This window comes from Dendrobates tinctorius, unplaced genomic scaffold (assembly GCF_039654945.1).
Source record: "Dendrobates tinctorius isolate UK_male_01 unplaced genomic scaffold, ASM3965494v1 ptg000143l, whole genome shotgun sequence".
Lineage (NCBI taxonomy): Eukaryota > Metazoa > Chordata > Amphibia > Anura > Dendrobatidae > Dendrobates > Dendrobates tinctorius.
In genome coordinates, this window is record NW_027361810.1 from 23,780,069 (window position 1) to 23,914,483 (window position 134,415).

A 134,415-nucleotide genomic window follows, 5' to 3' on the forward strand; every position below is an offset into this window, starting at 1 on the left:
ATTTTAAATTCTATTTTTTACAGGGATATGGTACCCAAAGTCCGGAGGACAGTCTCCTCTTCTCCGGACCGTGGGTACCATCCGCAAATGTTCTGCTTACTTTCCGCATAGTGTGCACAGCCACATACGGAAAGTAAGCAGAACAATGCATTCCTATGGGTGCGGGATCGCCGCGATTCCGCGAAATTAATGAGCATGCTGCGTTTTTTACAGCGAAGCGATTCCGCCGCGGTAAAAACCGCAGCATTAGCACAGCATTGCGGAATCCCATAGGAATGCATGGGATGCTTATTTTTCGCGGCAAAATCGTGCGGTTAAAACCGCTGCGGAAACGCGAAAAAAAGCCACGTGTGAACTCAGCCTAAAGTTTGGGTTTCCTATTTCCTGCATCTCAAAGAGCGGTTTTTGTACATGTGCATTTTCAATAGGGACTATAGTCCTTTTTTAATAAGTTTTGAAATAAAGTAGATTAGTTTTAAGCTTCTAGTTAATACATAACTGGCCGCTGCTATATTTGATGCACAGTAATAGAGAGGGGCTAAGTGGAAACTATTTACTGCAAGGTGGGGCTGTATAACGACATCTAAGCCTACCTGAAGTGAACAACTAGGCTAAGACGAAGAGATCCATAAATAAAATTAATAGTTGGAATATTACATAAATATAAAAAAGGCTAGATCCATATTACACACAATACCCAGTAGAGGGAACGCCAACATCTACCCCACCAATAAATAAATACACAAAGCAGGTATCAAATATAACAGAAATCTATACATAGCAAAACACAGTCAACGTTTATACCTGGACTCCGGAGAGACAGTGTGAAAAGAGCGATGGTGGATAGATGAGCCGTCCCCCTCACCCCGACGCGCGTTATTGCCCCCAAGAAGCTCAGGGCAAAATGCGCGTCAGGGTGAGGGGGGGACGGCTCATCTACCCACCATCGCTCTATGTTTTACTTTTTATATGCAGTACACTGCTTGAATGTATAGTGTGCCACTGACTTAGGGAGGCTGTTAGCACCCAATCACCTGACTTATCGTGGTCTTATGATGCCATTGGAATAGGCATTATCTACCTACCTTCGTGCTGCACTGTGCTCACCTTAGATTTCTGTTATATTTGATACCGGCTTTATTCACACAGTCATGGGCGGATTCAATGCGTTTTGTTGCTGCAAATTGAGCATCTCATTCAGATCTATGGGAAAAATCCGCAATGAAAAAAAGGCAAAGTTACCGCAAGAGGAACAGACGTGTGCCCCTCCACTACGGCTCAGACCAGAACGGGTTAAATAAATCAGATCTGACCCCTGATTGGCCGCTGAGACAGATCTGACGCCCCATTATATGGGGGGGTCATAAAAACTGCAAAAAACAAGTGCGGAAATGCTGCACATCTTCTGTTTATTTAGATTTTTTTTTTGTTGTGGGGGGGGGGTTATTTTTTTTAGAATTTCCTTGTCACATTTTACAACATTTTTTACATGCGGTTTTTTTTTCCCGCATTTTCCCTATAAACGGTAATGTGGGGGGGCTCCCGGACTCCCATCCACTACAGGCATGAAAAGCACAAAAATGTGGTGGGAAGAGGCTGATATATAACAGAAATGCAACACAAAAAACGCTGCAAACATGGAAATTACCTCAGGTGAGACGGCGGCCAGGACAATTCACCTGCTCGTCCTGATGGAAGCCGTCAGCCGGTGGTCTCTGCTCTGTCTGGGGGTCTCTCGCCGCCGGCGGTGACCGTCTGCAGCCCTCTGGTGTAGGACTCCGTGCACATGGAGCCCCTGCACCTGTCAGTCACCGCCCAGACTACACGTCCCGTCATGCAGTGCGGGGAGGCGGGGCGCTGGATGCGGTCGCCGGGCTGTGGAGGAGGCTGGTGCTGATGCGGGATGGCTGCTCGCAGGCTCTGACCGCTCACACCGGAGCCCGGGGCGGCTCTGACACCAGGTCACATTGATGCGGTGACTGACTCTCAGGGAAGAAGATGGCAGATCCCGCCGAGTGCAGCATCAAGGTGATGTGCCGCTTCCGGCCGCTGAACGGCGCCGAGATCCAGAGAGGAGACAAGTTCATCCCGGTGTTCAAGGGCGACGACACCATCGTGGTCGGGGTGAGTGCGGCGGTAATGGGCGGCCAGTGTGCACAGCTCCCTGCGGGCGGCCGTGTGTGTACAGCTGTAATCTGTGTGTGCAATGTGTGTACATCGTGTGTGTGTATATATATATATAATCTGAGAGTGGATGTGTGTATATATAATATTGCATAGCTTTCATCTATCTATTATGAGAGTGGATGTGTATATATATATAATATTGCATAGCTTTCATCTATCTATTATGAGAGTGGGTGTATATATATATATATATATATAATCTGAGAGTGGATGTGTGTGTATATATATATATATATATATATATATATATATATATATATAATCTGAGAGTGGATGTGTGTATATATATAATATTGCATAGCTTTCATCTATCTATTATGAGAGTGGGTGTATATATATCTATCTATAGCCACATCGGCTGTATGTACCTGCAGCCTGGATGGACACATCGTCTATATACTGCCACTACCTGTAGGTGTATACACATGATCTGTATATAAGGCTTTGTACATAATAGGGATGAGGCGAAATCCAGTGCTATATAGGGGAGGGCTCTGTCCATAAAGTGTGTGTATATATATCTCTATCTATATTATCATATATGTGTATATATATCATCTATGCAGAATCTAGATGGAGCTCGTGGCTGAGGGAGGGTGCAGATGTCTAGTGGGGGGTGCGCAGTATGTAGCCATCAGGGTACGCGGCTGGTTGCAGTCATCCCGCACCTATGTGCTGTACAGATGGAGGGGCTTCAGGGATCTGCGCTGTACAGGGGAGGGGGTGCAGACATAATGCAACTGTCTGTAAAGGGATGGACGCTGTGTATGTAATGGAGGACACTAGAGGAGGGTAGGACTTGTATCCGGATACCGGTGGGTGTATGTGACCCGGGACCCGGCCTCTATAATTACCATGTATAGTATAGCTGTAGTGTGCACAGGGCCTGTGAGGAGCTGCCGACACAAATCTGCGTCAAGTATTGTTAGTGTTATGTTATCATGGTCCATCATGGGTGTCGGGGGGGGGGGGGGGGGTGCAATGCTACTGCGCATGCATTTACAGAGATGAGTGCTGTGCATTCACCCCGGCCCTAGATGGGGCAGGTATAAATATAAGTGAGTTACTGTATGTATCTCGTACACCTAGTTGTACGTGTCTCCTATAAGGCCGAGGTGCGTACCCGGTATTCTTCTGTTTCACGCATATGAGATGTGTGCTGTATCAGTGAAGGACATGGTCGCCATGCTCCTGTATATACGTCCATATGGGGCGGTGTGGGGTATATACCTGTCCTACGTATGGGGCTGTTTCTTTCTGCTATGGTGCGGACATAAAGCGCACGGTGACTCCGATATATGTATATATTGTGTATATCTGTAGGTGACGCTGGCTACTTTATATAAGATGCGACCATGTAAGACCATTCTATAACCTCCGCTTCCATCCTGTTCTCTCATATAAGGGGAGGGGGCTTCTGGCTCCTGTATGTGCAGATGACTATACTGGGTGCATTGTTTTTCGCTGGGGTTGCAGGGTTAATTAGAGGAGGGGGATGTTTTTTCTTTTTTCTTGTATTGATTATACAGGGATGGGGGATTCTCAGGCTTCTATAACTGGGGGAGGGGGATGGGCAGAGTGCAGGGGATGCTGTTGTGCAGTAGGGGTTAACTGGACAACTAGGACAGGGAGGCGATCAGAGATTTGGGACCTGACCTGCTGACTAGTGTGAGGCTGTAGATGGATAATAGCCTGCAGCCGGGTTCTGGGGCCACAGGCAGTGCTGGGGGCCACAGGCATCCTCATTAGGACAGCATGAGCTTCTGTAGGAGTGATGTCCCTATCGTCGTGGGTGCATCAGTCAGAGCCACGCTGTCCTGCATTGTGTGCCGCGTCTTCCTCATCATCAGATTATTCCCTGGCAGCTGGGGACATTCTGGCTGATTCTGCTGCATCCTCAGGATGAAGTCATAGGGTTGTGGGCATGCTCAGTGCGGCTCCTGCAGAGGACCAGCTGATCCCCACGCCGCTGCCAGGATGTCCGCTCGGTCATCAGTGTTCAGTATTTTCAGACAATAACGAGCCACAAAAACGCCAAAAATGCGACGTAGCCTATGAGTGATATATAATAATGACATAACACGACGTTCATATTTCTTATATTTACCAATAGGGTAAATAAAGCTTTAGGCTGAGTGCACACGTACTTTTTGGACCTGCGGATTTTTCCGCGCAGAATGGAAGAAATCCGCAGGTTAAATGACCTGCATTTTTCCTGTGGATTTCTTCCATTTTTCATGCGGTTTTCATGCGGTTTTTGTGCGGTTTTCCATCGCAGTTTTCCCCCTGCGGATTTGGTGACAGGGGAGGTGGAAAACCGCACAAAAGAAGTAACATGCTGCGGATTTTGTACCGCAGGAAAACCGCAAGGAAAAATCCGCAGCGTCTGCACAGCGTTTTTTTTTTTACATTGATTTAAAGGCTGCTGTACATCACAATGCAGAAATGCAACGTTTCTGCGCGGTAAAATCCGCTGCAAATCTGCATCGTGTGCACACAGCCTTACTCTTTTAGAATTTTGCAACTTTCTTAAAAAAAATAAATAAATAACTTTGTTTCAGCTTCTGACAATATTTCGGCTCTGTATTTGCTCTGAGAACAGGCAGGACCATTAGTTACGTTTCTATCAAGGATGTTGATAGTGTCACCCGCACTGATATGTTGTAACTAATCCGCTGATTATGGGGCCATTGTCTACACTGGATACAATTGTCTGTACCGTTTTTAACCCCAGGAGATACATTTTAAGAGTTCGGTTCTCGCGTTGACTCCGTGCCGAAGCTTCTTTTCAGGTTCTGTTGTTTTTCCTGGAAAAAAGCGCTTATATGATTCCCTTCTGAACAATAACCAATTAAGTTCTGGGGTCATTTGGAGCCGTTTTTTGTTTTCTATTCCTTCTCTAAAAATGGTGCGTAGAACGCCTGCATGAACGCACCTTTGTTTTGTTTATTCACTGAAATATTCAATTCCACCTTTGCTGTGATTTAAAAGAAAAAAAAAAAGCAGTAAAATGGCCCAAATTTTACTGTGCTTTTGGACAATCTCAGCAAAGAACAAAAACGCATTGAGAACATAAGCACAGATCTTCAAAAGGGAAGGATATGAAGTCCTGAGAGGTGTCAGTCATGTTACAGAACTTTTCCTAATTCGTGGATTTTCTCATTAGGATTTGATAGAGCTTCCTGATGGGTGGGATACTCACTGCCAGGACCCTCTGCAGTTATTGCCTTATGTGAATGCTGTCTTAAAGAGCTCCTACTGTCCTAGTTCTCAGACATCAGTATTTTATTGTATACGCAATTGTAGCAATGTCAAATTTGTTTGTCCAACTTTTGTGAACTTACCCTAAAGTTTCTAAAGTTCCGTAGTTTTTTTTTTTTTTTTAAATTGGCCCTATGGTCCAGAAAAATGCAAAGCTTTTGAAATACTCTGCTGTTCCGTCCCAATCGCTCCGGTCCTGGCCATGACTTATCCATGTCTGTTCCGGGCCGAAGACTAACCACAGCCGTCTCCTCTCTCTACCAGCGGAATACAGATGCAGGTTTTGGTCCTGAGGAAAACAGATGTGAGGAATCTGATTTCCATCTTCCTGCTTTTCTTCATTAGCAGGCTGGTAATAGAAAGCAATTACCGTAATACATACAGTACAATTTCATTAAACCTGCATTAACTGGACTCTGTGGATCCTGTAACGTCAGATATCCGGGATTTTTAAAAAGGTGTACAAAACGTAGAGGATGTGTTCACACTGTGCAGTAAAGTTGCTCCTTTTGCTATCAATTTCCTGCAGCTAACGGGAGAAAACCTGCAAAAACATCTGAAAATCCCAGGTCGAATTTCCCCATTGTTGGTTAAGGTCCAAGCACTAATGACATTTTTGATGCAATGTTTGCAAATTTTCAACATGACTGATAGGTCAGGAAACACATGCATACGCGATCCGAAGGGGAATGTAAAAAAAAAAAAAAAAAGGCCATAAAAACTATTTATAGGGACTATTTCAGAGCAAATTAGTTGTGCAATTTGAACACAGGCGGCCAGTGCACCATTGTCGTGGTCAGCAGTTCAGCCACCTTCCCACGACCTATCTCCTCCCGTCTCTTGATTGACGCCTCCGGCTTTAAAGGAGCCAGAGAAGGGTCGAGATACAGGTAAGTGGAAGGTACAGTGGACAGCATGGTTACGGCAAGGGAGCATTTGTGCTTTCCACTTCTTTAAAATCCCTCTCTCTTCAGCTACAGTTTATTAAAAACAAAAAAGTGTTACTCCCCCTCCCCTGGTCCAGCGCCGAGTCTCCACTCCTGCTCCCATTGTCTGTTATTGTCTGCAGCGCTGATAACACGCCGACAGCTCAGCAGGTAGTCACTGTGGTCAGTGTTTCAACAGTACGAGCTGCGCAGAGCGCGATTGGCTGCAGCGCTGTTGTTGTGACATCAGTTCTTCTGACAATATCAGACTCAGGGAGCAGCGGCAGAGACTCGGCGTCAGACATGGGGAGGGGGAGTAAAGCACAGTTTGTTTTTTGTGCAGCCGGGGCACATGGGTTTTCAGAGCCTGGTTTATTGATATGGGTTTGCCTCCACTCTATCACCCCGGGGCAAAGATCTGCAGCTGGGAGGAAGAATGGGGGGGTTCTAAGTTTCAGGGTATAAGTGACAAGTGCCCACTGTAAAATGTGTGCTGCCCCTTCTGGAGCCGGTATCCTTTGCTGGCCTCAGCCATTCTCGCCTGCTTTTGTCACTGTGCGCGCTGGGACTGGGAAGATTAGTGCTGCACAATAGGAACGTGCTGGAGCCCGGACCGCTCCTTTTAGGTTTCATATTTGCTTAATGATTTTATTTTATCTGTTTTCCAGCAAGGAAAGCCATATGTCTTCGATAAAGTTCTGCCCCCCAACACAACCCAGGAGCAGGTCTATAACGCCTGCGCGAAACAGATCGTCAAAGGTAAGCGGCTCCTAACTAAACGTATGCGTCCCTCCGCTCCCTCTTGTCGGGCTCCTAAGGGTTTGGGAAGGTTTTTGCTGGGTCTTCACTCGACGTAGCTTTTCCTGTGTGTGGCAGGATGCCTGCTATGCAAGGGTTAAATAATGACAACAGCTGGAGCAGCGAGGATACCCTACAAACAGCTCCCTGTATCTCATCTTCCCAGATCTGCTGTGCAGGAGCGGGATATTGTGGATAATGCAGTCCCCTGATGTGCGAACCTGGCAATGCTTATTATAGGGTCCCCCGAGAAGGGAGAGACGCCCCAGCAGTGCGACTGCTGGAGCCGCTGTGCAATGCCCACCGAGCATAGGGAATGTGTCATCAGGAAACGGTCTATTGTTTAAATCGGGTTATTTTTTGTTAAATGTATCTTTTGATAAGTTTTGATTTTTTATAATTCACAGCACTAATAGATAGAGATATATATATATATATATATATATATATATATATATATATATATATCTCACTAAGTGATATTGGATTTGTACTTCTTGTTCTTCACATGGGACATTTTCAACTTTACACTGCCTCAGACCCCATTTGTGTGTATAGAAGCATTAACTGAGCATGCTCTAATCTGGGTAAATGTCATTGTTGACAGAGGAGGAGGTGAGCTGTGACATCACCTGTTGTGAATGGTGGATCCTTTATCTACTTTATATAGAGGTGTTAACTGTCTGAAATGATCATGTTTCTTCTTTTGTCATTCATTATTTATTTTTATTAGTAAGTGTCAGTCTTTCCCCGGAACTGGTTAATAGCAGGTAACAATGGCTGCAACTACCAGGGTAGTAAGGATCGCAGCTTGTATGTGGCCCATTTTCCCACATATAGTAGGTGCAATTAATGATGACAAATATGGCGTCATCTTATCTGCCCCACAATGAACCCGCTGAGTGCATCATCCTTTCTCTGCTACATTACATGATTTCTGTGCTGTGTCATCATAACGCCTGCCAGTGTCATCACTACGTTTTGTTTCCTTATGCTGTGATGTCAACAACCCCCTGTGTAGTGACATGGCTTTCTGTGTTGCCCCTGGAGTAGTGATGTGGCTGTGTGCACCAACCCTTGTGCCTTGGTCGGGCTGTATGAGATGTCCTGTTTCCTAGGGGAAGGAGGTTGTACATCAATCTCCACAGCCTGGAGAGAGGAGAAAGCTTGTATAGCCTTAGGGAGGGCAAAGAACACAGACTATCACGTGAAGAAGAGATTATTGTAGCATTCAAACTTTTATGAACTAATAAACATAGCAGTACTCTGAATATACACATACCGCACATCCAGCCTGTATTACTAGGAGACACACGGACCTCACATCCAGCCTGTATTACTGGGAGACATACAGACCTCACATCCAGCCTATATTACTGGGGGAGACACACATACCTCACATCCAGCCTATATTACTGGGAGAGACACACAGGCCTCACATCCAGCCTATATTACTAAGAGAGACACACGGACCTCACATCCAGCCTGTATTACTGGGGGAGACACACAGACCTCACATCCAGCCTATATTACTGGGGGAGACACACAGACCTCACATCCAGCCTATATTACTAAGAGAGACACACAGACCTCACATCCAGCCTATATTACTGGGAGAGACACACAGACCTCACATTCAGCCTATATTACTGGGGGAGACACACAGGCCTCACATCCAGCCTATATTACTGGGAGACACACAGGCCTCACATCCAGCCTATATTATTGGAAGAGACACACAGACCTCACATCCAGCCTATATTACTGGGAGAGACACACAGGCCTCACATCCAGCCTATATTACACGCACGTTTGAATGTAGTCCAATTAAGGTGTGTCACCCAGTAATATAGGCTGAATGTGAGGTTTTAGTTGTACAACTGTATGACTATGGATAAGGATGTGGGGGGAGGGGATGGTCGTTTTGTCTCCTTTGTCTCGGTGGTAGTATCCTAAATCTGCTGTATAATGGGTTTCTCCTCGCTTGCCACATGTTAATTATTTATGTGTACGGCGTGCGTTCTGTCCCCGCTTTCCTCGTTGCTGACGGTTATCCGTCTCTGCCGTCGTGTATGACCGCGCCGTGTTTCCGACCACTTTCTAGACTGATAATAGGCCCCTAATTACAGGTGGAAGCTGCTGCTTTGTGCATAAATTGGGGCAGGTGGGAAGATAATTTATGCGCATTTTATTTTGTCTGATGCGGCCATTATCGACCGCTATCCACGCTGACACAGGAAGGAGGCAAGACCTCCTTGATAAATGGAGGGGGGGCTTCCAGCCTCCTGGATCTCGTAGCAGGGTCTTCGGTGAATATTGCACTTGGCTGTAAATCAATGATGCAGAAATGTCGCTCTTTGTTCCCTTTCTGGAGTTGTTTCAGGAGACGTCAATCCCAAAGCCGGTGACAGGCGGCTTATAATATCTGGGGGGGCGTCGATTTCTGCACCTGTCAGAGCAGAGTCATTTGTCGTGGTGGCGGGGGTGACGATCTGACACCAGATGGAATTGTATGTCATTGTCAGAAATCTAAACTACGAGCTAGAAGAGCAAATTCGCCTTTCACTCACCCCCAAGTAATGGCCTAAGGGTTAAAACAGTGGCGCCCGCCAGGGGCTAAAAACGTTCTTTCTTCTCCTTTTATTATTAAAGGGATATTCAGGTCTCATCCCTTGATGCCTATTCGTGGCGTAATGACGACCTGTTCTGCAATTTTCTACTAGACTTTGTATTTCAAGATCTCTGCTTGTTGTCAGTGAGTGGGAACCATCATGGTTTTCCGATGGTCTGTCCAGTGAATGCGGTGGTAGCACGCGGTGCTGGGAGTCCTGGAAATGCTGCTGCCAAATATCGTACTTTTTGCCGTAAAGGTTCTCATTCAATGACTCCCAGCAGAGATGTTGAGATCCATAGGGGACTACTTATCCTAGGTATAGTTCCCTGACTGGGGCAAGGGGGGCGCCAGAGAGCTCCAAGTTCCAAAACAGGAACTGAAGGTGAGATCGTGACATTGGATCCCTGACGAGGGGGGTCTGACAGGGGGAAGGGTCTGACATATGGGGGGTCTAATCCGGGGAATGGACCCCCCCTAATCAGACCTCCGTCAAGGGGACCCCCCTATCAGATGGACCCCCCATAAGCGGGACCCCCCTATCAGACCACTATCAGACCCCCTCATCAATCAAACCCCTGTCACACCTATCAGCCCCCCTTTATCAGACCCCCCTATCAGATGGACCCCCCATCAGCGGGACCCCCCTATCAATCAGACCCCCCTGCTAGCGGGACCCCCCGTCAAGGGGACCCCTATCAGACCCCCCTATTAATCAGACCCCTACCCCCTTATCAGACTGCCCCATCAGCCCCCCCCATCACACCTATCAGACCCCCCGTCAAGGGCACCCCTATCAGACCCCCCCCTATCAATCAGATCCCCACCCCCTTATCAGACCCCCCCCCCTCCGGGACCCCCGTCAGACCTGCCCTTTATCAGACCCCTTTTTATCAGACCGCCCCCTATCAGAAAATGGCCTATTGTTTAAATCAGGTTATTTTTTTGTTAAATGTATCTTTTGATAAGTTTTGATTGTTTTTTTTATAATTCACAGCACTAATAAATATATTTCTCACTAAATTATATTGGACTTGTACTTGTTCTTCACATGGACATTTTCAGCTTTACACTGCCTCAGACCCTATTTCTGTGTTTAGAAGCATTAACTGAGCATGCTCTATTCTGGGTAAATGTCATTGTTGACAGAGGAGGAGGTGAGCTGTGACATCACCTGTTGTGAATGGTGGATCCTTTGTTATCTATTTTATATAGAGGCGTTAACTGTCTGAAATGATCATGTTTCTTCTTTTGTCATTCATTATTTATTTTTATTAGTGTCAGTCTTTCCCCAGAACTGGTTAATAGCAGGTAACAATGGCTGCAACTACCAGGGTAGTAAGGATCGCAGCTTGTATGTGGCCCATTTTCCCACATATAGTAGGTACAATTAATGATGACAAATATGGCGTCATCTTATCTGCCCCACAATGAACCCGCTGAGTGCATCATCCTTTCTCTGCAACATTACATCATTCCTGTGCTGTGTCGTCATAACGCCTGCCAGTGACATCACTAATAAACATAGCAGTACCCTGAATATACACAGATATCACATCCAGCCTGTATTGCTGGTAGAGACACACAGACCTCACATCCAGCCTATATTACTGGGATGATGATATCAGACCCCCCCATCAAGTGGACCCCTATCAGACTTTGCCCCTATCAGACCCCCCCCCGTCAGATCTATCAGACCCCTCCATCAGACCCCCCCATCAAGGGGACCCCCTATCAGGGGGACCCCCATGAGACCCCCCCTATCAGACACCTCCCCCATCAGACCCCCCTATCAGACCCTCCCATCAGACCTATCGGACCCCCCGTCAAGGGGACCCCTATCAGACTCCTCATGAGACTCCCCCCTTATCAGACCCCCCTATCAGACCCCCCTATCAGTCAGACCCCCACCCCCTTATCAGACCCCTTCCCCCTATCAGACCCCCCCATCAAGGGGACCGCTACCAGACCCCCCCTTATCAGAACCCCTGTCAGGGGGACCCCCCATCAAACCACCTTGCATCAGACCGCCCCTCCTATCAGACCCTCCCCCCTTATCAGACCCCCCCCCCGTCAGGGGGACCCCAGTCAGACCCCCCCTGTCAGACATATGAGACCCCCCCGTCAAGGGGACCCCCTCTCTATCAGACCCCCATCAGCGGGACCCCCCTTGTCAGGGGGACCCCTTTATCAGACCCCCCTGTCAGATCTATCAGCCCCCCCCGTCAAGGGGACCCCTATCAGGCCCCCCCATCAAGGAGAACCCCTTTCAGACCCCACCATCAGTCTACCCTATCTTATCCCCTTATCAGACCCCCCTGTCAGACCTATCAGACCCCCTCCACCAAACCGCCCATCAGACCCCCCCTTCAGGGGGACCCCCCATTAGACACCCCCCCTTCAGACACCTCCCCTATCAGACCGACCCCTTTATCAGAGGGACCACCCATCAGACCCACCCCTTTATCAGAGGGACCACCCATCAGACCCACCCCTTTATCAGGGGGACCCCCTATCAGACCCCCCCCTATCAGGGGGACCCCCCTATCAGACCCCTCCTTTATCAGGAGACCCCCTATCAGAACCCCCATCTCTCAGGGGACCCACCCTCTATCAGGGGGACCCCCCTCTCTATCAGGCCCCCCCTATCAGACCACCCCCCCATCAGACCTCCTCCTCCACATTCCCTGTATCAGATTGGGGGAATGGGGTGGGGTCTGATTGGGGCAGTGGGGTTCCTAGCCTTCCTAGTATGAAAGTAGTAGATAGTGATACGATCCAGAGGGCAGCCGTACACTGACACCTTCCACAACTAATGTGTAAGAGAAATATCTTTTCTTTTTCCTTTTCAGATGTTTTGGATGGTTATAATGGAACCATTTTCGCCTACGGCCAAACATCGTCCGGAAAAACCCACACAATGGAGGTAATGGCAGAGATCTGTGAGGTCGGTCACTCTTTATAATCTGCCTGCTGCGACCTCCATCGATTCTAACAGTGAAGGTGTTTTGAGTCCCCTCCATCCTTCCCTCCGGCACCGCTCTATGGGGGTGATTGTGAAGATTAATGGTAAAGGGGGGCACTGTGGATTGCCGAGCTCAGACCATCACTGATCACAAAGTGACGGCGCTTCCTAAAATGACCTCACCGATCACTTGATCGGGACCTTTGATGTAAAGGGGGTGATCCTCCGAGAAATGGAAAGTGCTGAGGTACAAATCTCATGGGCTTTTGGGTCCGGATTTCGAGGGCATTTTATGTTTGATCTCTGACCATATCCAGTAGATTGGTTTTCTTATATGTAACGGTATTTTATTCTTACGTGATATATGGGAATAATGGCGATGGATGAGGACCCGAGCGACCGCCATGTCGGCTTTCATCTGCTCACGTCCCATTTGCTCTCTTCTCAGGGGAAGCTGCACGATCCTCAGCTGATGGGAATCCTCCCAAGAATCTCCCGGGACATATTCGATCACATCTATTCAATGGACGAAAACCTAGAATTTCATATAAAGGTATATCTGCCGTCGCTTGTGCAGAGCCGGACCTCCGTCTGTGGATGACCGATTGCACGTAGACCCTGTGATCGGAGTTTGTGACCCCTCCGGCCCCCGAATCTGCACCTATTGCCTAAGTAGTAGCGGATGTCGCCTCATCCCCGCGCCCTTCATACAGCCTCACTTTTTCTCTTACAGGTCTCTTACTTTGAAATTTATTTAGACAAAATCCGGGATTTACTGGACGGTAAGAAGCTTATCTGCGCGGATCTGACGGGGCCCTGTCCACTCATCCGTGCTGGCCGTCCTGCTGGATGGATCCAGGCTGATGAGTTGTTTTTTGTTTTTTTTCTCTGACATTTTTCCTGAATTTTACAAAATACTGACGATGATTAAACTGTAGAATCTTCAAAATCTTTTCCCTGTTTGTTTATTTCCATTTTTTTATATCATTTCCCCGCAGTGTCTAAAACCAACCTGGCCGTGCACGAAGATAAGAACCGCGTCCCCTACGTGAAGGTGCGAGCTGCCGCAGTATAGGGACGTCTGTCCTGACCTCGTCGGGCTGTGTTCACACGCAACGTAAAACCTACGTGTACAGAAAAGCTGTAAAGCCAAGTGGATGTGATTCCATGAAAACTCCTGCCCCTTAAAGGCGCTGGTGAACTGTGAAATGAATGCATTTCTGTTTTTAAAGTGCGGATTCTGTCGTGTCTGCACTAAAAAGAAAAAAAAAAAAAAAAAAGCTCCAAAGCAAATAGAAAAAAAAAAGGGTAATTACTAGTATTGAGCGAGCGTGCTGGGATAAGGTGTTGTCTGAGCATTCTCGAGTCTTAATCGAGTGTCGTCGGCGTGCTAGAATAATATGCTCGAGTCCCCGCGGCTGCATGTCTCGCTGCTGTTCGACAGCCACAGCACATGCAGGGATTGGCTGTTTGTTATGCAATCCTTGCATGTGTTGCAGCAGTGAGACATGCGGCCGCAGCGAATCGAGCAGTTTTTACGAGCACGGCAAAATACTAGATTGGGACTCGAGCATGCTCAGATAACACCTTATCCCAGCCCGCTTGCAACGAAATGCAGCAGAGCGATCATTATTGCGTATTTTAGTGCAGACAAGATGCAGCGTTTTTGCACTTGTGATCGTGGACTTGGAGCTCGGCAGTCTCTTGGCTTCGCTTCTCATAAATGCTCCTATGTCGGCAGACTTTGCAGCTGCTATGGGGGGTCCATGAGTAGAGGGGGGTCCCATCAGCTCTATATGTACGGCAGAAGTCAGGAGGAGTTGTATGGAGAGGGTTCACGTGCTCAGTCCACCCCATAACTGGCGGGTACCGACTACTGCCAGGAACTGCTGCAGTGGGAGCCGGCTTCGATCGCGGCAGTTTAACCTTTAAAATGCCACAGTGATCACTGACTGTCATCTGAGTGATTAGACGGAGGAGGGCCCCCCATGGAGCCCCCCGTAAGGAAATCTCAATAATCCGATGAGACGTTGACAAGGGGGGACCCATAACAATAATCTATATTGTGGGGGGCTATTGCTACAGGCCCCCATATGCCGTGCGACAGTGTTTGTTTCCATTATTGAACGTCTTGTCCTATGACACGCTCTGTCTTCTATTTTCTTGCATTTTTTATCCCCCATGTTCAGGGCTGTACGGAGAGGTTTGTATCCAGTCCAGAGGAAGTGATGGATGTGATCGACGAGGGGAAGGCGAACAGACACGTCGCCGTCACGAGTGAGTTCCCGATGACCCAGAAACCCTACACTGAGATTAACAGATGAGGAGTTAAGTTCGCCCCTCCTGTTCTCAGACAGGGTCTGGTATTTTAGCCCCGCTCCATGCAAGTGCATGCAATACCAGGCAAAGCCTGAGAACAGGAGGGGCGATGTTCCTATGGAGAGCAAAAAACAGACCCTATTACAATCCCCTTTCATTGTAGCCTGCTTTGTTGGATCCCATCAGGTTTTTTTTTTTTAGTCGTTTTTTTCAAATTATGAAAGATGCAACAATGTCACTTGCGGGGTAAAATAGGAAGAGCTTATCAATACTGTGCAAACGTAGACTTAGACAGTCTTAAAGAGCGACTGATTTGTCACAGCGGTTCTTGCGGTGTTATACATTTTACAACTGTCTGGTGTAAGTTTTGAAGGTTTTTGGGTTTTTTGTTTTTTTTTGCACCTGGTGTCGCATGTTGCACCGTACCCCTTATTGGAGCAGACCGCACCCACTTGTCAGACAAGGTGCAGAAAGTCTCTAAAACAGACAAATGGGGCGAGCGGATGAGAATGCGCTGCATGTACTAGATGTTGTGTTAGAAGTAGTGATGAGCGAGCGTGCTGGGATAAGGTGTTATCTGAGCATGATCTGGTGCTATCCGACTGTGTTCAGTGTGTTCGAGTTCCCGCGGCTGCATGTCTGCTGTTAAACAGCTGCCACACATGCAGGGACTGCCTAACAAACAGACAATCCCTACGTGTTGCTGCTGTTGTACAGCGGTGAGACATGCAGCCGCAGGGATTCTAACATAGTATTAGAGCACGCCGAAGACACTCTATCAGCACACGAGCATGCTCATATAACGCCTTGTCCGAGCATGCTCGCTCATCACTAGTTATAAGTTCACAGCACAAATCCATGAATACCACTTTAAGAACTTCTACGATATAAATGGATCCTCGGACTAATGTCGGGTCGGCGTTTCCCTTGCAGATATGAACGAGCACAGCTCCAGGAGTCACAGCATTTTCCTAATTAACATAAAACAAGAAAACATTGAGACGGAGAAGAAGCTCTGCGGGAAACTCTACCTGGTGGATCTAGCGGGAAGTGAAAAGGTGAGAGCGCGGGGCTATAATCTACCCCCACGGCCAGCCTTGGGGCGAGAAACATCGTTCTTTCCTCCGGGCAGATTTACTTGATCCGTTACAGTTCCGTCATCCTTTTTAGGTCAGCAAAACTGGAGCTGAAGGAGCAGTTTTGGACGAAGCTAAAAACATCAATAAATCTTTATCTGCACTGGGCAACGTCATCTCCGCTCTGGCAGAGGGAACGGTGAGTGCCGGGATCTCGGGCGTGAGTAACAATGGCACGGCCAATGCCGAGTACTGCAGCTCAGCTTCTATGCAAAAGTGTAGGAACTGTTCTGCAGTACCCGGCAGCGGCTGCTACACTTTGATCGAAGCTCCATTCAAAGTGTTTTTACATCCAGCCGCTACTGGAGCAAATAACAGCTGATCCTTGGGGGTCACGGGTGATGGAGCACCACCGATCTGATGTTTGAACCTTTATACCGGACAGGTCATCAAATATCTATGCCCGGACAACCCTTTTAAAACCCTTCATTCTCAGGATCAGTGCTGGATGATAGACCCCCACAGATCACAACGTAATGGAATATTGTAGAGATCTATATTATTGCTAGGATCTGGGAATCCATCCTCACTGACCTACCAAGACCCTTAAAATGAAGTGAATGGTGCTGCAGTAACAGTAGAGGAGCTGCAGCGTGACCTCCATGCTGCATCCCCCTCTATCTTCACGGTGGCCGTTTATTACTCTCTTTCTCAGCCTTGTCCTCTGTTTCCTAGAAAAGCCACGTGCCGTACCGAGACAGTAAGATGACCCGGATACTGCAGGACTCCCTTGGTGGCAACTGTCGGACGACCATCATCATCTGCTGCTCCCCATCCATCTTCAACGAGGCCGAGACTAAATCCACGCTCATGTTCGGCCAGCGGTAAAAAGTCCATTTCTATACGGCCCGTAATACCGCAGCGCAGCTCTCGTCCTCACCGTTAATTAGAGCATCTCCTGTACCAGGGCCAAGACTATTAAGAACACGGTGTCTGTCAATCTGGAGCTGACTGCCGAGGAGTGGAAGAAGAAATACGAGAAAGAGAAAGACAAAAACAAGTCACTTAAGAACATCATTCAGCATCTTGAGATGGAATTGAACCGGTGGAGAGGCGGTAAGGAAATTGCTTTTGAAAATGGAAAAGCATGAAGAACACATTTTGAGTCCATACTAATTTTTTTTTTTTTAATTCCTAAATGAAACATAAACTGTATTACAATGTTTCGTTTCTATCAGACTTTACATAGTTCTCAATTCATGAGGGAAATGTGTCTTCAGTGAACACAGACTTTCCCATTACTAAGATAGGAGATGACAGTTGGTGCTTATAAAGTTCTATGGAGAAATGTAACTGTTACTTTAGAAGAACTTGCAGCAGAATGTCCGTGTCTCCCTTTAAAGAAGTTTTCCACTACTAGGACAAACTCCATTTTGATCTATATGTTTGCCCCCGATAAAATAAAAAACCCTATACTTTCCTCCCGTGCCGTTCCAGTGGTGTCGGCTCTCGCGGTACCAGGGCTCTCATGTGGCTCTGTGACATATGAACCTGGCGCCCAGTCAGCGCTGACGTCACTGGCCCCGCTTTCTGTCGAATTGAACAAGAAGAAGAAGTCCGGTCTGTGGGTGATCTCTGACTTCCTCTTCATGTTCAAGTTGTATGAAGGCGGAGACAGTGACGTCAGCGCTGATTGGGCCCCGGGCACCACGTGTCACAACAGTCGCATGTGGGCCGACACCGTTGGAACGGCGGCGGTACAGTAGGTGAGTATAGGCTTTTTTACTTTATCGGGAGCAAGCGTGGGGTATGAGAAGGGGTTGTCCTAGTAGTGGAAAACCTCTTTAACTCCTCTCCATAGAGTCTAATACGCACCAACTGTCAGTAAAGTCTGTCTTATTTGCGGAAGTGGATGTAGCCTTGAAGGAGACTTAAACATTAACCCCTTCATGACATGCGCCGTACTATCGTTAAGTCGCCACCTAGTGGTGGAAATGGAGAAGTGAAGTTTTACCTTTCATGAATGTCAGGGACGGAGCCGCTGTATACGGCAATATATGGCGATCCACTCTCATTACTTGGGATTATCGCCATGCAGCTAATGAACAGAATTATTGATTGGCGGTAATGTAATTTTGCAGTATAACAGTGTGACGTATTAACATATAGGGCGCCTTTAAAAACAAAACACAATTTTTTTTTTCTTAGCTTGCGTTACGTTCATGTTTTTTGAGGACGGCTCTGTCTGGGGCGGAGGAGGGGGGCTCTCACTGATTGTATAGCGGTGGATGTTTTTCTCTGATTAGTGCGATGATGTTGCCATGGCGATGCCGGCTGCAGAGAATATTCCGCACAGATGTGATTAGGGCTTCAGTGGGTTTTATCACATATGACAAAGCAGAGTAGACTTCCTTAGTTTCTCCGTCACCATAGGAAGTAAAAAGGAAATGGATATCAATAATAAAAAATAATGGAAAGATATTAAATATATTACATATTTTTTGGGTTCTATATATTGAAGAATCCCATAAGAGAGGATTTTTAACTGTATTTTCTGATTTTATTTACTTCTGTTTTCATCTCACACTTTGCTACAAAGCTCTGAATCCTCTGTTCTCCATTGCATAGTCAGATCTTGGCTTCCTGCTGCCACCACTAGAGGGAGCTCACAGAAAACTACTGTTGATGTGTGCAAATCCTAATGCAGAGAGCTCCCTCTAGTGGTTGTATCATGAGTTTGTATTATTTCGCTTTCTGCTAGGAAGTAGATAAGCTGTTGATTTGTAGTTCAGTGATGCTAAGAGAGAAAAAATCCTGTTTCCTTTATAAATTATTTTGTTCTGTTGCGCTTGCTCGATATCCACTATAACGTGCCTTTGATGATAGGGGAAGCTGTGCCGGTGGATGAACAAATGAGTTCGAAGGATCAGAAGAGCCTGGAGCCATGCGACAACACTCCCATCATCGACAACCTGTCCCCGGCCGCTGCCTGCATCTCATCCAAGGAAAAGAAGAAATACGACGACGACATTGCCTCGTTGTACCGCCAGCTGGATGACAAGGTTGTGACGCTGCTCGGTCTGGTCTTTAAGAAGTGTGTCCATAATAGGGACCCATGGCAACATTTAACAGGAGGCAAACATTATAACATGTGAATTTCCGCTCACATAGTCCTGATTTGAACCATTGGAGCCACTTATTAGGATGAGCATTATTAGCTTTCCCTCCACTTTCTGGAGGTCCTGGTGGTGCCGGTGTGTTTACACATGTCCGGCATCTGTACACAGGCTGGAGCTACACAAGAATCATAGAATCGTAGAGTTGGAAGGGACCTCCTGGGCCATCTGATCCAACCCCCTGCTCAAAGCAGGATTCGCTAAATCATCCCAGTCAGATGTCTGTCCAGCCTCTGTTTGAAGACTTCCATTGAAGGAGTACTCACCACTTCTCGTGGCAGCTTGTTCCACTCATTGATCACTCTAACTGTCAAAAAGTTTTTTCTAATATCTAATCTGTGTCTCCTCCCATTCAGTTTCATCCCATTGCTTCTAGTCTTTCCTTGTGCAAATGAGAATAAAGTTGATCCTTCTACAATGTGACAGCCCTTTATATATTTGTAGACAGCTATTAAGTCTCCTCTCAGTCTTCTCTTTTGCAAACTAAACATTCCCAAATCCTGCAACCTTTCCTCATAAGACAGGGTTTGCAGACCGGTCACCATTCTGGTCGCTCTTTTCTGAACTTGCTCCAGTTTGTTGATGTCTTTTTTAAAATGTGGTGCCCAAAACTGGACACAATATTCCAGATGAGGTCTGACCAAAGAGGAGTAGAGGGAAATAATGACTTCACGTGATCTAGACTGTATGCTTCTGTTAATACATCCTAGAATTGCATTTGCCTTTTTTGCTGCTGCATCACACTATTGACTCATATTCAGTCTGTGATCTATTAGTATGCCCAAGTCTTTTTCACATGTGCTGTTGCTTAGCCCTATTCCTCCCATTCTGTATATGCTTTTTTCATTTTTATTGCCCAGATGTAGTACTTTGCATTTTTCCCTGTTAAAAACCATTCTGTTTGTTGCTGCCCACTTCTCCAGTTTATTTATATCTTTTTGAATCCTCTCTCTCTCTTCTCTAGTATTAGCTATCCCTCCTAGCTTTGTGTCATCAGCAAATTTAATCAGTTTACCCTCAATTCCTTCATCTAAAGCGTTGATAAAGATGTTGAACAATACAGGGCCCAGGACAGAGCCCTGTGGTACCCCACTTGAGACATTCTTCCAACTGGATGTGCAGCCATTTACGACCACTCTTTGGGTCCGATCACTAAGCCAGTTATGAATCCACCTAACAGTTGCCTTGTCCATTCCATACTTAGAGCGCCATCTAGGAGCAGATATTCTATTAGGGAATTTTGAGTGGAGAAGGGCTACAAGGTGCTGCTCTGGGGGACCCCCGTCCATGCACTACATGGACAGTCCATTAATTTTGATGCAGCCAATCGGTGGTCTCAGCAGCTGTGCCCAAGTTACGGCGCTGAGATTACTCATTGGCAGAAGTGACAATAACCGGCATCTGGAGCAGCATAGATTTAGTGCTGAACTCAGGGAGGGTGAGAAAATCAAGAAAAAAAAAAAACGGCCATCGAACAGGCGTTTCCAGAAAACTGGTTTTCTATGTTGTGCTGCGGTGTGCCTGAGATGCAGCAGAAACTGCACCAGCATGCTGATCGGCACAGACCACGGCTGATTGTACCTAGAAGCAGATGGATGGTTAATAGTCGTACGGTGCACTACAATTATCACGCAGCTATTAACCATTACTCTGCCTTTAGCGGCATTTTGGACACTGCACCGATCAGCTGTTTCCAGTTCTGGATTTTGGGTATCTCCCGTATCCCTCTTATCCGACTTCTCGCCGCCTCTGGACCCAGCTCTGCGGCAGCAGACGATGCACGTTATCTCGGCTGCTTTTACTCTTCCACGTTGTGCTCCAATAATTAGCTATAATTAGTAGTAATGATGGCCGCTGCTTCATAATGATGTGTTTTTACTGCCTGATAATTGTAGCCATTTGCAGATGGGATGGTGAGAATGGAATATATCTTCTGCCTCCCATGTGTCACTTGTGCTACTATTTGGGAAATCCGTTAATTAAAAAGCAAGAATCTGTTTCCTTTCTTCTTGAGGCGGGCTATCTTCTTGGGGTCTTGAAGGTGCGGGAGAGAATACTTACCGTACTATTCCTAGAAGTCTTTGCAATCCCTCTGTACCTCCGATTCATCCTGCACCGTCAGACGGCACCACATGGCGGCACACTCAAATTTCAGTTGGAACGTGTAGGATATGAAAGGGTTATTGCCAAATTTCCAAGTTCGGATGAGGGATAACGTGCCCGTCCCTGGCGGTCAATGTGCTGGGACCCTCAGCAACTTTAACATAAGGGATCTAGAATCCAGACGGTGTGCATACTTACCCTCCCCTTCGTACTAGAATCCAGTTAATGGGGGTCTGTAGCCCTGTCCTGAGTGGAGCGATGGTGTGCATGCATACCCTCCCCTCCGCCCTAGAATCCAGACAACGGGGGGTCTGCAGCCCCGTCCTGAGTGGAGCGATGGTGTGGATGCATACCCTCCCCTCCGCCCTAGAATTCAGATAACGGGGGGTCTGCAGCCCGGTCCTGAGTGGAGCGATGGTGTGGATGCATACCCTCCCCTCCGCCCTAGAATCCAGACAACGGGGGTCTGCAGCCCTGTCCTGAGTGGAGCGAAGGTGTGGATGCATACACTCCCCTCCGCCCTAGAATTCAGACAACGGGGGGTCTGCAGCCCCGTCCTGAGTGGAGCGATGGTGTGGATGCATACCCTCCCCTCCGCCCTAGAATTCAGATAAAGGGGGGTCTGCATCCCCGTCCTGAGTGGAGCGATGGTGTGGATGCATACACTCCCCTCCGCCCTAGAATCCAGACAACGGGGGTCTGCAGCCCTGTCCTGAGTGGAGCGATGGTGTGGATGCTTACCCTCCCCTCCGCCCTAGAATTCAGATAACGGGGGGTCTGCAGCCCGGTCCTGAGTGGAGCGATGGTGTGGATGCATACACTCCCCTCCGCCCTAGAATCCAGACAACGGGGGTCTGCAGCCCTGTCCTGAGTGGAGCGATGGTGTGGATGCATACCCTCCCCTCCGTCCTAGAATTCAGATAACGGGGGGTCTGCAGCCCGGTCCTGAGTGGAGCGATGGTGTGGATGCATACCCTCCCCTCCGCCCTAGAATTCAGATAACGGGGGGTCTGCAGCCCGGTCCTGAGTGGAGCGATGGTGTGGATGCATACACTCCCCTCCGCCCTAGAATCCAGACAACGGGGGTCTGCAGCCCGGTCCTGAGTGGAGCGATGGTGTGGATGCATACATTCCCCTCCGCCCTAGAATCCAGACAACGGGGGTCTGCAGCCCGGTCCTGAGTGGAGCGATGGTGTGGATGCATACACTCCCCTCCGCCCTAGAATTCAGATAACGGGGGTCTGCAGCCCGGTCCTGAGTGGAGCGATGGTGTGGATGCATACCCTCCCCTCCGCCCTAGAATTCAGATAACGGGGGGTCTGCAGCCCGGTCCTGAGTGGAGCGATGGTGTGGATGCATACACTCCCCTCCGCCCTAGAATCCAGACAACGGGGGTCTGCAGCCCTGTCCTGAGTGGAGCGATGGTGTGGATGCATACACTCCCCTCCGCCCTAGAATCCAGACAACGGGGGTCTGCAGCCCGGTCCTGAGTGGAGCGATGGTGTGGATGCATACACTCCCCTCCGCCCTAGAATCCAGGCAACGGGGGTCTGCAGCCCGGTCCTGAGTGGAGCGATGGTGTGGATGCATACACTCCCCTCCGCCCTAGAATCCAGGCAACGGGGGTCTGCAGCCCCATCCTGAATGGAGCGACAGTGTGCATGCTTACCCTCCCCTCCTCTCTAGAATCCAGACAAAGGGGGGACTGCAATTTTGCATTTCTCATTTTCAAGTTATCGGGTCTGTGATGTCCACGACTATTAATATTTCCCTTTATTTATTCATAGGATGATGAAATCAATCAGCAGAGTCAGTTCACCGAGAAGCTGAAGCAGCAGATGCTGGACCAGGACGAGGTGAATGGCGCTTATGATGGATGTAGTGGTGCAGTCATCACTTCTATGGCAGGCGATATGCGGATGGTTGGATGAAGTACTATTAAATATCTGCTCTTCGTTTCTATGCTCTTTTGGAGGGCGTCAATATGTGCTGTAAACCCAGAGCCTGCGGGTCACCAAAAGTCTATTATTTACCTGTCTGTACAGGGGATTTGCAGTTTCCAAATAATGGTGCTCCAATAAAAATAAAAAAAACTGTCAGTATTTTGATTTTTAACCCCTTTCCAGGACATGAAACCACGTGCTAGGGAGGGTGCAGGCTCTGGAACTGTTATACAGCCAGCATCTGTCTCTAAAATGAGCCATCAGCTGAAGCCCCCCACCTCCGTCACCGCCATCTTGGTGCTTTTTCCTGTTTTACTGCATCATATAGTACAAGCTATGAAAGCATCGCCCTAAGGAGATGGAGGGGACTAAAACAAAAGTGAAAAGTAATAAAAAAAAAAAAAAAAGTTTTAAAAACTTTAGAAAAATATAAATGTTTACATCACAAACGTATTTTTATTCCCATCCAAAAAAGAACAAAAAATATATATTTTGTATCAGTGTCCAGTCTATCAAAATACAACATTATTTAACCCATAAAGTAAACACTTTAAAAAAAAGGCTATGAAATTCCTGTTATTTGTTTACTTCACTATCCAAATTAAAAGCAAAAATGAAAAAAAAAAATAGCAAAACATTGTAATTTATTCCAAAATGGCTACCTGAGAAACACAGCTCGTCGCGCGCACACAAGTCTTCATACAGATCCTTGGCCTGGAATTTCTTCTTTTTTTTTTTTTCTTTTACAAAGTTCAGAATTTTTTTTAGCTACCACAATAATTTAAACAATAAAACAAACTAGAAAACCTATACAAGTTTGGTATCGCCACGATCGTTCTGACCCTGAGAATCCTATTGCCAGGGCATTATTACCGCACTGTAATCTCCATAGAACCAAGAACCAAAACCTCAAAAAACAGTGATTGCATGGTGGTTTTTTTCAGTTTTTTTTTTCTTCACTATTTCACCCCACTTAGATTTTTTTCCCCTGTTCTCCCATACATTATAAGGTAAAATGAGTGGTGTCATTTAAAACTACAACTCATTCTGCAAAAAATCAAGCCCACGAACAGATCGTGGGCTTCTTGCTGTCCGGACCCCCTGCTTGTTCAGTGTCCTATGTGGATTTACATTAATTTGCAATTTTTTCCACCAGCACCATTGATAGATTTCTTTTGCGGTCACACTTATGTATCACATAAAGTCCAAAGTTTTGCTTGGATGAAAGGGAAAAAAGAGGGTCCTGTTTTTCTTTTTTTTCTTTTTTCTTCTTTTTTTGGTAGAGTCTCTTATACTATATTTTAGTATTTTTTATTTTTTGCTTTCACAGCTCCTGGCTTCAACACGCAGAGATTATGAAAAAATCCAGGAGGAGCTGACGCGGCTTCAGATTGAGAACGACGCCGCCAAGGATGAAGTCAAGGAAGTTCTCCAGGCCCTCGAAGAGCTGGCTGTAAACTACGACCATAAGTCTCAGGAGGTGGAGGACAAGACCAAAGCCAACGAGCAGCTGACCGATGAGCTGACGCAGAAAACGGTAGAAGCTCGATCCGTTATTATTATGGCGCCATTTGTTCCATGGCCCTTTACATGTATGGAGGGGTATCCATAAAAAAGTACAGTAATCTTAAACAGTACAAGTTACGACTGGTACAGGAGGAGAGAGGACCCTGCCCACGAGAGCTCACAATCTACAAGGGATAGGTGAGGCGAGGGCAGAGCTGGTCGTGCAGCGGTTTGGTGGATCGGTGGTTACTGCAGGTTGTAGGCTTGTTGGAAGAGGTAGGTCTTCAGGTTCTTTTGAAGGTTTCGATGGTAGGTGAGAGTCTGATATGTTGTGGTAGAGAGTTCCAGAGCAGGGGTGATGCGCGGGAGAAATCTTGTATGTGATTGTGGGAAGAAGAGATAAGAGGGGAGTAGAGAAGGAGATCTTGTGAGGATCGGAGGTTGCGTGCAGGTAAGTATCGGGAGACAAGGTCACAGATGTATGGAGGAGACAGATTATGGATGGCTTTGTCTGCCGTGGTTAAGGTTTTGAACTGGAGACTCTGGGTAATGGGGAGCCAGTGAAGGGATTGACAAAGGAGACAGGCTGGGGAATAGTGGGGGGACAGGTGGATTAGTCGGGCAGCAGAGTTTAGAATAGATTGCAGGGGTGCCAGAGTGCTAGAGGGGAGGCCACAGAGCAGGAGGTTGCGGGAGATGATGAGGTCGTGCACTAGTGTTCTTGCAGAGTCGTGGTTGAGGAATGTGCGGATTTGGTAGATATTTTTGAGATGGAGCCGGCGTGAAGTGGAAAGAGCTTTGGATATGTGGTTTGAAGGAGAGATCAGAATCCAGGGTTAGCCTGAGGCAGCGAGTCTGCGGGACTGGGTAGAGTGGGCAGCCACTGACTATGATGGCTAGGTCTGTTAGGGGGTTGAGTGAAATGGTGGAAAGATAATGAATTCTGTTTTATCCATGTTAAGTTTTAGAAATCTAGCGGAGAAGAAGGATGAAATAGCAGACAGACATTGTGGGATTCTGGTTAGTAGGGATGTGATATCGGACCCAGAGCGGTAGATCTGTGTGTCATCAGCATAGAGGTGATACTGAAAGCCGTGAGATTGTATGACTTGTCCCAGGCCAAAGGTGTAAATGGAGAAGCACCATTGCACTGAAGCTGCCTCTACTAACTACCAAATCCACGCAACACTACTCTGTCCTCCTCCTCCTGGACCTGTCCTCTGCCTTCGACACAGTGGACTATTCCCTATTACTACAGACCCTCTCATCTCTTGGCATCACAGACTTGGACCTATCTTGGATCTCGTCATACCTAACAGACCAGACATTCAGCGTCTCCCACTTGGCCACCACCTCCTCACCTCGCCCCCTATCAGTTGGAGTCCCGCAAGGGTCAGTCCTAGGGTCCGTGAAGGTCCCAGAGGTCACTAGAGAAACGTTCTCATTTTATAACTTGGGAATAATCCTTGGATGAGCCGTGCTCCAGTGTTGATGACCCCGACAATGGTTTCCTTTCAGTGACAGCAAACTGATCTTAAAAACAGTGTAAACTTTGAACAAAACTTTGAAAAGTTATAGAACTTTATTTTTAATATCGAGGGAACATTTTTTTTAAAAGCTGGGAATCGCACATATAACTTCAGTCCTTAACAATCCGGTGACTTTCCTTGTTCACAGACCAGTCTGATCGCAGCACAGCGTGAACTTCATCAGCTGCAAGAACTCAGCAACCACCAGAAGAAGAGGGCAACTGAGATCCTAAATCTGCTGCTGAAGGACTTGGGCGAGATCGGCAGCATTATCGGCACGAATGATGTGAAAACGGTAAAGACCTTTACTGCCGTGAGGCTCCTTTGGATGGACTGGGTGGTCTCAATAATTCATAGAAACGTTAAAGGGGTTTTCAGAACCTGGAAGCATCACTCCATTTCACAGGTTGTGTGAGTTTCGTTCCTCTGCCCCACTCACTTGCCGAAGTGCAATACGAGGCAGAGGCAGGGGGTATGGGACTGTTTCTCGAAGGTTTTTCAAACTTTGCACAACCCCTTTAACACTCATTTGGCAAATTTTATGAGGTTAGCTCTTTGCTCTGGGTGGTGTCCTACAAACCATGTACATCTCTTTTTGTTTGTAGCTGGCCGATGTGAATGGCGTCATTGAAGAGGAGTTCACCATGGCTCGTCTGTACATTAGCAAAATGAAGTCTGAGGTCAAGTCTCTGGTCAATCGCAGCAAACAACTGGAGACTGCACAGATTGAGGCAAACCGCAAAATAAATGCCACCGAAAAGGAGCTTGCGGCATGTCAGCTGCTCGGCTCCCAGGTAGGTAGCTTTCGTAGCCAAAACGGATGCAGGAGTATCTCTGCACCCAGACCCTGAAGCCTTGGGGGGCCCAAAAGTTCCCTATAGCCCATATAAGCCCTTTTTTTCCCCCTCAAGTTCCTTATTATAGATTTATTATATAGCATTCCCGCAGGTTAAAATTTACTGAACAAAAAGAGACGTTACCCCTTAGACCTCCCGACCCCGTCCGAGGCCTCTCATCTAGCCAAATCAGACCTTTTGCTTTGCACCGATGAGGCGGCAAACGCCCCGAAACAAGTGTCTACGAAAACAGTGTCTGGTTTGGCTTTTATCCTAAGTCATATGACAAGGCTTGTTAAAGGGATGATATTGAATTTTAGGATTCTTACCTTGCACAATTGGTGGCGCTGAAGTTCAGATCCTCTTCCTTTTTGAGAAGGCATTTGGCAGAAATATGGAGCCTGTAACTCTTTCTCTTCTTTAGTTCAAAGCTTTTACTCATTTTTGCCTCTTTTTTTTTTTTTTTTTTTTCATCCACCAGCATGAAGCAAAGATCAAATCTCTGACCGATTACATGCAAAACATGGAGCAGAGACGCAGACAGCTGGAGGAGGCGCAGGATTCTCTTAACGAAGAACTGGCAAAACTCCATGCACAAGGTAATCAGTCAGCTCCAATTATAGCTTATTAACTCTGAAAATTCCGTGTAATTTTTGAGCTCTTCTGCACAAGGTGCACATTTCCCCCAGTTTTGCTTCGTATCTCTAGATGATAGGAACGTCATTTATCCACATTTTTTTGCTTCCCGGTTTGATCTAAAGAGAAATCAATTTTATAGAACTGTTTGGGAATTCTGAAGATGGTTCACTTGTCTTCAAGGGAATGTGTGATCAGAAAATGAACTTTTTGATCACATGTTTTCAATATATTTTTAAAAACTTTTTGATTTTTCTTTATATTTGTATCATATCAATGATGTATGTTATATATATTGGGTGTTATGCTGCTGCCACTAAGAGGACACTAAGCAAATAGACAAAGAAAGTGACTCCTCCTCCGCAGTATACACCCTCTGCTGGCTCTATCGTGAACCAGTTCTTGCTTAGTGTCTGTAGGAGGCACTTGGGTCTTTATTATTTTAAATTTTTATTTTTTTTACTTTTTCCTATGGCGAGAAGGAGCGACGGGTCCTTTCAAGGTCCCGATCTCCCCGAATCTTCAACAGGTGGGAACGCGGAGTGTTGCCTCCCCATACCCCCTCCTGCATCATCCCTATGCCTGCGCTCGATCCAGGGGCGACGGGTTCCCCCTGGGCCCAGTTCTCCCCACACCTACGACAGATGGGAACATGGGGTGTCGCCCCCACGTAACCCTTCTGGAGCCAGGCCCAAAGCCGAACGTGACTCTGTTCCATCCCAAGGCATTAAACCCATGGGATATACTGAAGCCCCAGTGCAGTCCGCGGTTTCCCCAGAGCATCACCACTAATACAAAGCGGATGATGCTGGAAGGCAGATGGTCCCTCTCCGCCTCCCTATCAAAGGGAAGGTGGATCGAGGTTGGACATCATGGTTGGTACCTGACGTTACAGCTCCGGAGGATCCGTCTCTATAAGGTACCGGGATGGCAGCCATGAGTATAGCTGGGGTCTATGTGGACAGCATTCACAAAACGGCAGGAGGGCTCCCTCTGCAGCGCAGGTCCTGGGCTCCCTCGGTGGCACAGCGAGCACATCGGCCGTGTCTTGTCGTTGTTCCGCCCATGGGAGTGACTCCGCCCACTTCTGGCGCTTCTTGTCTGTCAACATGATTTTATATATGGCAGCACGGTGGCTCAGTTGTTAGCACTGCAGCGCTGGAGTCCTGGGTTCGAATCCCACCAAGGACAACATCTGCAAGGAGTTTGTATGTTCTCCCTGTGTTTGTGTGGGTTTCCTCCATGTTCTCCGGTTTCCTCCCACATTACATTATCAGTGTGATAGGGAATTTAGATTGTGAGCCCCATCGGGGACAGCGATGATAATGTGTGCAAACTGTAAAAGGGATATGTTAGCGCTATATAAAAATAAAAAACTGTTTTGTGTATATGTCTATGCAGTGTGTGTGTGTATATATACACATACACACACACTGCATATATATATATATATATATATATGTGTTAAAAAAAATCAAAGTTTTTAAAAATATCTTTAACCATAAAAACACCATTTAAACAATAAATATAATATATATCATTGATATCATATCATTTTTTATAGTAGAAAGTAAATAATAAAAAATAATATATAATGTATGAAAAAGAAAAAAGTAGAGTTCTTGTTTTCGTCACTCTCTGCCCACTAAATATATTTTAGATTACTACTTTCTGTTGTTTTAGTAAATCTACATGTACATTAGCCACAATGCAAGATTTTAATTTTTTTTTTTTTAATGGGCATCTGTCGCCCGGTTTTTACTACCCCATTGAGAGCAGCATGATGTTTGGGCAGTGATGTGTCACATATTGGGGCACTGATGTGTCACATTCTGGGCTGCTTGCTGCGGTTTTGATAAAATCCCTATTTTCTCTGCTGCAGATTTACCAGTTCTCGGAATACTGAGCTCTGTGTAGCCCTCCCACACCGCTGATAGGTTGCTTTCTGTGTATGCTGTACATAGGCAGAAAGTTGCCAATCAGTGGTGGGGGAGGGGTTATACAAAACTCATGCTACTAAAACTGTCATTTTTATCAAAACTAAAAAGTAGAACAAGCAGCCCAGTAAGTCACACATCACTGGAATCAGGGCCTTTGCCCCTACATTATTTGACTTTCAGATTAGGTGGCAAAAACAGGTGACAGATTCCCGTTAGATACAGACTTTTATAGAATACGCATCGGGGGCCTATCGTATGGAAATTCCAATTCTTTTATTAAAGGGGGTCTCTGCTTAATGCAGTCCCTGCAGAAATCAACTGTAATATCAAGGACAAGCCTGGCAGCGACTGTTCAGTTTCCATATAGTGCCTCTAGAGGTGACATGAAGCATTACACATTGTCCATTCACATCAATGGGCACAGGACAGAACAAGTCCTCCAGAGCGAGAGACGCTCTTCATAACTACTTTCTAGTTTGCCCAAGAGGTGACGATCCTGAGCAAAGGACCTCCTTTACTAAGAAACCCCTCTTTGGACTCGAAATTCCTTGTTAGGGCATCCAAAAATGCATGTAATTACTCTGCATTAAAGGGGTTGTCACTAGTGATGAGTGAACGTGCATAGATAAGGTGTTATCTGAGCATGCTCTGGTGCTAGGCAAGTGACTTTGGCGTACACAATCCGGGCATCTGTTGCGGCTGTCGGAACATTTTCGGCAGAGAGGGATAAGCGTATAATGTATTCACTGACGTTTATCCATTTCCAGAAAAAATGCACAAAGTCTCCTTCCAGGATAAAGAGAAGGAGCACCTGACCCGTCTCCAAGACGCCGAAGAGATGAAGGTCAGTCACATCTCGTGTTGTTAGAATATAGAATAGAAATTACATAACATGTCTGCAGCATCCTGTAGTTTTTTTGTGTTTTTTTTTTAACCCTAAAAAGCCGCATTTTTATGATGCCTTAGACGAGGAGCCGCGGAGTCCTCCAGCTGCTTTTCTTTCCAGTCCTCCATGAAATATTGTGCTCGTGAATGTAATATTTGGAATTAGAGGGGTTGTCCATCTTTGACGACTATTTCTTACCGCCCCTTAAATGCATGTATTTGGGGCTAAAAATTCTTTTTGCATTTGGGTTTCATTAAAAATGTTGCATCGTTTTGGCTTTTACAGATTCTTTTGTTTTTCTACGCGTTCAACTTTGATCATAAATCGGCTGAGAGGAGATGAGAAAAAGACATAAAACAGTTACAAGCTCCCTGTCGGACCACTAGAAGTGAGTTCACTGACTGATTCTCAGTTAACTCATTCTGCAGCCAGCAAATAGACAGTGCAGCACAGATGCTATAGGATACAAACGGGGCGACTTTTTTTTTTTTTTTTTTTTTTTAATGAAACCTAATTGCAAAATTGCCCCCAAACCCATGCACTGAAATAAAGAAACCATCAAGTCTACTCCTTTTTAATGGTGACGGCCATTTTAGTATAATGACGTAATAACGGCACAATAAATAAATGGCTATCATACACAGTGCCGGAGTCTTCTGCGGTGTCTGCTTTAATGTGAGGATGGATGTTATTGTTTTATTGTGTCTCCATTGACCAGAAAACTCTGGAGCAACAGATGGAAGGTCATCGAGAAGCCCACCAGAAGCAGCTGTCTCGCCTGCGCGATGAAATCGAAGAGAAGCAGAAGATGATCGATGACCTCAAAGAGTAAGTACGGAGACGGCGGCACTATTGGGGTATTAATGGCGGTATTCCATGCGATAAACGTTCCTTCTTTATCATGACATCCAAAAGGAAACTTAAACCTAGAAATAAGGGGTACAAGAAGACTGGATATGGTTGTGCCCCCATTATCTGCTAGTGTGTAGGGGGCAAATAACCTTGTAGCGACCCTGAAGAAAACATGAGGGTTAACACCTTACTTGCCAGTTCCATTTTTGGCCGGGAAGTGACTGAGGGGTGGGGCTTGGCCAACGGAACACTGCTCTACTGCAGACGGGCCAGAGGGGAGAGGCTCCTGCTGCAGCCGATTATCTCACATATAGTATTAGAATATTTTATAACTTATTTTTTGCATAGTCTGTCTTCTTGACCACAATTACAAGACTTTTTGTCATACATGGGGCATCTGAGTTTTATATGGTGTCATGAAGTGGATTTCACTCTTTTATTTTATTTCTTTTTTTTGCATCACTTTTTATAGTCTCAACCAGAAGCTGCAGCTCCAGAGGGACAAACTGACCTCTGACTATGAGAAGCTGAAGGCTGAAGATGAGCAGAGAGAGATGGAACTGCGGAAACTCATGTAAGTGCCGTCTGGAGCCTCAGATCAAGCTGTTAAGGCCGAGCTTGGCCCTATACTAGGGTAAACTAGGGGAATATCTGAGGAAATCGGCAGAGAAGTTCTGCAGTACAGCTCTCCATTATACATCACACTGCCTAGATATTGGATACCTGTGCTTCGGTGCTAGCTATTATGCTGCCCCTTCTGGTCTGGAGCGGTACTGCATATCACTAGGAATGATGCACAAGAGAAATAAATATTAAGTAAACTTTTGCCATCAGTAAAAGTTTACAGTCAGATGTATAAATTGTTACTCGGTTATAAAATGTGGAGCGGGTTACTCCCATTGATGAAGCAAATGTTGAATTATATGACCTAGACTGTTCAGACCATTAGTACATACGGGATGATTGCCTGTGTCTTATATCCATAGGGAGCTTAATGAGAAGAGGGAGCAATCACGGGAAGATCTCAAAGGCCTGGAGGAGACGGTGGTATGTAACATGCAATTACTTCTCCCTACACCCTCTCCTTCCCCAGTACAGGCCCTAGGTTCTACCCCCTTAGTCACATCAGAGCAGCTTCCATTTTCCAAATAAACGCCTTCCCCCAATACTCCAGTACAAACCCTACATCACTTTCCCTATTAGTCACCTTGTCTTCCCCCATTAGTTACATCAGGGAAACTTCCATTTTTCTAGTACAGGGCTTTTATGACTTCCCGAATTAAGCACAATTGGGCAATTTTTCATTTCTCCAGTACAGGCCGTGCCTCACTTTTTATTATTAGTCTCATCAGGTCCAGTCCACATTTCCTCAGTACTGGTCCTAGATCACTTCCCCCATTACACACATTAATGCTCCTCCATAATTCTCCAGTACAAGTCCTACATTACTTCCCCTATTAGTCACATCAGGGCAACTATCCATTTCTCCAACACATGCTTGTACTATCTTGATTTCCCCGTTAGTCATATCAAACCAACTCCCCATTTTCTGAGTACAAGATATATATATACACTACCGCTCAATAGTTTAGGGTCACTTAGAAATTTCCTTATTTTTTAAGGAAAAGCACAGTTTTTTCCAACGAGGCTAACCTTAAATGATTCAGAAATATACTCTGTTAATGTGGTAAATGACTATTCTAGCTGCAGACGTCTGGTTTGTAATGCAATATCTTCATAGTTTTATAGAGGCATATTTCCAACAACCATCACTCCAGTGTTCTTATGGTACTTTGTCATGGCTAACTGAGTAAGAAGTCTAATGGATGGTGAAAATACCCTTGGAAACCCTTGTGCAAGTATGTTAGCACAGCTGAAAACAGTTTGGCTGATTAGAGAAGCTATAAACCTGACCTTCCTTTGAGCTAGTTGAGAATCTGGAACATTACATTTGTTGGTTCCATTAAACTCTCAAAATGGCCAGAAAAAAATAACTTTCATGTGAAACTCGACAGTCTATTCTTGTTCTTAGAAATTAAGGCTATTCTATGCGAGAAATTGCCAGGAAACTGAAGATTTCCTACAACGACGTGTACTACTCCCTTCAGAGGAGAGCACAAACAGGCTCTAACCAGAGTTGAAAGAGAAGTGGGAGGCCCCGCTGCACAACTGAGTAACGAGACAAGTGTCTGTAGTTTGAGAAATCGATGCCTCACAGGTCCTCAACTGGCAGCTTCATTAAATAGTACACGCAAAACGTCAGTGTCAACGTCTACAGTGAAGAGGCGACTCCGGGATGCTGGCCTTCAGGTCAGAGTGGCAAAGAAAAAGCCATATCTGAGACTGGCTAATAAAAGGATAAGGTTAATATGGGCAAAATAACACAGACATTGGACAGAGGAAGATCAGAAAAAAGTGTTATGGACAGACAAATCCAAGTTTGAGGTGTTTGGATCACAGAGAACATTTGTGAGATGCAGAACAACTGAAAAGTTGCTGGAAGAGTGCCTGACTCCATCTGTCAAGCATGGTGGAGGTAATGTGATGGTCTGGGATTGCTTTGTGCTGGTAAAGTGGGAGATTTGTACAAGGTAAAAGGGATTTTGAATATGGAAGGCTATCACTCCATTTTACAACGCCATGCCATACCCTGTGCACGGCGCGTGATTGGAGCCAATTTCATCCTACAACAGGACAATGACCCAAAGCACACCTCCAAATTATGTAAGAACTATTTAGGGAAGAAGCGGGCAGCTGGTATTCTATCTGTAATGGAGTGGCCAGCGCAGTCACCAGATCTCAACCCCATTGAGCTGTTGTGGGAGCAGCTTGACCGTATGGTACGCAAAAAGTGCCCAGCAAGCCAAACCAACTTGTGGGAGGGGCTTCTGGAAGCATGGGGGGAAATTTCTCCAGATTACCGCAGCAAATTAACTGCTAGAATGCCAAAGGTCTGCAATGCTGGAATTGCTGGAAAAGGAGCATTCTGTGACGAAAGCAAAGTTTGAAGGAGAAAATTAAAAAAATTTATTTGAACCTTGTCAACGTCTGGACTAGATTTCAAATTCATCTGGCTACTCATAAAAGTATGAGTTTTCATGGAAAACACGTGACCCCCAAATTTGGAACGGTAGTATGTATGTATGTGTGTGTATGTATATATCGCTCCCCCCCTTCATTAGTTACCTCAAGGCAACTCCCTATTGCCCCAGTGTAAGCTCTACAGCTTTCCCCTATTAGTCACATCAGGGCAATTCATTTCTTAGTACCGGCCCTGTCATCAGGGTAACTCCCTATTACAGGCCCTACATCATTCCCCCTATTAGTCACATCAGGGTAACGCCCCATTTTCCCTCTCTTAATATGTAATAATCCCAGAGCGTCTGACTGTCTTTCCTCTTTAGGCTCGGGAACTCCAGACTTTACACAACCTGCGCAGACTCTTTGTTCAGGATCTCACCACCAGAGTGAAGAAGGTTTGTGTTTTCCACCATATTTTCCATTTGTCATGAATATCAAAGTCCCGAAACCCCTATAGGAAAATGCAGCGAGGTTACCGGCCACCCCACAGAGAATATACAATCCTAACATTGAGGTGAATTTAGCCCATTAACAAACTCCGCTCCACCCTAAACTCGGCTCTGCTACAACCATACATAAAATTCCATGCAAGTGAACGGTAGCGGCACTTCTGTAGCATTTGGCCTTGTTCACACTGTGGGGTTTCTTTATTCTAAAATTGGGACTTTCTTCATTTTTCTGGACATTGTCTGCACAGTGAAGCGGCCCCTTCCTCACATGGCCGCTGTCTCCGCTCTTCATCATGACAGCCATGAGTGTGTGTTTTCTTCTCCTTTCTTCTGCTGGATTAAGCTCTTGCTGTGTTTGCAGAGTGTGGAGTTGGACAGTGATGATGCCGGGGGGAGCGCTGCACAGAAACAGAAGATCTCCTTCTTGGAGAACAATCTGGAGCAGCTGACAAAAGTTCACAAACAGGTGAGAGCTGAGCTCCGCTGACTGACGAGCTGTTATACGCGATGATCCGCAGCAGAGCTCATCTAGGCGTGCGTTTATGGTACGTCCACTAGGTGTCGCCAGTCCAGAAAGCATTGCAGACCAGTATTGCAGCCGATCCCGGACCTTAAAGGGAATGTGTCATCAAAAAATGACCTATTGTTTAAATCAGATTTTTATGTTAAATATATTTTTATATCAATTTAGGTAATGTTTTTCTTTTCCTGTATTCCATAACAAAAAAAAATATTCAGAAATTTCCCACTAGCTACTAGACTTAACATTAGACTCCTACTGCACTCGCTATTCTTTTCAGCAGATACATTGACATATTTTCTGGGCATGCTCTGATATGGACAAATGTCACTGTACAGGGGGAGGAAGAGGTGAGCTGTGAAATCACCTATTGTGAATGGTGGATCCTGTGTTATCTACTTTATATAGATGTTATCAGTCATTACACAGGAGGAGGAGGTGAGCTGTGACATCACCTATTGTGAATGGTGGATCCTGTGTTATTTACTTATTATAGTGGTGTTATCAGTCATTGTACAGGAGGGGGAGGAGGTGATCTGTGACATCACCTATAGTGATTGGTGGATCCTGTGTTATCTACTGTTTATAGTGGTATTAGCAGTCATTGTACAGGAGGAGAAGGTGAGCTGTGACATCACCAATTGTGAATAATGGATCACTCTCTATTATCCTGTCTTTGATGATAGCGTGACTGTTGAAAAGTCATGTGTGCAGAACAGGAAGTATGAGTCTAGTATTGGACTTGAACAGTGAAACCAGCAAGATTTTATGATTTTTTTTATATACTGTATATTGTAAAAACATGGAAAATTAAAAAAAAGTGTTTTTTAAAAACTATATTTACCATAAAATAACTTAACAGAGGTTTTATTTTCTGGTGACATTTTCCATAAGTAATCTTTATAGAGACCCTTTTACATGGGCAGATGAACTCCCTGTAAACTGTCACCAATCATCAATGTGAACGGCTCACGTTTACTGCCTTATAACTGATGCAATGATTTTGGGGGTTCAGTGCGAAGCGAATCATTTGTAAAAGAAAACTCTGCACTTCGTAGTCTCGTCATATCCTCTGCCGACACGGGGAGGGGGGGAGGAAGTGCTGCCGACACGGGAGGTGCTGCAGACACGGGGGGGGGGGGGGGAGGAAGTGCTGCCGACACGGGGTGGGAGGGGAGGAGGTGCTGCCGACACGGGGGGGGAGGAGGTGCTGCTAACACTGGGGGGAGGAAGTGCTGCCAACACGGGGGGGAGGAAGTGCTGCCGACACTGGGGGGAGGAAGTGCTGCCAACACGGAGGGGAGGAAGTGCTGCCGACACTGGGGGGAGGAAGTGCTGCCAACACGGGGGGGAGGAAGAGCTGCCGACACGGGGGGGGGGGGGGGAGGGAAGTGCTGCCGACACGGGGTGGGAGGGGAGGAGGTGCTGCCGACACGGGGGGGGGGGGGGGGAGGTGCTGCCAACACTGGGGGGAGGAAGTGCTGCCGACTCTGGGGGGAGGAAGTGCTGCCGACACTGGGGGGAGGAAGTGCTGCCGACACTGGGGGGAGGAAGTGCTGCCAACACGGAGGGGAGGAAGTGCTGCCGACCCGGGGGAGGAAGTGCTGCCGACACGGGGGGGGGGGGGGGGAGGAAGAGCTGCCGACACGGGAGGTGCTGCCGACACGGGGGGGGGGGGAGGAAGTGCTGCCGACACGGGGTGGGAGGGGAGGAGGTGCTGCCGACACGGGGGGGGGGGGGAGGAGGTGCTGCCAACACTGGGGGGAGGAAGTGCTGCCAACACGGGGGGGAGGAAGTGCTGCCGACACTGGGGGGAGGAAGTGCTGCCAACACGGAGGGGAGGAAGTGCTGCCGACCCGGGGGAGGAAGTGCTGCCGACACGGGGGGGGGGGCGGGGGAGAGGAAGTGCTGCCGACACGGGGGGGAGAGGAAGCGCTGCCGACACGGGGGGGGGGGGAGGAAATGCTGCCGACACGGGGGGGGGGAGGAAATGCTGCCGACACGGGGGGGGGGGAGGAAATGCTGCCGACACGGGGGGGGGGGGAAGTGCTGCCGACACGGGGGGGGGGGGGAGGAAGTGCTGCCGACACGGGGGGGGGAGGAAGTGCTGCCGACACGGGGGGGGGGAGGAAGTGCTGCCGACACGGGGGGGGGGGAGGAAGTGCTGCCGACACGGGGGGGGGGGAGGAAGTGCTGCCGACACGGGGGGGGAGGAAGTGCTGCCGACACGGGGGGGGGAGGAAGTGCTGCCGACACGGGGGGGGAGGAAGTGCTGCCGACACGGGGTGCGAGGTGCTGCCGACACTGGGAGGGAGGAAGTGCTGCCGACACGGGGGGGAGGAAGTGCTGCCGACACGGGGTGCGAGGTGCCGCCGACACTGGGAGGGAGGAAGTGCTGCCGACACGGGGGGGGGAGGAGGTGCTGCCGACACGGGGGGGAGGAGGTGCTGCCGACACGGGGGGGGGAGGAGGTGCTGCCGACACGGGGGGGAGGAGGTGCTGCCGACACGGGGGGGGGAGGAAGTGCTGCCAACACGGGGGGGGGGGGAAGTGCCGCCGACACGGTGGGGGAGGAGGTGCTGCCGACACGGGGGGGAGGAGGTGCTGCCGACATGGGGGGGGAGGAGGTGCTGCCGACATGGGGGGGGAGGAGGTGCTGCCGACATGGGGGGGGAGGAGGTGCTGCCGACACGGAGGGGAGAGGAAGTGCTGCCGACACGGGGGGGGAGGTGCTGCCGACACGGTGGGGGGAGGTGCTGCCGACACGGGGGGGGAGGTGCTGCCGACACGGGGGGGGGGAGATGCTGCCGACACGGGGGGGAGTGCTACCGACACGGTGGGGGGGAGGAAGTGCTGCCGGCACGGGGGGGGGGGAGGAAGTGCTGCCGACCCGGGGGGGGAGGAGGTGCTGCCGACACAGGGGGGAGAGGAGGTGCTGCCGACACAGGGGGGAGAGGAGGTGCTGCCGACACGAGGGGGGAGGAGGTGCTGCCGACACGGGGGGGGAGGAAGTGCTGCCGACACTGGGGGGGGGGAGTGCTGCCGACACGGGGGGGGGAGGTGCTGCCGACACCGTTCAAAGTGTTTTCATCCGGCCAGAGGGAAACAGGTGATCGGCGGAGGTGCCGGGTGTCGGACCTTCACTGCTGTGCGATTGATGACCTATCGTCATGTGGATAAGTCATCAATACCATATGCCCAGAAAAACCCCTTTAACTCCTTCACGATGGGCCCATTTCCATTTTTTGTTTTTCCTCCTCCCCTTCACCAAGCCTTAGCTTTTTTATATATATTTTTCTGTCCGGGATGAGTTGTACTTTTGAATTACACCATTCGTTTTACCACATAATGTACTGGGAAATGGACAAAAAATTCTGAGCAGAGAGAATTTGTGAAAAAAAAAACCAATCTATTCTGACATTGTTTTTTGAGAATTGTTTTTACAGTGTAAATGTTGTGGTAACAATGACCTCCCTGTATGATTCTGCTCATCAGTGCGATTACGGCGAAAGCAAATTGTCCAGTTTTTAAAATTATTTTACTGGTGTAAAAAACATCTGGAGTTTGGAAACAATTTGTTTTTGGGGAGGTTGTGTCGCCAGTTTCCGAGACTCATATCGTTTTCATTTTTTGGTAGCTGGAGCTGTATGATGGCTCATTTTTTACGGGACGAGACAAGGTTTTAATGATACCCTTTTGGGATAGATGCGATGTTTAGATCGCTTGTTATAGCATTATTTTGTGGTATTGTAGTGACCGAAAAATTTAATTTTGACTTCCTTGATTTTTTTTTTTTCCGTTTATGGTGTTATTTACTGATCGGGTTAATTATTATATTTTGATAGATCGGACCTTAAACGCATCAATCCCAAATAATGTAAATGTAGTGATCTGTTTTTTTTTATTGTTAGTCCCCTTCTGGAACTTAAAGCTGCGATCGTCTGATCTCTTGTGTTCTATACAGTAATATCACAGCATCGCTGCATATGATAAAACTCCCGGTCTCTCTTGAAGCCCGGCCACACGAGCGGTATACCTACAGGAATAAGATTGATCTCTGGCCCCTCATTTACCATATTTTCCCCTGCGAGTTTTGGACGCGTCGATGCCACGAGCCTCCCGCGCGTCATGTCCTCTCCTGTGAATCCCTTGGCTTTTCTCTTGCAGCTTGTCCGGGATAACGCAGATCTGCGCTGTGAACTTCCCAAGCTGGAGAAACGTCTTCGGGCCACAGCTGAGCGGGTGAAGGCTTTGGAAGGCGCGCTAAAGGAAGCCAAAGAGAACGCCATGAGGGACCGCAAGCGATACCAGCAGGAGGTGGACCGCATCAAGGAAGCTGTGAGGGCGAAGAACATGGCGCGGAGAGTGCACACGGCGCAGATTGGTGAGCACTGATGGTGACACCCAGATCACTGAGCAGCTCTCACTCTGAACGTAGATGCCGGATTTATGTAGTCGTGATTGGAGGCGGAAATAAGTATCAGTAATTAGTATTGTTCCCGGCGCCTTCCTGGGCGGTAGCAGCTCGCCTTTGTGGTAATTAGATGCCTTTGTGTTTCATTCTAGCAAAACCAATTCGCCCCGGACATTACCCAGCATCCTCTCCTACCGCCGTACACGCCATCCGAGGAGGCGGATCCGTGCATTCATCGTACTACCATCACTCAAAATAAAAGACAAGTGAGTCTACGGGTCCCAGCCATTATTGCATTTGCGGCTTTTCTTGTCTTGTTTTTTGGCGGTTTTCGTCTTTCTTTTTCATTTGCGCCTAACTCTTCCTTTAATTTGTACCATTTTTAAAAACTGTTTCATTTGTTATTTGTTTTCATCTCTTTAGAATATATAAAAAATGAAATGTTATTTTATAGATTTATATTTAGAAAAAAATGGAACAGCACTTCTACTGAATGGTTGCAAAAGCCTCCCAGCAATAAATCCATATACTTGCCAGTTATCAAAGAAGAAAAAATGGGTGGCAGCACTCCAAAATTTTCAAAAGTAAATGTGGACTTTTTTTAGGTCTACATGGCGCGGCCACGTTTCGGCTTCCAAAAGCCTTTCTCAGGCTAGTAAAACTAGCAGGTTTACTAGTCCTCTAGTGATCATCTACAGCTGATTAAAACTGTGATTTTATCAAAACTACAGCAAGCAGCCCAGTAAGTTATACATGACTGGAATCAGGGTCTCTATCTCTACATCATGGTGCTCTCACATTAGGTGGAAAAACCTGCTCAAACTTTCCCTTTAATGGGTAATAATCTAAATTCTGTTACTTGATGCAAAACTAATACATAGTGGATTCTGTATTGGACAATTTCAAGGGTCTAATCTTTCCAGAGCTAATGTTGCCCATATTTCTGGCCTGTACATGACGTTGCAGCTCCGCCACATTCACCTGAATGGATCTGAGCTGTAATTTCAATAGTGTTCTCTGTTATCAGCCATATCTAATGATTTTCAGTGGGATAAATAAATGGACGGTTCCCTGTCCCCATGGGGGGCAGGTGTGACCTCACGTGAGGATTGCGGTCCCTGGGGCTCAGCCGTGCCTCGCGGTGACGTGAATTCCCCCTTGTTATGACCTCCTCGTCCATTGTGGATGCATTAGTCTGTGCGCCCTGGACCTTGCCTATCACATGCAGATCTCACGTCTCTGGTCGGAGGGCTCACTTATTAATTCTCCCTGGGGTAACGAGTTTGGATTAGTAATTGCTCGCTGCCTGGTTAATGTTTAGTTGTAATAACCAGACAGGCGGCTCAGTGGGAACAGGGGAAATGTGTTCCTGAAAAAACACCGGAGCTCGCACAGGAGCACAGTGGGGTGCGGAGACCCCATAAAGTCTATGCTCCACCACAGTGACACTCTATGGCGTCCAACAAATATGGCGCTATGATGGATCTCCTGCTCACAGATCCTGGTGACGGACAGTCATCAGTAAGGTCGCTATTAAAGGGATATTCCCCGCTTCATCATATAATTAGGACATGCAGTCACTTTGATTTGCTAAAAATGAGAAAAGTCACAAAATTGTTTCCACTTCAAGTGGCTTTTAAGACTTTGCGACATTATGAAGAGTTTTTAGTCCAGAAAACTGGGGAGAGGTCCTTGATGAATGGTTGGCTGTATATTTTCATCTGTATGCACGTAGCTCCCTCTAGTGGTGGTTGCGTGCATGTAGCTCCCCCTAGTGGTGGTTGCGTGCATGTAGCTCCCCCTAGTGGTGGTTGCGTGCTGCCAGAATGTTATGATTTCACTCTGTGTGAAGGGAAGCTGGGTAAAAAATTGCTATTAAAGGGGGGGTCTGTCACCCTCAAACTGTAAATTCTGCTGCCTAAATTTAGCTTGTGCACGAAAATTCACTTTTAATCCTTATGGAAATGAGGGCTCTCCAGTGCACCCTTAACGTGGCCAATGTTTCGGTGCACTCCCCGATTTGCGAATCTAGCACTGTCCCTAAGCCTGATGGATCGACAGTGCTCTCTCTCACTGCAACTGCTTGCTACACTCAAATCCCTGTTCCTGCGCACCGACGCTGCAGGAGCCCAGCGTGCGCTCAGTGTAGGCGCGGGTACGTTCCCACTATTCTCTGAAGCCACCCGGATATGTAGCGAATGACGGCCCCGGATCAGAGCGTGCTCCTCACCAACACGGAGTGCGTGCCGGCCCTGACACAGACTGCCCCGCCGGACTCGTCCCGTGTCGGTGTAAGGTGGCAAGCGCTGTCAATCAAGCTCAAGGGCAGTGCCAGATACAGAGGGCGTAACGGTGCACCGAGACATTGGTCACGCCAAGGGGGCACCGAGACATTGGTCACGCCAAGGGGGCACCGAGACATTGGTCATGCCAAGGGGGCACCGAGACATTGGTCACGCCAAGGGGGCACCGAGACATGGGTCACGCCAAGGGGGCACTGAGGCGCCCTCATTTACAGAAGGATTAAGTGCATTTTTGTGCAACTTCACCACTAAACTGTATATTACTGATACGATTATTATCAGTTCCCTTTATACAGTAGAAGTTTAAGTAGCAGAATTTGTCATTTCAGCTCCTTTAAAGCAAAAAAAAATTAACAAATACTAGGATCTGCCAAAAATGCCAAATCCAAACTCGGTCCTTTGTTGCCACCATGGATTTTCCTTCTTGCCCCGGGAGCCGCAGCGCCCCCCCCCCCCCCATCCCGCATGGTCTATAGTCTCGGAACGTTGGAGATCTCGGACAGCGGCGTTTACCTCCGTCCATAATGACACCTGCTTTTCTCTCTCCCAACAGATGAGAAGATCATCGCTAAGCATGTGGCGCCTCCAGCTTCACACTCGCCCATCGTCCACGTCATCGCACCTTTCTGAGCTCTTTACAATCATGAACACCAGCCCCGACTCTCACATTTCCTCCAGCTTCATCCCTGTACAGAGTCGCGCTCCTCTCCGCCTATGTAATGTATAGAACATGTTCATTTCCACAATTCTGCCGCTGTGACCTTAAGTAACCGGCTGTACCGCCAATTTAGGTGCTGTTGTTTTGTTCCATTTTTGCTTTCGGGGTGTGGAGTATTTCCCCTCTGATGGGGGCAGATTGCCTAATAATTGGGTCATAAAATATTATCATCCTCGTCTAGATTCAATAATAACCTTTGGGGACTGGTTGTCACTTAAATTTATGTGTTTTGGGCTAAAAATATTTTTGTGCAATCAAGTTTAGTTAAATAAAATGTTTGCCTCCCATTGCCTCTGTTACACTGCCTATTGAAGGCTGTAGAATGAGTTAACTGAGAATCTGTCAGTGAGATGAGATTGATCAGCTTGTAGTATTTTTATCTTTTTTTTTTTTTTAACTCCTTTCAGCTGGCCACAGACCACATCAAAGTTGAAGAGATCATAAAAGCCATTATTTTTATGAAACCTAATTGCAAAAATGCTTTTAGCTCCAAATACATGACCTCTGTCACCTGCAGCGATCAGGGAATTTTTATCCACGTTTACAAAAGAACTTCTAAGCTCAAAATGCCCAAAACAGTTTTACTCTAACGAGAAATCACACAAAACCGTTGTTTTTGTGCAAAAATATACAATCAATTTTATTCCTATAAAATTCATATCATCACAAATCCAATGAGTATATATAAGATGGAAACAGCAAACCACTCGACACAATGTGCACAAAATCTCAACCAGTAAATAACGTCTGGTACAGGGTGTGAGTGCAAAAAGGATGTTAATAAATTACTGCCTTATGATAAAGTGCCTGTGCATAAAACTGCTCCTATCTCATAGAGAGATTCGAGTAAACATCTGCATATGTGGAAGCAAATGGGACAATGATCCCTTAGTGTGCTACTGACACCTATCAATCACCAAGGCTAAAAACCCCTATACAACCTGTAATTTGCATCATGCCCAAAGAGAATTCACATTCTTAGTGAAAGTGCACAGGAACAATGTCTCTTACCCATGTGGACAGGTCGAGCAGTGCTGGCAAGGCCCCGACGCGTTTCGCCAAAAGGGCTTCCTCAGGGGGCTGTGTGGCCAATGCTGTGGGCCGAGACCCTCTTATACCGGCATATATTGGTGCTAATGCATGTCCGGTGTGCGCGGTCATCATGGTACCACATGTCACCGCGTCATTTCCGGGAATCAACGCGCGTCACAGCGCCCATGTTGCCATGGACACACCGACGCGCGCGGCCATCATGGCGGCGCATGCGCGGTCAGCACGAAACCCCCGCCGCGCCACTTCCGGCCATCCCGGAAGTCGACGCGCGTCATAGTGCCCATGTTGCCATGGACAAACAGACGCGCGCCAACACCGTAAGGATGCCTTTCATGGCGCGGCAGGTGCCCCTCCCAAGACGGCCTTACATAGATCTAATAGATGAACAATGTGTCCATATTCATCCATGTGTGCCACTTATACCAAAAACGCCCACAATAAGGGACATGATGCAAATCCAGGGGAAAAAATTATGTAAACACATCATAATGATGATACCATTACATAAAATCCCGGAACATACATGCAGGTCGCAACAAAAATACAAATAATAACAATAATAACCATATTAGCATCAACAATGTCCTTATTACTATATTACCCAAAATAAGGGGACATGCCAAATCATAAGAATTACAGACACAAAAACACAAGAAAAAAATATAAAATAAAAAACTTATAATATCCATAAATATACTGCGACTCCATATACGTGCATCTTCCATCAATGTAATCGCCGCTGATGTATAAATCCTTTAATTCTAGGACAATTAATACTTATATATACTCATTGGATTTGTGATGATATGAATTTTATAGGAATAAAATTGATTGTATATTTTTGCGCAAAAACAACGGTTTTGTGTGATTTCTCTTTAGAGTAAAACTGTTTTGGGCATTTTGAACTCAGACGTTCTTTTGTAGGTGTTATTATAATTGGGAGTTGCCTGTTTATGTTTCTTGTATCTATTGTAATGATCAGTTATAGGTATGAAACCTGGTGTTAAACTCATTTTTATCCACGTTGCAGGATGGCGTGACATTCGGACGACCGACCGCCTCTTGGCAGCCCCATAGGAAATGAATGGAGCACAGGTCAAGCATATGCACTTATGCTCCATTTGTAATGGGGATAAAAGTGCCCCGTTCTGCTTATTGGTGCGGGCTCCAGCTCTCGGACCCCCAACGATTTATAAAGTTATCATTTACCTTGCGGATAAGTGATATAATAGTTTTAACTGGCCCTCCCCTTTAAATCCCTTTTTTTGGCTTTTACATTCCCTTTTTTTTCTAGTTTGATGTGGTCTATGGTCATATATCAGCTAAGAGACTTCCAAAAAGATCTACAAACTCTCCTTTAGGACTGTCAGAATAAAGTCACTGATCGATTCTCAGTTGACTCTTTCTGCAGGGACTATAGAAGGCAAACCGTGCAAAATTCTTAATGAAACCCAATTGCAAAAATTATTTTTAGACTCAATTCATGCATTTAAGTAAATAATTGTCCCCTATAAGGTGACTAACAATTAACTCTGGCCGCTGAAATCTCAGAACCTGGCACCTTTACGGTTGTTTACAATGAACCAACGTAAGGGAAGACGGCGGACGAGTGTATGGGAAATCCTCGCCAGACATCTTCATAGCGACTCACGGCTATGGAACCTCCGGGAATAGATTCGCGGTCACAGCGCGATACTTTTATTTATTTTCCAAGCACATTGCAAAAGAGATATGAATGTATCCATCAAGCCCTTTACTACTGCGGCCAATATGGCTGCGCCGAGGGGACGCTTGACGCCATTTACATTTGCAAAGATGACTTTTATGCCTTCTTTCTAACCCTTATGTGCCAGTTTAAAAAAAAACAAAAAAAAACACAAAAAACATTTCCTAAAGAAAGTAACTGCCGAAGCTAGAGTCCCGTATCTTTACCTACAGAACTTAGGACCTATATTAGACCGTTTGCGGTGAAGGCAGTGGAAACTGGTGGAAGGGTTTGTCCTCTACTATATGCTCTTGGTCTACAATATTCTAATAATTTCTTGTAGCTTTTTTTTTTTTTTTTTTTTTTTATTGGTTTTGAATTTTTTTGTGAATATTTTCAGGTTTTTGTTTTTTTTTTTATATTATTTCTCATGTAAATTAAGCTTTTACTACATATAAAGCAGGTACATGTCTACCCCATAATGTTATAAGAGGGGAAATGTAATTATATCTTTTTTAGGGGAGGTGCAAAAAATAACTAGCACCCTCACCCTCAGTCATTAAAAATTTTAATTGGGTGCTCCAGGATTACAAACTTGATCCTTAGGATTAGGCTTGCACTTAAAAGTCAACCCACCAATTCCAATTTTGGAGGGATGGGATAAGGATGGGATAGCCATTTAACGTGTTATGGAGCCTCCAGACTTTTCCCCAACAAATAATGTTGGGGGAGAGCGATCCGACCTGTTGAATTTCAGCAGCCGATCCTTTTGTTCGACAGGAAGATAAGCCGCTGACAGATTATTTGGATAGCGGCTCTCATAAGGAGCGCCAAGCTTTCATGTGTATGGGAGAGTCGAGGAAGAGAACTAAAATGTGTTTGTGGGGGCTTTGTGGATCCGAATCTTGGCATCCCCAATATTCGGCTGATTGTGTCTGGATGCTGCCCCATCATGAAGATAGGCCATCAATTTTGTAATCCCTTTAAAGAGGACTTTTGCACCAGATTTTAAAACTTGAGCTGAGCACCTCCTCCAATTGGCGCTACTCCACTCATTCTGGAACAGTTTTTTTTTTTTCTTCTGTGCCCTTCCGTTCCAAAATTACACCCTCCCGTAAGAACGGTGTAAATTTTCTCTTCTACCGCAGAACGTCTCTGTGAGCGTTTTGCTTTTTCTTCTCTTGTCCCTGGCCAATTAACACAGGGCCACACCCACAGAGAAATCCTGAGGTACACGCCCACCCAAATGAAAGAAGAATTCACACTTTTTATTACCGGGGGTCATAACTTTGGAACGAAGCGGCACAGAAAAAAAAGAAAATCTGTTCTAGAATCGGTGGAGTAGTGGCAATCGGAGCAGTTACTCAGTATAAATTTAAAAAAAATCTAGTAAAGTTCCCCTTTAAGGAACAAATATCTGATATACAAACCTTAATCATTTTTTTCAGTTGGGTATTTGTATTGCTACATTCTAAAGAATATTTTTCATTCTTAAATAATTTTTATTATTTAACTATTTCTGCTGCCCAAGAAAAATCGATATCTGTCTGGTTTCAGACATCCAATAGTACGGCTGCATTTAAATTTGGGTATGACAGTCATCCAAGACCCTTGCGGTTTTACTGATCAGATTTGACCTTTGACCTCCTCCTTTTTAGGATTTTTTTGGTGACCCAAAGATGGCCATTCACATGAGAGGGCTGTCGGCCAGAAATTCAATCATTAGACAGTATGTTTTCCGAATCCCGCATTCACACGGGCGCTCTCGTGCTCTGTTCAAGAGATCCGCTGCCGGACCGCTCTGGATGCGGCTCATCTCTCCTGAAAACGAAAAGTATCTGCCATATGAAATCGTATCTGCACGATCCTTTTCTTCCATGACATTTCTATCGGTGGGTAGTCGGGAGACCCCTTCCCCTATAGATACACTAGATATTTGACAAGTCTGGCCAAAGTCGGCGGGTTCAGTCCACTTTTATCTGATGTGTATGTGGGGCCTTAAATATTTGCTTCCTTAGAACCACATGGGAACTCGGGGCATTTGCCACCATACTACGGCCTAAGAAATCGGTTTGTGGCCTATTGAAAAGGCAACTCTGATTTTTCACCAGCGATGCTAGTATCTGATCAGCCAGTCAGATTTTCTGGTTCGTCGTGAAATATTTTTCAGAGTTGGAAATTAATCGAGTTGAACAGAAATATAAAAATGTAAAGTTGGGTTTTCCTAAAGACAGCACCTACAGGTTGTGTCTGGTATTGCATATCTGGTATTCGGGTGTCGCTCACGTCTACGGGTAGCGGTAGACATGACATCACGAACCGCAGACGTGAACGGAGTCCGAATATCCCTTTCAATAGAGCCAAACTGCAGTACTACACACAACCCATGGAGTGGCGCTCTTTTTGTAGTGCACAGCGGCCTAATCTTGGACTTTATAAACCTCTTTTAAGCCAAAAATGTACTCCTCATAAACTGTTATTGTAACCAACGTAAAGCGACTCTTTACAATGCTGCCACTCTTGAAATATTGCAAGAAGTTATGGGAATTTCTCCAACACTTCCAAGCCAGAATTTCTTTAAGAAAACAATAAAATGTTTTTTACTTTTTTTTTTTTTTAATTTATTTGTTTAAATTATTTATTATAAATTTATTCTATTTCAGATGACTTTATCCACTCACACTGTAATTACAAAATCTGTTAATTTTCTGTTTTTTTTCTGTATTTAATTTTGTAAATGTATATATGTTTTGTTTTCCTATAAACAAACTTTTTTTTTCTCCCCCCCCTAATATTCATCGTTTGGAATAGATGAAGAAGCTATTTGTAGCGCTTTACATGTCCGATTGTGATTGTGTCACGTGTATGTGTTTCGTAGCGTTCATCATTTTAGGGAATGTCATTTTCAGATTTGAAGCTCTAACGGAAGGAGACATCAGAAAATCGCTCTATAAAGAATTTTTTTTTTTTTTTTTATTTTTTTTGCATTTTGCCGACAGATTTATCTGTAACTAATTTCGTACTCTTCCGGCTGCAGAGGGTCTTGCAGGAATCCCCCCCCCCAGGATATGACTCCAGCTCTTACTATGACAGATGTATGATACACCGGCAGATTGCATGGTATTTTATCTGAAAATGTCAAACTAAAAAAAATAAATAAAATTGAATTACAGTTTACATCCTGCGTCAGGCCCTTCTTCGAATAAATTATGGGGTGAAAGCACGAAATAGAAAATTTATTGCAGATGTGACTGATCCTGGTGTCGCGTTCCTACATAACAAGACTGTAATGGTTTTTTTCAGTAGTTTGACTTAAAAAAAAAAAAAAAAAAAAAAATCAGAAATATCCCTTTCCCCATAATCTCATCTAGGTCACTTTTCTCCAGAGACCTCTCCATACACAGTGAAATCCATAAAGACATACAGAATAGATTCTTTTAAAATTAGCAAAAAGTTTTTAAACTCTTTCTGCACTGATCATTGGCAGAGTAATGCTACCTCCTTTTTTTATATGGTCGCTATTAAATATGATGCCAGTAGTTTTGGATGATGGGGACAAAGCAAGGGTTATGGTGTGGGTAGTGATTTTGAGAAAAGGATTATTAAAGTTTATTTTTCTTAATTTCATGCCCTGTCCATTTATGTAGGACATGCCCCAATCTATGCTCTTTCAGATACTAGACCGGACCCCTAAACTAATACATTACCCAAAACAGACCCCTAAACTAAAACTGATCCAAGAGTAGAGTTCCTAAACTAATACCAACCCCAGGCCAAACTCTCTAAACTAATACTGACGCCAGTCTAGACTTCCTAAACTAATACCAACCCCAGTCCAGACTCTCTAAACTAATACTGACACCAGTCTAGACTTCCTAAACTAATATCGACCCCACACCAGACTCCCTAAACTAATACTGACCCCAGACGAGACTTCCTAAACTAATATCGACCCGACACCAGACTCTATAAACTAATACTAACCCCAGACGAGACTTCCTAAACTAATATCGACCCCACAGCTGACTCCCTAAACTAATACTAACCCCAGACGAGACTTACTAAACTAATATCGACCCCACAACTGACTCCCTAAACTAATACTAACCCCAGACGAGACTTACTAAACTAATATCGACCCGACACCAGACTCTATAAACTAATACTAACCCCAGACGAGACTTCCTAAACTAATATCGACCCCACAGCTGACTCCCTAAACTAATACTAACCCCAGACGAGACTTACTAAACTAATATCGACCCCACAACTGACTCCCTAAACTAATACTAACCCCAGACGAGACTTGCTAAACTAATATCGACCCGACACCAGACTCCCTAAACTAATACTAACCCCAGACGAGACTTACTAAACTAATATCGACCCGACACCAGACTCTATAAACTAATACTAACCCCAGACGAGACTTCCTAAACTAATATCGACCCCCTAAACTAATACTAACCCCAGACGAGACTTACTAAACTAATATCGACCCCACAACTGACTCCCTAAACTAATACTAACCCCAGACGAGACTTGCTAAACTAATATCGACCCGACACCAGACTCCCTAAACTAATACTAACCCCAGACGAGACTTCCTAAACTAATATCGACCCGACACCAGACTCTATAAACTAATACTAACCCCAGACGAGACTTCCTAAACTAATATCGACCCCACAACTGACTCCCTAAACTAATACTAACCCCACACGAGACTTCCTAAACTAATATCGACCCTACACCAGACTCCCTAAACTAATACCCCAGACGAGACTTCCTAAACTAATATCGACCCCACAACTGACTCCCTAAACTAATACTAACCCCAGACGAGACTTCCTAAACTAATATCGACCCCACAACTGAATCTCTAAACTAATAAACTAATACTAACCCCAAACGAGACTTCCTAAACTAATATCGACCCCACAACTGACTCCCTAAACTAATACCCCAGATGAGACTTCCTAAACTAATATCGACCCTACACCAGACACCCTAAACTAATACTAACCCCAGACGAGACTTCCTAAACTACTATCGACCCCACAACCCAAACCAGTTCTCATAAACTAATAAAGCAAAAAATCAGACTCTCTAAACTAGTACAGCCCCCAGACTCTGCAGATGCTCATTTCTCAGATGGGAGGTAGTAAGGTTATCTGGGAATCCATTATCATTAAATGTTGTATCAGCCCAATGACTTAGTGACACCAACTGTGGGGGCCGAGCTTCATGCGCTACAGTATATCAAGCATGTGACGGTAAACCACCTGGCACCAAACATGAAAAAGCGTTTAGGAACCACAGTGGAAACCATGTAACGTTACAGAGCGGGGGGCCGAGTGCGGAGGAGCAGAGGGCAGAAAAGTCACCAACGCTCTGCTGACCCCACAACTGAAGAGTCCAGACCTCCTCTTGTATTAACATCAGCACAAACACAGTGCCCCGCCAGGAACTTCATGGCCGAACAGTTTGTTGCAGCCGCACATCACCAAGCACAATGCCGAGCGTCGGATGAAGTGGTGTAAAGCAAGACATTTGTAGCCTCCAGCTTCCTGGGAACAGTTTGGGGAAGACCCTGTTTTGTTCCCCATGACTGTGCCCAGTGCACAAGCTCCATACAGACATGGAGGGGGAAGTTTGATGAAAAGAACGTGACCGCCCACACAGAGCCCAGACCCCCAACCCTATCTAACATCTTTATGATGCGCTGTGAGTCCGGCCTCTCCCCAATACCAGTGGCTAACCTCACTGATGCTGTACTGGATGAAGGGGCAAAAATTCCCACAGACGCCTCCAAAATCTCATAGGAATCCTCCCCAGAAGAGCGGGAGCCATTATAATCTGCAGAGAGGCCGACTCCATATTACTGTCTATGGATGTAGGATGGGAGGTCAGGAAAACGTGTGTCGGTGGAATGTGGAGGGGGCACATACTTTTGTCCATATCTGTAATATACATTAAGTTTTGTTTTTTTTATATCGTCAGCAGAGTCTTATGGGTTTTTATTCCTTTTCCTGCTCATTTTCCAGCAGATTTTGCACTGACAGTGTCACTCATGGTGAATGCTGGCTCCTTGCCCGCTCACATTAGCGTTATCATCCACAATCAGCCACTTGTCTTATCTCTCACGTCTCACTCTGATGGATGGGGCGAGTGCAACGGTAATTTCACTTTTTTTTTTCCAGCTTTGCATGACACCGGTAAGACCTCCCAATATTTTCCTGATTTCGCAGATCTCCGCACTCGAACAATCAACCTCTTTCCCGTAAGTGCCGTCTTTGGCGTGCAGTCACCTCCTGGCTGACGCCTCCGGGCACCGTGGCTTTGTATAGGACTTTGTGGATATGGGATAATTCTGTAAACCAGTCCTCACGTCATCGCTTTGCTTACAGTCCGGCTCTGGTTACCTCTTATCCAGCTCTCGGGTTTCCTGCACAATGTTTCATCTATGTGACTCTTCCACGGCTCCTGAGACTGAAACACTTTATATTTTATGGGAAAGTCAGGTGAGAATAGTTAAAGGGATTACCCAGGTACAATATACTTTGTATCTGTACATTTAAGTGAAAAATGCTGTCTTTTCCCATCCAACATTCTGTTCTGATTCATTTTATACATTATTTTAGGGTAAGCGTTTGATTTCCCTGTTCCCTGCTAAATCTCTTCTCTTGCCGCATAGATGAAAATGCTATAATTCTGGCTGCCTGTAGTCACCACTAGAGGGAGCTTACTGCATACAGTGTGCGGCATTGAGTTCAATATACATTCAGGATGCATAGAGCTCCCTCTAGTGGAGGCTGCAGGCAGACAGAGTATATAGAAAAATAAAAAAGAAGCTGCCCCTGCTATATAATGTTAGCAGATCTAAAACAGTTTTTTTTATGTACCTTCCTGGAATAGGACAAGTATGTTGTTTCTAGTTTGGAAGATTACTACCTTCCAAGTGATTGATGATATGCCATACATTGGAGTGTTACATTGCAGGGAGAACGCCACAGTACAAGTATTTGTGACGTCACCTGAGCATCAAGAAAACAATATAGTTTGTTGTCATTCACTGAAAAAAAAACCCCAAAAGGAATGGTGAGAATGGCTGCTTATTTTTCCGTGATGTTTTTTGATGGTTCGGTACCGACTCATATTTCTTTCTTGTATATTGCAGCACATGGCTCAGTGGTTAGCACTGTTACTTTGCAGCGCTGGGGTCCTGGGTCCCACCAAGGACAACATCTGCAAGGAGTTTGTATGTTCTCCCTGTGTTTGCGATCCGCATCCGATGATGTTATGACCCCCGCACCTGGCGGGATGTGTGCAGGAATCGTGCATGTGTCACTGAACAGGTCGCATGCACGATTCTTCCCGATTGTATACACCTCGGTCTACCTGTGTGGGGTCGTAACGTCAATAGGACCCCTAACTTCTCGTGCTCTGAATAGCGCAGGGTAACCCCTATAAAGGCTTATTCAGATTTCTGAGATCTTTTCTGGTACACTAACGCTGATGAATGTTTTGGGTCAGCGTTTGGTCGGTTTTTATCATCAGAGATCGATCAGTTTCATTAGTTGTTTTCATATACAAAAGAGAAAAAAATGCTGGAAGTTTCTCAAACTTCATAGTGAAAAGCGGATGTCTCATGGATGGCATTTCAATGCAGTCTGGTTTTTTTTCATGGACCCGTAAACTTGCTTTGGCGAGTATGATCTGTGACTCCGATCTGTATTTTTGTGCGGACAACTGCAAAACTACACTTACATTTGAACAGTACGGCATCCGATTTTTTTACATGCCCATAGACTTGAATGTGTGCGTTTTATTCGATTTATACTAGCGCCTGCTGCGATTTGTTTTTTTTTTGTTTTTTTTTTTCACGTCGATTTGGTCAGTGAAAACTCTTGCTCATCTGCACTGCCCCATTGAATAACATGGGTCCATTTTTTTAACAAACAGTCACCAGTGCAAATGGCCAATTTGACCATCTGTCCGCTTGGAAAAAAAATCACAGCATGCACTACTTTGGCCCATTTTATGGAGCAGAATGATGCGTGGAATGTAAAGGCAGTTCCTGCGTGCCCATCCGCAGTGTGAACAAGTGCCTATAGCTGCAGCACGGTGGTTAGCCCTGGGTTTGAATCCCACCAAGGACAACATCTGCAAGGAGTTTGTATGTTCTCCCTGTGTTTGCGTGGGTTTCCTCCGGGTTCTCCGGTTTCCTCCCACATTCCAAAGACATGCTGATAGGGAATTTAGATTGTGAGCCCCATCGGGGACAGTGATGATAATGTGTGCAAACTGTAAAGCGCTGCGGAATATGTTAGCGCTATATAAAAATAAAGATTATTATTATTATAGCTGCACGCAAAACCAGTCACGTCCGCAATTTTTAGTTGTGACTGTTCCAGTTTTGCAATACGGTTGCCTGAGCCCGGCCTTAGGACCGATCCGAGGGGTCTGAACTCCCCCTGGGTATCCTGACCCCCAAACTCAACAGCCTCATTGGAATAAATTCATCTCTTGAGATCAGGTCAAAAAACCCACAGTCGGTCCACATATTATGGTCTGAACTGGGACCACGAAGCAAGGCAGTATGAAACCAGCAATAAGTTCATATAGTTTTTTCAGTACTGGTGTAGAAAAATGACAATGATTGTGTCCCATAATCCTCACGTATGTTGGTAATCTGTGTTGGCCGTCTCCATGCTGGGAGTTGTAGCTTTTCAACAGTTCCCTTGGGCTTTAGCCAAAAACTTTTTGGTAGGTAAGATGTAATAAAATTTCAGTGCCTGAGCTATCACCAGCGCAGATACAGTATGTGTTGTAGATATACTTGGTGTATGGTGGGTCACGTCCAAACAAACCAGGAAAATTGGTCTTAAATTACTTGCGCCCTCGGGGGGGAAACTACTGAAACAATGGCGGTAGTTTATCCTAATCAATGGGAAGGTAATTGTCCGCATGCCTTGTTGGTAACTAGCACTACTGCTCCCGTCGTGCAAAGCCTGGTGCAGCTTCATGTTGATGTAGCGCCGGTGGACATGGCACCAGACATTCATAGGGTCTGATCTAATAGGACATTTACTTCTCAATAGTGAGATCAGGTCAACAACGTAAGGAGCATTTAAGAGGTCTGACCACAATGAATTGACGTTCCTAGAAACACTCATAGTCTAAACAGATTCGTTCGGGTGATATAATTTTTAAGCTTGCTTAAAAATTATCATTCTTGACAGCACATCATCCTCCAGTGCAAATAGGACATGTGCTGCCGAGAATAATGACGGCCTCGGCGCACTGAGTGATCTATTAGTGATAGGTCTGTGCGTAGGAGAAGTACGGTCGTCCTGTATATGCGGGCTACGAGACCCCTCTCTGATCGGCATGTAGCTGTTTAATGCCGCATGTCACCCCAGCGTAAATGCCCCCTAATGCCACAGTCACGTTTGATGCTTTTCCCAATACGGTTCTATTAGGATGTGGAAATCTGCCAAACTCTAACGAGCGCTGCCCCTGTGTGAGCGGACAGTACTGGGCCCGGGCACACAGACCTCGTCTTATTTGTGTTGTATTGCAGTCGGGGCCCACACAGTGTTTATGTACCGGTACAGCTCCAGTAGATATCAGGATTCATATTTTAGTTGCCTCTGTGGATATATTGAGGGTTGTAGTCCTAAATTTGAACTCTTAATTTTTAGTGATGAGAGAACGAGTTCGGATAAGGTCTTGACACATGCAGGGATTGTCTGTCTGTTAGGCCATTCCCTGCATGTGCTGGGACTGTCGAACAGCAGCGAGACATGCAGCCGCGGGGACTCGAACATAATATCCGGGCACGCCGCAGACACTCAGCACCCGAGCATGCTCAGATAACACCTTACCCAGCACATTCACTCATCACTATTAATTCTGAGAGTCTAATGTATGAAATCCAGAGTACAGGAGAAATGCCTATTGGTCTGGGGTCAGCAGGCTGGGAGCTGAAGCCACTGCTATGTATGCTGCCTGCATGCTGGGATTTCTGGTTCCTCCCCATTTCTATGATCAGCAGTGTAGTACCTTTTTTGTTGCTACTTTTCTATATCGCTAAATCTACGACAATAGCTGTCCTCTATGCAATGAATCTTGAGGAACTACAACACCCAGCATACTTAACGTATCAAAACTAACGAAGCTGTTCTTTGCATCAGATTGAATCAACTGTATCTAAGTGTACAAAACTTTATTTTCTATCTGACAATGTATCTAAAATTCCAAAGCTTTTCCCACAAGTATTACAATGTATCTGAGCTCACAAGCCTATTTTCTGCATTACTACTGTATCTAAGCTGTCCAGTCCTGAAACTCTGGCAGTGTATCTAATAAATCTGAGCCTTGTAGTCCTGTGTGACAGTGTACAGCAATGTATCGGAGCTCTGTAGTCCTGTGTGAGTGTATCTAATATATCTCAGCACTGTAGTCCTGTGTATCTCGGCTCTGTAGACCAGTGTATCTCAGCTCTGTAGTCCTGTTTATCTTCTGTATCTCAGCTCTGTAGTCCTGTGTATCTCCTGTATCTCAGTTCTGTAGTCCTGTGTATCTCAGCTCTGTAGTCCTGTGTATCTTCTGTATCTTAGCTCTGTAGTCCTGTGTATCTTCTGTATCTCAGCTCTGTAGTCCTGTGTATCTCCTGTATCTCAGCTCTGTAGTCCTGTGTATCTCCTGTATCTTAGCTCTGTAGTCCTGTGTATCTCAGCTTTGTAGTCCTGTGTATCTTCTGTATCTCAGCTCTGTAGTCCTGTGTATCTTCTGTATCTCAGCTCTGTAGTCCTGTGTATCTTCTGTATCTCAGCTCTGTAGTCCTGTGTATCTCCTGTATCTCAGCTCTGTAGTCCTGTGTATCTCAGCACTGTAGTCCTGTGTATCTCGGCTCTGTAGACCAGTGTATCTCAGCTCTGTAGTCCTGTTTATCTTCTGTATCTCAGCTCTGTAGTCCTGTGTATCTCCTGTATCTCAGTTCTGTAGTCCTGTGTATCTCAGCTCTGTAGTCCTGTGTATCTTCTGTATCTTAGCTCTGTAGTCCTGTGTATCTTCTGTATCTCAGCTCTGTAGTCCTGTGTATCTCCTGTATCTCAGCTCTGTAGTCCTGTGTATCTCCTGTATCTTAGCTCTGTAGTCCTGTGTATCTCAGCTTTGTAGTCCTGTGTATCTTCTGTATCTCAGCTCTGTAGTCCTGTGTATCTTCTGTATCTCAGCTCTGTAGTCCTGTGTATCTTCTGTATCTCAGCTCTGTAGTCCTGTGTATCTCCTGTATCTCAGCTCTGTAGTCCTGTGTATCTCAGCTATGTAGTCCTGTGTATCTCAGCTATGTAGTCCTGTGTATCTTCTGTATCTCAGCTCTGTAGTCCTGTGTATCTCCTGTATCTCAGCTCTGTAGTCCTGTGTATCTCCTGTGTCTCAGCTCTGTAGTCCTGTGTATCTCCTGTGTCTCGGCTCTGTAGTCCTGTATATCTCCTGTATCTCAGCTCTGTGTATCTCCTGTATCTCAGCTCTGTAGTCCTGTGTAGCTCAGCTCTGTGTATCTCCTGTATCTCGGCTCTATAGTCCTGTGTATCTCAGCTCTGTAGTCCTGTGTATCTCCTGTATCTCAGCTCTGTGTATCTCCTGTAGCTCAGCTCTGTAGTCCTGTGTATCTCCTGTAGCTCAGCTCTGTAGTCCTGTGTATCTCAGCTCTGTGTATCTCCTGTATCTCGGCTCTGTGTATCTCCTGTATCTCAGATCTGTGTATCTCCTGTAGCTCAGCTCTGTGTATCTCCTGTATCTCGGCTCCGTAGTCCTGTGTATCTCAGCTCTGTAGTCCTGTGTAGCTCAGCTCTGTGTATCTCCTGTATCTCGGCTCTGTAGTCCTGTGTATCTCAGCTCTGTAGTCCTGTGTATCTCATCTCTGTAGTCCTGTGTATCTCGGTTCTGTAGTCCTGTGTATCTCCTGTATCTCAGCTCCGTGTATCTCCTGTATCTCAGCTCTGTAGTCCTGTGTATCTCCTGTAGCTCAGCTCTGTAGTCCTGTGTATCTCAGCTCTGTGTATCTCAGCTCTGTGTATCTCCTGTATCTCAGCTCTGTGTATCTCCTGTAGCTCAGCTCTGTGTATCTCAGCTCTGTGTATCTCCTGTATCTCAGCTCTGTGTTTCTCAGCTCTGTGTATCTCCTGTATCTCAGCTCTGTGTATCTCCTGTATCTCGGCTCTGTAGTCCTGTGTATCTCAGCTCTGTAGTCCTGTGTATCTCCGGTATCTCAGCTCTGTGTATCTCCTGTAGCTCAGGTCTGTAGTCCTGTGTATCTCAGCTCTGTAGTCCTGTGTAGCTCAGCTCTGTGTATCTCCTGTAGCTCAGCTCTGTGTATCTCCTGTATCTCAGCTCTGTGTATCTCCTGTATCTCAGCTCTGTGTATCTCAGCTCTGTGTATCTCCTGTATCTCAGCTCTGTGTATCTCCTGTAGCTCAGCCCTGTATCCTCTGTATCTCAGCTCTGTAGTCCTGTGTATCTCCTGTATCTCAGCTCTGTAGTCCTGTGTATCTCCTGTATCTCAGCTCTGTAGTCCTGTGTATCTCCTGTATCTCGGCTCTGTAGTCCTGTGTATCTCAGCTCTGTAGTCCTGTGTATCTCAGCTCTGTAGTCCTGTGTATCTCCTGTATCTCAGCTCTGTGTATCTCCGGTATCTCAGCTCTGTGTATCTCCTGTAGCTCAGCTCTGTGTATCTCCTGTAGCTCAGCTCTGTAGTCCTGTGTATCTCAGCTCTGTGTATCTCTTGTATCTCAGCTCTGTGTATCTCCTGTATCTCAGCTCTGTAGTCCTGTGTATCTCCTGTATCTCAGCTCTGTAGTCTTGTGTATCTCCTGTGTCTCGGCTCTGTAGTCCTGTATATCTCCTGTATCTCAGCTCTGTGTATCTCCTGTATCTCGGCTCTGTAGTCCTGTGTATCTCAGCTCTGTGTATCTCCTGTAGCTCAGCTCTTTGTATCTCCTGTAGCTCAGCTCTGTGTATCTCCTGTAGCTCAGCTCTGTAGTCCTGTGTATCTCCTGTATCTCGGCTCTGTAGTCCTGTGTATCTCGGCTCTGTAGTCCTGTGTATCTCAGCTCTGTAGTCCTGTGTATCTCAGCTCTGTAGTCCTGTGTATCTCCGGTATCTCAGCTCTGTGTATCTCCGGTATCTCAGCTCTGTGTATCTCCTGTAGCTCAGCTCTGTGTATCTCCTGTAGCTCAGCTCTGTAGTCCTGTGTATCTCAGCTCTGTGTATCTCTTGTATCTCGGCTCTGTGTATCTCCTGTATCTCAGCTCTGTAGTCCTGTGTATCTCCTGTATCTCAGCTCTGTAGTCTTGTGTATCTCCTGTGTCTCGGCTCTGTAGTCCTGTATATCTCCTGTATCTCAGCTCTGTGTATCTCGGCTCTGTAGTCCTGTGTATCTCAGCTCTGTGTATCTCCTGTAGCTCAGCTCTTTGTATCTCCTGTAGCTCAGCTCTGTGTATCTCCTGTAGCTCAGCTCTGTAGTCCTGTGTATCTCCTGTATCTCGGCTCTGTAGTCCTGTGTATCTCAGCTCTGTAGTCCTGTGTATCTCCGGTATCTCAGCTCTGTGTATCTCCTGTAGCTCAGCTCTGTAGTCCTGTGTATCTCAGCTCTGTAGTCCTGTGTATCTCAGCTCTGTAGTCCTGTGTATCTCAGCTCTGTGTATCTCCTGTATCTCAGCTCTGTCTATCTCCTGTATCTCAGCTCTGTGTATCTCAGCTCTGTGTATCTCCTGTAGCTCAGCTCTGTATCTTCTGTATCTCAGCTCTGTAGTCCTGTGTATCTCCTGTATCTCAGCTCTGTAGTCCTGTGTATCTCAGCTCTGTAGTCCTGTGTATCTCCTGTATTTCAGCTCTGTAGTCCTGTGTATCTCCTGTGTCTCGGCTCTGTAGTCCTGTATATCTCCTGTATCTCAGCTCTGTGTATCTCCTGTATCTCAGCTCTGTAGTCCTGTGTAGCTCAGCTCTGTGTATCTCCTGTATCTCGGCTCTATAGTCCTGTGTATCTCAGCTCTGTAGTCCTGTGTATCTCCTGTATCTCAGCTCTGTGTATCTCCTGTAGCTCAGCTCTGTAGTCCTGTGTATCTCCTGTATCTCGGCTCTGTAGTCCTGTGTATCTCAGCTCTGTAGTCCTGTGTATCTCAGCTCTGTAGTCCTGTGTATCTCCTGTATCTCAGCTCTGTGTATCTCCGGTATCTCAGCTCTGTGTATCTCCTGTAGCTCAGCTCTGTGTATCTCCTGTAGCTCAGCTCTGTAGTCCTGTGTATCTCAGCTCTGTGTATCTCTTGTATCTCGGCTCTGTGTATCTCCTGTATCTCAGCTCTGTAGTCCTGTGTATCTCCTGTATCTCAGCTCTGTAGTCTTGTGTATCTCCTGTGTCTCGGCTCTGTAGTCCTGTATATCTCCTGTATCTCAGCTCTGTGTATCTCCTGTATCTCGGCTCTGTAGTCCTGTGTATCTCAGCTCTGTGTATCTCCTGTAGCTCAGCTCTTTGTATCTCCTGTAGCTCAGCTCTGTGTATCTCCTGTAGCTCAGCTCTGTAGTCCTGTGTATCTCCTGTATCTCGGCTCCGTAGTCCTGTGTATCTCAGCTCTGTAGTCCTGTGTATCTCCGGTATCTCAGCTCTGTGTATCTCCTGTAGCTCAGCTCTGTAGTCCTGTGTATCTCAGCTCTGTAGTCCTGTGTATCTCAGCTCTGTGTATCTCCTGTATCTCAGCTCTGTGTATCTCAGCTCTGTGTATCTCCTGTATCTCAGCTCTGTGTATCTCCCTGTAGCTCAGCTCTGTATCTTCTGTATCTCAGCTCTGTAGTCCTGTGTATCTCCTGTATCTCAGCTCTGTAGTCCTGTGTATCTCAGCTCTGTAGTCCTGTGTATCTCCTGTATTTCAGCTCTGTAGTCCTGTGTATCTCCTGTGTCTCGGCTCTGTAGTCCTGTATATCTCCTGTATCTCAGCTCTGTGTATCTCCTGTATCTCAGCTCTGTAGTCCTGTGTAGCTCAGCTCTGTGTATCTCCTGTATATCGGCTCTATAGTCCTGTGTATCTCAGCTCTGTAGTCCTGTGTATCTCCTGTATCTCAGCTCTGTGTATCTCCTGTAGCTCAGCTCTGTAGTCCTGTGTATCTCCTGTAGCTCAGCTCTGTAGTCCTGTGTATCTCAGCTCTGTGTATCTCCTGTATCTCGGCTCTGTGTATCTCCTGTATCTCAGCTCTGTGTATCTCCTGTAGCTCAGCTCTGTGTATCTCCTGTATCTCGGCTCTGTAGTCCTGTGTATCTCAGCTCTGTAGTCCTGTGTAGCTCAGCTCTGTGTATCTCCTGTATCTCGGCTCTGTAGTCCTGTGTATCTCAGCTCTGTAGTCCTGTGTATCTCATCTCTGTAGTCCTGTGTATCTCGGCTCTGTAGTCCTGTGTATCTCCTGTATCTCAGCTCCGTGTATCTCCTGTATCTCAGCTCTGTAGTCCTGTGTATCTCCTGTAGCTCAGCTCTGTAGTCCTGTGTATCTCAGCTCTGTGTATCTCCTGTATCTCAGCTCTGTGTATCTCCTGTAGCTCAGCTCTGTGTATCTCAGCTCTGTGTTTCTCAGCTCTGTGTATCTCCTGTATCTCGGCTCTGTAGTCCTGTGTATCTCAGCTCTGTAGTCCTGTGTATCTCCGGTATCTCAGCTCTGTGTATCTCCTGTAGCTCAGGTCTGTAGTCCTGTGTATCTCAGCTCTGTAGTCCTGTGTAGCTCAGCTCTGTGTATCTCCTGTATCTCAGCTCTGTCTATCTCCTGTATCTCAGCTCTGTGTATCTCAGCTCTGTGTATCTCCTGTATCTCAGCTCTGTGTATCTCCTGTAGCTCAGCCCTGTATCCTCTGTATCTCAGCTCTGTAGTCCTGTGTATCTCCTGTATCTCAGCTCTGTAGTCCTGTGTATCTCCTGTATCTCAGCTCTGTAGTCCTGTGTATCTCCTGTATCTCGGCTCTGTAGTCCTGTGTATCTCGGCTCTGTAGTCCTGTGTATCTCAGCTCTGTAGTCCTGTGTATCTCAGCTCTGTAGTCCTGTGTATCTCCTGTATCTCAGCTCTGTGTATCTCCGGTATCTCAGCTCTGTGTATCTCCTGTAGCTCAGCTCTGTGTATCTCCTGTAGCTCAGCTCTGTAGTCCTGTGTATCTCAGCTCTGTGTATCTCCTGTATCTCGGCTCTGTGTATCTCCTGTATCTCAGCTCTGTAGTCCTGTGTATCTCCTGTATCTCAGCTCTGTAGTCTTGTGTATCTCCTGTGTCTCGGCTCTGTAGTCCTGTATATCTCCTGTATCTCAGCTCTGTGTATCTCCTGTATCTCGGCTCTGTAGTCCTGTGTATCTCCTGTAGCTCAGCTCTTTGTATCTCCTGTAGCTCAGCTCTGTGTATCTCCTGTAGCTCAGCTCTGTAGTCCTGTGTATCTCCTGTATCTCGGCTCTGTAGTCCTGTGTATCTCAGCTCTGTAGTCCTGTGTATCTCCGGTATCTCAGCTCTGTGTATCTCCTGTAGCTCAGCTCTGTAGTCCTGTGTATCTCAGCTCTGTAGTCCTGTGTATCTCAGCTCTGTGTATCTCCTGTATCTCAGCTCTGTCTATCTCCTGTATCTCAGCTCTGTGTATCTCAGCTCTGTGTATCTCCTGTATCTCAGCTCTGTGTATCTCCTGTAGCTCAGCTCTGTGTATCTCCTGTAGCTCAGCTCTGTATCTTCTGTATCTCAGCTCTGTAGTCCTGTGTATCTCCTGTATCTCAGCTCTGTAGTCCTGTGTATCTCAGCTCTGTAGTCCTGTGTATCTCCTGTATCTCAGCTCTGTAGTCCTGTGTATCTCCTGTATCTCAGCTCTGTAGTCTTGTGTATCTCCTGTGTCTCGGCTCTGTAGTCCTGTATATCTCCTGTATCTCAGCTCTGTGTATCTCCTGTATCTCGGCTCTGTAGTCCTGTGTATCTCCTGTAGCTCAGCTCTTTGTATCTCCTGTAGCTCAGCTCTGTGTATCTCCTGTAGCTCAGCTCTGTAGTCCTGTGTATCTCCTGTATCTCGGCTCTGTAGTCCTGTGTATCTCAGCTCTGTAGTCCTGTGTATCTCCGGTATCTCAGCTCTGTGTATCTCCTGTAGCTCAGCTCTGTAGTCCTGTGTATCTCAGCTCTGTAGTCCTGTGTATCTCAGCTCTGTGTATCTCCTGTATCTCAGCTCTGTCTATCTCCTGTATCTCAGCTCTGTGTATCTCAGCTCTGTGTATCTCCTGTATCTCAGCTCTGTGTATCTCCTGTAGCTCAGCTCTGTGTATCTCCTGTAGCTCAGCTCTGTATCTTCTGTATCTCAGCTCTGTAGTCCTGTGTATCTCCTGTATCTCAGCTCTGTAGTCCTGTATATCTCAGCTCTGTAGTCCTGTGTATCTCCTGTATCTCAGCTCTGTAGTCCTGTGTATCTCAGCTCTGTAGTCCTGTGTATCTCCTGTATCTCAGCTCTGTAGTCCTGTGTATCTCCTGTATCTCGGCTCTGTAGTCCTGTGTATCTCAGCTCTGTAGTCCTGTGTATCTCCGGTATCTCAGCTCTGTGTATCTCCTGTAGCTCAGCTCTGTGTATCTCCTGTAGCTCAGCTCTGTGTATCTCCTGTAGCTCAGCTCTGTAGTCCTGTGTATCTCCGGTATCTCAGCTCTGTAGTCCTGTGTATCTCCTGTATCTTAGCTCTGTAGTCCTGTGTATCTCCTGTAGCTCAGCTCTGTAGTCCTGTGTATCTCCGGTATCTCAGCTCTGTTTATCTCCTGTAACTCAGCTCTGTGTATCTCCTGTAGCTCAGCTCTGTGTATCTCCTGTAGCTCAGCTCTGTGTATCTCCTGTAGCTCAGCTCTGTGTATCTCCTGTAGCTCAGCTCTGTAGTCCTGTGTATCTCCTGTATCTCGGCTCTGTAGTCCTGTGTATCTCAGCTCTGTAGTCCTGTGTATCTCCTGTATCTCAGCTCTGTAGTCCTGTGTATCTCCGGTATCTCAGCTCTGTGTATCTCCGGTATCTCAGCTCTGTGTATCTCCTGTAGCTCAGCTCTGTGTATCTCCTGTAGCTCAGCTCTGTGTATCTCCTGTAGCTCAGCTCTGTAGTCCTGTGTATCTCAGCTCTGTGTATCTCAGCTCTGTGTATCTCCTGTGTCTCAGCTCTGTGTATCTCCTGTATCTCAGATCTGTGTATCTCCTGTATCTCAGCTCTGTGTATCTCCGGTAGCTCAGCTCTGACCTCTATCACTGGCTGTGACTCCGCTCTGTGGCCACGCCCATGTGTGGGTGTGTCCCCTGACTCCTCCCCCTGCTGGCAGAGGCGACTCTCCCGGGGATCGCTCGTTACTCGGAGCCGGAGGTGGTCGGTGCCGGAGCCTCATTCCCGGGGTGAGTGCCCCCCGAGCCCCTTCCTCTGGGGTCTGCAGAGCCCCCGGTCCTGGCGCAGGCGGCTGAGCCTCTGTCATTGCTCTGGGCTATTTTTGGTCCCTGGGTGTCAGGTGCAGTCTACTGTCCTGCAAGGCCAGAGATCCGGGGACCCTGCACCTAATACGGGGGTGGGTGTCAGGACTGTCCTGTAGCATTGGGGGCCCCTTACATCTATATCCAGGGGCCACACTTCATGAAGTAGGGATGACCCCTTTAATGGGTCACTGTGAGGCTGTAGAGTAGTGCAGGTCACCCAAAGGGGGACCCCAAAAATCCATGTTTATTTTGGGGAGGAGGCTGCCATGTTGTCTTTAGGGTGTGTGCACACGTTGCGGAATCTGCTGCGGATTTACCTGTGGATTATTTATATAGCGCCATTAATTCCACGGTGCTGCACATGAGGAGAGGGGGGTTACATACAAAGTTATAGAGATCGTAATGAGTTGCTGTTTTTGTTTTGAATCTGCCGTCTATAGCGTCATAAGTGAGAGTTTAAAGGGAAGTAAGAATATTTGTATTATTTTGATATGATGTGATTTATTTTTCTTTTAAGTCGTGCTACTACTTCTGCGTTCCCTCAGTTCGTGTTAGGAATAAATGAACTCTGCAGTTTTCTCCAGCGGAACTACAACTCCCATCATGCCCTGACAGCGTGCTGCTGGGAGTCGTCGTTTTGCTGGTTGGAGATCGTTGAATCCCACTCAGCGCAAATCTTTTATCCCACCTCGGAGCAGTAACTGACCATATCCCCCCTTTAACTTGAAATCACTGGTGCAGTCTATTTTGGTGCCGAAGTCAGAGGTAGATCCATTGTTTGAACACATTGGACTGGCTAATAAAAAAAAAAATCTATGAAAAATTAATGAATTTAAAACAAACAAAAAGACTGTGAAATCGCCCTTAGGTTTAGGTTAGGCTTCTTTCACACTTCAGTTTTTTACAATCAGTCACAATCCGCCAGGTTTTGAAAAAAACGGATCCGCAACTTTCTTTTGAGGATCCGTTTTTTCCCCATTGACTTCCATTATTGGCGGATTGTGACGGATTGCCGTCCGTTGCATAACACCATAGTTTATAATGGTTACGTGGTATCTGTGGGAAAAAAAAGATGGCTACCACACATACCTGAAACACAGACGTGTGAAAGAAGCCTTAGGCTATGTGCACACGCTGCAGATTCACCAGCGGATCCGCAGGTAAATTGACCTGTGGTTTTACCTGCGGATTGGCCAGTGGTTTTCCCCTGTAGTTTGACACCTGGACAATGGAATAGGTGGCAAACTGCATCGGAATCCGCAGAAAGAATTGACATGTCAATTCTTTCTGCGGATTTAAAACTGCAGCTTTTCCGCAGTGAAAAAACCGCAGCATGTGCACTGCGGATTGTAAATCCCATAGACTATAATGGTACTGTACACTGTCTGCAGAACTGCTGCGGATCCGCAGAGGCCAAATCCGCAGCGTGTGCACGTACCCTTAGGGTACGTGCACACGCTGCGGATTGGGGTGCGGATTTGGCCGCGCGGATTTTGTAAAATCCGCAGGTAAATCTGCAGGTCAAAAGACCTGCGGTTTTACCTGCGGATTGCTCTGCGGTTTTGCCCTGCGGTTTTTTATCTCTACAATGGAGGAGATGGCAAACCGCAGCGGAATCCGCAGAAAGAATTGACATGTCAATTCTTTCTGCGGTTTCAAAACCGCAGGAAAAACCGCACCATGGTTTTTTATTCCCATAGGGAATCATGGTACTGTACACCGCAGCAAAAACTGCTGTGGACCCACAGCGGCCATATCCGCTGCAGAACCGCAGCAGAATCCGCAGCGTGTGCACACACCCTTAGTGGTTGCTTTTAGGCTACGTTCCTATGATTTGCTTTTGGTGAGTTTTGATGTTGCAGATTTTCTACACACATTAAGTAAATTAGGTTATTTGCATTTTTTCGAAAAATACGCAATGTAAAAAAAATCACCAAAAACTCAGAGGGAACTTCGGCTTATGCTGGAGCTTCACATGCCACTGCAGTTATGTGTTGTATCACTCCATGACAATGCATTGCTTCAAGTACCGATGAAGCATATGATTTTTATGTGGGACTTTTGCAAAATTGTTGCCGCTCCCAGGTGAGAGCCATACAACATACAAATTCCACATACAAAGTTCTTCTAGGCTATGTGCCCACGTAGCGTTTTATTCCGGACACTAAAAACCGGACTCCTTCCCAGAAATCGGGCGTTTTTTTCCGCGCGATTTTACCGCGATTATGTTTGCGATTTTGCCACGATTTTTGTGTGCGATATTCAAGCACTTTCCAAGTGATTTGAAGCATCGCTTGGAAAGTGATTGACAGGTTGGTCACACTCGTCAAACATAGTGTTTGACAAGTGTGAGCAGCTTTTTACTATTGAGGCCGCCTATGCGGCATCAATAGTAAAAGATAAAATGTTAAAAATGCTAAAAAAAAAATAAAAAATCGGGGTATATTTACCTTCCGGCGTCCCGTGCTGCCATCCCGGGCCTCAGCGTTCCCACCGATGCCTTGCGAGACCTGTGATGACGTTGGTCTCGCGTTGCTATAGCGATCTCGCGAGACCACGTCATCACAGGACCTTGCCGCAAGGCATTACTGGGAACGCTGAGGCCGGTAATGCAGCGCGGGACGTCGGAAGGAAAATATACCCCGATTTTTTTCTTTTTTTTTTTACAGGGGTATGGTACCCAGGGCCTGGAGGACAGTCTCCTCTCCTCCACACCGTGGGTGCCAACCGCACATGAGACGCTTAACTTCCTGCATGGTGGGCATAGCCACATGCGGGAAGTCAGCGATTCTCATGCATTCCTATGGGTGCGGAATCGCGGCAATTCTTTGCGATTCCGCACAAAAGAATGAGCATGCTGCGATTTTTTTTCCGCGATGTGATTCCGCCGCAGAAAAAAGCGCAGCATTAGCACAGCATGTGCGGAATGCCATAGGAATGCATGGGGGGCGTTCTGTACTCGATTTTTAAACGTTTTCGCGCCAAAAATCGCCGCAAAAATGCTGAAAAATCGCATCGTGGGCACACAGCCTGAATCCAAGTCTAGGAGTGGAGACAAAATATTAGAATTCTTCCTGCATACTTCTACTTCCTTTACGATCCACACTTTTTACTGATTTCAATCTAATGAGTAGACTGGGAATAGAGACGCACTTGTTTCCATCATCTTCTGTTTGCATAGGGATTGTGTGGGTCCATTTTTCGCCTCTAGGTGGCAGTGACATGTTTCCTAGAAATCCTCCCTGCATGGGTTAAATGTGGCTTTCCTGGGAATCCTGCAGTAGGCTCTCCTGGAGCAAGTGGCATAAACTAATGTGAACTGTGTTTTGGTTTTATGGGATTTATTGGCTGCATCTGGCAATGGGGGATGGGATGGATTTACAGTAAATTGCCACTTGCTTTTGTTAGTCTAAAAAAAATCCTCTTTGCACCTTCATCATTTCAGGATCAAACGCTATTTCAGTAACGTGTTGGTAAATTTGGTATATAGCGTGCAGAGGCAGTCAAGGAATCTGAGACCTTTTAATTTCTGTGCTGCAAGTTTTATCAGAAATCCTTTGGATGTGCCGTCCCTTTTGTCTTCTCTTGGTTTGAAATCCTTGTAAGGTGTTATATGAGCATGCTTGTGTCTTAATTGAGTATTTTCGGTGTTCTCAAAAAAAAAAATGCTTGTTTCCTCTTGGCTGCATTTCTCGCTACTGTTCGACAGCCGCAACGCATGCCGGGATTTCCTGTTTATTAAGCAATCCTTGCATGTGTTGTGGCTGTCGGACAGCAGTGAGACATGCAGCCGCGGGGACTTGAGCATTTTTTTTTGAGAACACCGAAAATACTCAATTAAGACACAAGCATGCTCATATAACACCTTATCCAAGCACGCTCACTCATCGCTAAACGTGATGTGAACAGAACCCTACCGTGCATTTAAAGCGGGCAGGTGCTGGCAAGAACAATTCTATTTTATGCGCACAGAACAATTGCATTAATAATCGTTCTGTGCACATGAAAATGCGGTTAACCTGTGCCTTTCGGCTTACAGGTAGGTGATGTACCTTTTGTTTTGGCCATTGTTAATGCCCCCTCAGGGGGTGTGCGCACAATGGCTTTTTCAAGTGGATTCTGCCCCAATACCTGCCTGAAAAAGTGCTGAAAAGCTTGAGCACATGAATCTCTATGTAAAAATGACTTGTTGTGCATATGATCAGGCTTTCCAGCACCAAGCAAGATTTATGTATCACCCCCCCACCACCACCACCTAAAAAAAAAACACCAAAAAAAACAATAACTTGTGTAAGATAGCCTTTTAGGTAGAAATTTGCCAAGACCGCACAAGGGTTAATCGTCATTTTTCTGAGTGCACACAACTTTCTAGTATGCGGAAACCTCTTTGTGCCTGACCCTCCCTATTACTAAACAGTCTCGGGCGGCCCTGTGACCTTACATTGTGCTGTGGGGAGGATCGTGTTTGTTTTTTCTCTATTTATTACTGTGGTTTTATTTTTATGCTGTTTAGTACATATTTATTAACTTCTCTTTTCACCCTGGCGCCACAGACTTGTACAACAACGGTTCTCACATTCATCATTAGGCCAAACTCAATAAAAATGACCATTTCTCCGGCCATCAGACTAGGCCTCATGTGCGAGTAGTCATGGCTTTCATAGCAACCAATCAGATCTCTTCTTTCATCTCATAACCTGCTGTACAAAAATAAAAGCTGACCTACGATTGGTTGCTATGGGCAACGCCTCGACGTTCTATGGCTGCTTTTGTTTTGTTTTTTATACACCGTATACGTAAAGGGTTTTGGGGCGAATTTCTTAAGCTTTTATGACGAGGGGGAGTTTTCTGAAAACCGTTTTAATGGAGGGTAACATAGTAAAGGTGCCCTTAAAGGTTGAGGAACTCTTTACTGTATGTCATTTTCTGGTCTGATTTCACAGAAAGAAAACAAAATCGGACAGTGTGAACAGGGATCTAAAAAAAGGGAAACAAAAAATTACACGTCGGGTTAAATAGTGGGAAAAAAACAAATGTGAGTGTTTTATTGTTTTTAACATTTATTCTACAGTGAAAAAGACTTAGTGACTTTCCAGATCGGTACAGCTATGGCGATACCAATCCTATAGAGGTTTATTTTTCTTTTTAAAATACAGTGGGGAAAAAAAGTATTTAGTCAGTCAGCAATAGTGCAAGTTCCACCACTTAAAAAGATGAGAGGCGTCTGTAATTTACATCATAGGTAGACCTCAACTATGGGAGACAAACTGAGAAAAAAAAAATCCAGAAAATCACATTGTCTGTTTTTTTTTCATTTTATTTGCATATTATGGTGGAAAATAAGTATTTGGTCACAAACAAAATTTCATCTCAATACTTTGTGATATATCCTTTGTTGGCAATGACAGAGGTCAAACGTTTTCTGTAAGTCTTCACAAGGTTGCCACACACTGTTGTTGGTATGTTGGCCCATTCCTCCATGCAGATCTCCTCTAGAGCAGTGATGTTTTTGGCTTTTCGCTTGGCAACACGGACTTTCAACTCCCTCCAAAGGTTTTCTATAGGGTTGAGATCTGGAGACTGGCTAGGCCACTCCAGGACCTTGAAATGCTTCTTACGAAGCCACTCCTTCGTTGCCCTGGCGGTGTGCTTTGGATCATTGTCATGTTGAAAGACCCAGCCACGTTTCATCTTCAATGCCCTTGCTGATGGAAGGAGGTTTGCACTCAAAATCTCACGATACATGGCCCCATTCATTCTTTCATGTACCCAGATCAGTCGTCCTGGCCCCTTTGCAGAGAAACAGCCCCAAAGCATGATGTTTCCACCACCATGCTTTACAGTAGGTATGGTGTTTGATGGATGCAACTCAGTATTCTTTTTCCTCCAAACACGACAAGTTATGTTTCTACCAAACAGTTCCAGTTTGGTTTCATCAGACCATAGGACATTCTCCCAAAACTCCTCTGGATCATCCAAATGCTCTCTAGCAAACTTCAGACGGGCCCGGACATGTACAGGCTTAAGCAGTGGGACACGTCTGGCACTGCAGGATCTGAGTCCATGGTGGCTTAGTGTGTTACTTATGGTAGGCCTTGTTACATTGGTCCCAGCTCTCTGCAGTTCATTCACTAGGTCCCCCCCGCGTGGTTCTGGGATTTTTGCTCACCGTTCTTGTGATCATTCTGACCCCACGGGGTGGGATTTTGCGTGGAGCACCAGATCGAGGGAGATTATCAGTGGTCTTGTATGTCTTCCATTTTCTAATTATTGCTCCCACAGTTGATTTCTTCACTCCAAGCTGGTTGGCTATTGCAGATTCAGTCTTCCCAGCCTGGTGAAGGGCTACAATTTTGTTTCTGGTGTCCTTTGACAGCTCTTTGGTCTTCACCATAGTGGAGTTTGGAGTCAGACTGTTTGAGGGTGTGCACAGGTGTCTTTTTATACTGATAACAAGTTTAAACAGGTGCCATTACTACAGGTAATGAGTGGAGGAAAGAGGAGACTCTTAAAGAAGAAGTTACAGGTCTGTGAGAGCCAGAAATCTTGATTGCTTGTTTCTGACCAAATACTTATTTTCCACCATAATATGCTAATAAAATGAAAAAAAAACAGACAATGTGATTTTCTGGATTTTTTTTTCTCAGTTTGTCTCCCATAGTTGAGGTCTACCTATGATGTAAATTACAGACGCCTCTCATCTTTTTAAGTGGTGGAACTTACACTATTGCTGACTGACTAAATACTTTTTTTCCCCACTGTATCTATATCCTATTGGTTTAAAACTCAGAACTTTTTTTCTCCCGTTTGTGTGTATTACCACCATTTATTTTCATTGGTCGAGCGGTGTAAGTTTTGTTTTTTTTGCCCGTGACCTGTAATTTTATCGATATAAGTTTGACATACGTATGAAGTTTTGATCTCCATTTATTGCATTTTTTTTACAGTACTGATACTAAAAAAAACTACAATTCTCACATTTTTTTTATTTTACATTTAGTGCTTAACGTACGATTGAAATAATTTTATATTGTGACAGATCAGACTTTTATGGACCCGATGATGCCAATTATTTTTTTTTACTTTTTTTTTTTTTTTTTAACTGTGGAAAGGAAGATAATTCAAACTATTATTTTTTACTTTATTTTTTAGAATCCCCCCTTCCTCGGGGACCTCGAACCTGTGATTGTTTGATTGCTTGTACCGTATACTGCAATAGTACGGTATTACTGTATATAGCAAAATTAAGGTTCTCCTATGAATTTTGTAGGAAAGACCAACCAGTAAAGCGACATGCACCTTCAGACGGCCGCTCGCCTTCCATGGCAGCCCATTGACTCTCTGCAATTGCCGATGTGCTTTGGTAGTCAGTCCTTTTGTAGTCAGTCCTTTTAAATGCTCGTCAGTGATTGATGGCCCATTTATATGGTTAAACAGCGGTGATTGGTGATTGGCGGTTGCTCCCGTTGCTGCTGGTAGTCACAGGTGGCATCTGTATTACACAGCCTGCACCTGATTACTCTCCTTACTCCCACCGCTGGCCTCTTTCACACATCAGTATTTTTGATCAGTATTTCATCAGTATTTGTATGCCAAAACCAGGAGTGTCTCCAAAACAAAGAACAGACATCAGTCTTTCAATTATATTTTTTTCTTGGTAAGTTCCATTCCTGGCTTTGGCATACAAACACTGATGCAAAATACTGACCAAACACTGACGTGTGAATGAGCCTTAAGGCTGTGTGCACATGATGCCGATATCCAGCGGATCCGCAGCAGATTTTACTGCGCAGAAAAGTTGCATATCCGCATTGTGATGTACAGTACCATTAAAAGCAATGAAAAAAAAAAAAACACTGTGCAGACGCTGCAGATTTTTCCGCGCGGTTTTCCTGCAGTACAAAATCCGCAGCATGTTACTTCTTTTTGTGCGGTTTTCCACCTCCCCTGTCTCCAAATCCGCAGGGGGGAATCCGCAGTGTAAAACCGCAAGAAAACCGCAGGAAAAATGCAGGTCATTTGACCTGCGGATTTCTTCCATTCTGCGCGGAAAAATCCACAGGGCTAAAAAGTCCGTCTGCACTCAGCCTAAGGGTGTGTGCACACGCTGCGGATTCTGCTGCGGTTCCGTCCGCTGCGGGTCCGCAGCAGTTTTTGCTGTGGTGTACAGTACCATAATATCCTATGGATATTAAAAACCGCAGTGCAGACGGTGCGGATTTTTCCGCGCGGTTTTCCTGCGGTTTCTAAACCGCAATAAGAATTGACATGTCAATTCTTTTTGCGGATTCCGCTGCAGTTTGCCATCTCCTCCATTGTGGAGATGAAAAACCGCAGGCCTTTTGACCTGCAGATTTACCTGAGGATTTTACAAAATCCGTGCGGCCAAATCCGCACTCACAATCCGCAGCGTGTGCACGCACCCTAAGGACTTCATTACGAATTTTGAGCGTTTTTTTTTTTTTTTTTTTCAAAATTCATTTCTGATTACGATCAGCGGCTAGTATTGCAAAATCAATCATCAATGGGAGTAGAAATAAACCAGTATGTTCTAAACCGATCATCAAACACAGACCTGTCACGAATGTATTCGGCGACCGAATCCGAACATATTCACTCAACTCTAGTTATGTCCTACACAGGGAAGGGGTCAAATGGATAATTGGATTACCCATATTATAACAATGGTGAAGCATCTTTTTTTTTAAAGAATTTAGCATTGTGCTGCTACTCTGTTACTCCTCTTGGAAATAAATGACAACTGTGTGTGTCCCGTTTGTTAGCCATTTTGAAATACCCAGCACCTTATGGTTGTCTTAAGTGTGGGCAGCAACCACGAGCACCCAACCAAAATGATTTGTGTCGCTTCTAACCTCAGCCATGATAATGATGACAGACACACTTTTGTGACCCATACCGACCTTCCTGTTACTGCGGCCTCCGTCAACAAACTTATAATGACAAGTGACTAATAAATAACGCGTTGTATAAATATGCCGACAGGCTTCGCACACATCAGGGGTTAATATGCCGATACGCGCTGCGCCGTTATCCTACGCACACAAAAAAAAAGTGTTGATAAAATTCTGTTTGAAATTTTACAAAAATAATGCATTGGATGTGGCAGATTTATTAGGCTTCAGACACTTTTTAATCCAGATTTAAGAAAAAAAAAAAAGTGGGTTTAAAGACCTGGAAGAAACTTTCGTCAAAGTTAGATAAAATCCAATATGTCCAGCAAGTAGACATAGTTACTAATCAGGCTCTGGGAGAAGGTACGCTGTCTTTTGCTCCCACTCGCATATTGCGCGGTTTTGGGAAGTGACAACTAAGCAGTGACTCTGGAACAACATGAATTTCTCATTGGCCTCTTCTCTACTCTAGGCCAGGGTTCCCCAACTCCAGTCCTCAAGGCCCACCTACAGATCATGTTTTCAGGATTTCCAGATAATTGCATCACCTGTACAATACAAGGGAAATCCTGAAAACATGATCTGTTGGTGGGCCTTGAGGACTGGAGTTGGGGAACCCTGCTCTAGGCCACCAGGGAGTTTTACAGTAGGTTTACCCCACAGGAAAAAAAAAAAAGTGACGTTGCTTCCTTGCGGCGGGTTCCTCAGGGAATCTGCTCCAAATTTGACAGTCAAAAGACTGCAAACACCATGAGGGGAAAAAAATGCTTCAAAAACCTCTTTGAGAGTATGTTCAGGTGGAGATTCTGTTGGTTTTGAAGTAGATGCAATAAAAAAAATCAGCAGCAGAGAGTATTCAAAAAGGAAAAATACTGCAACGTCCCTTTCAAAACCACTTTAGGGCCTGTGCACATGTTGCAGATTTGTCAGGTTTTTTTTTCCTGCGCGTTTGAAGGGTTTCCGGATTCCAGCAAAGTGAATTGAGAATCCTGAAGTTTCATGCACGCGTTGCTTATTTTTGACTTTCAGATTTAAGTCTTCAGCATGTCAATTCTTTCAGCGTTTTTGCTGCACGTTTCCCTCATACTAATAAGTGGCGCAAAAAAAAAAATGGCAAAACGCATTTATTATACACAGCGTTTTCCTGCCAAGAGATACAGAAATGGTGCACCAAAATGTGTGCACATGCCCTACGGTGTATACATACTAAGGAGCTGAGCGATTGCTTCTTTTACGCCTTTTTTATTTTTTTGTATAGTTTTGTGTATTTTTCCGTTTGCCTCATTTATAAAGTCACTTTTATGTTTCCACTGTTTTTTGTTTTTTTTTCTTTAGTTCACCACTATAAGTCGGGTTTAGATATTTTTGCCTAAGTCATCATTTGCAAAATTCTGAAAGTTTTCTATCTAAATGCACTAGATCCCACCCCCTCTTTTATACGCTAGATTTTTTTTTTTTTTCACAATTTTACACAACGTGTGCAACTTTTGCACTAAAAAGTCGTCAAAGACAAAAATAAAAATGATTTTTTTATTTTTTTTTGTGTTGTACAAAATTCATCAACCGATTGAGTCATTTTGAAGAAGTAGGCGCAAAATAAAAACACAGCAACGGATGCTCAAGATGACAATGAAAGGTGACTTAATAAAACCCCAAACATCTAAATAATAAATTGAAGTAAGTCTTTTTGATCATTTTTTCTTTTGTGGCAGAAACGTGGAGTTGTTGAGGAAGATTTTTAGAGTCTTGGTGATGGTTGTTTTTTTTTTTTGTTTGTTTTTTTTTTTTTACTTTGGTGTTTATAAGCCAAAATCAGGAGCAGGTGAAAAATTCACAAGTGGTGATGTGTTTCTATTGTCGTCTTCCTCTGATTGTTCCTCTCTTGCTTTTGGCTTACAAATACCGATGTAAAAAAAAAAGTGAGCAAATACTCAGTGTGCGCATGGCCTATGTTCATACTCGTACTGTGAGCTATGTCGATTTGATGGGGGGGGCTTTTTCAGGTACTTCTTTTCCAAGCAGAATCCTCGATAAAAGACGTGCACATAGCCCAAGAAGAAGAAAAAAAACTCAATCAAAAAAGACTTTGGATTCTACTGCCTTAGGCTAGTTTCACATTAGCATAAAAAACGCAAAGAAAAACGCAAAACAAACGCGTGTTTTTTTAGCGTCATGCGTACGCTGATGCGTCAAAAAAACGCAGCGTTGCTTGCGTTTTACATGCGTTTGCTTTTTTATGCGCATGCGTTTTTAGGTGTGACATTTTTTCCATTGTCTAGACCACATTCCAGACTTGTTTACCTCAAAAACGCATGCGCAAAAAAACGCAAGTGTGCGCAAGACCATGCGCATGTCATGTTAAACATAGGTGCGCATGCGCACGATGCGCTGCGCACAAAAGCGCTAATGTGAAACCAGCCTAAAAAATACTTTGTGTCAACCTAGTCTTACATTATGATAAAAACTGATAAGCGCTAATGTTATACCTTAGATAACACCGCTACTAGTTGACAGGCTTACTTCCACCACTCTGCCATGTTAGACGGCCGGATTAGGCTCTGATTGGTGGCTTGTGTCAGACTTGGCCAATTATCGTATTTGCGGCGGAGCATTTTCCCGCTTACTGTACTCATGAAGGCCATTTAGTGACGGGAGGATTTGCCGTTGCAGACGCGAACAATCTAGACACGCCTGATGTCAAAAGCCAGTGTGAGATTAGGCAGCCATTACCATCCGCGCACATTCACTGTCTCACTTGTGATTACCTTCATTGTGGATGCATTATGTATGCTCATTTCTGTCCTGATGCCGGGAGTGACTGGAATAAGAAGAAGCCCCTTTTCATACATTTTTCTAGGAGCTTGGCGCGGCCTGTAATTAGCCTTTCTGTAGAAGAAAAAAAAACAAACAAACTGTAACTATTAAACCGAGCCTCCTATATCCACCATTCCCAGGCATTTATTGAGGTCTCCCAGGTACATAGGGTTAATGTTGACATTACCATAGCTGAGAAATTACCCCAGCAGCGCTACGTGATCTAACTTAATGCATGAGCATGATAGTTTAATTTGTTTTTTTGCTTGGTCAGGGCCGGCATTAGTGTGTTGGGTGATATATATGATTTAATCCAGTGTAGCGAAAATTAAAAAATTTAAAATCGGTACAACCCCTTACCCCCGATACATTTTCAGCATATGGAGCCGCCACCTGAGATTCTTATTATTCCGAAACTCTTGGAAATAATCCGTAGATGGTGTATTCTTGCCACTTCTGCTCCAATGATTATGCCTTCCCCGATGTGCGTCTCCTGCGACGGTCCGATTATGCTGATCCGAGTTTTTTCGGAGTTGGAGAAAAAAAAGTTTTTTCTGCCTTTTCTATTATGTTCGTCTCTTAAAATCAGGCCGCACTTATGCGGTTCGATTTTTTTTTTTTTTTTTTTTTTTTTTTTTTTTTTTTTTTTTTTGGACTGACCCATAGACTTGAATGTGTGAGTGCCATCCAAAATCGGATTATGTGCACATAACAGAATAACCACGGATTGTACTCGTCTGATTTAATGGGTTCATGTGCATCTCGCCCCATGACATCATTGGGCTGGCTGTAAAAATTTAATTTTTTTTTTAATTCTTATTTTTGGAATTAAAGGGGTTGTCCGACAAAGGTGCCTTAAAGGGAATCTGTCACCTCATTTTTGGCCTATTAGATGCGGCCACCGCCATCAGGGGCTTATCTACAGCCTTCTGTAATGCTGTAGATAAGCCCCCGATGTAACATGAAAGAGAAGAAAAATGAGTTATATTATTCTCACACAGGGGCGGTCCGGGTCCAGTTTTGGTCCCATGGGTATCGCGGTCCGGCACCTCCCATCTTCTAACAGTGACGTCCTCTTCTTTGCTTCCCGTCGTGGCTGCGGCGCAGGCGCACTGCTCTGCCCTGTTGAGGGCAGAGCAGAGTTCTGCAGTGCGCAGGCGCCGGGAAAGGTCAGAGAGGTCCGGCGCCTGCGACACCCATCAGACCAAAACTGGACCCGGACCGCCCCTGGGTGAGTATAATCCAACTCATTTTTCTTCTCTTTCAGGTTACATCAGGGGCTTATCTACAGCATTATTGAATGCTGTAGATAAGCCCCTGATGGCGGTGCCGGCAGCTGATAGTCGAAAAATGGGGTGACAGATTCCCTTTAATCCAAATAAATTTGGGGCCTGAATTCAGCAACTTCAGCCCCATTTGCATTTGACATAGGAGCAAATTTCCTGCATTGGCTTTTAATCAGTGCAGTGCATGAAGGGGGCTGACTGTTCAATTTAATTGCTAAGCCAGCCCCCTTCGCTATCTTTGCTTTAAGGACATGGCTGGCTTATCTACTGATACCACCAGTCAGCCAACCCCCTTCACACACAGCACTGGTGGTCACGTGTTGATACAGGAAGCATTCTCCAAGACTACCACTGGATATCTTCAGATTCGGACACTTTTCTGGAAGTATGAGTGTAGGGTCCCATGATGCAACCTCCAAGTGCAGCTAAAGACCTCGCCCACAGGCAACAGGGGTGATTAATTGCGTGACTTTGCTGATGGCAACCGATTGTAAATTCCTAATTTCAAGCTAGACAACTCCTTTAAGAAATTTTCAAAAATTAAAATCAGTCGTTATGTATAACAAGTGTTAGAATGCAAAAAGAGTAGCAGAAAGTAAACTATACTCAGTGGGGGCAGCGACATTCACAGTGATCAGTTCTCCTTTGCAGTCTTTGTGTTTGCTCTCTTTCTTGAAGATGTTTTTCTCTGCCTTCTTAAGGGCAATCAGAAAGTCATCCATAGGAAAGCTGCTACCTGCACCATCCAGTTCTATCCATACAAGTGCAGGATTATCAGACTTTCTGGTTTCTCACTTTTCTCACTCTCAGATTTCACTTAATAGTTTATGAACTTGGATTAATTTTTACAATTGGATGGTACTGTACATCTTGTCAAAATATATATTTTTTTCTGTAGGTGGGGGGAGGCAACATTAGGAGAAAAATAAATGATCCTGGAGTAAATCCAGTTGTGGCGGACTCAGCCCAGCTATGTATTACATTGAGTTGAATGAACGCATATAATACCAGATTTTATTCGGACTCCCATGACAGCACCATGAGAGAGCGGATCCGCCCTTCAGAAACAGGAAACCTACAGATACAAAAGGGCGGCACCTCTCCCACGCATCAGTTGGTTTCCTGTTCCTGAGGGGACGGGATCCTACAGACAGATCCCAGGCCGGCCAGCCGGTGCAGGTAGCGAGGGGGTCTCCTACCTCGGCCTGGTGCGGAGCTCCTGGAGGACGCCACGGTGGCCCGGGATGGGTGGCGTGTGCAGCAGGGAGCGGCGTCCGGAGGATGTCCGTCTCCATAGAAGAGGCCACCGCCAGTAAGTATGCCCCCCAGGCAAAAGTTTCTAGGCTTACTGTTAAATTCAGAAACTCAGCAGTGTCTGTTGCCATTAGATAAATTACAACATATACAGCAGCAGGTTCTTCGGGCAATTAATAAACCCTCCATGACCCTCAGGCAGGCCATGTCTCTCTTAGGCTCTCTAACCTCATGTATCCCAGCAGTCAGGTGGGCACAATTCCACACTATAGCCCTTCAGAAAGACGTCCTAGTTAATAGCAGGGCCTTAGAGGGCTCCCTATACAGGGTCAAGTATCGCTAAGTCCTTTGACTCTTACATCTCTTAGGTGGTGGCTCGAGGACAGAAACTTATCCTCAGGGGTGCCCTGGGTGACGCAGATAACCTGCATAATAACCACAGACGCTAGCCCTTTGGGTTGGGGGGCCCATATGGGGGACATAGTGGTACAGGGACATTGGGACTCCGATGCTGAGACCTCATCTAACCAGAGGGAGCTGTTGGCGATTGAGTTGGCAGTTAAAGAACTCATTATATACCTACAGGGCCATCATGTGAGGATACTCTCGGATAACCAGGTAGCAGTAGCCTATGTCAACCACCAAGGTGGAACTCGCTCCGAGGCCCTGATGCGGATAACGGAACGTCTCTTTCAGATAGCCGAGGAAAATTTTCGATCTTTAACTGCGCTCCACATCAGGGGAAATGACAACATGAAGGCTGATTTTCTAAGCCGCAAGGCCCTAAGGCAAGGAGAATGGGCTTTAAACACGGACATTTACAACCAGATTGTCCGCAAGTGGGGTCAGTCGGAGGTAGACCTCTTTGCCACCAAAGAAAACAGGAAGGAAAAAACATTCTGCTCTCTGAATCCCAGGGAAGATCCACTGGCAGTGGACGCCCTCCTGATAAGATGGGACTTCTCTCTGGCATATGCCTTTCCCGCCGTTAAACCTCCTACCTCTGGTAGTAAGGAAGATCGGGCAAGGGTCATATTAATTGCCCCCTTCTGGCCCAGAAGGACCTGGTTCGCATGGTTAAGGACCATGTCGGTATGCGATCCCTGGGTTCTGCCGAACCGTCCGGATCTCCTCAACCAGGGACCAGTCAGCCACCCACAGGTAGCGGGACTTAATTTGACGGTGTGGTGTTTGAGAGGACACTATTAAAGGATAGAGGGTTCTCCAAAAATTTAATTGATACCCTCCTGAAAAGCAGAAAACATACTACCACAAATATCTACGCTAGAACCTGGAGGCGATTCCTGTCCACCTTTCAGTTTGATGTCAGGGACGGAATTCCCACAAAACAGATTCTGGAATTCCTCCAGAGGGGTCTCGAATTGGGTCTCTCCACAAGTACATTAAAAGTACAGGTTTCAGCCTTAGGGGCCCTATTTGCATGTGATATTGCCAGCAACTATTGGGTGGCGAGGTTCATCAAAGCAGCTGCTAGATCAAGACCCATACACAAGGACAGATGTGTACCTTGGGACTTAAATTTAGTCCTTACAGCTATGACAGACAGACCATTTGAACCTCTAGATTCGGACTCACTAAAGGTTATATCAGTTAAGGCAGCTTTTCTGGTAGCGATAACATCCACACGTAGAATAAGCGACATACAGGCACTCTCCAGATTGCCCCCTTACACAGAATTCTTACAGGATAGAGTAATCCTAAGGCCGGACCCGGCATACCTTCCCAAAGTAGCATCATACTTTCACAGGACACAGTTCTGCCTTCTTTTCTCCCTAATCCGACCAATTCTATGGAACAAAAACTTCAGGCGTTAGATGTTGAGATGCCTACTTAAATATTTATCAGCCACGGATCCTTGGAAGAAGGAGAATGCATTATTTCTATCCTTCCAAGGTCCCAGGAAAGGATGTAGAGTATCAAAACGCACGTTATCAAGGTGGACTAGGGAGGCTGTCTCTCTTGCCTACACAGCAGGTGGCGGTCCAGCTCCACAGAATTTGAGGGCGCATTCCACTCGTGCCATGGCATCGTCTTGGGCAGAGAGATCTGGAGTGTCAGTTGACCAGATATGTAAGGCGGCCACCTGGTCATCTCCTTCCACCTTTTTTTAACCACTATCGGTTAGATATGGGTGCTTCCTCAGATCTCACCTTTGGGCTAAGGGTGCTGCAGGCTGTAGTCCCTCCCTAAATTAGTTTTACATCTCTGTAATTCTCTCATGGTGCTGTCATGGGAGTCCGAATAAAGTATTAAGTTACGTACCGGTAACGGTATTTTTCGGAAGCTCATGACAGCACCCTTAGTTCCCTCCCTTGTTCACATATAGGGGTGCACTCCTTTAGAAGATTGTTTCACGAATTTACCTTATGTGGGAGATGGTATAAAAAATTCTAATTAGGATAGATAGGTTGTAGATACGGTGTATATGCTGTGTACTAACCATGGTAGCCTCTCAAGCTCTGTAATTCAACTGATGCGTGGGAGAGGTGCTGCCCTTTTGTATCTGTAGGTTTCCTGTTCCTGAAGGGCGGATCCCAGCTCTCGTGGTGCTGTCATTGGCTTCCGAAAAATACCGTTACCAATACGTAACTCAATACTTTTCCTGTAGTGGCCGATGTTGGCAAAATCTGTTTTTGAATCAGATCTTTTTTATTAAACATTCAGGAATCAATACAGAAAGAATATGACATCTTATATAGCTAGTAAAAATTACATTGAGAGCCGATATTATTTAAAGGGTAAAACTCTTCCTGTGTAAGAATAAATAAAAAGAAGAAATCTCAAAACACAGATATTTGCATAAAATTGAGCCTATAAACAACATGGCTCCACAAATAAACAAAAATCAAAATTATACATCAGTGCCTCATTTCAGCGGGAAAACCATCCCCGCCAGCCGCGCCACTCCGCATCATATTTCGCCCCCCCCGCATATCAGGTCCAATCCACCCCAGCCCCCTCCCACCGCGCCACTCAAAATCTACTTCGCCACAAAGGGCACTAGACTTTATTTTCACCCCCCAAGCATCCCCTCATCGCAAGCACAACAGCAACTGGTCCAACATCGCATCCCGTACCGGTGCGCCCGAGGGGAGACCCGGTGACTCCATCCATGGCTGCCAAATTTTGTAAAACTTTCTTAATGCATTTCTTTTTAAATAAGCCCCCCTTTCCAATCTGATGACATTATTTAGTTTATTTTTAAGCTCTGACAATGTTGGTGGCATAGGATCCAACCAATGATATGCAAGTATCTTTCTTGCCTGATACAGGATGCGTGCTATTCCCAGGGCCACTGCAGAGTCCGGGTCAACCCCCTCCTCCCACAAATGGCAAAATCTGTTTACTTGGCTATTAGTGGTCAAACTCGATCATCTGATTGCTTCCTCCTTTAAAAAGGAGTAGTCGTATCCTTATCGCTGATGCGTTCACTTTACTCACATTTGATGCAAGCTGTTTTGCAGGTATAATAAAGAAAGTCATGTCCTTAGTGCTGACGCCGGTCTGTGACCATTCAATTAGACTGTACATCACAATGCGGATATGCAACGTTTCTGCGCGGTAAAATCCGCTGCGGAACCGCTGCAAATCTGCATCGTCTGCACTCAGCCTTACATTTTTTGTTGTGAGCTGAGTATAAATCCAAACAATTAAGTTAAAATATCATGGTATCAAAAATTGATATCCACTCGTTTCAGGTGGTGATGCCTTAATCATCATGTCATTAGTGATGAGTGAATGTGCTGGGATAAGACACTCGGTTAGCACCCGAGCATGCTCAGACAACACCTTATCTGGATATGTTCGCCCTTCACTAGATATCACAATTATGAAAAGGACAGAATCTATATATCTGGGATATCCGTTTTTCACATTTGCTGCTTAATTAGTAAATTAACCATGACAATTGGGTATTTGTGATTCCCGTGAGCTTCACCCCCCATTTTAAAACCTCCCCCATACCAATTCAACCCCACCGACTGCCTATTGAATAACCCATAAAATAATGACTCGACACACTTCTTCTTTGGATAAATTGGCCACAGCAGCCTTTTATTAACATTTAACATAACATTTAACAATTTTTCCACAAAGGGGAGACGGTCCTCGAAGTCTCAAATTTTGTCAGCCTCAGGTCAATGCTCAAGCTTGGCCCGAGTCCTGCCTCCAGCCGTTATACACCAGCTCAGAGACACCAAATAGACTCGACTGGCCATTATCCGCCACTAATAACCACTGATCCCATTTATCCTTTCCTTGTGGCCATCACTTTCCCATCCGCATAGTCCACCACAAGGGGGAGTCCAGGACCTCTTAAGATTCCCCCCCCCCCCTTCCAAGCCGCCATTTACTGACACCATCAACTTCGAGGACCCCCCCCACGCCATGCTGCTGCGACAAAAGTATGCCAATACTTCCACAAAACTGTCCCCAACCTTACGACTATTTCTCGATCAGACTCCCTACTCGGATTCCTAGTGCATACATGACCTCAATAAAATTAGCAATAGGGAAGGGTGGGTGGGAGCTTGTTTCACTGTACTAGGGCCACCTAAAATTGTTGCCCCACTAACATTGCCTCCCCTTTTTATATTAGCCCCCTTAACTCCCCCTTTCAACCCCTCCTACTCCTCAGAGCCCTATCCCAGCCCTTATTATACAAACTCCCTTAACCCTTAATATACTATCCCTATCACCATGCTCCGCTCCCTATGGGTCCCCTCAACCAAGTCATGTCATCCTCCCTTCAAAGGCCTGCTGCCCCAGTACGGCCTCACTATTTCACCTTCATGATGTAACCCTTTCTTATACACTTTGAGATAAAACCTCATTTGGTTCTAAGGTTGGCAAGTGAGACCAGATGGGGAACATGTACGGTAATTCGTGGATAAAAGTGTATTAAAAAGTACATGGTTAATTGTATCAACAAAGGATTATTACAAATAACGCTAAATGTAGATCCAAATCATAAAATAACATGAACAGGAACGACCCATAACATGTGAACAAGACGTGTATATATAAATATGTATATTTGATTGTTAGAATGATTTTAAATATTACAATATCAGTAGTGGAGCATAAGGTCTTTTCTCAAATTAAGCCCCATCGGTACTCTGATAATATGGTTGAAAATCCACCACGCCTCTCATTTTTAACGGTGGTGTCTCTATTGCCTCCACTCTCACTGACTGGCATAGATTAGATTTTTGTTCCTGAGATATTACTCTGATGTTCGCCAATAAAGTGCTCGGACACTTGACAGATTCTTTTGTTTAGAATTTTCCTTAACTCATGCAACATGTGTCCATACCACATTTGAAAAAAAAAAAAAAATAAAGTAACAAATAGTCACTGATCAATATATTCCTCCAACATGTCACCTGTCCATTCCGTAGATAGAGGCGCATCCATTTTAAGTTTATTCTTAGAACATACAACACTGCCCTTCACCTCTCCAAACAAGCCTATTTCAACACCCTCATCACCTCACTGTCCAATAACCCGAAACGTCTCTTTGACACTTTTCATTCTCTACTCAACCCAAGAGTACAGGCCCCAACCACGGAGCTCCGAGCTGACGATTTGGCCAATTACTTCAAAGAAAAAATTGACCAGATTCGACAGGAAATTATCTCCCACTCACCTCATACCATGCACTGTCCTCCCTCCCCCACTGCATCTAGCTCACTCTCTGATTTTGAACCAGTCACAGAAGAAGAAGTAAGCAGGCTCCTTGCATCTTCTCGCCCAACCACTTGCACCAGTGACCCATTTCCGTCACATCTCCTCCAGTCCCTTTCCCCTGCTGTCACCCCTCACCTAACTAAAATATTTAACCTCTCTCTCTCTTCTGGTATTTTTCCCTCCTCATTTAAGCATGCCATCATACATTCACTACTTAAAAATCCATCCCTCGACCAAAACTGTGCCGCTAACTATAGACCTGTCTCTAATCTTCCCTTCATCTCTAAACTCCTGGAACGCCTGGTCCACTCCTGTCTTATCCGCTATCTCTCAGAAAACTCTGTTCTCGACCCTCTCCAATCCGGTTTCCGCTCTTTACACTCCACTGAAACTGCCCTCACTAAAGTATCTAATGATCTTCTAACAGCTAAATCAAATGGTCATTACTCCATGCTAATTCTCTTGGATCTCTCTGCAGCATTCGACACTGTGGATCATCAGCTCCTCCTCACTATGCTCCGTTCCATTGGCCTCAAGGACACCGTTCTCTCATGGTTCTCCTCCTATCTCTCTGACCGCTCCTTTACTGTATCTTTTGCCGGTTCCTCCTCCTCTCACCTTCCCCTTACTGTTGGGGTCCCTCAAGGATCTGTTCTAGGCCCCATCCTCTTCTCCTTGTACACTGCCCCTATTGGTCAAACAATCAGTAGATTTGGTTTCCAGTACCATCTCTATGTTGATGACACCCAATTATACGCTGCTTCTCCTGACATCACGCCAGCCTTTCTAGAAAACACCGGCGATTGTCTAAACGCTGTGTCTGATAGCATGTCCTCACTATATCTGAAACTGAACCTGTCAAAGACTCAACTCCTGGTGTTTCCTCCCTCTACTAATGTACCTATACCCGACATTGCCATTTCTGTGTGTGGTTCCACTATTACTCCCCAGCAACAGGCCCGCTGTCTTGGGGTCATACTTGATTCCAAGCTTTCCTTTGCCCCCCACATTCGATCACTGGCTCGCTCTTGTCATCTGCACCTCAAAAACATTTCTAGAATTCGACCTTTTCTTACTTTTGACTCTGTAAAAACTCTTACTGTTTCTCTTATTCATTCTCGTCTGGACTATTGTAACTCTCTTCTAATCGGTCTCCCTCTTACCAAACTCTCCCCTTTCCAATCTGTCTTGAATGCTGCAGCCAGGATCATATTCCTCCCCAATCGTTACACCGATGCCTCTACCTTGTGCCAGTCATTACACTGGCTACCCATCCACTCCAGAATTCAGTATAAACTTATTACCCTCACCCACAAAGCCCTCCATAGCTCAGCACCACCTTACATCTCCTCCCTTGTTTGAGTATACCACCCTACCCGCGCCCTCCGTTCTGCTGATGACCTGAGGTTAGTATCCTCAATAGTCAGAACCTCCCACTCCCGTCTCCAAGACTTTACACGTGCTGCGCCAATTCTTTGTAATGCACTTCCCAGGTCAATACGATTAGTCCCCAATCCCCACAATTTTAAGCGTGCCCTGAAACGCATTTATTCAGACTGGCCTATCGCCTCAACACATTAACCTAATCTATCCCTGTGTGGCACAGCCAAAAATTTTTACCATACCCAGGTTCCCCGCATCATGTTCCCACATGCTTTATGCCTCCATTAGCCCTCTGTGTCTGTACTGTTACACACTTAACATTATGGCTGGTCCATACAATCAGGGCAACTGTTACCACCCACCTTTCGTGTCTACCTCTTTCCTCATAGACTGTAAGCTTGCGAGCAGGGCCCTCTTTCCTCTTGGTATCTGTTATGATCTATGTGATTATTGTTCTGCTGTAATGTCTATTGTCTGTACAAATCCCCTCTGAAATGTAAAGTGCTGCGGAATATGTCGGCGCTATAGAAATAAGATTTATTATTTATTATTATATTATTAAAAGTTCTCAGGATTCCCATCTGTGACGCGTCATGTCCTTTCCCTTTTACTTCTATATCTGTGGAACCTGAAATTATATTCTGCTGCCTGATCCACGGGCAGCACAAATCCGGCACTTTCCGCACAATTGCATCCAGGTTTGTTTTATGTGGAAATGCTGCGGCGTATCAGAAACGAACTGTCCCAAAGTATTTTAGAGTAAAATCTACCTGGCTGCAATCGTGCGGCAAGTGCCTGACTCGTGCTGCTCGTAGTTCGGCCAGGATGAATCTGATGCCATTTTCTAATTATTTCAGTGGGGCCCCTAAATTTGCAAGTTAAACCCCTGGCCTGGCATTGTTTTGTTGCATTTCTTTTTTCGGTGTGTTACCGCAGCAAAAAAAATGCCTGAATAAATGCAGATTTTGCATACAGAAACGCTGCAATTTCAGTATTGAACTCCACATGTAAGATCTGCACCAAATATCCAACCTAGCCAAAGGGTGTTTGTTTTTGTTTTTTTATTCTAAGGTTTATACTTAAATATTTTGTTTATTTTGTAATGCAAAACCAGTATAATTATTTAAACAGGTTGTAAAATTTCTGATTGTGTTTTTTTTTTTTTTTAAATTAATATAATTACTTTTATCCAATAAAATATTTCATTCCCTTACAATCTTTTGCTCTCCTGCCCATTACATATGTGGGTTGCCCAACATGCAACTGATGCTGTAACACTAGGGGTCCTTGATGAAGTAGGTTGGAGGCAGGAACAGGTTAAAACAAAAACAAATGTAATGGTTTGAAGAAAAAAAAAAAGTTTTTAGCAATTTTATATGAGCGCAGGATTTCTTGGTTGTTTCGGGAGGACTCTTGTAATCGCGCTCGTCCAACTTCTTGTTTTGAAAATCTGATCCATAACTTCAGTGATGAGTCCTGCACAAATGTTCTAGTGGTTATGTAGCCGTCGTGTCCCACCCTGCCCCCGTCATGATCTCCCCCAGCTGCCGAATGTACAGTGACTGATGATTAATGTATCTTGGCTGTGACAAGTGCGGCGCGCTAATTGTACGACGCTGATTTAATGAGGCGCACTACTTGTCACAAAGCATCTGGAATCCAAGCGCTACAATGATGCCTGATTACTGGTGATCTACACCTTGTGTAGAAGCTGCTCTTTTCTGCTATCAACCATGGGTTTAATGATAACTAATTAGTTAAAAAAAAAATTTGGGGGGGAGGATAGATTGATTTTGCATTAATTCTAGTTTTCCTTTTTTTTTCTATTATGGGAAAGAAAGAGATAATAGTGCAGATATTTACAATGAATGATTTATTATGTTCTCTTATATAGCGTCATCATATTCCGCAGCTCACAGACCTCATCATCGCTGTCCCCATTGGGGCTCACAAGCTACATTCCCTATCCGTATGTCATTGGAGTGTGGGAAGAAACCCACACAAGCACAGAGAACATGCAAACTCCTTGCAGATGTCGTCCTTGGTGGGATTTGAACCTAGGATCCCAGAGCTGCAAAGCAACACTGCTACCCACTGAGCCACCATGCTGATTGGGGTACTTTCAGAAGGAGGGCTTATGTTGTGCGTTTTGTTTTTTTTAAATGTGGATTTTGGATTGGATTCTGCACATGGAGTTTTCACAATTGCGGTCTTGACGAGTCTGATAAATTGAGCAGGGCGTATGATCTTAGCCAAAATCCATAAGTGTTGTACTGTACCCAGTTCACGATTGGTGGAAGAAAGTCTCAAAAATCACTTCTCGTATAGAAACTGTAGACAATGCTCTCACCATATGTGCAGCCATTGCATTTCTGTTGGGGCCTACAGCTCCTTAAAAAAAAAAATATATATATATAACACATACACACACGAGCACCTCCTTTTTAAGTCCTCATTCTAACTTTAGTTTCTACCCATTGTAGTTTAGGTGGCTGTTCACGTCTGTAATTTTTTAATTTTTTTGCAGACCGGGTGTCCTAAAGAAAAAATGACAACATGTCTTTTCTTGATCCAAGTCAAGCTAGGAAAACTTGGGAAATGTGTTTTTATATTTTTCAACAAGAGAAAATAAATTTGGCACAGCTGCACCACCTTACCTTAGCGTTATTCCATAAGGTACAATTCACACACCTGTATTTGACGCCACAAACCCAAAGGAAAGGGTGCTCAATCCTTAAGAAATAGACAAAAATGCAATGCACCAAAGAAAGAAAAAAAAAAAGGATGGCACTCACTATTCCAGTGTAGAAACTTTTATTAAAGGATAAAATGCATAGGCTCGGGAGTAATGTACAAGATACGGACAACGGCCGTTTCGCGCTCCTGCACTTCAACGGGTCCTAATCGATTAGGACCCGTTGAAGCGCAGGAGCGTGAAACAGCCGTTGTCCGTATCTTGTACATTACTCCCGAGCCTATGCATTTTATCCTTTAATAAAAGTTTCTACACTGGAGCGGTGAGTGCCATCCTTTTTTTCTTTATTTGGGACATTTTTATATTTTTGCATACGGGAAAAAGAGATGCCTCACTGATGGGGGCGGGGGGGAAAGGACACATGGATTAAAAATGGATGACGATCAAATCCATTTTTTTCTGTATGCAAAAAAGACTGACCTGTAAGGCAGGCCCAAGATGGTGGACATAAAGGAGAGGTGGGATGCCCTATACTGAATTATTCGAGAGCCAAGTGTCTGCCTTCTCTGACACCGCAAGGTTTATACATTGCTCTGGTATGTCAATTGGATAATAACAAAAATGGGGGTAATTGTGTGCAGCCACTGCTAAGTACCCAATCTTGGACCATTTAAGATTTTCCTTCTGGGACGGCCCATAAATGACCCCAGAACGCTCCAAATTATCTACTAATGAAGTGGATTAGCAGAAGCACCACCTCGTTTCTGGATTGGATGGCGGGATTGTCCTTGCAAAATTGTGGCAGAATACAAGTATAGACGCTCTCCTGTGCACCTTTTTAGATAGCCTGCGGATGGCACCCTGATCCAAAACTAATGACACACGTACCAGATTTAGATGGAATGTGAAGAGGGCCTTGAAGACTACTCATTGATCGTGTTGAGTGTCGCAATTTTCAATAATGGGGGTTGCTCTCTTTTGGTGACCAGTGAATGAATTTCTCATCAGTTATCCATGGTTTAGGCTAGTTTCACACTTGCTTTTTTTTGCAGCGCGTTTTTCCCGCAAAAAAACGCATTGAAAAAACGCATACAAAAGCATACAACTGCTGCGTTTTTTTCAAGCATTTTTATGAGCATGCATGAAAAAAACTCAGCGTTTTTATGCGTTTGTATGCGTTTTTAGTGCGTTTTTACCGCGTTTGCGTTTTTTCCAAACATTAGGTGGCCCTCACACTAACCCAAACCATGACTTTACTAACCCTAACCCTTAACCAAACCATACCCTGATCCTGACCCTAACCCTGACCCTAACCCTTAACCAAACCATACCCTGATCCTAACCCTAACCTTGACCCTGACCCTAACCCTTAACCAAACCATACCCTAACCCTGACCCTAACCCTTAACCAAACCATACCCTGATCCTAACCCTAATCCTGACCCTAACCCTTAACCAAACCATACCCTGATCCTAACCCTAACCCTTAACCAAACCATACCCTGATCCTAACCCTGACCCTAACCCTAACCCTAAACCCCCTTAACTAACCCTAACTCTAACCCAAACCCCTAAATTCCATTGTCTAAACTAATGGTAAAAAAAAACCGCATGTGCAAAAAAACGCATACATAAGCATGCCAATGCGCACATATGCTCACCATAGACTTATAATGGGTGTCTTGCTGTAAAAAAACGCATTGCGTGCGCATGCGTTTTTTTGAGGCAAGTCGGACGCACAAAAAATGCAACAGGTTGCATTTTGTGCGCCCGAGCGCATACCGCAAAAAAACGCATGCTCGGAAAAACGCGTACAAACGCATGTGTATGCGCACATAAGCGCATCCCATGCAAAGTATAGGGAAAAAAAACGCATGCGCTATTTAGCGCTAAAATACCGCGGGGAAAAAAAACGCAAATGTGAAACCAGCCTTACCTTGGCTTTGTCCCTTTCATGCCAGGCTTGTTGGGGCAGGAGTAAGGCTATGTTCACACAGTTTTTTTTAGATGTTGAAATATGAGTTATTCAGACAGAAACCTTTTATTGCACAATTTTTTTTTTTCCCCAAATGTTCATATTTTGTAGCCTTTTGATTTGACAGTGCGTAGTTTGGAGCAGTTTCTACAAAGAGCCACTTTAAAGGGAACCTGACATCAGGTTTGGCCTATACGAGCTACGGCCACCGCCTTTCAGCATTCTATAATAATGTAGATAAACCCCCGATCCGACCTGTAAGAGAAGAAAAATAAGTTTTATTATACTCACGTATAGGTCGGTCCGGTCCAGTAGGTGTGCTCCTCTTGGTCCGGCACCTCCCATCTTCCTGTGATGCTGACCTCCTGCTTGCTTCATGAGGATGACGCATCCCTGCATCATCCACACAGACTCCCTGGCATCATCAGGCGTACTCATCTGCCCTGTTGAGGGCAGAGCAGATTCCTGCAGTGCGCAGGCGCTGGGCCTCTCTGACCTTTCCCGCTGCCTGCGCACTACAGTACTTGGCTCTGCCCTCAACAGAGCAGATCAGTACGCCTGCGCAGGAGCGCAACACGAAGCAAGCAGGATGACGACATTGCATGAAGATGGGAGGCGCCGGACCTGCGACACCCATCGGACCGGCCCACACCACAGGTCAGTATAATAAAAGTTATTTTTCTTCTCTTGCAGGTGGGATCGGGGGCTTATCTACAGCATTGAAGAATGCTGTCGATAAGCCCTGAAAGGCAGTGGCTGTAACTCGTATCCGACAAACCTGGGGACAGGTTCACTTTAAAAACAAAAGAAATGAAACGGAACAAATTTAAGTCTTAATTCTTTGAACATTTTCAAGGAGAAAATGAAAAAAAAAAAAAAAATATATATATATATATATATATATATATATATATATATATATATAACGAATCTCATATGAGCAGCAAAATGGATTTGCCATAGAAATGATTGGGGATAACTTTGCCAACTCTTTTGAAACCAATTCTGAGAAGGATTATGTGGCGGATACTCTGAGAGAAAAAGAAAAAAAAATCTTTTTTTTTTTCTTTTTGTAAAAAAAAAAGTTGAGAACAGTGTTCCGTTTGTTCACAGTGAGTTTTTGGTGCGGAAACTTTCCAAAAATTCAGCAAGAAACCTTGTGTGAACAGACCCGTCGGCAGTCTTTAGTCGGTCTTTCCTTGTCTTACTTTTGTAGGGGTATGTGCACATGACGTCTTTTTCAGGCAAAGCCACCGACGAAGCTGCTTTATAGAAATGATCACCAATGTTTTCTTGAAGCATCTTCGTCTGGGAAAATGTAGTGGCTGCGCTGGCGTTCAGACACCGTCTTGTGCACATAATCGGTGAATTTCTTCCATTGTAGGATGATGGATCAGAGGTGATCGATCGCTATGGAGGTTCCTCATCTCGAGGGTCTGACCCATTTCATCCTGAAGGAAGCGATTTAATTGGGATGTGTACAGACTTGCCGGTCGGTGAGACTGTGTGTGGATGAGGTCTCGGGCTTTCAGCTTTTGCCCGCTTTTCTGAAAGAAATAAAAATCGCCCATTAAAATGGGAAAGTGCTCCGCAGTTATGTGTCTCCTTCAATACCTTTTTGTCGGTGTCCTTTTGTGGTCTGATTTCTGGTAATAGAATCCCCTTTCTTTTGTGCTGCCAGAGATGATGGACGCGCCTTGTTATTCTAGACGTTTTGACCTTTCTTTAGAGGATAAAAGTCAGTTACTGGGGGTCTAGAAATTCCTACATTGTACCCCGGGAATGTACAAATTCATAGACTTCCCTCCCATGTCTTATAAATAAGTCGGAAAAGCTTCTGTCCTTGGAGGCAGGTACATGAAAATCCCTGTAGCTGCTTATTGTAGGACTAGGGGGCATTTACCTTGGGGCAAGCATTCAGATGGCAGCCTTACACAGGGTACACATATAGCTGTCTGCCAAGCATACTCTTCCCCCCCCCCCCCAAAAAAAAAAACAAAAAAAAACAAACACATGCACACTCATTTTGGCTGAGTGTGCATGTGTTGTGTTTTGAGAAGTGGTGAGTAGAGATGAGCGAACCCGATCTTAAAAGTTTGGTGTTCGTTCCAGACAGTTAGTGTCTGGTGCTAAACGCCGAGCATGGGCTTCTCCCGGAAGTCCAGTACAATGTTCGAAGTTCCAGGAGAAGTCCATTGGGAGAGAGAGAGAATTTTCCTGCTCAAAAATTCAGATTATCATTGTTTTCAGAGGGGGGTTCAGGTCCCGATTCAAGTTCTGGTACTCCAACCGAATTTTGGAATAAAGTTTGCGTCTGGTACCGGAACCGGAGCTTCCACGGGTCCGCTCATCCCTAGTTTTGAGTAAAGACCCATACACATTAGATAAGTCTGCTAATCCTGCTAGTTTTCAATGGGATCATCTGACCATCTAATGGGTATGGGGATCTCATGACTCTCCCCATACAGTGGAGAGCGAGAGAAGGATCTGTCACGTTGACGGGATGATGGCGAAAACACAAGATCACTTTGCCCAGCAGACTGTATCTGTATATAGGGGATCTGGTAGAGATACACATGCACGCTCCTCTCATCTGAGCATGCATCCAAATGGGGAGTGACGAGTTAAGCTGTTCATTCACTTTGGCTAACTATCAGCTGAAAACAACGGTCTCTCTCGACTTTCCCATCTATGGGAACTCTCAACTCCATCGAGAGCTCCAGTTCGCTCTAAGCAAACCACAGTCAGAATTATCTTCCCCGAAAGCAAAATCATCAGGTGTCGTCTGATCCTTCTCTTCCCCGACATAATCTTTTGGAAGAGAGTCAGCGCTCCCATACGCATTATATGGTCATTTGGGAATTTTGGATGACTTTCACTATTTTTAAACGTGTATGTATAGGGTCCTAAAGCTGCTACTCTACTCCTCTGGTGACAGCTTATCTTCCCTGTGAACAGAAGGATCAGGCATATTAACATAAAACAGCAAGAATCCTTATTGGTAGGTACAGTGTGACGATATAAATCTGCTGTGTGTTGCCTCTTTTTTTGCCTTTTGTTCCCGACTCAGCCATATGTGAGGAGGCTGGAAATCCTCTATGTGTTTCTATACCGGCTCCGTCAGGTGCCATATATACAGACCTATAAAGTTTTTTTTTTTATTTATTTTTTATGTCGTAGTGGCTTTATCCTCCTACAGGAACTTTATTACTTGGATAAGGATCTTCATGTCCTTCCCTGCTCATGGGCCCTCAAGAACTCAACCTTTTTCCTTTTTGGAATTTTCCAAAGCGTAACAATAGAGCGCAATTAAGGTATGCGATACTCGGATTTTATTTCTGATTATTCCAACATGTTATTAAGGTATAAAATATCTGTAAGAAAAAAAAAAAGTCTTATTAGGTGTTCTGTTCTCCTTGTAATGAGGGCGGGGAGGGGGTTAAAACAAAGATCTGCAGTGTTTCTCCAGGACAATATATTCCCCGTCACCAACTCTCGCTAGAACAAAGTCCGTCAGGCGTAATTATGGTGTAATGTTCTGCAGGTATACGGAGGGAGCTGTGAAAAATGTGCTCACTTAATAATTTTATATATATATGACTGTATTGTATATCATGATTGCTTTATAGGAAATGGCACCCTTTTTGAAAACTATATTTGAATTGGTATTAATTTGCCTATAGGGGTTATCAAGAGTTTCAAAGTTAGATGTCTTGTCCATAAGGCCCCGAAACGACTGATTTTGGTGGGTCTGGTCAGTCATCCGATGTGTATGGGGTAGAATAAGACAACGAACCAACTGACATGTCGGTACCCCGTGTCTGCCGGACCAGAGCCCTGAGAACATCCTACTGCTTTTGTGCACCTCTCCTAATTATTAGGCCCTTGCTCACGTCAAGATGTGCTTCCCACCATGACACTGTGGGAGCTTACTAATCGTAAGCGGTACTCAGGATGACAGCAGGTAATAGGAAGTTCGACTTGGCCGGCCTGGTTGTCCTGGGTCTTGCAAATCATTTTTCTCAACTCTAGCTCCCCGCACCCCCCCAACATTATATGTTGAACAGTGATGTTTTCTGGGGTTTTCACCATATGATCGTTCAGTCAAGTTGTCGGAAGAGATGTTTGTGCGTTGAACTAGCGGACAATAATCATCTTGTGTATGGCCAAGAATATTAGCTTGGTGGGCATCATCCTATCAGCACCTGTGCTGTTCTATCCGTTGTTTCATGTGGCCACAATTTTTGGTGGTCTAGGTTGGCAGCGATCAGGGTTTCCCAGGCACAGCATACTTGTGGTATCGCTGCAATGAAAAAGGTTCAGAGAGCTCTGCTTTCCAAGAAGTTTCCAATGACTACTGCAGCCATACTCTTATAATTGGCCAAAACCAACAATATTTGGTAAAACTGCCAAATTTTCTCCAATATAAAGGGGTGTCCTGATGTTTTTGTCCAGATATCTGTGGAAGGAAGGATCAGCGACTTACTCAAAGCCGAGCTAAGTATGTGGTGGGTCAGGAGAAATACGGTCAGCCAACAGATATGTAAAGTGTAAGGCCAATGTCTAGTATCGGGAGTAGAGACCTCTCTTTGACATTCTTCTCTATGTAAATGCTCCAGGCCGATTTGCCAACATTGTCTACGGGGACAGGTAGACTTCTTTCTTAGAGCTAGTAATAGATTAAGGGGTTCTCCTGGACTTTAAAGTTTACTTATAAGTCCTCTGTACACATTAGACTAAAGTCATCTGAACCCACCGATATATCATAAAGATCGGATGACAGTCTGTGTATGGGGGACTACCAACTCTCCCCTGTTAGGCTATGCCATACCTGTCAAATGCTGAAACGTACATCTATCTCAAGAGCTGGACTCCATGCCAAGAATGGAAAAAGGGTCTTGCGTGCACAGCTCTTCTCATTAATTTTTTATAGAGCTTCCTAAAATTGTGGAGTGAGTTGGCCCAGCAGTTTGTTACTTACATATAAGCAAATGGAGAGAGCTGCGCGTGCACTGACATATCTCTATTCCTAAGCGACGCGCGTCAGGGCCCCATTAACAAAACAGAGGTGCATCCCTGCAATAGGACCATCACCTGTTTGTCCAGTTTGGACATAAATGTCCCAAATGGAAACTGCACTTGCAGGAGCGCCACAGTCCCTCTAATGTGATTTCCAGGAGGGCTCCTACAGGTCTAGATCCCGATGAAGCATTGATGACTTATTTTAAGGGTAGGTTCACCCAACAGATTTCTCCACATACGAGAAAAACGGACCGATTATTCTCATCAGACTTTGATCGGAGTGGTATCAGTTTATCTTGGAAGTGGAGAGAGAAAAAATGTATCTCCACCTTCTCCATTCTGTCAGTCTGTGAAAAGTGGACCTCACTTGGATTTATTCTTTTATATGGATCTATTGACTCACATTGTTGATTTTGAGCCGACCCTCAAATCAAAATCGGACATGTCTCGATTTTTTTTTTTTTTTCCCGCAGACCTCTCGATCTGAAGAAACAATCGGGCATGTGTGCAGCCCCATAGAATATCATAAATGCGAAGACTATCCGTTAAAACCGTGGATAGCACTTGTACGAGAGAATCGGTTGTGTGCACGAGCCCCGAGGGTGAGAATATTGGGAAGGGAATCTGCTGGCTTTATGTGAGTGTTACGTGTTCATAGCCACTACGCACGGCCTCCGGATTAGTTTTCTTACAAAAGCTGGAATTCTTTCACAGGTATTAATCAGTGTAGAAATATAATACGAGAGGGCTTGGTTAAGTGTGACTGCTTCATTCAGCATGAAATTCTGGCACAGAACCGTACACCACAAATAATACAAGGGGTCAAAAATTCACTCGGGCTGCATCTGTAAATATAGGCGATTTGTGCCGAACAGCAAGTGCGCTCCTAAGCCCGTAATCCGTCTCCTATTGTGCGAGGGATCGGTCACCTCTCGGGGAACATTCCTTATAGAATGAATTATTCATCGTGTATGTAAATGCACCATTTAATCCCTCTCAGGTGCGCTCTCCGTGAACGAGGGCCTGTTCCTGTGCTGTGCCGTTCTCTTCATAAAGTCTAATGTTTGCATCTAACGGCTGTTGGGTCTGAGTTTCTAGAAGGTATTGCAGGTTTTTTTTTTGTTTTTTTTTTTAATTTTTTTTGGAAACTTGGTGAATTCCTGTACTTCAAGGCCAGGATTAAAGAAAAAAAAATGGCTGATGTCTTCGACACACAACATCACACTTGTCATTAGGTTGTGTCCATATTGCATCTTGGCAATAAGCCACATTTACTGTTTTTGGAGCCATGTGTTATACAGTACCTCAAAGAGGTTTTGTCATTCTCAAGGAGAAATGTATTAAATAAATGTCAGATTGTGGACTCCATGTTGGCTTGCATTTCTCTGATCATTATTACTGGAGTGCCTTGTCCAAGGAAGCCCTTCTCGTCACTTTTGACCCATCCCCCTCACTAGTGAACAAATGGACTCTTTTTATAGCCAGTTTGTAGCCACAGGTTGCAGAAAAATCATCGACCAAATGTAGAAGAGACGTTTCTTTCCAGGCATGATCCTGTCCAACTAAAAAGTTAATTTTCATAAAACTATAGTAACAGGCCTTGATCGATGGAGGGTCAAGGCGCTGAGACCCTCACCGATTTCTAAAAGGAAGAGGCAGAAGCGCTTGGTGGAGAAAGTTTGAAAAAAGACCAAGGTCCATCAAGTTCAATCTATGAAAGTGCTGCTCGACTCAAACTTTCTTTTGAGCCCGTCCAAAGTTTTGGAAAAGAAAATAATTGTGTTGAGTCCTTCTGCCTCTTCATTTTAGAGATGGATGAGGCTCTTACCACCTAGACACCCACCAAGGAAAGGCTCAAGTTATTTTTTTTCTCTAAAAAAAAAAAACACTTCCCTTTAAATGACTTGATTATCTCTCAGGGACCAACCTTTAAACTGGTTTCAGTGGGACAGTATTTATGTGCCCATATTACAGATGCAAGTTCTAGCCCGATCATGGGTCTCCGTAGCCGGACTGACCGTTTCATAGGAAGCTATGCGTTTGGGTCCTTAAACTATGGCACAAAACTAAACCTGCAATAACCCCATCTGAAACCGGCTTAAAACTGGTTTTGGATGGGCCTAATGAAGCTGCGTTTTGGCACAAATCCCAGTCCGAATGGTTCCATTCTTGCTGATGTATTGACTTCTTTTAGAATGACTAGAATTTTGGAACAACATCTGGAACTATCCTAATGAAACCAAGATCCTTGAGTATGACACTTTATGTGGCACATTTTTGATGGCCATAACCTGGGCACAACTTTGGGCATATATTCAGTGGCGTAATTAGAGTCCGATGGGCCCCGGTGCAAAACTTCAGAGTACGCCCATCCAGGTGAAGTTTGTGCTGACGTCGGTGGGCACCCACCCACACGGGCTCGGTCAAGACCTCTGCAACCACGTTCGTTACGCCCTTGCATGTATTATTACAATTTGGCTGGGGTCACACTTGCGAGAAACTCACACGAGTCTCTTGCCTCAATACCCGGCACTGCCGGAGGCACTCGGGACCAGAGTGTGCGGCTGCGTGTCTTTCTATGCAGCTGAACGCTCCGGTCTGAACCGCCGGCGGCAATGCCGGGTATTGATGCAAGAGACTCGCATTGCACTCGCAAGTGTGACCCCGGCCTTAGTTAACGTTTGACTTTTCACTCCTCGGTGGCTCCATGGAATCGCATCCACTTTTTGGCAACCGTATCAGATGGCATCCAGTCTCAATGACTTATTAGGAAAACTCCTCTCGTGGTAGTTAGACATGAGATAATTTATGGGATGAAATTGTTCAGGATGGTTGGGAAACCAAGAAAAACAGATATAGTTTTTGCTACCCAAAACCTTCCCGTTGAAATGCACTGGTGTTTTGTGTTTTTCCTCTAAGACTCTTCAACTGTAAATGGATAGAAAGTGGCTGTATCTGAGCTGTCGATTGTGCTTAGTTAGCATGGATGTCAATAGAAACAAGCTCTGCTGCTTTGGACGAGTGCCACCGCCGTCAGCTAACCTCACTGTTGCACAAGAATGCTGCCGGGGTCGACACCCGACACTTTTTCTTCCAGGCATATTATCCAGAGACTGAAAGCGTCTCGCTTACCGTCAGGTGCGCACAATGACGGTCTTGTTGGAAGAAAGGTAAGAAATGGTCACTTTCTGGTTGGTGGCTTAGCTAATTTTCCAGTGGAGGGCATGAGATGTAATCAGGCTTCACATTAAGGTGACCCCATTTCTATCTCCTCTTGTAATGATGTTACAGGAGCCCCGGAGAGATGTATGTGCTCTGTCAGAGACCGAGCAGGTTAAGTGGGGACAGATCTCCCGTAGGACGTTTGTAGTTGGAGAATACTTGTCAGGGCAGATCTGGGGTGGGGTATGGATGGTGTTTGCTAAAAACTCCTTTAGTATCGCCATTGGTGCTGGAGACTTGATAACTTACAATTTAATGTAAGAATATATATTTTTTTTTCCTAGATAAAAATACAATAACTGTTATTAAAGGTAACTTGTATGAACAATTTTACTAATGAAATTAGCGCTGCGGTTGTAAAGATGGTAAAACAACGATCAAAATGATACCTGTGTTGTTGCAATCCGGTGCGCCAGCGCTGAGAAATCAGCCTCTGACGCCACATGCAAATTAGCCTGGAAGTGCTTTGGTTGGAGGCGTGTTGGAGCACTTCCAGTACATTGACACGCCCCTAATGCACTGGTAGACTTATTTGCATGCGGTTTCAAAGCTTGGTTTCTCAGCTATGGCATGTCGGATTGCTACAAGTCCGGTATCCTTTTTATTGTTGTGCTAGGATCTATCCAACCGTGGCACTAGTTTCATTAGTAAAATCGTCCTGACGGGTCCCTTTAAAAGGTGTTTCCTTAAGCTTTAATAGGTCGTAAAATCTTAAAAATGAAACTTTCATGGTGAAATGTGCAGGTGAAATGTTCTGTTATATTCAAGTTAATAACCATCCGGATAATACATGGACACGATGGTTCTGCCAAAACTAGAACACTAATTCTTTTAGTTTTATTGATGCGGCACTTTGTATTGTAATAATTTGGGTGGAATTTACTATTGTATTTTTTGTTAAGCTTTTTGCTTCCGTTTTGGAGCATTTTCCACCACTTTTTGTCGTTTTTTTTTTTTGTTTTGTTGCCATGTTGTGACATTATGTGTTTTAAGCAGATTTATGACTCTTTAAAAAGTTCCGGATTTTGCCACAATTTCTTTCCAGGCAAAAGGTGTCGTAAAATGATTTACTTCACTTCAGTTACAGATAAATATCCAGATCTGATTCATGGTGCGCCTTTTTGATAAATTTGATGCACGTTTGCGTTGGTGATGTAAAAAGTGTAGGCTGACTTTTGGGGTATCCTATGGACTACACATCTTCTGCAGTGGGGGTGCACGATGTATTACCAAATCCACCAGAAAATATCTGCAGAAATTTGCCATGTAGGCCCTATAAATGCCTTGGATGAAAAATCTCCCTATCTTTGCTGTGGAATATCTTGCGCTAGTGTTTCTTAAAGGGGTTGTCCAACATAGAAGCAGTTTGTTTTTTTTTCCTAAGCTCTGTGGAGGACCCGCTCTTGTGTAGCGATCCCTTGACTTCCGATTGGCGCAGACATCGCATCCGGAGCAGGTGCAGATTTCTAGAGTGACCTTCACTAGATCTGAGGGGGGGGCATCGGAATGTATTAATGTCACCATTTATTACTTTAAACTTATCCATGCGTTAAAAAATGTATATTTCTAGATCGGTCACCCCCTTTACCAGTGGGTTCGCATGTATTCGCTGAAATTTTGCAACTGTCCCGATGTCCAGTTGAAGAAATTTCTGCAGCAAAATTTCCATCCTGGGAATTCATCCTAAAGGATTTTATGATAACTCGGGCGTTATGAAACCTGGACCTGCTCTCCAGGTTTCATAACGCCCGAAAGCAGTTAGGACCAAAACCTCATAACACTTAACCTCTTTTGAATTTCTCCAGATATTCTTTGAGCCCCCTGGCAAGCAGAAGCCGCCGCCGGGATTATTGAACCCAAACGGCTGCCTCTTGCTCTCCTATCTATTGTTCTGGCCGGAGTGTGGTCTTCCACATGGGACCATTTGTCACGCTTTTGTGAGACATTTTTAGATTTATCACCTCCGACTGCACGTCCGCTTGTGGCCAGAATGAGGAATCCGGACATTCGAGAAGGAATCCGGACACTGGACTTGTGCAGCTTCAGGCCACATTCTCTGCAGTCAGAAGCAATCATTCCTGAGAGATGGACGCAGCGACCGTGCGGGGCCTACACACTTCATAAATATTTTGCACAGCTTCTCGTGAAATAAAGAGGTCAGGGTACACTTCGCCCCTTAAATTGTTTAATACCTATATGTAACCCTTTTTTTTCTTCTAGCAGTATGTGGCAGTATTTATGACACATTGCACAAAATGTATCTTCCAAGATGCATACTATATACCTCTATTTTACTTTTAATGTATTGGGGCAAAATCTGCAAGGGATCTGCAACAAAATCCACCTGCGGCACATAAAGATTTTGCTGCTGAACCGCTATAAATTTGCCGGAAGATCAGTTCGAGGTGGGAAAAAAAAAAATCTGTCGTATGTGGACATTTAGAGATGTCCTGCGCCTTCCGACCTTCGGCTCTGACCCCATTTTGACTCCGCTCTGCCTTGACCAGTTTTGACAACTTTGAACCTGTTCTGCTTTTTTTTTTGACTACTGTCGTGATTGAAGCTCGCTGCCGGCTATACATGGCCTTTCTGAAAGCAGCCGTTCAGATGTGCGAGAGGTCAACTGCAAAGAGCGATGTGTAGATGAGCGCCATGTTCCGCAGAGTATGTGTGTCTAATGTATACAATATATTTATAATATATTTAGTAATATCATTTTATAAATTATTATTATTATTATTATTATTATTATTATTATTATTATTATTATTATTATAAAATATTTAGGGTTTTTTATAGAATTTTTAAGGGATTCTTTGTTCAGGTTCTTCATCCCGCTTGGTCTAAATAGCGAGCCGCTCTGGAGGACCTGACCTATCCTGCATTACGTTGGCAACCTATTAGCTTGAATGGACACTTTATGTAATGCGTAATTCCCCCTCTGGAGGCGCTGCAGGGAAATTGAATGATTACTTTCAGGTTCCAAACAGATAATGGTCATCAGTCCTATCAAGAGAGTCAATTCATTGTAGAACGTGGAGCACTACTTTTGCGGCGTTTGTCACGCAAAACCATACTAAACTGCGCAAATAGGAAACATATCCCCTAAAAAAAATAATAAAAATAAATGCATTTTTATTTTTTTAAATTCGGCTTCTCATTTATCCAGAAATTGCATATTACATGTTAATCAAGAGCGAGGTAGGCCGCTTCATGCAGTGGGAGGATGGGGGCACTGTGCCGCCCTGCCATACCATGGGTGTACTGAACACCAGCATTAACAAATGGTATAAAGGGCATTTTCTGGACTCCCTTTATGAAGTTCTGTCCATTTTTTGGGGGGACACTTTGGAACATATCCCCTGCTGGCTACCCCCCAATAATCTATGGAGAAACTGTACAGCAAGTGTTGAGTTTCCCTGCAGCGCCACCACTGGTGAACTGAAGCATTGCACAGTACGCCGTGTTGCTATATACTGAAGTTCATGACTATGGCCATAATTCTGGGAACCAGACCCTAGGAATGGACGCCCAATACTAGAGGTGGTCTGTGCTGATCAGGAGTTTCTCTGTTTGCTGCCCTCGTATTTCAGGGCGGGGGGCATTGGGGATTTTGAGTGAATATTAGGGAGTTTCTTCTGCTTTCTTTCTCACTGTATTTACATAGTTTACCTAGTGATCTCAATCAATAGAGGAAATGGCTGAGCTTTTATTCCGAGGCTTTTGTATCTTCCTGTTCCTGTTATAAAGGTTTATTGCTTCCTATAGGACTGAATGGGGTGACACACACTCGCTAATTGTGTCCCCTGGAGCTATTCAGCTCTGCAGATGTAGCAGAGCTCACCCTGGCATGTGCCACTAGCGTCATTTCAGGATGTAGCTTAACATAGGATTACATGGAAACCTACCGCATGACTTCAACGGGAAGAACAAACCATCTAGTGTTCATGCAAGCCATGTTGGGGAAGGACTGGGCATGTTGACGATCAACATGTCCAATTCTTTGTATTCAAGGTTGATGTTACCGCTAGACGAGGTGTGTGGCAGCGGCTAAAGCTGGTCATGCCCAAGAGATAACAGGTTCCTCCCAAAGCTCAAAGACATACTTGATGTAGATTGTGAACCCCTATGGGGACAGTGATGATGATGTCGGTAAAGCGCCACGGAATAAGAGAGCACTATATAAGGAAAGCATAATAAATAATTCAACAAAACTGTGATCCTGCCCTTTCTGAGCACAAGGTACCACTTTACCGTGCAGTTGCTTTATAGGATCACACCTCCCTCACAGTTGGTATCTCCCAAAGAATCTCGGCAGGTCCTGCGCTCACGCATTTAAAATGAAAGTAAAACCTTCACATCTGTCTTACTGAGGGAAGTATTTGTATTTGCCAATGACTTATATTTGAAAAAAGTCTCATAATTTCATCTACCACCATTTTTTAAATTTTCTTATATCCGGTAGTATCCACTTTAAGTCTCGGTAACAACTGAATCGGTCATTAATGGACTTTTGTCTTATTTTTTTCTTATTTTTTTTTTTTGCACAGTATACCTAAATTAGAGTTGTTTAAAGGAATGGTACACAATAATAAAAAAATAAATTATATATAAAATATCAGACATAGCAGCCGCCTGTAAATGAGAAATGTGTTGCCAAATTGGTCCCTAATCCTTATAAATCCATTATAGGTGGAGTAACACTTAAAAAGCAATCGCAACGAGATAACCAACAAATGACTTCGCTTGATTAGTAATAGCCAACGAAGCAATGGCAGAAGTGTTTTTTTTTCTATTTTTTTCTAATCTCCAGTATTTTTTCAGGGTTAATCCAATAATCCTTTGTAGTTTTTAGGACGCCAGCGCTGCGTCTCACGCCCAGTGTTCAGCCTTCTGTATGACTCAGGTAGGATTTAGAAACATTATAATTAATTCTTCAAAAGCTCGAGTTATTATCTTATGATGATCCCGGGTTCACCTGTTACTGCAGACTACTTGCCCTTACCTTTTCCTCTCTTATAAAGGGGTTTTCTTAAGATCAATCCTCAGGTGCGCACCACTCCCTTCCCGCTAGGGGCGGTGCACTACTGAAGATTGGCAGTTCAGGCCCGGTGTAACAGGCCAGATTAACCCCCGCCCAGAATATACTCAGGGTTAAAGTGGCCTAGACCAGAATATACCCCAGCTGCTGTAGTTCAGATTTTTCACGCTTTTGAGAACCATCAAAAACAGCAAGCAACCCCAAGCAGCACACAGGGCAGAGACAGCGAACGGGGTCCCAGGTAGCATACAGGGGCCCCTGGCAGCACACGGGGCCCCAGACAGAATATAGGGGCCCCAGGCAGCGCACAAGGGGGCAGAGACAGTGCACGGGTCTCCAGACAGCGCACAAGGAGGAAGAGAAAGTGCGCAGGGCCCCTGTGCGCTGTCTCTGCCCCCCCCCCCTCTGCGCTGTTTGGGACCCCCTGTGCGCTGTCTGGGGCCCTTTCTTGAGTATATCACTCAATCCTGTGCGCTGCCTGGTGCCCCCGTGCGCTGCCTGGGGCTCCTGTGCGCTGCCTGGAGTCCTGTGTGATGCCAGGGGCCCCCGTGTGCTGCCTGGGGCCCCCATGTGCTGCCTGGGACCTTATTTGCTGTCTCTGCCCTCTGTGTGCTGCCTGGGGCTCAGTGCGCTGCCTGGGGCTCCTGTGCGCTGCCTGGAGCCCCTTGCGCTGCTTGGGGATCCTGTGCGCTGCCTGGAGCCCTGTGTGATGCCAGGGGCCCCCGTGTGCTGCCTGGGGCCCCCGTGTGCTGCCTGGGGCCCCCGTGTGCTGCCTGGGACCTTATTCGCTGTCTCTGCCCTCTGTGTGCTGCCTGGGGCTCAGTGCGCTCCCTGGGGCCCCAGTGTGCTGCCCGGGACCCCGTTCGCTGTCTCTGCCCCCCATGTGCTGCCTGGGGCCCCCGTGTGCCACATGGGGTGCCTATGCTCTGCCTGGGGCCCCTGTGCGCGTCGTGGAGCCCCCATGTGCTGCCTGGGGCCCCGTTCGCTGTCTCTACCTCCTGTGTGCTGCCTGGGGGCCCCGTGTGCTGCTTGGGGCCCCATGTGCTGCCTGGGGCCCTGTTTTTGATGGTTCTCAAAAGCATGAAAAATCTGATCTACAGCAGCTAGGGTATATTCTGACCCTGGGGGGTATAACCTGGCCTAGGCCACTTTATCCCCAGGTATATTCTGGGCGGGGGGTTAATCTGGCCTGTTACATCAGGGCTTCCGCAGAGGCAAGTTTACCTCTTCAGCATCGGAGGAGTGCAGGGATACTAAAGTTGGACGGATCTGTAGATGTTTCCAAGCTCTATTGTAAGCGCTGTGCTTCTTACCTTGGAGACCAGCCACCTCTGATCTGCAGCGGTGGCCGTTGTCCTGGGCAATGAGCAGTCTTCTATAAAATGTAAAAATATCTCCGCTCTTCAAAATTGAGGATTTTTCAATCAGAGGTAAATTTGCAAAGTTGCTTGTTGTTACAGGAACTTTTGGAATTTTAAATATTTCTTGCGGTAAGAAATGTACGGTATAGACTGAAGGGGTCATAACCGGATATGGTCGCACGTAATGGATCAGCAAATAGGGGGATATTGGCAGGAAAATCTGTGCAGCAAATCCTCAGCTAACTCAGCGGATCTTTCTGCAGAAAACGGATCAACGTCTAAAACAAAAAAAAGCCAATGTGGCAACACCTCCCTGATGGTGTCCAGAGGCAGGCGCGAAGGAGGGTTTGCCACGGAGGCGCCATCGGTAGCAAGTATTGGGACTGCTCCATTGTAAACCTGTAATCTGCTGTAAAATCTGCAGGAATCGGATTTGTTTGCGTTTTTTTTTAATTTCCTCATTGAAAATCTGCAACAAATCCACAGCAGAAATATCATTCAGATTCTGTGCGGATGTGGTTGGGATCAGGTCATACTTCATCCACTTTTCTACTACGGTTTTATGCTGATTTCCTGTCCTAAAAACCTGAATGGAAAATTTGCACCATTTCCATCCTGTGTGGTCGATTCCCCCCTATAGTTTTGGGGGTTTTTCCCTCTGAGGATCCGTTTGGTCTCATGACACGGCTTGTACTCCCCATCCTGTGACACTGCTGTAGCATCTCTGCTCTCTACTGTTCCTCTGTTATTCCTCCTAGAAATATGTGAATAAATTGACAACTGGGCGTTACCATTTCCCTTTTTGATGGGGCGTGAATTATTTATTGTCCGACCCTGTCCTGTCCACCAGGACTAATAATACTCTGCAAATCCGCGTAAAGAGCGTGTAATCTAATAATGTGATACCAGCTCCATTACCGTGCACCGCGGAGGGAAACATTGCTTTGTTTATTTAACAAGCCCGCTAATAATCGGTAGTGACATACACTGATGGTTTGGCTTTATCTGTTTGACTTGGCAGCGCCCTGCCCAGTTGCTGCTGGCACTCCTCACCGTGCACGTCTGGCACTTTAATTGCTGGGGGTGCATGGAAGTTTAGTCACTTATATGCTATGTAGAGAGTTGAGCAAAACAATTTGCAGAACCCTGGTCCAGAGACCACGTCTGTACCCCCGTAACAGCCGGACCTTCTAAAAATCATTGGTTACAGACCCTGTCGATTATTGATTGTGCATGTGCGTTGCTGCCCATTGTTTGTCTATGGAGCCTCCAGAGCTCCTTCCCATGGAGCAGTGGCTTACGCACAAGCACCACTCCACTTTAACGGAACTTTTCCGAGCCCAGTACAGGGATCAGTTGGGGGACAATCAGTTGGACCTATCCAGCGCTCAACAAGTTAACTCTTTAACGTCGTTGGGGAAGGTCTGTAATGGATGGGCAGCAAACGAGAAACGAGCAAGAAAATTTTTTCAAGTTTTGCCATCCTGTGTAACGGATTCCTATCGGTTGCACATAACGTAACCTGACTTTATTGGACTTAAATCGTAAGTGATTTTTCTAAGAAGGAAACTTTTTGTAGCAGATTTATAAGTTTACACATACGCCTTAGATAAATTTAAGCTAATACAAGGGGTGGAGGATTATTGGATGGGTTTGGAGTTCTGCACGCCCTAAGAAGTTAGTCCAGAAGTATCCGGCAGCCGCTTGTGACACTTTGGCATCCTCAGGATTCAGATACTGATGATGTCCGTATTACGTATGTATATATATATTTCTGCACTCCTGCTGACACTTATCGGAGAAACTCACTCGAAAAAAAGTGAATGAATGGACTGCTGAGTCTGTGTGAAAAAATGCTCGCGAACCTGCACTTCCACTTCCATTGGTCCTTGTGCTGCTCGTTTGGCACACGGACGATGGGAGCGAGGACAGAAATGTCCGTGATTTGACGCCTCCTTTAAGCGCGCCGCTTGCACTTTTTGCCCATAGGGTAAGCGCCCTTTAAGGTTTGAGTTATGAGATAATGTGTATCTACTATCAGCATTTTAAGTGCATGCTCTATGACAACCATTTGACTTGCACTTAAGTGGAATTAACACATGCATTATGCGGTCCTCCGATCTGTGAGCAGTAGAATGGAGTGCAGGGAACTGATTGATTGCGGAGTGATAATATGTTTCCTGTTCTAAGGTGTATTTGCACAGCTGAGATCTCTGGCTGATACATTTCAGTGTGGATGGCGGAGAGCAGGGTGCGGTGCTGGAGGGCCAGCGGTGGATGAGGACACTGTGGGGTAGATGTGAGACAACCATTTTTGTAACCCCTCTTAGGGATTTGTAATGTGGGGCCCCATGTTCAGGGTCCTCATCTCTTGGCCCGGGTGGTCACAAGGATTGTCTCCATCGTTAAAACACCTGCCCTGTCCTGCGTTATGTATTTGGGCGCAGTGCAATACTTTATTTCTGCTCTGGGGGCAGTGTGGGGAAATTGAACACTTACAGTTTTCCCAACAAATTATAGCTGATCGCTGACGTTACTCTGGGATCAACTAATCCCTTTTAACAAACCAGCAGTGTAAAAGCTGAGAGCTCTGTAAACGGGTTGTCCAGGACTTTTACAGTGATGGTCTATCCTTAGGCTAGGGTATCAATATCTGATCGGTGGGGGTTAGAACAGCTGTTCTTGGTGGAGTATGCGCCTGGAAGTACTCTGTTGTGGGCCAGCACAGCTCAATCAACGGCATAGTGGCCACGGTCAGGTATTGCATATCTGCGTCCGCAAGTAATTGTGGTGCCGCACAGCTTCATCAACTGCATAGTGGCCACAGTCATGTACTGCATATCTGCTTCCGCAAGTAATTGTGGCGCTGCACAGCACCATCAACATCATAGTGGCTGCAGTCAGGTACTGCATATCTGCCCTCTATTCGAATCTATAGGAGGCATATATACAGTACTTGCCTCCTATTTAACATACTGCATATACTATGGTGAGTTTAGAAAAAAAAAATTACATTGTGCAAAATGGCGCTGGCAATTGCATCTGCGCTGTATCCTCTATAGCATTATGACTATAATATTGGCACCGCCCAGTATAGTGTATGGCATCATCCCTGTAAGATCGTTGGGTAAAAAGAATTACCTTCATCAAAGGGGCGAGGGCACATGCGTTTCGATAGATGCTATTGCGCCGGTGCCATTTTTACTGCAGCCAAATTTTCTTGTCTCTACCAAACTGGCGCCGGCAGCGTTTGCGCAGTAGCATCCGTAGGAACGCGATAGATGCTACTGCTTGTCCTACGCCTGACATGAGATGCCCGATCAGACAACTGATGATAATCTTTGCAGGGTGGTTGACAATTTTTGTACAATTTGTGTATTTACAATTTCCTCTAAGAAAATGAACAAAGGAACAAAACTACAAGATCTATGCGAGCGTGGACGATCACTAATGTTTGGGCATCTGCCCATCTATCGTTGGGTTTTCGACTGCCAACTCCTGGTCAGTGAGTTTTGCTGTATACCATTGTTTTGCCCGTCCAGCAGCAGTCATTTTGATGACGTGTGCCTGCGCTGGTGCCAGGACTCTGCGAGGTGCGTCCGGAGGAGGTGCACAAATGCTTCACCATCTCCCCACATAGACAATTAAGGCTTCGCACGGATGACTTTTCTTGGCCTCAGATCTCCCGTAAGGTGGAACCTCCTGTAGAGATTGTGCTCTGGATTGGAACTTCCTAGATCATTTGAAATAAACGACGGAAACTCAAATGCAGAGGGGAAATGACAGCTTGTCCATCTTTGGGGACGATGTATTCCTTTTTTTTTTTTTTTTTTTTAAATGCATGTATTTGGGGCTGAAAATCATTTTTGCAATTGGGTTTCACTAAAAATTTTGCACCGTTTAACTTTTACAGGTTCTTTGTTTCCCTTTACATTCAACTTTGATGTGGTCTTTGGTCATAAATCAGCTGAGCAGAGCTCCGAAAAAGACAGAAAAAGGGTTACATACTCCTTATGAGACCATTATAGTGGGCTGACTGACTGATTCTCAGTTAACTCGTTCTGCAGTCAGCAACACAAAGGCTATAAGGAGGCAAGCAATGGCAAATTGTTAATAAAAACCATTTAAAAAATAAAGATTTTTAGCCTAATACATAAGTAAGAGATAAAAGGTCCCTAAAGGTGCACCGGACACCCCTTTTATGAATATCATTTAAAGGGGTTGTCACGGATTTAAAACATGGTGCGTTGGTGGTGCTGTGGCCGCACACCCGAAACTCCTCCCAACCAAAGCGGGTCAATGGCTGCAACATAATTGCACCAATTGGCCATCACCGAGGCTGTGTCACATGTTGCAGTGTTCAACTCTTCATAAATGTATGGTGTGGGGCAGCAAGAGGTTTAATGCCAATATACAATTTCCGCCAGATTTTTATTTTTTTTTCATTGTTCATTTATTTCCTAAAATACAAAGTTCTCATAATTAGAGAGGGCTGTACAACAGAGAGATCAGCAATGGAGAGGGGAGAAAGCATCTCGGGGAGGGCAGAGAAAGCAGACTATTAGAAAGGAGGAAAGCAAGTGAAGAGGAAATAAGTGCAGATAGAAACTGCTGTCCATCAAGTTCGACCTGTAATACTAACGTCTTGATACTGAGAAAGGTAATCAAACACTCCCTTTACAAGGTGACTGAAATTGTATGGGGGCTGCATTAATGGGGTTTTCCCGTTTTGTTTCCGGCTGCAGTTTGTTAAAACATTAGCTGCATTTTTCACCCTCCCTGCGCCCTGCACTAAGTCTCTGCCACTGCTCGGTGTTGTCTTCACTGCTGACATCTCGTCGACAGCACTGCAGCCAATAGATGACAGAACTCGCCGCTGGGCTCACTGATAGGCTGCAGCGTTGACGGAATGATATTAGTGCTGCACTTGATAACAAACACTGGAAGCAGCGGTAGACTGACCTCACTTAATCCAGGTTTCTTTAACCGGGAGACAAGGGTTTTCCAAAACCAGAAAACTCATTTAAGTAGCTAAATTCTGATAACCGGTTTCCATGCATCCTATGATTTTATTTGCCTTTTGCAGCAGCTGCCTGACACTGGTCACTAAAGTGGATTTCGTGACTGCCCACTATTATCGCTGTAGTTTTTTTTTTTTTTCGGTGGCCGATTTACCCAATGTTTTACTTTTTATTACTCAATTCTCACAGTTACAGTAACTAAGCAGAATATCTTCAGACACAGTTGATTGTCCTCAGGATGGATAATTAGGAAGGCGGCTGTATTTAGGGCTCCCGCATCAATAGGGGCGCTGATTTCCGTTTACAAAGTGCTGGGGGTTATTAATAGGTTAGTATAAGTTTTGTTTTGCTTTTCTATAGCTATTCTCATACAGGACACAGTTGAGTTCAGGCTTCTTGGCGAAAAACGGCGAAACGCGCGTTGAGGCGGCAGGCAGGTCAAACTTCATCACATGTAAGTTAGTATATTTAAGTTCATGCACTTTATTATCCAGGCTTATTTTCTTGTCCTGTGGATATTAGGCGCTGCACATCTGTGGCTATAGTCAGATAAAATGGTAATCTACCGACATTCAACCTGTATGGACTAGGGTATTTTTTGAGTGCTTTTATTTAATCAGTTATATGCACTAAAAGGCACTTTTTTTTGCCATGGCTATGGTTTCTGTGCATTGTCACTTTATTACATATCTATAATTTAATTTCTAATATACCAGGCAGTTGGCACTTTAATTAATTTATATAGCATTTGCACTTTATATGTATGCCTTCTCTTGTGCCCACAGATTTTTCTGATTTTTTTGTGTGATTTTTTTGTGATGAATTTATCCCCTTTACCTGCTTGGTTAGCGGTATTTGTGTGATTTTTATGCAATTTTGCTGAATTAATAAAATTAATTTTTATAAAATAACTTGACCTCCCTTTTTCTGCCTAAGTGTAGCATTGGTGTGTGTGTGTGTGTGTGTGTGTGTGTATATATATATATATATATATATATATATATATATATATATATATATATATAATAAATATAGAATATATATAATTTTTTTTATTTTTTTTAAACACAGTAGCCACTGGATTCTTCTGATAAACCTGCTGATTAACCTGGCACCGGATCAAGGTGTCATGGCTCAACTTCCTGAAATACTCCCGCTGACCAAACAGGAACACCCGGATTATTTGTTTGAGATCTGGTGTCTGGGTTCAGTAAGCAGAAAATCTAACAATATGTGGACAGCTCAGCCAAAACAATGGCGGGCTATGCTCGACTGGCTGCTCGGAGGAGGAATGTGGAGCCATGGGACATTCTTCATGATGCCAGTCAGTGTTACATGTAGCATTCCATGAGATACTATTAACTGGGGAAACTCTAGAAATATCAAACCAGTTGGCGCATTTGTTGCAACATAAATAGCTACTGTGCCAAATGCCGATCATGGTGACAGACGCTGTACGGGAGCACGACTCCATAAGGACACATTGTAGTCTGCCAAGGACAAGGCGCATCTTGTGTTAAGAGAAACGTGTATTAGTCCGGGGTCATGCCTGGCGCTCTTGCTGGCTGGCTGCTGCCAAATGTGCATTGTTGGCTTACATTCAATAATTTTAATTATTCCTCTTTTTTTTTTTTTTTTTTTTTTTTTACAAAACTTTATCCCCTTTAGGTATAAAATAAAAAAAAAGTAACGTTCAGGTTGGAAGTTATTTTCTGTTTTTTTGCGTTCGTCTTTTCCTCCCCCTTTTTTTTTTGCTTAAACATTAGAATAGAAATTCCAAGGGTGTGAAGTGGGGAAAAGGAGAAAAAAAAAACTGATTCTGCCATTAGTGTATTTATTTGTTTTTAAGAACATTCCATTGTTAAAAAATAAATAAAAATAAAACTCAAAAGCCGATTCTTCGGGTCAGTGCGATCATGGCGAGAAGAAAAAAAACTTTTTAGTGTTTGGTTTTTTAGTGGTTAAAACAAATTTGACCCAATTGGTTTGTGTCACCATTTTCTGGGACCTGTAACTTTTTTTTTTTTTTTTTCTTTAATCTTTCTGTTGCTGGAGCTTAATGACTATTTTAGATTTGTGAGGTGAACTGTTTGTTGTTTTTCTTTCTTTTTCTTTTTGGGGGACATATGATGGTTTGTATGCTTTTTATCGTATTTTATAGAGGAAGTGAGGCCACCGAAAAAAGGCGGCGACAAGGCAAGGAATCCGTCCTTTCAGAGGGGAGAAAGAATTATGATTTATTGTAGCGCAATCCAAACAAAACCGTAACGTTTGGTCTTGTACGTCGGACCTTCATCAGAGTAACAAAATCATTAAATGATATTAATGAATGAGTGTAGCATAACACCACATACAATGGTAATACAATGCATATAAAGAAGGAAAAGAAAAAAGTGTGATTAATGAGAAATAATTAAATAATAAGTAAAGAAAGGGCAGTCATCCTATAGTGCGTTTCTTCCAAGGTGTAAAAAAAAAAAAAAAAAACGCTGAAAACAAAATAAATAGAAACATTTTCTCAAATTTTCTATTAAGGAGTAACATCTTGAGTTGTTTTCTTTATCCAGATATAAGATTAGGGAAACGGCTCTGCTGTCTTACTTGCCCTTAGACTGTTTTTTTGGGGGGTTTTCATCTCAGTCCTGTTCACTTTAATGACAATGAGCTGCAATACCAGACACATCCCATTGACAAGAGTGGCGCTGTTCTTGGGGGAAAAAAAACCCGCTATGTTTTTCTAACCTCACACAACCCGTTAAGCTTAGAGGATGAGTCTTCTGTAAAAGTGACAGTTCCCGCTACTGCTGGGGAATCTTGACCACGTGCCAAGGACACATGGAGCCAGGACCGTGGCCGGGGAGCGTTACATAATAGAGTAGAGCGTGGTGGTTTAGTGATATAATCTCCGTTTACGTGATGATATTACTGTTTACCTTCACTTTGCTCGGTTCCTGTTTGCTGTGTACTCTGTGGTCACATCTTGTTTTGGGTGTGTTGTCCTGATGAGACTGTCACCTATAAGTTGTGTCCCATCTTTAAACCAATTTTCGCAACCGTAATCTTCAATTAAAAGAAATCTATCAGCGGAATTTCACCTCGCAAAAATTTATATGCACATGTAGCTCTTTCAAAGACAAGTCCAACAGTACCTTAACATTGCCCATCCTTTCCTCCATTGCTGAGAAATCGGCGTTTGAACTGAGGCTGCAGAGCTATGGTAGATCTGAAGCCTCTGTCACTCCAGCTCTGTTGCCCACTCAATGTCACCACCCCCGATTGACTGACAGCCTCTATGTTGTGTGACTTCAGGCAAAAGAGCCGTCAGTCAAGCAGGGGGAGGTGACACTGGGAGGGGAATAGAGCTGGAGTGACAGAGGCTTCAGATATACCGTAGTGACACTGGGAGGGGAATAGAGCTGGAGTGACAGAGGCTTCAGATATACCGTAGTGACACTGGGAGGGGAATAGAGCTGGAGTGACAGAGGCTTCAGATATACCGTAGTGACACTGGGAGGGGAATAGAGCTGGAGTGACAGAGGCTTCAGATATACCATAGCTCTGCTGCCTCAATTCAATACTGTTTTCTCAGTAATGGAGGAATGGATCGGCCATGTAAAGATTTTGCTGGATTTGTCTTTGAAAGAGCTACAGTACATGCGCATATAAAAAGTTTGGGAGGTGAAATCTGGCAGTTTCCTTTTAAGCTGTGGGACTTATCACACGAGTTAAACCATTGTTTTGAGCGGATGTCTGTTTTATGCTGCCATGTACTTGGACTGTAAAATGAGACCATGCACCAAGTTTGTTTGTAGTCTATTACCATGGAGACGCAAAGGTCTGTACTGGAGCTGTGAACACAAATGGACGGCAGTAGATTTTTAATGAAAGTGTTTATATCCAGGAAGGCTCCAGATTTTCATGCTCTGTAACTTGCCCTTCTGTGAGTGCGCAGTGCAGGTGGCTTCTTCCAGGATGAGATGTCGTGTGACCGCTGCAGCCCATCAGCTGTCGCTGATCGTCTGCAGTGTTAATAACATTAATAATGTTATTTTGGAAACTGCACCACCCCTGACCATGAGTTGTCTCCGACATTATGTATTTCATCGCCCCATTCAGCGGTGTCTGACATCGGCTCACGCCCCTCTCCCAGTTCCCTGAGATTCCGTGCGCACTCGGACGAACCGAAGATGCAAGTTTGAGGCTTGGAAGAAATGGCCATTAGCCGAGTCACCTATCGACCAACAGCTCTTGAAGGAGCAAGAGCACAATAAAGGGGTTGTTCACATTTTCTTTTTCTTAAATGCCTGAGTTTTTAGGCTAAAAATCATTTTTTGAAGTTGAATTTAATTAAAAATTTTGCACCGTTTGGCTTTGATACTTTGTCTTGCACTGTCTGTTGCTGACTCCTGAATGAGGTAACTGAGAATCGGTCAGTGAGCTCGTTTGTGTGGAATGACAGGGGGGAAGTCTTTAAGTCCTGTCCGTCATTTCTGAGCTCCTCTCAGCTGATTTATGATCACAGGCCACATCAAAGATGAGTGTGCAGCTGTAAAAACAAAATTTTTAGTGAAGCCAAATTGCAGAAATGATTTTTAGACGTAAATAAATTAAGTAATAAAAAATAAAAATACTCCCTTTTAAGAGTAACATAACTTATCTTTTGAGGGCCCCAATGCAGAGTGAGAAGTTCACAGACATATTCTTTTACTTGTAGGTAAAAAAAACATCCAGAAGTCGGGACAAGTTGTGCCATGATGATGACCCCACATCTACTCCTTCTGTGCGCCATCAACTTCATCAAATTTAAAGACAGTGCTTGTGCCAAAAATGTCAACTTCCATAATGTGAGACCTCCCTTAGACCGTAAGTACCCCCTAGTTTACTATGACTTATGTGTTTGACAATTATTTGAATATATCAGTGTTTTATTCCTCATGCAGATTCCATAGAGCCACCACTAGGGGGAGCTTGGTATCTTTCTGCATACTGTGAATTCAATAATAACCAGTATGCAATGAGCTCTTAAGCTCCCCCTAGTGGTGACTGCAGATAGCAATTTTATGATCTAACACCATGCTGTGTATCAGAAGAACAGAGCGCCGGCCCTTTTATACATATTCTGAAGGTGGTTATTACCTTGTGTAAAGAGAGACCTGTCAATAGTCTCAACTGATTAACCATGTCTTCGAAATGTTATTTGCTTGGCAGCCACACCGTTCCCCAACAGCTTCAAGTGCTTCACATGTGAGAAATCGGCTGATAACTATAACTGCAACCGCTGGGCCGAAGATAAGTGGTGTCCACTGAGTAAGTGGCAAGTTTCTATATTCCTTTACTGAATTTCTTACTACCGTAGTCACCAGAACCAGTGTACGTGTTGACTTTTTATTTAGGAACAGCGCCACTCATGGCTGCATGTGGGATTGCAGCCAAGTGGCAGTTGTAAAAACAGAGGATCAATGCTCCACACTAAAGAAATCGTGAACTGACATACCGTACAAGTCTGTCGCTCCGGCATTAATAGGATCTCATAGGTGCTGCATTATGAATGTTGACTGTAAGCATAGAGACATTTTTAAGGGTTATTCCCAAATCAAAAGTTATTCTCTACCCATGTGATAGGGGATAGTTTACTGATCGGTGGTGGTCTGACTGCTGCGAAGCCCCCCCCCCCCCCCCCCCCCCAGTTTCCTGAGATCAGAGCTCTGCAGCCCCGTCTTGAACGAAGCAGAGGTGTGCATGCTCGATGTCTGCTCAATGTCTGCTCCAATCAATGTCAAAGGGGCTGCTGAACATGGAGAAAATACAGAGCTCTGCATTCTGTGCCAGTCCTATAGACAACGAATGGGGAGGAGGTCGAGCACGTGCGTGCGTGGAGAGTAGGTCGAGCACGTGCGTGCGTGGAGAGTAGGTCGAGCGCGTGCGTGAGTGGAGAGGAGGTCGAGCGCGTGCGTGAGTGGAGAGGAGGTCGAGCGCGTGCGTGAGTGGAGAGGAGGTCGAGCGCGTGCGTGAGTGGAGAGGAGGTCGAGCGCGTGCGTGAGTGGAGAGGAGGTCGAGCGCGTGCGTGAGTGGAGAGGAGGTCGAGCGCGTGCGTGAGTGGAGAGGAGGTCGAGCGCGTGCGTGAGTGGAGAGGAGGTCGAGCGCGTGCGTGAGTGGAGAGGAGGTCGAGCGCGTGCGTGAGTGGAGAGGAGGTCGAGCGCGTGCGTGAGTGGAGAGGAGGTCGAGCGCGTGCGTGAGTGGAGAGGAGGTCGAGCGCGTGCGTGAGTGGAGAGGAGGTGGAGCTTGTGCACTTCTGCTTCATTCAAGATGCGGCTTCCTGACCTCAGGATCGCTAGAATTCCCAGTAATTGGATCCCCAGTGATCAACAAATTTCCCCCTATTCTATGAAAAGGCATGTTAACTTGTAATTTGTGGAATACGGTAAATAATGGTTAAAGAAATCTAAAAAAAAATTTGAAGGGGTAAGCCATCTTTTCTTTTTGGCACTTGTGTTTTTTTTAAACATAAATGCATGTCATTGCGTCTATCATTTTTGCAATTGAGCTTCCGTTCCACATTTTGCACCGTTTTGCCTTCTGTGGCCTCTGTGTTGCTCTATCTATTGCTGGGAGCAAAACGAGTTAACTGAGAAACAGTCAGTGAGTTCGTTCTGACGGAATAACGGATAATTGCAACCCTTTTTTTTTTTTTTTTTTTTGATCTGTCGACCACGGACCACATCGAAGTTGAATGTGTAGGGAAACCAAAGGCCTACAAAAAGGTGTGATATTTTTAATAAAACTCAATTGCAAAAATGATTTTTTAAATCCCATTTTTAAATAAAAAAATAAAAAATTGTCCCTTTTAAAGCAGTTTTCCACAACATTTACAAAAGTTATAAAGCGGAATGGGATCTATAAATAATAGAGAAAGTGTTACATACTAAACCTAACGGTCTCCGCTGGGATTGGAGTCACTCGGTCTCTGGCTGCAGAGTCAGCTGACTGATGAATCGGGGCATCATGGCTGAGACCGCTGGAGCAATGGGGGAAGTGGAGTAGTAAGTACGGTAACTCTTTCTTTATTACTATCCCGTCCTTTTAAGCCCTTTTTGCTACAAGTTTTTTTATGTAACGGGAGCAATTACTGACTTGGACATTTTTATTATAGTCCTGTGCCGGATTATCAGACTTTACAAATTATCAAATGCCATATTATATTGTGGTGGGCCAAAAAAAAAAAAAGTTTTTAAAACTTTTTTTTTTTTTTTGAAACTGTACAATTTTGAAATGTGAAGATCATTTTACGACCTTGCGATGCTGCTCTACTTTACATGGTGCCGCGACATCGCTGGGATTACTTTGTGATGCGAGTAGTAAGAGTTTGTTACATTTTTGTTACAGATACTCATTACTGTAAAACCGTTCACCACTTCAGCCATGGAAAAAGTAAATCTGTGACTAAGAAGTGTGCGACGAGAGAAGAATGTCAAAACGTGGGATGTCGGCATCATCGAGACTTTGGGCATATGGTAAGAATGTCCCATACCCAACAGTGATGCCGCGCTCGCCATACACATTGCCCTATCAGCAATTTGTATCATTGATCATATGAGTAGGTGATAAATGCGCGATTGTGGAGATTCCCACTGATCAATAAGAGCAGGGTCCAGAAAAATCTCCAGTATGACTGGAACTGAAGTGAGCATGTGCGACCACTGCTCCGTTTCTAAGTGGTGGTCACACATGCTCACTATCACTCCATTATCATCGGGGGCTTGGACCTCTGTTCTAGGGATCCCGGACCTCCGGTGTGAGAGTAAGTCTTAGACAATACAACTTGCTGTTATGTCACTATTCTAGAGCGGTGTTTTGGCTGTTAATAAAAAAAGAAATAATAGACCCCGTAGAGGCAATGTCGCGCTGCACATCTCGATCTTTATATTGCCGCGTGGCGCTACACTTATGATTATGCACCCTTCTCTTCCTCCAATACTTTACGATCTCCTTTTTTTTTTTTTTTCACCACGCTTCCAAAATATTATTAAATACGTGACTTCCGGTACGGCTACTTACGATATTTCCTTCTTCCAGGAGTGCATTTCCTGCTGTGACGGGATGATCTGCAATGTGGACGTACCAACAAATCAAACAAATGCCGTATTGAACCTCATGAGATCACATCGGAGGTCCGATGCCCACAGGGTGACCGCTTTCTTGCCTGCTGTGGCTGCCTCCATACTAGTCCTGGTGATCCTCTAGCACAAAAGTGAGAAACTAGTCGTCGACTATTCGGATGACGTCATGCCGAAACGATGGTGAAGTCCGTCCTATCGGCGGGACATGGGAGGTGACACTTTGGTTAATAAACCTCTATCTGACCGTCTAAATGCACCATCTTAGGATACAGATATTTTCCATGTTTTGATGGGAATGTTTATACCCCTGGAATTGTGACCCAGGAATTACGGACAATCGGCCTCGGTCACGACTAATCCCAGCCGCAACAGCACAAGTATGGGAGGACACAACTGGGACCTACGTTACAGACCGTGAGCGAGCGTTTGCCCCAGACAGAAATGGAGGGTGGAAACAAAATATTAAATTTTAATGAATTTTGTAAAGATGTCATGGACCATAATTTTGATCTGGATTGAAAGTAGGGACAATGCACACATAGGGTGATAACGTATGTGACAGGGAATTATTGTAATGAGACCCTGCTCACCTGTTCAGGTTGTGATTGGGACAACTCCCTCTTGGGCAGATATATGACCGTGAGTGCAGCTCCGTGTGTAAAGGACCGAGGTTCTTCAGCAATGAGATTGGCACAAAATGTGGATGTCCACAGCTGTAGTGCTGCGCTGCTCGGTACGGATGACTCGTCACACAGGATTACAGTGGATGAATGAATTGTTGTTTTTGGGTCAACGCATTTCGGTGCTGTACCATCTTTTTTTTTTTTTTTTCCCCAAGACAGAGCTACAGTTTTTATTGTGTAGTTTCTTCAAGGTATTTATTTTGGGTCAATTTTTGTATAGCATGGAAAGCTCGTTTTGTGAGTTGTTTGGAGAAACAATTTTTTTTTGTGCTGGTTCTTGTTGATAAAAATCAGGTATTGCCACTACAATTAGACCTAATCCGCTTGTATTGGCTAAATGGTATATTATTTAGCCATTTCTTATAATGTCTACTTTCATAATTTATATAGCTCTCCACATCGATTTCTTTAAAGAATGTCTTGTTGATTAATAAATTGAGTTGCAAAGAGTTGGTAATGTCCCAGAAATCAAGTTGACACTTAAGGGGGTTTTACACATAGCGATATCGCTAACAATATCGCTAAAGCATCACCGATTTGTGTGATACCTCCGACCGGCTCCCCCGCTGTCTGTCACTGATCGCGTAAGATTGCGCAGCTCCATTTCTCGTTGGGCGCTTCCTGCTGGCGCCGACGAGCGACGCATGGACGCGGACGGGAGGACGTCAGGATCGCCGCATCTGAAAGCTAAGTAATGACCGCTAGATCGCTGCTGCATCGCTGTGAGATCTGCCTGGGTGGCAGCTCACTAGCGACCATTTAGCGATGCATCAGCGATCCTGACCGGGTAGTATCGTGGTCGGGATCGCTGGTGCATCGCTAAATGTAAAGGGGCCTTTAGGGTACATTTGGGAGTAAAGGTGATTTCCTCATTTGTTTGAATTTAATTCCTCTACAAACAAACCAACATCTCCAGTGGGACGTCTCCAGATAAAAAATAAGATATTAGTAAATCTCTTAGGCCTGTTTCACACTTCCGTTTTTGTGTCCGCCAAACGGATCCGTTTCCGTTTTTTTGACGGAAACTGATGCAAACGGATCCGTTTTTTTAAAAACGGATCCGTTTTTTTGACGGATCCGCGGTAACCGTAATGGAAGTCTATGGGACAAAAAAAACGGATCCTGCAAAAAATGGCGGATCCGTTTTTTTACGGAAAACAACGGATTTTGACGGATTTGAAAAAACGGAAGTGTGAAACAGGCCTTAGACATAAGAATGTTATTGGCAAATCTTGACTCCTAATTATGTGTATGTTCAAATGCACCCATTAACATGTTTACATAGCTAGGGGCTATATACGTGCCCATAGCGGTGCCTTTGATCTATTGATATGTCACATCTTGAAACAGTTATTTTTTAAGAGAAATTCTAAGCTTTCAGATATAAACTGACTGTTTGCAATATTAATTCTGTCATCATTAAGTACCTCAAAGCACTGCAGACCATTATGATCTATATTTGTATATAATACTGTGACATCCAAAGTAATAAAAATAAATTAATTTTCCCAATGTATAGCTTTAAATATTTTGATTTTACGTGCTGGGTGCCTAAGGTAGCTGGGAAGGGATGTGACCTCAAACTGCAATATGTTATCCAGATAAATTGCTTGTTATGACATTTGTTATTGAGATAATTGGTCTTCCAGGGGGATTATTGGTGGACGTTTGGATCTTCTGGAGTTAATTAAAAGGAGGGAATGGTGGGGTTGCGGACGTTGAAAAACTTTTTTTCATCTTTATTTAGGATTGCCTGAGAAAAGGCTGTATTGATCATATTGGAGTATTTAGAATGATCGGAAGGAAAGGGGTCTGTGGTTATAGTGCTGTGGATTGGATCCTATGCTGAGGACTTCATTTATGTAGTCAGGGAAATCCCAAATGACGACTTTTACGCTGATAACTATATCTTTAATGTTGCCGGGGGAATTAATAGCTAGCTTTTCCCCTTTAGTGAGGTTGTCAGAGTGGTGTGTGTGGAGTGATGTTTTTTGTTTTTTTTTTTGTTTTTTTTAATGCTGTAGTTTTTTGTCTTGAAGCGAGTTGACTCAGCAAGCTGCTATTCGTTCATCCACCGCAATCCTGTGTGAACAGTCATCTGTACCAAGGAGCGCAGCACTATAGCCATAGACATCTATATTTTGTTCCATTTACCATAATTTGTGTTTAAGACGATGTTTATATTTTATTGTATTTATTATTTTCATACCGTCGACCATTTTCTATAATATACTGGTTCATTATTTTATTTCATTTTACAAAGGTATAAAGTAAATTGTCTGAATTAGCATCAAAGGATAGCCATCATTGTGAAATAATGATTTGCATTATTGTTGGCGGCACGTGCCTGTTTATTTGGGGAAATGGAAAGATAATTGTTTTGCTGACAAAACATACAATCGGCTGATGAACGAACATTTGCTTGTTTATTGACTAGGAATGGTCTGAATCGTTTCTTGTGGACCCGGTCAATTAGCCATGTCAGTAATCCACCTCCTGTTTGCCAGCATCCTCGGCTCTTGTCTTGATTAGCTGCCCTGGCACGATAATATGCACATCACAAGGATGAGGATGATGTCACACCAGGCCGGCTAGGCAAAAGGAGCCGGCAAAGCAATCAGGTAGTAGGTTCTTTGCTGCGCTATCGTCCAATATCACGGGATCAGGTTTTGTAAATCAATTCGCCCCATTTCTAATTAGTGACCAATTAATGGACATATTTTCATGGGCACTGAGACTGAGCATTCCCATGAATATTCATTAAAAAGTCTTTTAGGAAAATATGCATTAATACCATGTTGTTATTTCCTATGTTAATTGTGTTATCTTAAATGTTCATCTGCCATTATAAGATTACATTGTATAAGAGAAAACAAGGGCAGGGGCGCAGACATAGGGCTTCACCTGGTATAAATCAATTAAAATATAAAAGTACTCTGGAGTACTCACCCTTTATGGGTTGTGTTCAGACACAACCACTCTCAACGTTTGTTGCAGTCATATAGCTGCTGCAGAGCTCGTGCAGGTGGACAGCGTCCACTAGGTATCATAAGTTGAGGATCCAAGAAAAGCACTTCTGAGAATCCGCGCTGCTTTAGTGATAAGAATTCTTCAGAAATCCATATAAATCTTTCAAGTTCTTTATTATATGTACTACAGAAACTACGCGTTTCGAGGTGACAAACCGCACCTCTTCTTCAGGTTACAGTACAGAGTTGACAACAGAAGAGGTGCGGTTTGTCACCTCGAAACGCGTAGTTTCTGTAGTACATATAATAAAGAACTTGAAAGATTTATATGGATTTCTGAAGAATTCTTATCACTAAAGCAGCGCGGATGCTCAGAAGTGCTTTTCTTGGATCCTCAACTTAAGATTACATTGTACTGTCTCTTTTAAATCCGCTATAAGTATATAACCCTTATTGTTTAAGTAGTGAATTTCAAAACTATCCTCCCTGCCTAAAATGGCTAACCACTACATGGACCTCATACCCATGTTTTCTTGAGATATTTGTATTGTAAATGCTACAGGTAATGTATATGTTCTATGTGTTTCATCTTTCTGAATTATTAGGAGCCAATATAAGTATAGTACATTTGCACGTATTGTCGCACTGGTCCAATAGGGGCTGTGATGCCACACTGTGCCTAAATAAGGAAAGTCCTCTTACTGTGTAATTGGCCCAAGCCTGCAGCCAGTCAGCTGTTTCCACAGTAGCTGGATACCAGGAAAGAAAAGAACTCTACCAAATCCCATTGCTGAATGTGTCTCCTGCTTCTGGGTTACAGAACACTACATCATACCTTGCTTCTTAAGTAATTAGCACAGAGTATACAACTGCTTGAATAAAGTGCTACAAAGCAGAAGCATTGGTCATCATAGGGTTTACAACGCTTTGGTTCTATAACTGTTTGGATTTGGGCTCTGATATAATTACTTCCTTTTTATGGGCCTTCTTTCATAAGCTCAGGGGTACCGCAATGGGGGTGTTGCTATCCCCATTGCATACAAATTTATACCTCCTTTGTAGAGCGAATATGATTGTGTTTGTCAGTGTTAAGTTGGCCATTATACATTCATCTCTGTGTGAAATTCATGAACAATGTGTTGATTAATTTGGAAAGAAGGCATCTCTCAATATAATGAATTTGTAAAAGTCTGGAATGTCAGTTAAGGAGGGTTTTCAGAAATTGGCCTTCCTGCATCTGTAGATTGAGAATGGGTGACTGATAACTGAGCACCAACGTATTACGCTGCTGTTGTGAAGAAGGCCCCACAGTATAGCATATACATACATAGTACAGTATATATAGTATATTTGCCTCTGATAAAATAACCTAATTTTAATAGTGATGTAGGCAGGATTTTTTTTTAAAATGTCAAAAAAAAGTCCAAAGGGTTTCAAGTTACACTTCATGTGAGCCAACTTGTTGAAAACCACACCATGTTTTACTTCCCTAATTTTGACTGGTATTTTCAGTTGAAAAGATAGCAACCCAGATCCGACAATGATCTCTTCTAGAGCCCTGTTTATTTGGAAACAGATCGGTGCTAGGCAGGTAGCTGATTGGCTGTGGGTTCAGTTGTATTTTTCAGTGAGGATAGTACTTCCCTATGTATGTGCCTAATGGGTGCTGGCAGTAATACTGGTATGTGCATTCTTGCCAACACTCTTGATATTCCAAAAACTGCTAGTACCAGATCACAAGAAGGTGGACCTAAAGGTGGCCATTTTGGTATTGTTTCCAAGATTGGGGTTTTAGTTTTTTCCAAAATTTTGCAATATAACATGTTGGTAAGTGTGTGCAAATATGCAATCCTTACCTTATTCTTGTACTAGCCTTTTTACATCGGCTTCTGATCATACAGAATGTTTAAACACGTAGAGCCTGAAAGTTACCAGTCGCGTTCACAGTAGAAATGCCTCGAGGAGACAAAGGGCATTAGGTCTCTTGATACTTTCTATTCCACCTGTGCCTATAAGGGTAAAAATACCTCTACACGGACAGACTTTCTTCTGTCAAATTGAAAAATTGAAAACCCCTGTAGGGAAAAAAATTCCGAGACAGCCGAAAATGTAGTCCTGTCTAGTGGTGCACTCTACATAAGCAGGGAGGATACAATGAAGGATAGTCTGTAAATTCCCGAAGGGGGTCCATGGCACCAATATTTTAATTTGATCCTGTACCAAGAAAAATATCTTGGACTTATTTGTCTTTTGGAGTTCATCACCCCTGACACAATAACCAACACCTTTTGAGACCCTTCAGGGTTTTCATAGGCATAAAAAAAAGTTGTGGTTTACAAAAAAAACAGAAGACAATGGGTATAATATTCCAAATATAACAGGATGCTTTATGCTGGGAGTTTTGCCCCTTTTATAATACAGCTGTTTTCTCTTCTAGCTGTGGAGCCTTTTGGCATATTGCTGTAGCCCACAGGTCGCAGACCCCTACTCTGGATGTACCATGCGTATCTAAAATTTATAAAAAGTTAGTATTGCGTTACTTATCGATTACTAATCCCAAGTGTCGGAATGAATTATCGTCCAGAGCTGCATTCATAATTCTGTAGTTTTCTGTTGGAAACCAACAACAAGCTTATTGACCAGCAAACCTCACTCCTATAATTCAGAATGAATAGGTTCTCTGCACAGCATGGGGAGGGAGGTCAGAAGATTGCAGCACTGAAGGCTGCAGAATTATGAATGCAGCTCCGGAGTATTACACGCTGTAATAAAGGTACAGTACAAAATAAATAACGTCTACAGCAAAGGTTCCTTTTATTATACTTGCACTGTAAAATAGTGTTTAAAGATGGTTATACCCTATAATCTGTCCACAGTTTGATGTGATTTGTCTTCTTAGAAAAAGAAAATCTCATAAATGCTTTATTCCTCATAAGTGGCCTTATTGATCATGACAACCAATCAGAATTCAGCTTGGTTTCACTAAACCGCACGGGAAAACAAAGTGTGGACTCTGATTGGCTGTTTATGGCTTTTCTTTTTATGGGAAGCAGGAATCCCGACTTTTGATACATTAATTTCTGCACTACGATTGTTCTAGATGATTTTTGTATTTGATGTTTGTTACATTTTTGTATATTATTTATATGAATAAAACAGGCACTTACATGATGTGATGTGTGTTATCTGTAGTCCCATTTTTCCAGCATCCAGGCTCCATATATAAAACACAACTACAGCACAAAATGTAACAAAATAAACATTTATCTTTAGGGCTGCCATAAATTAATAACATAAATGTCTATTTAGTACCCCAAATTACTAAATGTGGAAATATCAATACAAAAAGGGTGGGGGAACAAGAGGCGCAATAGTGCCCTATCACTAGTGACACTACAATGTGAGTGGTGTAATGCAGTTCCACTCACCTATTCCAGTTGTGTGACCCACAACTGGCTTGAAGACATAACACAGAATCAGCTGCTGCAGGACTTCCACCGACCACTCCAACGTGGAAAAACTGCCAGAAAATATGGGAAGCAAGATGTGCCACAGTCCGCGCTGCTGAGTCCACAAAATCACCTGGGATGCAAGATGTTGTAACAAAGTACTTCTTTATTCCTTCCTACGCGTTTCGGCGCCCTTCCTGGCACCTTCCTCAGGGATATCTATCAGGGATATCTATCCCTGAGGAAGGTGCCAGGAAGGGCGCCGAAACGCGTAGGAAGGAATAAAGAAGTACTTTGTTACAACATCTTGCATCCCAGGTGATTTTGTGGACTCAGCAGCGCGGACTGTGGCACACCTTGCTTCCCATATTTTCTAAATGTGGAAATAGTTATTTCAAACATAATGGCGTACTTGTCAACGTTTGAAGATTCAGACTTTCACTGTCGCCGGAGATTTTGTGTTGTACCTACTTTCCTTTTAGAGCCCAATCCCTCTCTTATACTTGTTCTCTGACCCCTTAGTGCCAATCATCCACACCCCACCACGTTTCTGACCCCATGTTCCCAAGTAACCAGGGTACAAAAACCCTTCAGAACTAATTTTTGGAAGATTATGGTGGATCCCGTTTATTATGCTTTTCTTATACAGCGCCATCATATTCCGCAGCGCTCTCCCCGATGGAGCTCGCAATCTAAATTCCCTATCAGTATGTCTTTGGAGTGTGGGAGGAAACCCACGCAAACCCGGTGAGAGCATACAAACTCCTTGCAGATGTTACCCTTGGTGGGAATTTGAACCCAGGACCCCGGCGCTGGTCCTTAGGAAATTTGCCAACTCTTCCTGTTGTAGGTTTTCCTCCTCTCTAGAAACCTCCAGAACGTTCCAGTAGATTTTGCACATATGAATGATGAATTTTATGTTGTTTTCAGTGCAGGTTACCCAGAATACTTTCTTTTATTTAGAACACTCAAACTATAGCCAGATATTATAGATAACTCGATCACCCTGCCCCTGCTTGTCAGTGCAGGTCTCGGGAAGCAGCCATGATTATCTTGTTGGACGAGCTCTGTTACATGGTAACTGCATAATTATCATTATAAAGAGTGCAATTTTCTTCCTAATGAACTGACCTATAATGGGCTGTAGAGGGTGTCTGTACAGTGTACGCAATTTGAGAGGATATAATTAGCTTTCAGGTAAATATCCTCCCTCCCATGATCACTCTTGATTGACAGGTCATTGGCCATGTACAGTGCAAATAACTAGTTAAACAACCAAAGGAGGGTAGTGCTAGGTAGGGAATCCAGTGCGAGGTTCTCTCATTACTACAACAGGATAATAATGACAATCGCCTCTGTACCGAGAAGGGAACACAGGATCCACCATTCACAAGAGTGATGTCACAGCTCACCTCCTTCTATACAATAATAATAATAATAATTTTTATTTATATAGCGCCAACATATTCCGCAGCACTTTACAATTAAGCGGGGACATGTACAGACAATAAATTCAATACAAGTTAAGACAATTCAAACAGTGACATTAGGAGTGAGGTCCCTGCTCGCAAGCTTACAATCTACAAGGAAATGGGGGGACACAGTAGGTGAGAAATGCTTGTTAATTCAGGTCTGGCAATTATAATAGGGATTTTCATATAAAGCTGCATGATCCGGTCATCAGCCCGTGTGTTTAAGTGCAATAGACAAGTATCAAGTGCAGTTATCATGTGCATGAAGGGTGTGGAGACAGATGAATAGTAGGGTGCAGATTCAGAATAATATTTGGAAGGAGGGAACAGGGCAAAGTTAGCTTGCTGAGTAGTTGATGTGATAGGCTTCTTTGAAGAGATGGGTTTTCAAAGCGCGCTTGAATAGGTCAGGGCTAGGTATCAGTCTGATCGTCTGGGGAAGTGCATTCCAGAGAGCTGGAGCAGCACGAGAGAAGTCTTGGAGACGGAGGTGCGAGGTTCGGATTACGGGGGATGTTAGTCTTAGGTCATTTGTAGAACGGAGGGCACGTGTAGGGCGATAGACAGAGATGAGAGAGGAGATATAAGGCGGTGCAGAACAGTGTAGAGCTTTGTGGGTGAGAGAGATGAGTTTATACTGGACCCTGTAGCGAATAGGTAGCCAGTGTAATGACTGGCACAAGATGGAGGCATCGGTGAAGCGGCTGGACAGAAATATGACCCTGGCTGCCGCATTCAAGATGGATTGGAGAGGAGAAAGTTTGGTAAGAGGGAGACCGATCAGAAGAGAGTTGCAGTAGTCCAGACGAGAATGAATAAGAGCGACAGTAAGAGTCTTAGCAGTTTCAAAGGTGAGAAAAGGTCGGATTCTGGAGATGTTTTTAAGATGCAGGTGACAAGAGCGACTGAGTGATCGGATGTACGGAGTAAAGGAAAGTTCAGTGTCGAATATGACCCCAAGACAGCGGGCATGCTGCTTGGGAGTTATGGTTGAACCCTCCAGGGTTATTTCGATGTTAGGTAGAGTGAGGTTAGTAGAGGGGAGAAACACAAGAAGTTCAGTTTTAGAGAGATTTAGTTTCAGATAGAGGGAGGACATGATGCTAGAGACAGCAGACAGACAATCCTTGGTATTTTGAATTAGGGTAGGGGTGATGTCAGGGGAAGAAGTGTATAATTGGGTGTCATCAGCATAGAGATGATACTGGAACCCAAATCTGCTGATTGTTTGTCCAATAGGGGCAGTGTATAAAGAGAAGAGGAGGGGGCCTAGGACTGAGCCCTGCGGGACCCCGATAGTAAGGGGACGAGAAGAGGAAGAGGAGCCGGAAAAAGATACAGTGAAGGAGCGGTCAGAGAGGTAGGAGGAGAACCAGGAGAGGGCTGTGTCCTTGAGGCCTATAGAGCGGAGCATAGTGAGGAGGAGCTGGTGATCCACAGTGTCAAATGCGGCAGAGAGATCCAGGAGAATCAGCAGGGAGCAATGACCTTTCGATTTAGCTGTTATTAAATCATTAGAGACTTTAGTGAGGGCAGTTTCAGTAGAGTGTAAAGAGCGGAAACCAGATTGTAAGGGGTCGAGAAGAGAGTTATCCGAGAGATAGCGGATTAGACGGGAGTGGACCAGGCGTTCCAGGAGTTTAGAGATGAAGGGAAGGTTAGAGACAGGTCTGTAGTTAGCAGTGCAGTTCTGGTCCAGGGATGGCTTTTTAAGTAAAGGGGTTATGATGGCATGTTTAAATGAGGAGGGAAATATACCTGAAGAAAGAGAGAGGTTAAATATTTTAGTCAGGTGAGTGGTGACCACTGGTGAGAGAGACTGCAGGAGCTGTGAAGGAATAGGGTCACTCTTGCAGGTTGTAGGCCGAGCAGAAGCGAGGAGCTTGGAAACTTCTTCTTCTGAAACAGGCTCAAAGATGTCTAGTGAGCTTGAGGTGCGGCAGGGAAGGGGATCCAGGCACTGAGGAGATAGGGCTGAGATATCCTGATGGATGTGGTTGATTTTTTCTAGGAAATAAGTGGCCAGATCCTCACCGCTGAGGTTGGTGATGGGGGCCTGTACTTTAGGTTTCAGGAGGGAGTTTAAGGTTTCAAAAAGTCGTCTTGGGTTGTTGGATAGTGAGGTGATGAGGGTGGTGAAGTAGGATTGTTTGGCCAGATGAAGGGCAGAGTTATAGGTTTTGAGCATGAACTTATAGTGGATGAAGTCTTCTGCTAAGAGAGATTTTCTCCACTGCCGCTCTGCACACCTCGAGCAGCGCTGAAGAGAGCGTGTTTGCGTTGTGTGCCAGGGCTGCTTTTGTCTGTGTCGGGTCTTTCTGCGTATAGAAGGTGCTGCTTCATCTAGGGCATTCTTCAGTGTATTATTGAAGTGTGACAATGCTATGTCTGGACAGGAGAGGGTGGAGATGGGGGCTTAAGATGTGTGGAGATTGTCCCTAAGCTGTTGGGTATTAATGGTACGTGTATTCCGATAAGTGTGGTAAGTGGGGGTGTCCCGGGTGAGGAGACAATTCTTGACAGAGAAGGAAAGAAGGTTGTGGTCCGAGAGCGGGAGAGGTGAATTAGTAAAGTTGTGCAGCGAGCCGGGACGGGAGAAAACCAGGTCCAGAGTATTCCCGTCCTCATGTGTAGGAGAATTAGTAAACTGTGAGAGGCCGAATGAAGAAGTTAGAGAAAGAAGATGAGAGGCAGACTGGGAGAGCGGATCATTGATGGGGATGTTAAAGTCTCCCAGGATGAGGGTGGGGATGTCACAGGACAGAAAGTGAGTAAGCCAGGTGGTGAAGTGGTCTAGAAACTGGCGGGAGGAGCCTGGAGGGCGATAAACGACCGCCACTCGTAAGGAGAAGGGCTTAAAGAGTCTGACGGCGTGGACTTCAAAGGAAGGAAATGTAAGTGATGGAACCGGGGGGATGACCTGGAAAGCACATTGTGATGAAAGGAGCAAACCAACACCTCCACCCTGTCTGTTCTCAGGTCTGGGGGTATGTGAAAATTTCAGCCCACCAAACGAGAGAGCGGCAGCAGCGGTGGTGTCTGAATGCTGGATCCAGGTTTCTGTAATAGCCAGAAGGTTAAGGGAATTAGAGAGAAAAAGATCGTGAATGTAAGTCAGTTTGTTACACACAGACCGTGCATTCCAGAGAGCACATTGGAAAGTGAGAGGAGAAGGCATGCACTGAATGTTAATAAGATTAGCAGGGTTTCTATATGCAGCTGGAGGAGAGTAATGTATGCTGGTGGAGGGAGGCCCAGGGTTGGGGGAGATGTCACCTGCAACTATTAAAAGGAGAAAAAACAGAAAAAGCAGGTGGTGGGATGATTTGTATGAACGTTTTGAGTGCTGCATGGAGGTTTTGGATGGTTTGGTGTGGGTAAGAAATGTCAATAGAGCCTCAGAGTTAAACATGGGAGAGGGGAAAAGGGAGGGGTGGATATGCAGAGAGTGCACAGAATGTGTAAAAGGGCAGGCGAGTTGTTAAAAAGCAGAAGTGAAGACAAAAAAGCAGCAGGTTGATATGATCAATGCATATTTAGTACAACTGACCAAGAAGCAAGCGTGCATGAAAAACTTATGCACCTTACCTGTCTCCTGCCCAACTGCATTGTCTAACTGCAAAACACTTTATCCTGTTGCACTTAATCTGTTGCACGCGTAAGCCCGCACGCGTGCTATCCCAGCCAGAGCTAAATATATATGAAATGAAATGTCTGCTAGCTTCAGCCACCAAAAGGCCACAATCAGTAATTAACCAATTAGCACAAGGCCAGAGCAGGCATTACTATGCAGGGTAAATAACTAACGCTGGACAAGGCCATCAAACTGAGAAAGGGAAAAAAAAAAAAAAAAACACCTTTCTACACTTCAAAGCAGAAACCAAATAGAAAAAAAAAATAAAGACCCACCACAGGAGTGATGGAATGAAATACCATAAAAATATCTGGCACTATATGATGCAGTTCACACTTGTCAGACAGCACACATGGATGATGGAATGAAATACCATAAAAATATCTGGCACTATATGATGCAGTTCACACTTGTCAGACAGCACACATGGATGATGGAATGAAATACCATAAAAATATCTGGCACTATATGATGCAGTTCACACTTGTCAGACAGCACACATGGATGATGGAATGAAATACCTGTGTGAAGAAGAGAAGAGAGGAACATCAGCTTCAATGCATTGTCTAACTGCAAAACACTTTATCCTGTTGCACTTAATCTGTTGCACGCGTAAGCCCGCACGCGTGCTATCAATGTATAACACCTATATACAGTAGATAACACAGGGTCTACCATTCACAACAGGTGATGTCACAGCTCACCACCTCCTCCTGTACAATGATTGTCACCTACTTTATATAAAGGCAATACCAATGATTGTACAGGAAAAGGGGGAGGTGAGCTGTGACATCACCTGTTGTGAATGGTAGACCCTGTTATCTACTGTATATAGGTGTTGTACATCATTGTATAGGAGAAGGAGGTGAGCTGTGACATCACTCTTGTGAATGGTGGATCCTTTGTCACCTACTTTATATAAAGGCAATACCAAAGGATCCACCATTCACAATAGTGATGTCACAGCTCACCTCCTTCTCCTATACAATGATGTATAACACCTATATACAGTAGATAACACAGGGTCTACCATTCACAACAGGTGATGTCACAGCTCACCTCCCCCTTTTCCTGTACAATGTGATTGGTATTGCCTTTATATAAAGTAGGTGACAAAGGATCTATCATTCACAATAGGTGATGTCACAGCTCACCTCCTCCTCCTGTAAAATAACTGATAACACCTCTATATACAGCAGATAACACAGGATTCAACATTTACTGTTCTTTTTAAGGAGTTGTTCATATCCAAGTCTCCATTCTGCAAGATGAGTATGGTTGAAAACCCTCAAAAATGGCATTCTAAGGGGCAGCGCTTTTCACTGATGAGCAAGGAGATGCACTGCCACACGCCCCTTTGTGTATCACAGCTACACCTCTGCCTTGATCTCACTACCCGTGAGATTATTATGACTGGTATCTGAATCGTGATGATATAAATCCATCATTTATCACTAAAGTTATTAATGGATACGAGCTGCAATACCAGACACGACCCCAGGGCTAGGGTGGCGCTGTTTATAGAAGAACGTAATCATGTTTTGTTTTTTCTAATCCTGTGAACCTCCCTAATATGATTACATAATAAGGGGGACCTTAGTGTACGCCATTGTCAGATATGTAAAGACTATAAACTCATGAAATATAAGTGCAGATTACAATGGAGAATCGATGATGGTGAGAAAACATTGCTGAGCAGGATTCAACGTGTGCGTCTACGGGGAAGTATTATGCCGGTGCACAGTGTGTTTACAGAGCCAGGAATGCTGGGACTTGTGTCCTGACATCTCCATCCTTCCTGTCTTTTACCATGTGTGATGTCTGTCATGGAGGACAATGCAGACGGACTTTTTTTTTTTTGTCCTGCCCAAATTTTTTTCCAGATGGAGGCGACAGACGGCCTTGGTTGTGTAAAAAACCTTGGTTCTGTTTTTCCTGCCAACATTCTGGATTTTGCGGCAGCTTTTTCTTCTTTAGCAGAATAATATTTGCTGCTGATGCAGAACGGGTGCACCTACCCGAAAACATTGTCCCACCAAAAAAATAAAAAACCCTCATATAACTATGCAGATGGAAAAAATGGGAAGTCCTGCACATGCTCAGCTGGGCTGTACTGGACCCTGCTGTATTTTTTTCCCCTTTGTGTATGAGAGTAATGGAATAATTTGCCGACATATATTATAATATTGGAATAATATATCGATTCGGAGCGTAAAAGGCGACAGCCGGATTTTCCTCTTAGATGTGGAGGCGGATGCGATGCCACATTTATAGGTAATTAGTGACCTGTTCTCCTGGGCGCAGTAATTCGGGTTATTACGAGGCTGGGTGACCCCACCTCTATGAATGGAGCGTCAGCCGACACACAGACCTGTGTTATCCCTCCCGCGCCTTTGTAGTCCTTCGCCACTTTGTGTTTCCGGTGATTTGAGACGACTCGTACGAGGGGAGGTCACTGCAGACACAAACCACTTTCCTCACAATGAGAACAATTTTCCCCTTGAAATTAGCGGAAATCTTTTAAACCCTCCACCCTGGTAATCTTCTACTTACGGGATTTACAGCGGATCCAGCAGGAACAGCAAAGTCCGAATTCACATCTCACCTCCACGGGGTCAGGATGCTTCACTGCTTGTTTTTTATTTTACATAGGTGTTCGTCCATATCCCGACCTGAAAACGAGCCGACGTCGGCAAAAATGCATCAAGGTATTAAACCTTTTAAAGGTTTTTGAAAAAGTCGTAACATTACGGAATGTTGTATAACTTTCTAATAAAATGTAAATGATGAATGACGTCAGTAAATTAGAACAGGGTCCCCAACCACCGGTCCGCGGTCCAGGACCGGGCCGTTGGGGTTCTTGCGCTGGTCCGCGGCGCTGCTGCCGACCAGCACTAAACACTGACATTGTTCTCTGCGGCGGCTCAGAGAACACTGCAGGTGGGCGGGGCGCGTGTACGCACGCAGCGTTCATCATCTGAACGCTGCGACACGTGTGGCTGCAGCCGGGAACGCGCTGACCGTTATGTGTCAGCACTGTCTCTGGGCAGAGAGCGTGCACTCTGTTCTCCCGTCCGTGGCCCTAGTAACACTGCAGCCACACTGGAGCAGCAGTGAATAAAGAGAGGTATTTTTTTTTCTTTGATATATAAATCAGTACATTGTGGGGCCATCATACTTTATATGGGGGTTACATGTGTGGGGCCATCATACTTTATATGGGGGTTACATGTGTGGGGCCATCATACTTTATATGGGGGTTACATGTGTGGGGCCATCATACTTTATATGGGGGTTACATGTGTGGGGCCATCATACTTTATATGGGGGTTACATGTGTGGGGCCATCATACTTTATATGGGGGTTACATGTGTGGGGCCATCATACTTTATATGGGGGTTACATGTGTGGGGCCATCATACTTTATATGGGGGTTACATGTGTGGGGCCATCATACTTTATATGGGGGTTACATGTGTGGGGCCATCATACTTTATATGGGGGTTACATGTGTGGGGCCATCATACTTTATATGGGGGTTACATGTGTGGGGCCATCTTGCTATACATGGGAGTACTATATGTGTGGGACCATCTTTCTTTACATGGGGGATTATATGTATGGTGCACCTTTTGAATATTTGTCAAATATGGGACCGTCGTGTTGCAGGAAAACAAGCCCAGTGCTCCCACTGACACAGGGAAACAAGCCCGGTGCTCTCACTCATTCAAAACCTATGGTGAGTTGAGTCACATGCACATTATAAATGTTATATTAAATGATAAAGTATGCACTGACTACTAAACTATAGCCCCACCCCCTTATGACCAAAGCCCCGCCCCTGCCACACCTCCATCCCCGCCCTGCCGGGCCATGGAAGAATGGTGTTGCTTGAAGCCGGTCCCTGGTGCAAAAAAGGTTGGCGACCATTGAATTAGAACAGCCGGAAGCTGAAGACCCATTAACACTAGTCAAAGCTGAGAGTTTGGGAAAATTATTTCCTTTCTAAAAAAGACAAAATTTAAGGAGATTCTGTCAACCTTCAAATGGTAGGGTAGTTAGTGGACTTAGTGTTACCGGTAATATAGCTTTTATGTGGTTTATAT

General features: G+C 44.8%; 2 protein-coding genes and 1 long non-coding RNA gene across 8 annotated transcripts in view; 2 read left to right on the plus strand and 1 right to left on the minus strand.

Moving 5' to 3' along the window:
- The window catches only part of LOC141049303 (uncharacterized), a 28,383-nt gene extending 26,597 nt beyond the window's left edge, over window positions 1-1,786 (minus strand). For 2 of the 4 annotated variants that reach the window (XR_012220322.1, XR_012220321.1), the window contains exons 1-2: window positions 1,649-1,786; window positions 1,108-1,203 (exon numbers count right to left, since the gene is read on the minus strand). This is a non-coding gene — a long non-coding RNA (uncharacterized lncRNA). Of the gene's footprint in view, window positions 1-1,085; window positions 1,204-1,648 lie in introns of all 4 variants that reach the window. The other 2 variants (XR_012220325.1, XR_012220324.1) reach the window with 2 other exon arrangements.
- A 52-nt stretch (window positions 1,787-1,838) lies between these two features.
- Window positions 1,839-43,037, plus strand: KIF5C (kinesin family member 5C). Its single transcript, XM_073545588.1, has 26 exons — window positions 1,839-2,124; window positions 7,043-7,133; window positions 12,636-12,709; window positions 13,197-13,301; window positions 13,482-13,530; window positions 13,747-13,802; window positions 14,938-15,025; window positions 16,001-16,125; window positions 16,238-16,342; window positions 16,879-17,027; window positions 17,111-17,259; window positions 19,030-19,205; window positions 23,210-23,278; window positions 24,696-24,902; window positions 26,549-26,695; window positions 27,006-27,194; window positions 27,718-27,835; window positions 30,580-30,656; window positions 31,417-31,526; window positions 32,023-32,124; window positions 32,537-32,597; window positions 34,955-35,026; window positions 35,442-35,546; window positions 39,768-39,984; window positions 40,167-40,280; window positions 42,871-43,037. Exons 1-25 carry the CDS (start codon window positions 1,999-2,001, stop codon window positions 40,271-40,273), a joined length of 2,874 nt encoding a protein of 957 aa, XP_073401689.1. The 5' UTR covers window positions 1,839-1,998; the 3' UTR covers window positions 40,274-40,280; window positions 42,871-43,037.
- An 11,727-nt stretch (window positions 43,038-54,764) lies between these two features.
- LYPD6B (LY6/PLAUR domain containing 6B) lies at window positions 54,765-121,684 on the plus strand. 3 transcript variants are annotated; one of them, XM_073545592.1, is made up of 5 exons: window positions 54,765-54,896; window positions 114,699-114,847; window positions 115,193-115,291; window positions 117,368-117,495; window positions 118,058-121,684. In XM_073545592.1, exons 2-5 carry the CDS (start codon window positions 114,736-114,738, stop codon window positions 118,223-118,225), a joined length of 507 nt encoding a protein of 168 aa, XP_073401693.1. In that variant the 5' UTR covers window positions 54,765-54,896; window positions 114,699-114,735; the 3' UTR covers window positions 118,226-121,684. The 3 variants fall into 3 exon arrangements, with proteins under 3 accessions (XP_073401693.1, XP_073401692.1, XP_073401694.1); XM_073545591.1 differs by lacking the exon at window positions 54,765-54,896 and adding an exon at window positions 64,066-64,214; XM_073545593.1 differs by lacking the exon at window positions 54,765-54,896 and adding an exon at window positions 69,167-69,324.
- Window positions 121,685-134,415: the final 12,731 nt, after the last annotated feature.

Excerpts from the sequence above, each read along its gene's own strand:
- KIF5C (XM_073545588.1), top strand. The coding sequence starts at position 1,999 with ATGGCAGATCCCGCCGAGTGCAGCATCAAGGTGATGTGCCGCTTCCGG. Across the intron at positions 16,126-16,237 it reads ATCTAGCGGGAAGTGAAAAG|GTCAGCAAAACTGGAGCTGA; the intron begins GTGAGAGCGCGG and ends CATCCTTTTTAG. Across the intron at positions 23,279-24,695 it reads AGATGCTGGACCAGGACGAG|CTCCTGGCTTCAACACGCAG; the intron begins GTGAATGGCGCT and ends TTGCTTTCACAG.
- LYPD6B (XM_073545592.1), top strand. The coding sequence starts at position 114,736 with ATGATGATGACCCCACATCTACTCCTTCTGTGCGCCATCAACTTCATC. Across the intron at positions 114,848-115,192 it reads TGTGAGACCTCCCTTAGACC|CCACACCGTTCCCCAACAGC; the intron begins GTAAGTACCCCC and ends TTTGCTTGGCAG. Across the intron at positions 117,496-118,057 it reads ATCGAGACTTTGGGCATATG|GAGTGCATTTCCTGCTGTGA; the intron begins GTAAGAATGTCC and ends TCCTTCTTCCAG.